At 38.3% G+C, this 120,625-nt stretch overlaps 2 protein-coding genes across 3 annotated transcripts; both read right to left on the reverse strand.

Moving 5' to 3' along the window:
• Nucleotides 1-8,292: 8,292 nt before the first annotated feature.
• Nucleotides 8,293-24,128, reverse strand: BCAS2 (BCAS2 pre-mRNA processing factor). Its single transcript, XM_032612490.1, has 7 exons — nt 23,857-24,128; nt 23,655-23,747; nt 20,853-20,923; nt 18,962-19,123; nt 10,715-10,765; nt 9,927-10,007; nt 8,293-8,606 (listed from the first exon to the last, which is right to left on the reverse strand). Exons 1-7 carry the CDS (start codon nt 23,947-23,949, stop codon nt 8,480-8,482), a joined length of 678 nt encoding a protein of 225 aa, XP_032468381.1. The 5' UTR covers nt 23,950-24,128; the 3' UTR covers nt 8,293-8,479.
• An 801-nt stretch (nt 24,129-24,929) lies between these two features.
• DENND2C (DENN domain containing 2C) lies at nt 24,930-118,134 on the reverse strand. Of its 2 annotated transcripts, none has more exons than XM_032610574.1 (19): nt 118,010-118,134; nt 61,480-62,491; nt 60,657-60,793; nt 60,116-60,228; nt 59,361-59,531; nt 56,076-56,172; nt 51,750-51,794; nt 49,734-49,921; nt 45,680-45,789; nt 44,024-44,093; nt 43,034-43,111; nt 42,308-42,448; nt 41,678-41,826; nt 41,023-41,200; nt 34,110-34,151; nt 33,069-33,174; nt 28,596-28,835; nt 28,267-28,353; nt 24,930-27,014 (listed from the first exon to the last, which is right to left on the reverse strand). In XM_032610574.1, the coding sequence occupies exons 2-19, from the start codon at nt 62,301-62,303 to the stop codon at nt 26,983-26,985; spliced, it is 2,808 nt and encodes a 935-aa protein (XP_032466465.1). In that variant the 5' UTR covers nt 62,304-62,491; nt 118,010-118,134; the 3' UTR covers nt 24,930-26,982. The 2 variants fall into 2 exon arrangements, with proteins under 2 accessions (XP_032466465.1, XP_032466475.1); XM_032610584.1 differs by having other exon boundaries at nt 118,016-118,104.
• Nucleotides 118,135-120,625: the final 2,491 nt, after the last annotated feature.

Here is a 120,625-nt window from a genome sequence, read left to right on the forward strand (position 1 = left end):
ATTGCCTCCTTTGTCTAAGATTAATTGATTGTAGGTGTGTGGGTTTATTTCTGGGCTCTCCATTCTGTTCCATTGATCCATATGCCTGGTTTTGTACCAATACCACACTGTTTTGATTACTGTAGCTTTGTAGTATTGTCTGAAGTCTGGGAGAGTTATGCCTCCTTTCCACCCCCCCTCAGGATTGCTCTGGCAATTCTGGGTCTTTTATGGTTCCATGTAAATTTTTGGATTATTTGTTCTAGTTCTGTGAAAAATGTCATGGGTAGTTTGATAGGGATCACATTAACTCTGTGAAGCTGAGCTTTTTACTGTGCTGAATTATGTAACCTTAAACTCCATACCCAAATTACTTGGCCAAAAATTTTTAAGATCTAGAGAGAAAAAATTTTATGAGGGTATTAACACCCCTCCTTCTCTTACTGTATTTCTTTTCACTTACTGAGATATAATGGGACATTTGGAGTACCATCCATTTTATTTCTAGGTTCTGCAGAGTGAGATTATATATTCACATGAACAAAATTTGGTTGTAACAAAATGCTGATGCCGATTTTAATGGCACTTTTATCTGTAGCAAACTGTATATAAATTAATATTACTAGCATACTTCTTTCTTTTCTCTTCAATTGGTTTGACATTCTCTTGAAATTAATTTTTTAAATGATGGTGCAAAATCAGCTTTGGGAAAACCAAAGTATAACTGAAGGTAACTCAAAACATTGCAGTTGATGATAGTGGTTTTTACTGTACAGTAAAATCCCATTTTAATGAATATGTATTGCCATGTTGTATCCAAATCTCATTAAAATGGAAATTTCCTGCTACTGTGCACAGACTATTTAACCATTTAAGTAAAATAAGTACTAAGCATATTGTTCACATCATATCAGCACAGAATTCTCCTTTTTCCTCATTTGTATACCACCCTTTCTTCTAATGTAGCTTAACAGTAATTTATGCTATGAAGTTAGATAAGTCATCACTGTCCAGGTGTAAGATTCTTGGTTGGTAAAATGTGGAAATTAAGAGCATGACTTGCACCAACAAGGACCTATTGTATAACACAGGGAACTATATTCAACATTTTGTAATAACTTATATGGGAAAAGAATCTGAAAAAGAATATACATATATATATATATATATATATATATATATATATATATATATATATATCACTGTGCTGTACACCTAAGACTAACATGAGATTGCAAGTCAACTATACTTTAAAAAAAAAAAGGGCATGACTTGCAAGTTGCAGACATCACTTCAGTTCCTATCTCATTGAACACAACCTAGTCACGTGGCATATGCACATGATTGGATGGGAAATTGGGAAATTAGTTTTTAGTTGAGCAGCCATGTGACCAGCTAAAACTTCTATTATAGGAGGGGATAACATATACCAGAAGGACAAGTTGTAGTCTCAGCTACAGTAAGTCACTGAGAGAGTAAGCTGAGTTTACCCCCTTCCCTCTCAAAAGACATACGAATCCAATCAAGTCAGATAGATATTATAGGGGAATCTTGAATTTGTATAATATATTTAAAAGACAGTTATTTAAAACTTCAGATACTGACCTACTGTTAATAACAAATTTCTTATCTGTCATCTCTCAACAAATCACTACAGCAAGGTTACGAGCTGTTGACTTTTATGGCTATTTCCCAGCCCAAAGTGTATAATAGACCAGTAAAAACATCTCAAATTTTCCACTGCTGGGAGTTCCCTGGTAGCCTAGTGGTTAGGACTCAGCACTTTCACTGCAGAGGCCCAGGTTCAATCCCTGGTGGGGGAAACATCCAGCAGGCCGCTTGGTACAGCCAAAAAAAAAAAAAAAAATTTCTCCACTACTAAAATTATATAATAAATACGTCTATTACATTTTTCTTGATGAAGAAAAACATCGGTACTTCCCTAGTGGTCCAGTGGTAAAGAATCCACCTTCCAATGCAGGGGACGCAGGTTCGATCTCTGATTGGGGAAATAAGATCCTACATGCGGTGGGTCAACTAAGCTGGTGGGTCAACTAAGCCCCTGCACCACAACTACTGAGCTCGCGCACCTCAGCAAGAGAGCCCACAAACTACAGAGCCCACGGGCTCTGGAGACCACATGCTCCGGAACCCGCGCACCACAATGAGAGAAAACCCATACACCACAACCAGAGAGAAGCCCGCGCACCACAACAAAAGATCCTGCATGCCTCAGTGAAGATCCCGCGTGCCGCAACTAAGATCCAACACAGCCAAAAAAAAAAAAAAGAAAAGAAAAGAAAAAAATGAAAAAGGAAAAGAAAAACATCATGGGGAGTAGGTGGGTGAAAACTTTATCATAGTGGGCAGCTAAGTTAAAGGGGTTATCTTTTTTTTTTTTTAAAGAAGATGTTGGGGGTAGGAGTTTATTAATTAATTAATTTATTTTTGCTGTGTTGGGTCTTCGTTTCTGTGCCAGGGCTTTCTCTAGTTGTGGCAAGCAGGGGCCACTCTTCATCGCGGTGCACGGGCCTCTCACTATCGCGGCCTCTCTTGTTGCGGAGCACAGGCTCCAGATGTGCAGGCTCCGTAGTTGTGGCTCACGGGCCTAGTTGCTCCGCGGCATGTGGGATCCTCCCAGACCAGGGCTCGAACCCGTGTCCCCTGCATTAGCAGGCAGATTCTCAACCACTGTGCCACCAGGGAAGCCCAAAGGGGTTATCGTTTAACCTAGGGAAGATTCAAAGTGTAACAGATTATTTTTGTTTACTCAACTTCTTTCTCTCCTGACGGCGGAAGCACCATCCCCATCTTACTTTGAGGAATTATCACTCCAATCCAATCAACTGCCAACTATAGCACCCTACCACAAGACCACACATATATGACCACAGCCTGGCCAATTGTACTACCCCAAAACCCTGGCCATACCTCTGAGTCCAAGGATTGAACATGGAATCCAAACGTGGTCAATTGGAACTCTTCTCTAGAATTATATACACTGATACACTTGCTTTCCTCTGAGATTGCTGAAGTGGGATGGTGTAAGTCTGTAGCTGCCTTGTACAGAGGAAGCCTATCTGTAGGAGGAGAGAATAAGGCCAGAAAAGGAGAGAGGAAAAAGATGAAAAACAATTAGGATGACATAGAAGCCCTGCACTTAGCTGACCCTGAAGTCAGCTCCACCTCTGTCCTCACCAGTTAAATGAGCCAATAAAGACCCTTTTACTGCTTAAGATAGTTTTAGTTAGCTTTCTGTCACTTGCAAATAGAGTTCCAATATACAGAAATACATTCTAAGGATGGAGGAAACAAAGAGGATATAATGTAATAAATGTTAGTCCTTAGGGTAGAAAATAGGGTAAAATATATACATCCATTCATAAATGTTTACAAGGTATCCCATTAGTTTATCTTATTCACTTTTGATTCTATATATTGAAATTAAATGAAATTTGGGGTTTCTATCTGGGACCATGTGCTCTTCTGGCATTAAATTAAAATAGCACCTTCTAATACATAGAGTGGCTATCTTTGAGTAGTGGGCTTATGAATAATTTTCATTTTCTTCTTTTTTGCCTGCATTTTCTGAATTGCCTATGATAACCATTTTAATCAGTTATTTTTATTATTTATTACTGTATTAATTTCCTATTGCTGCTGTAGCAAATTACTGCCAACAGTAGCTTAAAGCAAAACAAATTTATTATTTTATCATTCTGGAGGTTAGAAGTCTAAAACTGATCTATAAGGCTGTGTTTCTCTGGGAGAACATTCTAGGGGCAGTTTGTTTCCTTTTCTTTTCCAGTTTCAAGAAGCTACGTACATTCCTTAGCTCATAGTCCCTTTCCTTCATCTTCAAGTCCAGCAGTTTAGCATCCTTTCTCCTGTCTGATCTCCTACTTCCCTACCATAAGGACGCTTGTGATTATACTGGGCCACCCAGATAATCCAGGATAATCTCCCCATTTCAAGAACCTTAACTTAATCCATTTGCAAAATTCCTTTTGCCAAGGAAAGTAACACACTTATAGGTGCCAGGGATTAGGACATCTTTGGGGGCCATTATTCAGCCTACCACAGTTAGCTACATGTAAATAAACGTGAAAGGTAATTAACATAAAAACTGAGAAGCATAACCTAGCTATGTAAAGAGAAGGTATCTTAGTCCATTTGGGCTGCTATAACAGAAATACCATAGACTGTGTGGATTAAACAACAAACATTGATTTCTCACAGTTCTGAAGGCAGGAAATCCAAGATTAAGGTATTAGCAGATTTGGTGTCTTGTGACAGCCTACTTCCTGGTTCATAGACAGCAATCTTCTCAATGTGTTCTCATATTGCAGAAGGAGGGAGGGAGCTCTTTGGGGTCACTTTTATAAGGTTACTAATATCATTCCTGAGGGCTCCATCCTCATGACCTAATCACACCTCAAAGGCCCCATCCTCAAATACCACCACACTGGAGATTAGGTTTCAACATATGAATTTGGCAGAAGGCACAAATATTCGGTCTAGAGCAGAAGGCAATATTTCAGTGGGTTGGATGAAGACCCCTGGGAGAAAATAAGCTGAACAATCTCTGGGTCATGGTCTGGCTTTAGCTTCCCTAACAGCTACAAGAGCCTCTTCTGGGGAAGTTAGGCAACAAGGCTATAAGTGAATTCTGGGAGACGAAAGACTCATCAGCATTGTTGGGCTTTCTGGCAAAGCTGGAATACAGGCTAGGGGCTGCACCTTTGGCAGGAATATGTTCAGGAGATGAACTCCTATGAATTTTCTACTTCTAAGCTCTCCAGAAGTAGGATATAGCAGAACACTTCCAGTAGGTCAAGGAGGGGAGAACAGGAACTTCAACAGGACAGAGAGCAAGCCAAGTGTAGGTCAGAAATGTGGGCCAGCTCACCTGGGCATCCTGCTCCTCAGGGTATAAGGATGGCGCCATTGTAGTGGGCACCCTTGTGATGAGAGCTCTCAAAATGTTAGTCTCCTGAGTCATACTATTCCAACCTGAAATGGCTGCCCTCTATTGAGTGTACAGATATAATCCTGGGATCCTCTTTCACCAACCTCTTTGGAAGAGTCCCTTTACCTTTTCCCTGTATTGGGTCAGAAGAGCACATCCTCCAGTAGCTCCTTAAGATGCTCAGGAAGTAAATGTTTTCAAGATCTCACTTGACTAAAAATGTCTTTATTGTATCCCCACACTTAGCTGTTAACTTGACTATACACAGTGTCCGAGGTTGGAAATTTTTCGTAATTCTGAAGGCACTGCTCCATCGGCTTTTTTTTTTTTTTTAATTTATTTTGGGCTGTGTTGGGTCTTCATTGCTGCATGCGGGCTTTCTCTAGTTGCAGTGAGCAGGGGCTACTCTTTGTTGCTGTGCATGGGCTTCTCATTGCGGTGGCTTCTCTTGTTGCGGAGCATGGGCTCTAGGGTGTGTGGGCTCAGTAGTTGTGGCTTGCGGGCTCCAGAGCGCAGGCTCAGTAGTTGTGGCGCACGGGCTTAGTTGCTCCGCGGCATGTGGGATCTTCTCAGACCAGGGCTCGAACCTGTGTCCCCTGCATTGACAGGCTGATTCTTAACCACTGCGCCACCAGGAAGTCCCTCCATTGTCTTATTTCTAGCTTCCAGAGTTGATGTTGAGGAGCCTGAAGATATTTTGATTGGTTTTTTCTATGTCGCAGGTCTCCTTTTCCCCAGATCTTGCAGAATGGGCTTTGTTGTTATATCATTAATCATAAACTTAACTCTGCAATCCAGCTAGACTTGTGATAAGGAAAACATGGAACCCAAAGAATTGCAGTAAGAGCACAAAGGTTATAGGAGGTTGTGAGTAGATAGGGGTTGGAGGGATGCTCTCCTGAGCTACAAAGAAATCGGCTGGTAGTTAAGATCAAACACGAGTCAAAAATTTTGCAGGATCTTAGTTCCCCGACCAGGGACTGAACCTGTGCCCTTGTAGTGAAAGCATGGAGTCCTAACCATTGGACTACCAGGGAATTCCCTCAAACTTTTTAGTTGTCCACAGGCAGCAACAGTGATCTTCCTGCCGGTATTGCTATTATTCATGGACCCAAAACACTCCATGGCTTCCACAACATTCATATCCTCTTTTCACCTCGCCAAAGACCACATGTTTTCCATCCAACCATTCAGTCTTGGCAGTGCAGATGAAAACTGGAAACGATGGGCTTCTTATTCAAAAAGGATGCAGTTCAGCTGAGGTTGAATCTGGGGAGGAGGGAGAGAAGGAACAGAGGAGGATTGGAACTTGATTTGACAGAACAGTCATGTCTACCCGGGGAGGGATCTTTCTTGCATACATCAAGTTCAACCTGATGTAAATTACACTCTATTAAAATTGCATACACACATATAAAGCGTTACACAGGATGTGAAGCAGTTCACAGAACCCTTGAAGCCATTCATAGATCTTTAGCTACTTAAAAATACTTAGTATATAACCTTTCAGGTATTTGCCCATATGAGAGAAAGTCACTTTTGTATATAAATTCCTAAATAAATTTAGAAAAGTTAGAAAAATGGGGAGGGTAGGAGAAGGATGTTGTTTACAGAAAGCTAGAACATAGAAAAATCCTGAATCACACTAGTGTTTTTCCCCTTGAGTGTGGTTAACTTTGCAAACTGTTATCACCTCATCTTAAAATTCAAAAAAATCTGTTAAGAGGAAATTAAAATGTAATTCCTTTTCCCCCCAACGCGTCATAAAGAAATATGTAGCAAGCATTATCCTCAACAGTTTTAACACGCTACTTTCCCCAGGGTTTCGGTTTAGACCATTGTGATGCACTTTGTTTGGCCGCGCTGCACAACTTACGGGGATCTTAGTTGCCCGACCAGGGGTCGAACCTGGGCCCCCTGCAGTGGAAGTGTGGAGCCCCTCGCTGTCATGTGTTTTGGATACCGATTCTAAATCTTTAAAGATTTTTAAACTTCATCACTATACCTTTTTTGACGTTTCATAAGTACTTCATACGTTTCTCTAATTTATTGTCTTCCGTAATTAAGCAGTCAACAGCTCAAGACCAATGAGCTTCTGACTGAGGCTAAAGATTTGCCAGTTCCAGCATATCTCATACATCCATTTCCCAGTCATTTTTATTTTAAAAGGAGCAACATATGAAAATATTCAATAAATTATATAAATACTGCTATTCAAAAGATGAGTAAAACTGAACTGATAGATGGTATGAGCTTATAATAATATGAAATATTTGATAGCTCACATATGAAACTCCATACTTACTGTATAGAGAAGGTATGAGTGCAATACACAGAAATTTTAAGATGACTTTTAAAAAAAACATAAATGAGGTTACATTATACAAATTATTCTGTAACCTGTTTTTCCTATACATGTACCTTCAAAACCACTAACCCATAATATTGTCAATTATACCTCAAAAAAAAAAAGGCACTGACCATTACCAACATAATAGGTTTAAAAAGTTCTAAGTTTAATTTGTATTCCTAATGTTAAACATCTTTTAATTTTTTTCTGGTGAGAGTTCACCTCTCAGTGATTTGTAAAAGGTCTCTCTGTACAGTAAGACTATGACTTATTTGATATATTGCAAATATTTTTTTCTGAATTGGGCAGGAATCTTTTTACTTTTTCATTCTTTACAAGTAGAAGGGTAAGAGCACAACCATGATGCTAGACTACTGGGTTCAAAATTTGGATGATGCTTTCTAGCTAATAAAACTTCGGCAAATTAATCAGCACCTGTTACAGTTTGTGTATGGGAACAACAGTATGTAATTCCATAGGTTTTTGTGAGGAGCCAATTATTTTTCTATTCATGTAAGTTTAGTTCATCTACCTAAAGTGCTTGGAACAGTGCTCAGCACATACTAAGCTTTATGTATTACTTATGACGACGATCATCATCATAGATGACATATATGGAGCCATTGTATTTCTTTAGTCTTGTTTGGTAATTAAGAAGTCGTTTAGAACTACCTCTTTCATTTTATTTTGGCCGTACTGAGCAGCATGCAAACTTCCCCGACCAGTGATCGAACCCGTGTTCCCTGCATCGGAAGCACGGAGTCTTAACTACTGGACCAGCAAGTAAGTCCAACTACCTCTTTATTTGAAATACTTATAAATCAAAAGTTTCCAACTTCTTGTACATGTTGAAAACTTTCAATAAAGATCTCTTGGGTACAAAATATGGTCCTGGTGACTCAAAATTAATTCTACGAACATTATTATAAAGTCATACTTATTTTGAAAGTCTAAAGTTCTTTTTTTAAATGGCAAAAACACAAGACAAAACAAGTCACCATGTTGAAATTTTTTATTTTGCTGAAATGTACAAACAGAATATAACAGTCCACATTCTATGCTTTCTAAACATTTAACCACTGATGATTACCGTAAGATGCTGTTGTTTTTCACAGTTCAGATGTCTGATCTTCTGTGAAAGCCCAACATGCCTTCCTTTCTACCCACCAGATTAGTCTTTTTCAGAAATCTTGCCGTATGTTTTCTTTGTTTGCCTCTCCATGTTGCTGCTTCATTTGAAAGAGTTCATTTTCTAATTGTACAATAGTTCTTTCAATCTCATAATTCTTACTGACCAGGGATACCCAACTAGAAAAGAAAAAAGGGGGGAAAATTACTTAATGTGAACTTTCCCTTATAAGATTTTTATAGTATATATATTTTCAGCCAGGGTCATAACACTAACCTTCACTATTAGCTTTACATTTTCAAAAACTGAGGTGTAATTAGGCGGGAAAGTGAGTAAAGGGTGTATAGGACCTCTGTATTACTTCTTAAAATTGCATGTGAATCTACAGTTACCTCAAAATAAAGAGTTTAATTTAGAAAAGAACAAATTAGAAAGAGTTGAAGAGATATGAAAGAGTGATTGAAGTTGGTAGTTAATTGGATTAACAAAAAAAGGAGAGAAAATAGGGCAGAGGCAATAAAGAAAAATGATGAAGAAATTCCTACAACTGCTAAGATAAAATTCCATAGATTCAAGGAATCTTCCCCTTCCCCCAGAAAAAAATCTCTAGGACAAATGAAAAGAAACACACATGTACATGTAGAAGATTTATATTAGTTTGAAGAACAGTGTGGAAAGATGCATAATAGACTGATAACATGGGGTACTTAGAGGATGAGGGGAAGGTGGAACAAGGACAATGATGTGGGTGATGGAGGCAGGGGGGTTAGGGAAAGAACAAATCAAAAATGAAAAGAAATGATAAAAAAAATCATGACTATATTCAGAGATTTGTACAAACTTATTTGAATACATGAAGAACAACATTAAAATATATATATATGGGGCTTCCCTGGTGGTGCAGTGGTTGAGAGTCCGCCTGCCAATGCAGGGGACACGGGTTCGTGCCCCGGTCCGGGAAGATCCCACATGCCGCGGAGCGGCTGGGCCTGTGAGCCATGGCCGGTGAGCCTGCGCATCTGGAGTCTGTGCTCCGCAACGGGAGAGGCCACAACAGTGAGAAGCCAGCGTACAAAAAAAAAAAAAAAAAAAATATATATATATATATATATAAAAACAAAGGGAAAAAACCCCTGAGACACATAAAATTATCAAGAAAGTATGGAATCTCCCTCCTGCAAGAGTTAAAAAATAGACGTTTTTCCTTTTAAAAGGAGAATATAGGTAAAATCCTATTCAGAGCAGAAGTACTGGGCAGAAAACAGGGTGCTCTAAGATCAGAATAAATTAGCAATGGTCCAGTTTTTGTTTATAACTCTCATTTCCTTCCGAGCCCATCCTTCAGAAAGAGGAAGAGGCAGTGAAGAGTGGGATTCAGAAAACAGCATTTCTGTGACACCTGTGGCACCCCATTTGAATACTGTTTGAATTATGTTGTTGAATCTTGATCTTAAAATGTGCTAAGCAATTTAAAAGGTGATGGGATTGTAGATACTCACGTTGACTCCATTTCTCTTAATTTAGATCCAGCTGTGAGTTGCATGTTCTTTCGCTGCCAGTTTAAGTCTTGAATATGTTTCCTGTAAAAAAAATTATTTATACAACCCACCTACATTCTAAAATAAGACTAAAATCAGCAGAAAAATCTGTAACTAATACATTTTTAATCCTTTGAGAAGAACAGATATATGTATGTGTATATATATACACATATATAGTCATAGACTAATTCCAGGAAATAACTTACTTTTTTTTTTTTTAACTTTCTTCTCATTATTTTTCAATTACAAATTTCATAAAACATGCTCATGGTGAAGAATTAAATACACACACACAAGCATGCACACAAACAGATTAAAAATCCAAAGTCCCTCCTCCCATGTGCTTCTCCTTCTCCCTGATAACTTCTGTTCAGGTTTTGATGAGTGTCTTTCCAGATTCTTTCCTGTATATGTATGTGCATGTATAGATTAGGGTGTTTTGTTTGCTTGTGTTTTTAACATAAATCAGATTATACATGTTATTCTACAACTCTTCCCCTTCTAAAAGTACCTTTTCAATGTCTGCAGACTTGCAAACTGCAAATGACCTGGTAGAGATGTTTTCAGACCTCAGGTCTATTTCTCCTCCCCTCAGGTAGGGCAAACCCAACACTAGACACTGGACACAGTGGATCATCAATTATTTACTCTCATATGACTATAGTCCAATGGTTCCTTTTTCTTCTCATTCTATTTATTAAGATTCACCTCAACTTTATTATAAAATAAGAAGAAAAACAATTTACCTTAACTTCTGGAGCTCTTTCTGTGCATGTTCAATCATATGAACTAGATTTCTAAAAAAGAAAAAGAAAATCAGATTAATGTACATTAAAATCACATAGTACCAACTAAAAGTGTACTATCTAGTTGATACAAGGTCAAGTTTTTCTGCTAAAAATAGTTAATATTAATTTAGCTCTCTGTGCCAAACACCATGTCAGACACTCTATAAAACTAATTTAATTCTCATAAGAATTCTTTGAGGTAGGTATGATTATCTCTATTTCACATGTTAGGACACTAAGAAAGATAAAGTAAGTTGGTCAAGGTAACATGGTTAAGTGTCAGAGGTGAATTCTACTTCAGGTCTTTTAAACTCTTGAGCCCAAACCATTTACTGATATTCTGATTTTGTGTACTTATATCACTTCTTAAACTGTTATTGTCTTTTCATAGACAAGATGGGAAGTATCTGATGAGTGCACTCATTTACACTCCCTTTTATCTCTTTATTTCTTTACCTACATTTATCTTGTCACTCTCCCGTCTACTGCTAGCTAGAGAAGAAAAAAACTGTTGTGGAAGGCTATAGATTCAGATTCCAGTCCAAGTCAGCTCTAATGAGCAGAGGGGAGAAGCTGAGCCATACAGAGTTCCATGTGATTATTATCATTAGAGAAGTGATTCAAGGGTAAAGTTCAAAATCTATCTTTTCCTAAATAACAGCTTTACTGAGATATAATTTACATACCATATCAATTTCCTCTTAAGGCAGTAGAGTCCATTTCAACCACATTGGCCCTACTATGCTCTTGCTCTAGATCCAGTATTGTTTCCCAGCTTTTGTGACTCAAATTTCCTGCTGCCCTTCTGAGTTATTCTCCTATCTCCACTGACTGATTTCCTATAACTAACTCCAATTCTCTAGAGATTTGGTCTTCAAAAAGTGGTGCCTCTCCAGCTTTCCTTTAGCTCATCCCAATTTCCCTGACTTTGACACTCATTCCATGCTGAGGACAATAAAGCTTAGTACTCTATTCCTGACCTCCAACCATTAATAGGGAGCTTTCTTTTGAACCACCTCTTCCTGAAAGCCCAGTTTGTGGTCTTCTCCCTTCTTCCAGCCTCCCTCTTAAGTACACAGGTCTCTCCTCAAGTACTCTGAATGCTGAAACTGATCACACTGCATCATGGGAGTCAGAAGACTTGGCTTCTAGTCCCAGCTCTGCCCTAAATAGCTATGTTTCCTTTGACGAGTCACCTGACATCACTTGGGCTAAGTCTGTTTATTTGTAAAATTAGGGGCTGACCTTGAAGGTTTCCCTTCAGTTTCAAGTACAGAATTCTCTCCTTATTAATGAAATACTATTTTATTTAAAGAAGCTCGGCACCAAGACCTTAGAGCTAAAAGCTTTCTGCCTAGCATGTTTGACACCCTCAAATCCTATCACGGAGAAAGAAAATACAGTACAGCTCCTCTGGAGAAGCATCCATTGGGTTTGGAGGAGACAAAATATGTGCAAGAGAATGACCAACACTATAAAGTGTTATGTAATTAAGTGTACAACAAGTGATGTGCATAATAATTTGTATAGTTACTCAGAAGAGAGAGACAGTACCAGAGGCAGAATTTTAATCAGGGAAGAAAAGGAAACAGATTAAAGTTGGGCCTTCAATAAGTTGAATTTGGGTAGAATAGTTAAAGGTATTCCAGGTGGAGATAAGGCCTGAGTAAAGGTTCGGAGGCAGAGTTTATGATAATCACCAAGGAGAGGACTAGTTTGGGTGGAGTGAAAGTCTACAGCTGAGGTATAGCCTTTTGCTTTGAATATCATGTTAAATAGCCTGGACCTTACCTTGTAGGTAAGGGAAAATTATTAAAGGTTTCTAGGCAAGATGAAAGCAATGCTCTCTTCAATTTAATGCCTCCTCCCCACCCCCCATCCCCTCACCTATGTTCTCCTCCATTCCTGGAATGTTCTCGCTCTCCTTTAAACATCCAAATCTCACCCTTTTCTGGAACCCCTGTACACTGTTGGTGGGAATGAAATTGGTGCAGCTACTATGGAAAATAATATGGAGGGTCCTAAAAAAAACCCACTAAAAATAGAACTACCATATGATACAGCAATTCCACTCCCGGGTATATATCCGGAAAAAATGAAAACTCTAATTTGAAAAGATACACGCACCCCAATGTTCACAGCAGCACTATTTACAATAGCCAAGACATGGAAGCAACTCAAATGTCCATCAACAGATGACTGTATTAAGATATGATGCATATATACACATATACAATGGAATATTAGTCATAAAAAAGAAATACTGCCATATGCAGCAATGTGGATGGCCCTAGAGAACATTATGCTTAGTGACATAAATAAATTGGACAGAGACAAATACTGTAGGATGTCACTTATATGCGGAATCTAAAAAATAATACAAATGAAAATTCATGCAAAACAGAAACAGACTCACAGATAGAAAACAAACTTGTGGTTAGCGAAGGTGAGAGAGAAGGGGAGTAGGGACAAATTAGGGGTATGGGATTAACAGATACAAACTACTATATATAAAATAGATAAGCAACAAGGATATACTGTATAGCACAGGGAATTATACCTGTTATCTTGTAATAACCTACAGTATAATCTGCAAAAATACTAAATCACTATGCTGTATACCTCAAACTAACACAAAAATCAACTATACTTTAATAACCCCCACCCCCATTCCCTAATCTCACTCTTTTATAATGGTCCTAATCCTTAATGTCCCTTTCTCTGGATCTCTGTAGTTTATGGACCACAACACACAATGCAGCACTTGCCCCATACTGCCAAAAATGAACTACTAGTTATCTGGCCTAGAATATCTTGCCTCCTCAACTAGATAAAGCTTCCCGAGGACAAAGATCACATTTTTCCACTTTGTGAAATACACATTTTGGGGATTGATTTGTTCTCAAATTTCTTAATCATCCCAACCCCATTTTCCCTTTATTCTCCTTGCAACATATTCACAACAGAAACTGAATTGTTTGTTCTGCAGTTTCTTAAATTCTGGATTTTGCCCAAAGATCCTTATGTGGCCAATAGACATTTAAACATGATTCTGAAAACTTGAGAAAAGGTACTTATTATTCTGTGATTTTGCTTTACTGTTTCAGGAATCATACTCTAACAAATAGTTTTATGCACAGTTGTGTAGTTCAATGGCCTTTTCGCCTTAAAAGAGACTCGGGATTTTAGGGCTCAAAGGAGCCATGGAGCTCATCTAACCACTGAGTTTTACAAGTTGGAAACTGAACCCTAAATAGATAACTAAAGCTAAAGCTAGTTATATGGAACAGAAACAGGAGCTCGTGGCACTTTTATTTCTGGTGTTAATTCTCTACTTACAGTCAATTCTCATCATTTGCAGATTCTGTATATGTGAATTTGCCTACTCACTCAAATTTATGTGTAACCCCAAAATCAATACCTGCAGTGTTTTGTGATCATTCATGGACATGCTCAGAGCAGCAAAAAATTTTAGTTGCTGGGCACGCACATTTCCAGCTGCATTGGAACAAGGAGATACTCCACCTTCTTGTTTCAGGTCTCATGCAGGGATGACCAAAGGATAGAGTTTGATTTCCAACTCTGGCAAGTTACTTAACACTTCTGAACTTTATCTTTTCTTTTATAAAATAAAGAAATATAGAATCTGCCAGGATGAGCTGTTTTAAAGGATTTAAGATTATAATCTATCTGAGATGTGTATATATACATATGTACATATTTCTCCTAGGAGAAATGGTTCAGTATTTGTTAATTCAGTATCCAAGGCCACTTTATAAAGCACAACATGCAATAATGAGAGCTAACTGTATAAGCAACCCCCCACATTAAGGATTACATTCTACCAAGCTGTGATTTGTAAATCAGACCTCAGAACTCATTATTGCAATATTACACAACAAATGTGTTAGGTTTACATCCCCTTAAACTTTGAGATGGGTCTCAAAGCCTTTCATATGGGTTGTAGTTCTAGGACATGACCCCAAGTGAAAGTCCAGCTATACTATTTTTATCCCACTTCTCCTACTCTACTTCCCACATTAAAAAAACAAGACTGGTGAGTGGTCTTAGCACTGCAGGGTCGGGGGCAGAGGGGGTGCAGGGCCTGTGCCCCGGTCCCCTGCCTTCATTTGCTCCGGGGTCACCACTGGCAGTGCCATAAAGGAGCCAGGCGCCATCCAGAGTCAAATCTCCACCCAGCATTGGGCACGTTTCTCCTCCAGCTGTAAACACGGTATTTCTTAAGTAAACATTTAATACACTCCCTCAGAAAGGCAGCCATGGGGGCACGAACCACACGTGGGTGAGAGGAGAGAATTCCATTCTCTTGTCCCTGCCTCTGGGATGAGAGGGTGCTAAGGCCTGCAACCTTAGTCCCGGTGCCCAGGACGGGGTCAGATGGAGCTGGTCTCCAAGGAAAAGACTGCATCCTCCCGGCTGGAGGTAAGAGGCGGGACCTGCTGGGGAGGAGGTGGCCGAGAGTGCACCTGTCTGCAGCACAGCCCTGTCCTCAGCAGAAGCTGCTAGTGAGCGCCCTGTGGTGGCTGGGGGTCACGTGCCTGGCTGCAGCTCTTAGGAAAGGATGGGGCAAAGACTGGGGCATTCATCCTCCCACGAGGCTATCTGTGGGCAGGGGGTGAGAGTTTAAGTGGCAGATGAACACCAAGAGGGAGAAAGAAGCCTTGTACTGCCAACTGAGCCAGGCAGTCGGGCGGGGAGGGCAATGGAATAAGGCACTATGATCTGTCTTGCTGATTCCTCTCACTGAGGGGGAATGGAGCTCAGATCTGTAGGGCTGAGGCCCAGATCCTCCCTCCAAAGGCTATCCTTCTCACAGATCCCAGGAGACAAGAATAACTGACTGCTATTTTAAGGGTTGGAAACTCCTAGAACTTGGACAGGACTAACAAATTGGTGGCGCTGAGATGATGCTCCCCAGGGTGGCTGCCAGGCCCGAGACGCAGGTAAAAGGCAGGAAGAGACGACAAGGCTGACTCCAGTGGGAAGAGGTGAAGAGTGGCTAAGGGAGAGGACAGCTACCTGGGCCTAACTGAGGCTAGTCTGCCGACTGGGCAGAGCCAGCCTTGACTTCGGGCTGACTTCCACCCGGCTGCTGGGTGTCCGAGGTGGATGAAGTGGAGAACAGGGAAGGGAGAAGAGAGACAGGCACTTGGGGCTAACAAGCGGGGCCTCAGGAGCTAGGGAAGGAGGTCCTGCCACCGAGCAAGGACGGGCTAGGAGTCCTGCAAGACAAGGGTACGTGGAGGCTACCCACCTCACCTGAAAGGTATAGCCACCTGTGACCTACAGTTCCAAGACCTTAGTCAGAGCTAAGAGACCTGGGGAGGGCGGAAGGGAAGGATAAGCAAAAGGTAAATAAACTGTTAGGCTTGAACCCTCACTAGGACTTCAGAGTGTGGGCTGTGGCCAGGGAAATGTGAGGGTGCCAAGTCCGGGGACTGTTTTTCCCATGTGCTCATGGGCAGACAGACAGCTGCCCTGAGGGAAGGCGGGGAGGTGGGGCAGAGAAGGGGTGCGCACTGCAGTTAGGGGATGTGCTCTCCCAGCTGCACCTTAGAGTAGACTCTAGGTTGTCTGAGAAGTCAGAGCGAAGAGACAAGAGACAGATGATGACAAAGAATTTCAGCTGAGGGAGGGGAGGGAGGGGACTGGTCACCTCCTGCTGCCCTGCTAAGCACAGCTAGCCATCTGCCCAGGAGGAGGAAGAAGACTTGAGAAAAGGTGGAAAGAATGTGAGCAAACATATTGCTGAGTTTGCAAGTCTGGGCTGATGCTGTGCTGGTCTCTCCTAAACTCCCAGGGCTGAAGGGCTGCAGCTCTGGGGGGGAAGCCCTCCTTGGTCACATACCAACTTAAATGCCCTCCAACATCTCCCCTATCCATCCTATGCTGGTTTAGAGAAAACAAACAAAAACAACTAAACACAAAAGAAGAATTCCTTTTCCCTTCCTTGCTTTGCTGTAATGGGGTTAGAAGCCAGGTGAGGGGCAACAGGGACAGCTCTCCTTCTCCTGGCAAGGGGAGAGGACACCCCACTTCAGAAGCCCAGGAGTAGGGAGGCTGCCAAGAGTCGTTGGAGAGCGGAAGAAAGGCTACAGACAGACAATGGAGGTAGGATCACAGGGTCACAGCCAACAAGCCCACAGGCACCTAATGGCCATGGTCCACCCCGTCAGCCAGGTCCATCCTTTCCCATCAGACACATTTACACTGAGGGTAGCCCCTAACAGCAAGCCCCTGCAGTGAGGGAGATGATGGTCGACACTGTCACCATACGTGACACCATGGGGCCGGCACACAGGGCACACCCCTCACTGTGAGGAGATGACAGTGGCAGCCGGTTCAGGACACCCTGTTCTTATGGCAATGGTCACAACTGGGTCTTGGTGACTCAGGCAGTGTCTGACGACCTGGACATCTGGCAGGTACATCTGGGAAGACGATGATGCAGGAGGCAGGAGGTGATGGGTGCTGAGCTCACAGGAGTGACAGATGCCCGCCGAAGACCCAGCTGTGTCCCAGGCAGAGGTTTGGCACACACTTTTTTCTGGGAATCATCCTCTGGGAGGAAGATCACTAACAGAAAGGTAGGCTTGTAGAGCTGGGGTGGGCTGGCCGTTCAAACGCCAGGCAGTATGAGATGATCACCCTCTGTCCCTCCTCACCTCAGAACTCCTGGTTTTAAAGGGCAGTAGAAGGAATGGATTCCCTCTTAAGTCCTGGTGTGGCCCTGGGCTTCCAACTGCTAAAAGAGGACAAACCCAAAATACAGATCTTCTTTCTCGAGTTCTCCTGGCCAAGCCCTGGTCCTCCCCTTTCAGGTGGTTCTTGGCCTCTATCATCTCCAAGGCCCAAGGGCCAGCCAGGAGCAGGCCACCAGGGAGTCCAGCAGTTCCTGCACCTGGTGGGGAGGCAGCACAGAGGCCTCCTTCTGGCTTCATGCCCCCCATTCCAGAAGAAATCCCCAAATTCTCCACAGAGGGGCAGGCCTTCTCTGGGGAAGTGAGGTGTTATAAGCAGAACTAAGAGATGGGTAAAAGAAAGAAGACAGGAAAAATAAAGGACAAAAACAAAATAGCTCCCTAACCCCTTATAAAAATGAAATTTATACATATGCTTTGTCCATATTGAGTTTCTTTAAAGAAACTGGTGCCTGTCCACAGCATAGCTTCCTGTTCTTCTGAAGTCTTAATTGTTTAAATTTTTAAAAAAAAAGGGGGGGAAAGGAAGACAAGAAATTAAAAAATTAAGCAACACTAAAAGGAGGGGGAAAACCCAAACAAAAGCTTCACATTGCTGGAGACCCAGCTGTTGGGAGATCGCCAACCGGCCGAGCCACCGCCTGTACCCTCTGCTGTCCTCTGTGAGAAACATGATGAGACTGTGGGTCCCGAGGATCAACCTAGTTTAAAAACACCCAAGATGCTTTGCCCTGAATTTTAAGCAGCACATGTGACCCACTACTGGGCATATACCCTGAGAAAACCATAATTCAAAAAGAGTCATGTACCACAATGTTCACTGCAGCTCTATTTACAATAGCCAGGACATGGAAGCAACCTAAGCGTCCATCATCAGATGAATGGATAAAGAAGATGTGGCACATATATACAATGGAATATTACTCAGCCATAAAAAGAAACGAAATTGAGTTATTTGTAGTGAGGTGGATGGACGCAGAGTCTGTCATACAGAGTGAAGTAAGTCAGAAAGAGAAAAACAAATACCGTATGCTAACACATATATATGGAATCTAAGAAAAAAAAAAAAAGGTCATGAAGGACCTAGGGGTAAGACAGGAATAAAGACACAGACCTACTAGAGAATGGACTTGAGGATATGGGGAGGGGGAAGGGTAAGCTGTGATAAAGTGAGAGAGTGGCATGGACATATATACACTACCAAACGTAAAATAGCTAGCTAGTGGGAAGCAGTCGCATAGCACAGCGAGATCAGCTCGGTGCTTTGTGACCACCTAGAGGGGTGGGACAGGGAGGGTGGCAGGGAGGGAGATACAAGAGGGAAGAGATATGGGAACAAATGTATATGTATAACTGATTCACTCTGTTATAAAGCAGAAAGTAACACACCATTGTAAAGCAATTATACTCCAATAAAGATGTTAAAAAAAAAAACAAGACTAAAGGTGGCATGGGTTTAAAAGAAACGAAAAAGGCTTCTTACTCATTATACACTTTCCAGGCATTGCATCCATGCTGTGACATTAGTTCCAGATTCTCAATTCGAACCGCTTGATGCTCTAACTGGGCCATAGAATTGTTTACGCATTCTTGCCACGCAGTAATGTCATTTTTCTGACCCGAGGAAGGGGCTGGAAGTTCATATCTGAAATTAAACAACAATGAAATAAAACCACATATTCCTCCAAACCTTTCTTTCTCCTCCCAACAGAATGCCTCATGGGTCTACACACACTGTAAAAACTACAGAAGACTGAAGATAAGATGCCGACCTTGCAATAATAAGAAATCTATTTATCCTAAGTAACAATCAATTTACCAATAAGATTTAGCATCATTATACACAGTAACAAAAAATTGTTCACTTTAATGAACAATTCAATAAGCTACACTGTGCATTCATATAATGTACTGTTATATTAGCTATTAAATGTTATTAAAGAATAGTTAAAACATTAAGATGTTTGTAATACATTAAGGGAAAAAAGGATAGAAAAAAATATGCACCTACATCCATCCACCATCCCACCCATGTACCTACACCCCTCTAGAGAAAAAATGGCAAAGGGGTATAATAATTTTTACATTTTGAATTCAGCCTTTTCTTTGTCTTCATAGTACCCAGTCCTTCAACACTGCCAACATAGCCAGCAACATACACTCTTCATAAATCTCAGCTCATTACTGAGTTACTACAAACTAACTTCTAATTTCCATTTTGTTATTTTTACTAGGTATTGTAAAAACTCCAAATCATTCCTATGAAAAATTGAGGGATATGCAACTGGGATTAAGAAGTGATAAACCATTTTGTTTAAAAAAAAAAAAAAAAAAAAAAAAAACAAGCTTTACACATGCATCATGAATGCAGCATTTTGGGAACTTCTAATCATAACCCACAGTAAGAAATATTTTACACTGTGATCCAGTACACAAATACACACAGCTGAACACAAGTTTCACAAAACAAAACTTACCTTTACATGCAATGCATTCTGATATTTTCTATCCTACTTCCTTAAAAAAGTGCTGTGGTGTCTTACTAAACTTACTTCACAATCTACTGCTTAAAGGATCATGACCTACTTATGGGTTCAAAATATACTGTTATGAAGGAGTTACTATCATGAAAATCTTTAGAGCAGAAGCACCTGGAAACAGAACTGAGGAGTCCTAGGAGTTTTCCTGCCTTTATCATTCAAGCCAGATAGGAAATGGAGCACAAGAAAAGAAAAAAATCTGGTCCTTCGGTTCTATAGACTAAAATCCCTCTTTAAATCTGTACATATGCTGACAGGATAACCCTATTGTTCATGTGGCCCTCTCTGCTCTGCCAGATTAGTTACTGGTTCTCATAATTTCATAGTTTCCTTAGAGCTGAAGGGGACCTCAGATGTTAAGCAACCCAATTCTCCAATTTAGTGAAAGTAACAAAAGGGTGTTTTGGTTTTTTTCCTGAAACAGTTTTGTAGTAAAGTGGTATGGGAAGGGAGACAGTAGAACCAAAGTCAAACTATGCAGGTACTCTGAGTTTACTAATGTTGCCTGTGTAAGAGCGAAGCACTACATGTCTAATCAGGAACCTTTCCTCGGGAATTCTTAAACATGAACTTAGTTACAATTTACCATTCCCCTGTTATTGGATTTTAAAATAGTTTGCATTTTTAAATAATGGTGCAAAGAATATTTTTGAACATTAACACAAGATTATATGAACCACTATTATAACTATTACATGAAAAAACATAAATGCATAAAAACAGACAAGAATTTTTTCTCTTCCACATTTATTTTAACATGGCTACAGCAGTTTTACTAATAAATTAAAATTAAACAATGATTTGAGGTCAGCTGAACCCAGAAATAGGACTTACCGTTTCATACTGAGCAATTCAATTGGTTGTCGAGCAGCCAATCTTTCAAATTCATTTCTCATTATGTCGGTCTGATGTGTAAATTGAAGAAAGAATTATTTCCAAAATCATATCAACAAACTGTATTACTATCCATTATTAACGGATCATTTCCCTTCCCCCCAGGTCTTCTCTGCAGTCAGTGCTCTCTACAATCTGGAGAAGTGCACAGGCACACACACACTTCATATGTAAAGGGGCCCTCAGAGAAAAGGATTAATCCTAAATCAGAGGTTCTCAGTCCAGCACACATTTAGAATCAAATGGGAGTTTCGAAAACAATTCCAATACAATTCACATTATCACTCCTCTCCCCCACTACAGGACGTGATTATAACTTTTGCTTTCAACTCACCAGTTGATTGTAAAGTCAAGCCAGTGTTGAGAACTATGGATCTAAGTATTCACTGGGGGCATGGGAAGAGAGAAGAGGACGTGGGACATAAAATAATTTGCTTTAGCGCTATGAGCCTAAACCTATACCTTCTTTTTGATCCTGGCTGCTCTTTTCACTTTACTCTTTGCAAAGGAGTAACAGGGGCAGGGACAAAAGGACCTGGTTCTGCTGTTTGCTCTAACAATTTTACTATTTTTAAAAAAATGTGGTATAGCTCTACCTCTTTAAGTCCAGTGTTTTGGTCAACATCCTATTCCACTTAGACTAAAGAGCAGGCAAAAAAGACCTACCAGAGGTCACATTCCTTGCTTAAAAATTGTGCATTAAGCATGTCTTCATTGGAGAAAGACTTTTTTTTGGACTATTACTGAGTTTCACACAACTCTAAGAAAATGTGGTTACTTAGTTTCCTGCAGAAACTAAGGCATTCTAGCTAGAAGGCTATGCACAGTGACAGAGTAAAAACTAACAATTAGGTAAGACAGAAACTACAAAAATATAGTACAAGCCAATCTTCAGCCACGTAACACCACATGGCTAGTAAGTGACAGATCTGGAATTTTAACTCAACTCTCTTCAAAGAATGAGCCAATTCTCACAGGGCTAAGTCATAAGAAGAACTCCAGGCATGAGCTGCACACATTAAGCATTCATTAAACTGCCTCAGGCACTCTTCATACATTCAGTGATAAATATCTGGGTTCCGTGTGCCAAACACTGTTTTAGGTGATGAAAATACAGTGCTGAAGAAGACAAAAAAGATCCCTGCTCATAGAGCATTCTCATTCTCAGCTTAGACAGGCCTTCCTCAGCCATCCTATCTAAAGCAGTAACCCAGGCACTCTATATCACATCCTTACTTTAATTCTCTGTATAGCTTTATCAATAATCTGATATTTTCTGATTTATCTGTCTCCACACTCTAGAATTTAAACTCCTGTTCCCCAATAACTCGAATAGAATCGATTTTCAGAAATAGTTGTTAAATGAATTAATGAAAGAGCAGTTCAAAGGCAGTTTGAGGAGTGCTTAAGGTCTTGGGCCAATTAGTTAGCCTAACCTGCAGTTTTCCCATCTAAAAAATTGGGATAATAAACATACAGTTATATAGTTCACAGAGCTGTTTTTAGGACTGAGACAGTGAACCCAGTACACTATTAGCTTCCACTATTAGAAAGTGTTAACTAATCAGTATACTAATTATAAAGACAGGAAACAGGTTGTATCTAAAAGAGGTAAAAAGAAAACTAGCTCAAGTATTTAAAAGTTTGTGACTGAATGCAGTTATCTAAAACTTTCAGAAATCAAGCTAATAAGTACCCATTACTGTCCTTAGTTCTTAATGTGATAACATCTATATTTGGGCAACATCATTTACAAAAAGCATGGGAAAACAGCATGCCATAGGAGCATCTCTCTCCTACTTAAAACTTAACCAATATTTTTTTTCATGTTACTTCAATAGGAAATCCTGCGTTTTAATAACAGAATTCTTTCATAAATAAGTGGTTAACTGTAATGGGGGAAAAAAACACCTAACAGAATCCATTAACTTAGAAATGATATTTTACATTTCATTCAGCTAATTAGACCCTAAATAGTATTTTGGGTGCACTTCAGGGCTAAATAGCTAAATGGTTTGATATGGTTCACTTAGATATGATTTATCTCTACAGTCATTCACGTCCACCCAGTAAATTTTTTTTTTTTTTTTTTTTTGAGGTATGCGGGCCTCTCACTGTGGTGGCCCCTCCCGTTGCGGAGCACAGGCTCCGGACGCGCAGGCTCAGCAGCCATGGCCCACGGGCCCAGCCGCTCCGCGGCATGTGGGATCCTCCCAGACCGGGGCACGAACCCGTGTCCCCTGCATCGGCAGGCGGACTCTCAACCACTGCGCCACCAGGGAAGCCCCACCCAGTAAATATTTTAAGACTTTTGATACAAAGGCCGCCCTCCAGTTGTTCTCAGAGGCTTAGGTAATTAGGCTTTTGTAAATATATTTTTAAAACCCTAGATCACTTGTTTTACAGTAGTCCTTAATTAGAGAGAAGAGGATCCCTTTGAGAATTTACGCAATAAACCTATCTCGGAAAAACGTAACACTAAATTTTGCATTGTTAGGTCAGTTCGCGGAGCCCCACAAAGTCCTTCCGTGGTTCTCAGAATAAGAACCCCGGGGAAGGCTTATCTGTGTAGCTATTTTCAACTGACTGACAATACCTATACAACAGGGTAAATAGTAGCTAAGCAAGTAACAGTTAAAGCTGGAATTTAAAATTCACTTCTACGTGGCGAAGCCTCTCAATCCAAAATAAGGATTCACAGGATCCTGGTTCATACGCTAGGCTCAAAACATCACATCTTACTTCAAAAGCGGAATAATCCGGGGCTGTCAGGTAGCTCAGGTAGTTCTTGGTAGGTCGGTATCTGCGTGTTTCTTCCTCCACCAATGCCGCAGCCTAAGAACGAGAACAGAGGCCAGGGTAGAGGCAGCAAATTGTTAAGCGATTCTTCCAGCACTAAGGGCCAGCGAGCGCTGAGTCAGTTACACAGACACCACGAACTTACCGCTTCCCGCACACCAGGCGCTTCATAACCTTGGTCAAAATACGGCAGCGCATCCACCACAACCTCTCCGGCCACCAAACCCGTACCCGCCATTCTTAGGTTCGCCGAAGTTTTCCGACTCTGCGCTGGCTCAGGTTCACTTAAATACTCCTGCGGCCTACGCTAACGTAATGACGTCGCCTGCGCATCAGCTTTGGCGCCTGCTAAGTTAATTCTGATGGCGCGCTCGCTAGAAATTGCCCGGCCATTTTGTTCTGGTCGGAATTGACGTCACGTCGTGGTTTCCCCTAGTCAGCGGTACATCTCAACTTCCTGTCCCCACGTGCTCTACCGTTTTGCCTCCGACTGGCAGCAAAGTGGAGAGGAGTTGGGACTTTTGGGTTCCTCCAGGACGCTGATATTTGGTTGGGGAATCCTTTAAAACTTTTGGAGGGAACTGGCTGCAGGATTTGGCGGGGAGCAAGATACTGGTTTCCCACCTCGGCTTTACTCTCCTAACCTTCCACCTTCTTCCGTTAAACTTCTCTCTTTTTGCACTTCCTTGCTGTATCCCCATCATTCTTCGTTCTCGGCGCCCCGAGGGTCTTTGCACTAAATGCAGTTCTTTCACAGATTCTGGAAGTGGGCGCTAGTCTCCAATTAAAATTGCGAAGCTTTAGACTCTGCGTAACAAAACGAACCTGATCTCGCCCCCAGCGCGAGATAACTACCCGCTAATCCCATCTTTTAAAAAGACTGTGATTTCGCATTCAGGGCGTGTGTAAAATCCAATCATTTTGCCTTTAGAACTTCTGGTAATAGAATAGTTTCTCATTGCCTCCGACCACTCCTGCTACTGCTGGTGCCCAGTCTCTGGTCCCTGGCTTCCAGTTCCTTTTGACTAAGCAGGGAAAGACCAAATAAGGTAGTCGGACTATATATACCGTGCCCAGTGTGCAAATCTAGACCCCGACTTTGCCAAGAGCCTGGAAATGTTGGCCACTGTAATTAAGCTTGGTTAGTCTTGGATCGATTACCTTTTACCTACCATTAGATAAATGTGTTAGCTATAGATTTAAGTGAAGTAAAATATCTTTACAGCTTAAACAATTTTATTTCAAATTCTCCAGAAGATCCATGGAATTTTTTGTGTTTGTTTATTCATTAAAAGATCTGTAAACATTTTATACAAATTTTCAGCGATTATTTTACAAGTGTATCCAGAATTTGTATTACTTTACAAACAAAAAATAAAACAGACTGAAGAAAAGGAAGCAGCTTCAGATCGCAGGGATAAGACTCCCATCCCTGAAGAAAAGGTCTCCTCACAGAGGGATGTCTGGGATCCACCACAGTAACACCTTATACCCCCGTTTTATAAACACTCAATTCCCAGTTACTAATTGTTCCCTCAGGGTGGGAGTGTTAGAGGAGACCAAATGGGAAAATGTCTGGTAAAAGCCCCACTGAGGTAAGCTGCTTAATAAGCTTTTTTTTTTTTTTTTAACATAGGCTTAGTTCTATTTTCTTGGCCCACATCTATAGGAATTGAATTATACAGCACCCATCTTAAATGGTGTCTGCTTCAGATCCATTCACGCACACCTGAATGGGTTGTAATGACAATACTGCACAAGTTAATAAGTTGTATCATAACACAACTTATAATCCTTTAAGTTTGAATATTTTTTATCTCAGTTAAAGCCATCAGCAGGAGTTGAAGAAAACAAACTGATACTTGCTGTAACATTTATCAATTAGCGTTACACCAATGCTGACAAATTCCTCTTTCATACCACTACTACTACTTTAGATATTATGGGTTGGAGTGATTATGTGGTGTGTGCCCAGGAAATGTCCATATTCTGAGTCCAATTTAACTAGAGCAAAAAGTCCAACATTTCTAGAGGAACCAAAAAAAGTCTCATCTGGACACCTATAGTTCGAAGTCCCTTATTCTCAGAGCTGCAAGTTGACTCTGGTACACTTCAGCTTAAAAAACAAAAACAACAAAAAAAAAGCTTTTTCAATAACTATAGTCCCACAGAGTTCAAATTTCCATCTGTAGGAATAACGAACTTTCTATGTGTTCATAAACTAATAGTCCTAGCTTCAGTTTAAAGTTATTTAAACTCTGAACTCCATTTTCCTCATTAGTAAAATGCAGATGCAAATATCTCATAAAGTTGATTTAAAGACTAAACAAGATGACATACATACATGTACCACTCATGGCACATGGTGGACACTAAAAAAGAAGGTAGTTCTCATGCCCTTAAAGGACATTTTCCTGTTAGGTATATATTTTTTTCTTTTCTTGTTTTTGGCCATGCCATGCGGCATGTGGAATACGCATGGGGGATCTTAGTTCTCGGACCAGGGATCAAACCCGTGCCCCCTGCAGTGGAAGCATGGAGTCTTAACCACTGGACTGCCAGGGAAGTCCCCCATTAGCTATAATTCCCCAAAGTTTAATGTTGACATGCGTGGGACAAGCTACCCAAGTGCCACACAATGTGGAGGAGGCGCTATAAAATGTCTATTTTTATAAGATACTCAATAACAGTGATAATACATAGGGCTTCCACATAAGTGAGATTCCCCTAGACAGATCATTAGACCAAAAAAAAAAAAAAAAAACAAAACAAAAGACGAGTATAGTCCTTAGCTCAGCTCAAACAGCCCACAGGTTTAAAGCTGCCATGGTATTTCAATGATGAGAATTATGTGTGAAGGGCTAGTCCTCTACTTCTATCATGCCTCCGTAGTACCTTAAATGCAGCACTTTTCTCATTGTGCTCATCTTTGAGCTGTTTTTAAAATGCAACACCACCTCTTTCTTGTAAAAGACAAGCGCCTTCATAGACTAAGCTCAAAACACAAAGAATGAGCTGAAGAATCAAAAAGAAAGGCCACTTAAAAAAAATCTGGAGGCAGAGTAAAGGGAGCATTGGATCCAGACTACTCCCAACAATTCTCCAGTGATTACTACAGCAGCAACAGGAGAATCCCGCTCCGAGAACCTGGCCCACTGTGTAACCTTTCAACTTTCAAGACTTTGTAGAATACTTCAGGACATCTTGACTCTTGGAAAAATAGTTTGTCACTTTCTGTTCTATTTAGGATGGAGGCTGTCAATCAAAGATTTCATTTCTTCTGAAGAAATTTCATTTTACTTCCTAAAGGAAAAAAAGTAGAGTGAACTCTCATTAGTTCATTTTTATTTATTATACATTATTTGAGGCAAGGGATTAAACCTAGTCATTCAGAACAGCCCAGAAGTAAGCTGCCATCTCAAGCTATCAGTTGATGTGTTTAACCACCAAAAAAACCCCAAACCAAACCAAACCAAACACACACACACAAAATCCCCACATTTCTAATTGTAGAGGTAGAAGAGAACTGAGACATCATCTAATCCCATGGTTTTCAAAACCGACTGTAGGTTAAAATCAGCTGTCCTGCTCCCCAGAGATTTTGTGGAGCCTGGTGTGGGGTGGATTTTCTTTTTGTTTTTTCTTTTTCTTGCCGCAGCACACAGCTTGCAGGACCTTAGTTCCCTGACCAGGGATCGAACCCATGCCCCTGCATTGGAAGCGTGACGTCCTAACCACTGGACCGCCAGGAAATTCCCTGGATTTTCATTTAAATTCCCTAGAGATTATAATATTGTAATCAGATCAGCTGAGAACCACTGATCTAATCTAACACCATGGTATAAAGATGAAATAATAGCCCTAGACATAATTTGTCCATGGCCTCTCAGCTAATTAGGGGCTAATTTTAATTAGGGGGGGCATATATTTCAAAGATCAATATAAATACCATAGAGTACAGGTTCTTCATTGTTTGGGGCTACCACACCACTGTTCTCCTACATCATACTGGATAATTAAAAGTTAACTATAATTGAAAAATCATAAACAACTGTGTTTCCTTGTGAAGAGTAAAATTAGAGACTTTCAGGAAATCCTCTTTTGCCTCAGATGCCCTCTGAACCAGGTATTTTTAACCTGGAGCATATGGATGGGCTTCAAGGGGGTCCATTAACACCCTCAAATTATACGCATAATTTGTTTGTATGCTCCAAGTATATTTTTCTGGGAAAAGGTGCAGATTTTAATAAGATTCTTCCAGGGATGTGGCCTAGAAAAGATTAACAATCATGATATGCAAAATTCTTATATCATGAGGGAGCTTCATCTGAGGAAAACAGCCCCATGGACGACTCTGATGGAGAATCCTAACCTCTGAGAAAGAGTTTTGTCTTTCTCCAAAACACTTTGGAAATAGGGCCATGGTTTCTGGTCACCCTCCTTGAGGTTATATTGTTGAAGTGATGATAAAGCTTTTGTGATGAGGCATGCTTACCGCAAAAGTTTTTTTTTTTTTTTAACTATATTTATCTAACAGGAAAACACAGCAACTTACCAAGAGTCCGCAAAATTCTATTCACTCCACTGGGCTCAGACTCAGGAATTGTTTCCAAATACTGGAGGGCCCGGACCTCAAACAAACCTACAAGAAAAACTCATGTTGATGAAACTGCCATACATTTAAGACTGAAAATCAATTGAATAAAACTCTGTACTCACTACCAATGTACTTCCGTAGCTAAAACAATATCACAAAATAAATGTTTCCCATAATAAACAACTCACAGTGAGCCCTTGTAGCTTTATGCTATTTTTTTTTGTATTATTTTCAAATCTTTCAAGTACTCACTAAATACAGAGGGAGAACTTTATGATGAAACTGACCTTTCACCCCACTTTTCCGAAGCTCTCGGTCCTGGATGAATCCTGCAAACATCTGAGTTTCCATGAAGAGATCCAGGAAGTGGCGTACACTTCGGGAGGTGTGGGATTTACGGAATGGCTCCCTTTGGAATACACGCTCCCCATGCTCAGTGACAGTCATGCTCAAAGAATAATGTCCCACCAGTTCAACAAAAAACCTGACAAATGCTTCGGACACCAGAGAGTTGAGTGTCACATCTTCTGCAAAATGAACGAAGAAAGAAAGAAGGGGGGAAAAATCCCCTAAGTTTTGTGTTTATAGGGACACTGGCTCCAGTTATAAAAGTGACGCCTAGGGGATCACAGATTAAAGGACAGAGAATAAATGTAGGAATCCTCATTCTTAGCTTTCTTGTACTCTTCATGACCTGAAAAAAAGCAAATGGCTTATATCCTTACCTTCATGTTCTTCCCACGCATACTGTGGTCTGCACATCTGTGATTTCACTGTAATGGCTCTTTCAAAGGCCACCAGTGAGAACCAGCCAAATTTAATCTCCTTTTCTATTTTTATCCTCCTTTAAACTCTATGCTGCATTTGCGCTGACCTCCTCCTCATTCCTCTTGTCTCCCACAACTTTATGCTCTCCTGATTTCCTGATTCCTCTCCTGCCTTTAGGACCAAACATTTGTTTTGCTCTTGCCTCTTCTTCTTCTTCCTAGGCATGGTCTTTGGACCCCTTCTCTTCAACATTCCTTTCCTTAAAGAGCTAACTGGTATATGCAGAGAGAGCTGGCTTTCTTTGTCAATAATTCTCAACCTCAGATCTCCAGTCCTGATATTTCACCAAAATTCACTTTCTACATTTTCAGGCTACCTATAGGTGATCATCATTTGGCTGTCCCATTAGCACTTACATTCCATTTGTCTAAAAGTCACCATCTAGGGAACTCCCTGAAGGCCCAGTGGTTAGTACTCTGTGCTCTCACTGCTGAGGGCATGGGTTTGATCCCTGGTCAGGGAACTAAGATGTTGCAAGCTGCCCGGCACAGCCAAAAAAACAAAAAAGTCACCATCTCAGGTTCTTTTGGGAAATTGGTAGACTACAAATCAAATAAACAATACATGCCAAAAACCAAATTCATTATATTTCTCCACCAAATCAGTTTCTCTCTCAACTTTCTCATTTCATATTGCATCATGATTATTCCATAATAAATAATAATGTATTGAGTGCTTTTACAAATTTTAAAATAATCCAGTGAGGTAAGTCTATTATTTCCCTTTTACAGCTGAGGAAACTGAGGCTCAAATCAAAGACATTCTCCAGGGTCCCCTCATCCAGTACCATGGAGAAGCTGCAGGACTCCCAAGTCAAGTGATTCTTAACCACTATAATATAGCACAATGTGTTGCCTTCCAGGTTCCAGGCTCAAACCTCAGGTTCAACTTAGACTCCTCCTTTTCCTCCCATAACAAAATAGTATTCTTTTCCTCACAATGTCTCTTGCTCTTTCCCATGGGCTGACTGGGGATCTGGGACCCAGGTTTAATCAGACTTCTAACATGAAGCAGCTGTATAATAGTGGGCAACTTGCTTTACCTCTCATCGCCTCTCTCTCCATATCTGTATAATGAGGTGGCTGATTAGGCAATTTCTGAGCTCTCTTCCGACATTACATTTTTATTCTTTTTTTTAAAATTTCATTTTTATTATTTGGCTGCATCAGGTCTTAGCTGTAGCGCGTGGGCTTTTCTCTAGTTCTGGCACGTGGGCTTAGTTGCCCCATAGTATGTGGGATTTTAGTTCCCCAATCAGGGATCGAACCCATGTCCTCTGCACTGGACCACCAGGGAAGTCCCTACACTTTTATTCTAATCTAGATTTTTGTTATATTTGTTATATTTTGTTCAACAGACTTCCTTCTCATCTCTTTCTTTCTGCAGCTGAGAATCCATCACTGCTTTATCATTAACACTTTTGCCCCACTCTCCCATCACCTCCAGTTACTGTCCCATCTATCCTCCAGTTTGCAGCAAAAAATTTCTTGCAAGAGTTGTTTATACCTGTTGTACCTACTTTCTTACACCTAATTCCCTTTCTTTAAAAAATTATGTTTTTCTATAACTTATCTTCCATTCTTTGTTTCTGTTTTAATGAATAACTTTATAGATTCTTGTAACATGTATGAATAGTTCATAAGATCAGGAGTGAGACGACCACACAAGTACCCACCACAAAGCTTAGAATAGAACATCACGTGTATCTCTGAAGTTCCCTGTGTGATGCTCTCTCAGTGGTGTTCTTCCCCTACTTTGCAATAGAGGGTGACCATTTTTTGTAATTTTGTGTGTATCATTTGCTTTACATTACAGTCTTACCATACACATCCAACACCAACAACATATTGTTAGGTCTTGTATGTCTTTGAACATTATATAAAACATTATATTCTTCTGCAACTTACTGTTTTAATTCAACGTGTTTTTTTAAAAATATTTATTTATTTATTTATTTATTTATTTGGCTGTGTTGGGTCTTAGTTGCAGCACGCCAGATTTTCAAAATGTGTGTTTTTAAGCTTCTTTTTTTTAAATGCTATATTCTCCTGTCAGTGGACATTTAGGTTGTTTCAGTTTTTGCTATCACATACAATAACACTATAAAAATTATTGTACTTGTTTCCTAGTTATAATGTACAAGAGTTTCTCTGTGTATATATCTAAAATGGAATTGTTGGGTTGCAGGATATGTACACCTTTAATGTTACTAGATGATGCCAAATTGTTTTTCTAAAGGGGTTGAAGTAACTTACACATTCTCATCAACACCTGATACTGTCAGACTTTAAAATTTTTGCCAATATGGTGGGTATAAAATGGTATCTCACTGTGGTTTTAATTTACATTTCCCTGATTTTGACGGGGTTGTGTATCTTTTCATATATTTATTGGCCTTTCATGTTTCCTCCTCTATGAAATGACTGTTCATATCTTTCCCCCATTTTCCTCTTGGGTTGTTCATCTTTTTACTTTTAAACTGTAGGAATTTTAAAAACTAAATTCTAGATACTATTCCTTTGTTAGTTATATTTGTTGAAAATGCCTTCATCTAGTTTATAGCTTGTTTTTTATTTCTTTTAGGGTTAGGGAGATTGGGGTTGACATATATACACTATTGATACCATGTATAAAACAGATAACTGATGAGAACCTACTGTATAGCACAGCAAACTACTCAGTGCTCTGTGGTAACATAAATGAGAAAGAAATCCAAAAAAGAGGGGCTATATGTATACATATACCTGATTCACTTTGCTGTACTGTACAAACTAACATAATATTGTAAAGCAACTATATTCCAATAAAAATTAAAACAAAAATAAAAACAAAAAAACATAACTGCTTACTCTTTCCTTCATGGAATACTTTCTTCACTCAGTTTCTACAATATCACATACTCCTGGTTTTTCACCTACTTCACTAGCTGCTCCTTTTAGTCTCCTTTGCTGGATCCTTCTCCTCTTCCCAACTACCAAAAGTTGGAAATCTAAGCACATCATTCCCAACCAGGGCTCAATCCTTAAATCTTTTTAATTTTCTCTCTATGCTTACTCTATTGGGCTATTTCATCTGTTCCCACAGCTTTAAAATAGCAACTTTTAAATGTATGTCTCTAGCCCAAATCTTTCCTCTGAATCTCAAATTCACGTATATAAATGCCTACTAGATATCTCCAGCTGAAAGTCTGCCAGGTATTGGATGTCCAATAGGTATCTCAAACTTAATATTAAAAACTGAACTTTTAGTTAGTCCTCTAAACCTGCCCCTTCTCTAATGTTCCCCATTGGTAAACAGCCTTAGTGTTCTCCTCTGTAGAATGGGGATTAAATCATAACACCTGCTTCATAAAGATATTACAAGGATGAAATAAGATGTATGCTAAGTGCTTAAAACAATGCTTGGCACAGAGTAAGCCACCCATAAAATATTATTCATCCTTTTATTCAACAAATACTTATTGAATACCTATTTACTAAATGCTGTTTAAAGTACTGGAAATAGAAAACAAATAGACGGTCACTGCTCTCATGGAACTTACATTTTAGCACATCAGATGGTGATGAAAGCCATGGAGAAAAATAAGGTCAGGGAGGAGGATAGGACATGCTAAGGGAACAGGAACAATTTTAAACAGGACAGTCAGAAAAGGCCTCACTAAGAAAGTGACATTTGAGCATGGTCCTGCAAGAACAAAGAGCAGGAGCCATGTGGATATCTAGGGGAATAGCATTCCATACATGGAACTGAGCAAGTGCAAAAGTCCTGAAATAGAAGGGGACTTGGCACAGCTGAGGGTGAGCAAGAAAGCTGACTATAAGCTTATGAAGGCACAGGCAATCTCATACTGCTATTGCATATGCTTTGGCAGGGTGCTGGGCATTTGGTATTTACTGCCTTGACCTTAAATCCTCAGACCACTTGTCTCATACCTTGTAAAAAATTCTGCTCCTGAGCCAAAATTTCGTTTCGTTCTTCCAAAATTTGTATCAGGGCAGCCTGGAGTTTAGGTGGTAGAATTTCATCCTCATCAGATACCTTAAGAGATGAAATTGAGATTTTCATGAGCTTTGAGAAAGTCTCAAACATGCCTTATTTAAGTCCCTCAAAGTCCACAGGTGGCTTTGTATATATTTTGGCTGAAGAGTCAGTCTCAAGCTTCCTTCCCTACATTGAGCAGAATCCACAAAACTTATGGTGCATACATCTTCATTACATTTAAGAAAAATAAATAATATGCCTTATAAAATTTTCTGGTACTTTCCCACAAAATGCTTCTCATCTCCAAGTCTTATGCTATATTACAAAGATCATCCCCAAATAAATGGTGCTTCACATGTGACGAGCTGACTGATTCTGAAAAAAGACAAGTCTTGGGAAACATTCTTTTCACCCTGCCCTCAGTGCTCACAAAACTATATACAGGTTACATACAGAGGGCTGCTCTAAGGCTTTACTAACTCTCCTCTCCACTTCACTATCCAGAATAAGTGACACTTCCTTTCTGCCCCTACTGTATCTTGTATAAGTTTCTATTACACCATTTCTAAAACTTTATGGCTATGTCTGCTCCCTCTCCCCTCCCCTTTAAACTATAAGGCCTGAGAGATCAAACTAAGTATCTTACTCATCTTTAGTTTCTGACTGGCTAACAGAATATCTAGAAATAATTGGTGCTGAATGCTTGTTAAATTTAATTAAATTAGACCCATACATCAACCCATAAGACTTGAAGGGAGGGTCACCTCTTTTGAGAATGGCATTTAATCTGTTTCCTCCTTCCCTAAATTGGGACAGTGAGCTATGAACCCAAATCAAATTTTTCAGGTCAATCTTGTATGATTGACCGCAGTGTCAAGTCAAGTATGTGTAGGAACTGTAAGTCTTGCCTGAGTCACCTTCTCTAAGTACTTTCACATATTTTCTGGCCAATTATACCCAAACATTACATAATCACCTCCTTTGTCACTCACCTCCTGTAAGAACTTGTCTGCACAGAGATCAACTATCAGCACCTACAGAATAAAGGAGCCAGACAAGTTAAACCAGAGACAGTCACAGAGAAATACATTAGACACTGCTAGATCAGGAAGAGTGTTTTGATTCTTTCATGCAAAGGGGAATAGTTTAAAATAAACTTAAAGGTTTGTTTTGTTTCCTTTCTTTTTTTAAAAATTGAAGTATAATTGACTTAAATATTATATTAGTTTCAGGTGTATAAAGTGATTCAATATTATTATACACTAACTTAAAATGTCAGCCCATTTAAAAGTTAACTCATCAACACAAGTAAAAAGAATTTCAAGTTAAAAAAAAAATGATGGCAGCACACCTAGAGATTAAAAGAGACTAAAAAAACCACACCAACCAAATGCACTGCATGGACTTTATTTGGAACTTAATTCAAACTATTAAAAATTTATGAAATAATTAGAGAGCTGAATACTGAATTTTTCTGATATTGAGGAACTGTTATTAAATTTTTTAGGTGTGATAATGGTATTGTGATTATGTTAAAAATGACCTTATAGAAATTCATATTGCAATATTTAGAATTATGAAATTATGTCAGGATATACTTCAAAATATTATGGGAGAGAGGTAGAAGTATGATTGGCCAAAACTTTGTAAGTATTTAAGAAGGGTGATTGGATTTATTTTACTCTCTTGTTTACTTTTACATATGTTTAAAATTTTCCATTATAACAAGTTAAAAAAATAGGTTAATACAAAAATCAGAAGTGTTTCTATACACTAACAATGAAGTGTCTGAAAAATAAATTAAGAAAACAACCCCATTTTCAATTGCACCACAAGGAATAAAATACCTAGGAATAAATTTAAACAAGGAGGTAAAAGATATTTGTGCTGAAAACTATAAGACACTGATGAGAGAAACTGAACAATACACAAATAAATGGAAAGATATTCCATGCTCATGGACTGGAAGAATTAATATTGTTAAAATGTCTAAATTACCCAAAGCAATCTACAGAGTCAGTGCAATCCCTACCAAAATTCCAATGGCAATTTTCACAGAAAGAGAACAAACAATTGTAAAATTTTCATGGAACTACAAAAGACTCCAAATAGCCAAAATGATCTTGAGAAAGAAGAATAAAGGTAGAGACCATCATACTTCCTGGTTTCAAACTATATTACAAAGCTATAGTAATCGAAACAGTATGGTACTGGCATAAAACAGACACATGGCTCAATGGAACAGAATAGAGGGTCCATAAATAAACCCCACACATAGTCAATTAACTTTTTAAAAATTAATTAATTTGGCTGCACTGGGTCTTAGTTGCATCACATGGGATCTTTAGTTGTGGCATGAGGGATCTAGTTCCCTGACAGGGGTCGAACCCGGGCCCTCTGCATTGGGAGCACACAGTCTTCACCACTGGACCACCAGGGAAGTCCCAGTCAATTAACTGATGACAAAGGAGCCAAGAATATAAAATGGGGAAAGGACAATCTCTTCAATAAATGGTGTTGGGAAAATCAGATAGCTGCATGCCAAAAAATAAAATTGGATCCCAATCTTACACCATACACAAAAATCAACTCAAAATGGATTAATGACTTAAACATAAGACCTGAAATCATAAAACTCCTAGAAGAAAACACAGGGGGTAGCACCTTTACATTGGTCTTGGCAATGATTGTTTGGATTTGACACCAAAAGCAAAGGCAACAAAAGCAAAAATAAGCAAGTGGGATTACATCAAACTAAAAAGCTTCTGCACAGCAAAGGAAACCATCAATAAAATAAAAAGGAAATGTAAAGAATGGGAGAAAACATTTGCAGATCATGTATTGGATAAGGGGTTACCACCCAAAAAATATAAAGAACTCATACAACTCAATAGCAAAAAAACCCCAAACCATCCAATTTAAAAATAGGCAGAGGAACTGAATAGACATTATTCCAAAGAAGACATACAAATGACTAACAAGCACATGAAAAGGTATTCCACATCAGGGAAATGCAAATCAAAACCACAATGAGATACACAATGAGATATCATCACCTGTTAGAATGGCTAGCAACAAAAGACAAAAGATAACAAATACTGGCAAGAATGTGGAGAAAAGGGAACTATTGTGCACTCTTTTTTTTTTTTGCCGTACGCGGGCCTCTCACTGTTGTGGCCTCTCCCACTGAAGAGCACAGGCTCCGGGCGCGCAGGCTCAGTGACCATGGCTCACGGGCCCAGCCGCTCCGCGGCATGTGGGATCCTCCCAGACCGGGGCACAAACCTGTGTCCCCTGCATTGGCAGGCGGACTCTCAACCACTGCACCACCAGGGAAGCCCTGTGCACTCTTTATGGGAATGTAAATTGGTTCAGCCACTATGGAAACAGTAAGGAGGTTCGTCAAAAAATTAAAAATAGAATCAGCACATGATTCAGCAATCCCACTTCTGGGCATGAAACCAAAGGAAATAAGATCACTATTTTGAAGAAATAGCTGCACCCCCATGTTTACTGCAGCATTACTTACAACAGATATGACAATGGAAACAACCTAAATGTCCATCAACAGATGACTAGGTAAAGATGTGGTATGTGTGTATGCATACACACACACACACACACACACACACACAAACAAACACAATGGAATATTATTCAGCCATATAAAGAAGAAAATCCTGCCATTGGTGACAACATGGATGCTAAGTGAAATAAGTCAGGCAGAGAAAGACAGATACCACTTACATGTGGAATCTAAAACAAATGAATTCACAGATACAGAGAACAGATTGGTGGTTGCCAGACATGGGGGTGGGGGATGGATGAAATGGGTGAAGGGGGTCAAAAGGCAAAAATTTCCAGTTATAAGATAAATAAGTTCTGGATATGTAATGTACAGCATGGTGACTACAGTTAATAATACTACACTGTATATTTGAAAGTTGCTAAGAGTCTATCTTAAAAGTTCTCATAACAAGAAAAAAAAATTTCTAACTATGTGAGGTGATGGATATTAACTAAACTTACTGTGTAATTATTTTGAAATATATGCATATATCATATAATATCATTATGCTGTACATCTCAAACTAATACAATGTTATACGTCAATCATATCTCAATAAAACTGGGGGAGAAAAAAAGGTTAACCCATCAGTGTAATAGGGAAGAAGAGCTATTTCAATAAGTGGTACTGGGATAGTTGGCTATCCATATGAAAAAAATGAAACGACCCCTACCTCCATTTTTTCTTTTTGGCCACACTGTGTGGCTTGCAGGATCTTAGTTCCCTGACCAGGGATTGAACCCACGCCCACAGCAGTGAAAGCAGGGAGTCCTAACCACTGGACTGCCAGGGAATTCCCCCTACCTCCTATTATATATAAAAAAAATCAAGCCCCTGACTTCAGAAACAAAAATTAAAGGCATAATAATAAAGCTTCCAAGAGATAATATAGGAGGCTATGTCCATGAAGTTAATATAAAGAAAAACTTAAGCAGTTCACACACACACACACACACACACACACACACACATAAAAACACTAATCATAAAAAAACTGATAATTCTGACCACATTAAAATTAAGAACACCACTGTATTTAAAAAACACCATTTTGGTGAATGAAAAGGTAAGCTACAAAGGGGCTCATATCCAGAGCTATAAAAGAAGCTATAAAAACGCTTCTTACAAAATCAGTGAGGGTAAACAATTCAGTATAAGGATATAGCCTATGAATTTTACAAAAGATGACAAAAAATGACATTCAAATGGCCAATAAACATATAGAAAGATGCTCACCCTCAACCATAATCAAGGAATGCCAATTAAACCACAATGAGTACAACTACATACCCATCAGATAGGCTAAATTACACAAACTGATGACAACAAGGGCTGTCAAGGACGTGGAGCAACAGGAACTCTCATACAGTGCTGGAGGAAGTTTAACTTGGCACAGCTACTTTGGAAAAGCTTGACTTTACCTACTAAAGTTGAAGGTTTACTCTATGACCCAGCAATTCCATTTCCAAGTATATGTCCATAAAACTGCATGCACATATGTACCAAGGGTCATGAACAAGAATATTCATAGCAGCATTATTAATAACTCCAAACTGGAAACAACTCAGATGTCAATCAACTGTAGAATGGATAAGAAAATTGTGGCACATTCACACAATGGAATACTATACACAATTAGAATAATCAAACTACTGTTGTTAAACCCATCAACATGGATGGATCTTAAAGACAGAATGTTGGGGACTTCCCCAGTGCTGCAGTGGTTAAGAATCCATCTGTCAATGCAGGGGACACGGGTTTGAGTCCTGGTCAGGGAAGATCCTACATGCCACGGAGCAACTAAGCCCACATCCTGCAACTACTGAGCCTGCACTCTAAAGTCCACGAGCCACAACTACTGAGCCCACGTGCCACAACTACTGAAGCCCACTTGCCTAGAGCCCGTGCTCCACAACAAGAGAAGCCACTGCAATGAGAAGCCTGCACACCACAACAAAAAGTAGCCCGGCTTGCCGCAACTAGGGAAAGCCCACACGCAGCAACGAAGACCCAATACAGCCAAAAAAAAAAAAAAAAAAAAGACATAAAGTTGCTCCAAAGAAGCCAGACTGAAAAAAGAAAAGAAAGAAAGAAAGAAAATACTGTATCAGTTCACTTATTTCAAGCTTAAAACCAGGCAAAACTGAATTACACTGTTTAGGTATACATGCCTAGGATGTTAAACTATAAACAAAACAAGAAAATGAGCACCATGAAAGTCAAGATAATGGTTACCTTTTGCAAGGGGTGGGGAAGGGAACAGTGATTAGAAGAAAGCATGATGGGGGACTTCCCTGGCAGTCCAGTGGTTAAGACTCCGCGCTTCAAATGCTGGAGGTGCGGGTTTGATCCCTGGTGGGGGAACTAAGATCCCACAAGACACACGGCATGGCCAAAAAATAATAATAATTAAAAATTAAATAATTTAATAATTAAAAATAATTAAATTAAAAAGGCATGATGGGGACTTCTGTTTCCATTGCCATAATATTTCTATTCTATTCCAATGTTGGTTACATAAGCATTCACTATGTGATAATTAACTGAGCCATACATTTTGTTTGGGCATTTATCTATACGTGTTTTATATCTGAAACAATTTATTAAATTAACCCAGAGTAGTTTCTGTGTATGATTTTTAAAAAAAGACCTATTCTTCTATACAATGGAGAAAAGACAGCCTCTTCAATAAGTGGTGCTGGGAAAACTGGAGAGCTACATGTAAAAGAATGAAATAAGAACACTCCCTAACACCATACACAAAAATAAACTCAAAATGGATTAAAGACCTAAATGTAAGGCCAGACACTATCAAACGCTTAGAGGAAAACACAGGCAGAACACTCTATGACATAAATCACAGCAAGATCCTTTCTGACCCACCTCCTAGAGAAGTGGAAATAAAACCAAGAATAAACAAATGGGACCTAATGAAACTTAAAAGCTTTTGCACAGCAAAGGAAACCATAAACAAGATGAAAAGGCAACCCTCAGAATGGGAGAAAATACTTGCAAATGAAGCAACTGACAAAGGATTAATCTCCAAAATTTACAAGCAGCTCATGCAGCTCAATATCAAAAAAACAAACAACCCCATCCAAAAATGGGCAGAAGACCTAAATAGACATTTCTCCAAAGAAGATATACAGATTGCCAACAAACCCATGAAAGAATGCTCAACATCACTAATCATTAGAGAAATGCAAATCAAAACTACAATGAGGTATCACCTCACACCGGTCAGAATGGCCACCATCAAAAAATCTACAAACAGTAAATGCTGGAGAGGGTGTGGAGAAAAGGGAACCCTCTTGCACTGCTGGTGGGAATGTAAATTGATACAGCCACTATGGAGAACAGTATGGAGGTTCCTTGAAAAAGTAAAAATAAAACTACCATATGACCCAGCAATCCCACTACTGGGCATATACCCTGAGAAAACCGTAATTCAAAAAGAGTCATGTACCACAATGTTCACTGCAGCTCTATTTACAATAGCCAGGACATGGAAGCAACCTAAGTGTCCATCAACAGATGAATGGATAAAGAAGATGTGGCACATATATACAATGGAGTATTACTCAGCCATAAAAAGAAACGAAATTGAGTTATTTTTAGTGAGGTGGATGGACCTAGACTCTGTCATACAGAGTGAATTAAATCATAAAGAGAAAAACAAATACTGTATGCTAACACATATATATGGAATCTAAAAAAAAAAAAAAAAGGTTATGAAGAACCTAGGGGCAGAGAGGAATAAAGACGAAGATGTAGAGAATGGACTTGAGGACATGGCGCGGGGGAAGGGGAAGCTGGGACGAAGTGAGAGAGTGGCATGATGGACATACATACACTACCAAATGTAAAATAGACAGAGGGAAGCAGCTGCATAGCACAGGGAGATCAGCTAGGTGCTTTGTGACCACCTAGAGGGGTGGGATAGAGAGGGCGGGAGGCAGATGCAAGAGGGAGGAGATATGGGGATATATTTATATGTATAGCTGATTCAGTTTGTTATAAAGCAGAAACTAACACACCATTGTAAAGCAATTATACTCCAATAAAGATGTTTCAAAAAAAAAAAAGACCTATTCAGAATAACACAAGAATCAGCCCATGGTTCAATATTGCAAATAAGATACAACTTCAGATTCATGTGTACTATAGGATTTTTCTCACTTTCATAAACAGATACAAAAATATGATAGCATAATGTATTAACAATCATAATTACATATTATTATTAATTAATGACATATCCACCACTGTTAAAGATCACTTGTTTTCATTTGCCAGTGCCCCAGTCTTTTCCACAGGTACTATTTCTCCCATCTCACCTCTTCAATGGGTAGGTCCTGGAGCTGTGGTAAGGAGCAAGACAGGATTCCAATAAGGAAAGGAGTAGGTGAGCACACAATGTCGATCATAGATGCTGGCAGGACTGGGATGTAGGTATGCTGCCAGGTGAATGGATACAGTGTGGCAACCACAGCATGGCCACATTTTGACAGGGTGCTAGCCAGAGGAGAAAGCAAACGGTGTCATATAAAGAACAACAATGGAGGGCATTTCAGACATTACGTTACAGAATTACAAAAGTGATGCCAGTTAGTGATCATAGATTAACAATTCTGTGATTACTCATTAAATTTTAACATTTTATTTAAATTTTAACTTAATTTACCGAATATCTTTAATCTCAATCTAGCTGTTTCCCACAATTTATATTGCTAAAAGCTAGTGTGTACTTAGAAAAGCAATCCCAATTTTTAACAACAGTTTAAACAAAACACATTTTGAAGGTAAATTAATTGCAACCCCCAAAAGTCACTGTTACAGCCGAATGCAAATAGCTTTTGGATTATCCATGTCACTATAGCATTAGGTAACTGAGATCCTACCTAAGTGTTTTCTAATATGCCCAAATTTTAAAATAGTAAGAACAAGTAAAACAACTGAAGGCTGAAGTGACATATTTTACTTATTTCTCACCTTAGGCTGTTGGCAACAAAGATTATCCTCCGCTCCAAAAGGAGAGAGGCACAGACCCGAATGAGATGGCACACACTCAGGCACTTAAAGAGACATTCAAAATCAACATGTTCCAATCGTGAGTCCAGTGGTCGGCATAGTTCAATTGACTGAAATGCAAAATTTGAATCAGGGGAGCTGAGGTGGGAAAACAATCCCTAATGACAATTCTAATGGATCCTGTCATTCTTTTACAGGTTAAATTCAAGAGAGAGGGTCTGCTACAAGGAGTTTGTGAAGCTGCCTACGCTAATGCCAAGACTTAATACCTTATTTTTGGGCTGTAAATTTCTGGTGAAATCTTTCATCCCACTGGACAATAGTATGTATAATCTTCATTTATCACACTGAAATAGACATTAGGCAGGGGCTCAATCTACAAATGATAGAAAACCTCTGGTTCTTGGGTCTAGGATCAACTATCTCACAGATCAACTGGATGTTTCTCCAGTGCTTTTGTGACCAAAACATATTCTGTGCAGTTCATGAAAAAGAGAAAACTATCCTGTAAGGTTTCTATCAGGTAAGGCCTACTAGTGTAAGGCCTGCTTTTTGGAAGCTATCAAACCTTTCCAAAATGAACTAACTTACCCCATCTCCAGCCCCAGGGAGGTAGCTCTTTACTGTGATGGTGCATCCAGGAGCTGGGAAAGGAGCTTCCATGACACTTCGCATAAATGGGTAAACCAAAGCTGGAGACATTTCTCTTCTCTTCTCTACTTCATCCAGAATCTACATACACACAAAAGAATTTTTTTTAAATTAGGGACTCAGTTCAAAAACATAAAAGAATCCTATTGAAGGAACTGTCAAACTGGGTGCACAAACTTGAAAATAATACCAACAGATTTTAAGACAGATAAGCTTCTGCAACCAATAAAAGTTCATTAAAGGCATCATTTCTCTTAGAGGTACCTTTAAATCTCCAAGAAAAGTTACTAAAGTAAATCAACTTAATTTTAGAAGAGAAGCCCCTTTTTATATCACTAAGGCCGGGGCAAAGAAGGTGACACAATAATACCCTGCAGTTTGGTGTCTGGGAAAGAGATGAGACAAGATAAACTTCAGGCAATGTTTTGCTTTAAGCTGGGAGGTTTAGCAAACCAAAATGAGGATGACGGGGCAACATCATCTGGATTAGAGGTCTAAATTTAAGCCTTCAAACCCGTAGTTCTAATCTACTAATGGGGAACCCTTTCTAAAGTAGTATGTTAAAGTCTATGCCACTTAACATTGCCTAGTGAAGTCATCAGAAACAAAAACTCACTCAGAGCTCAGAAAGGACACCAATTTTCATAGGGCCCATTCTCCACTCACCTTTGAAAAAAGGTTGAAGCAGCCTAGGCGACTGACCATGCAGTATACCTCAGGGAGTCGCTTTCCTTTGCCTTCTGGCTAAAAAAAAAAAACAACAACAAAGCAAAAATTAAGCAGCACGAGTCTTTACTAATTTGGACTATTAATACCTCTTAATACTCCTTAGTATAGAGTAGGAACCAAAGCTCTCATTCTCAATGAACACTGAAAGATGAGAAAATGCTAAAAAAAAAATGATAGTATGATTTATTCCAGTTTAGTGATGGCACATAAGCAAGAAGTAACTCAGAGCTCCCTCGATTGGCTCACTGTACTCCATTCCTCAAATATAACCAGACTGACTTCAGCTACAATGTCAGTGCTTTCTTCATCTATTACAAACATACAAATAAATAAAATAAATCCATACCATTTCTATTATGGAACACTCTGTGGCTAACCTCCACCTTGCTCTTACTGTTTAAAGCTAACATAGCTTTGGGACTTCCCTGGTGGTCCAGTGGTAAAGAATCCTCCTTCCAGTGCAGGGGACTCGGGTTCAATCCCTGCTCAGGGAACTAAGATCCCACATGCCGCAGGGCAACTAAGCCCATGAGCCACAACTACTGAGCTCATGCGTCTCAACTAAAGAGCCTGTGTGCCGCAAACTACAGAGCCCACACGCTCCGGAGCCCGTGAGCCACAACTAGAGAGAGAAAACCCGCACGCTACAACTAGAGAGAAACCCGTGTGCCACAACTAGAGAAAAGCCCGCATGCCACAACTAAGATCCTGTGTGTCGCAACTAAGATCCTGCGTGCTGCAACTAAGACCCACCGCAGCCAAAAAAATAAAGAAAATAAATAAAATATAAAGCTTAACTAGCTTCTTTATAATACACAGATCACTGAGTAGCCCCCAAACTCATCTAGAGATCGTGTTTCTGAAGTTCCTAGTCTGACTCTTTTGTTCCTCTACCAAAGCTGCCTGTAGCACAAGTCTGGGACTTACCAAGAGCTTCTTACAGTAACCAAACCACCGGCTCCCATCTTCACCAGTTAAGACAAAGGAGAACGTTTCACTGAAAAAAACAGTCAATAGTTTGAGATCCAAACAACTGCTTACGACATTCCTCGGAACAAGCAATTAAAAATTAGAGTCCAACAGCAGTCATTTTGTGATGTAAGAGGAGGCAGCAATATTATATTTATTGCAAGTCACATTCCTCCTGGGGGAGAATGTCCAGCCCTTGAGAATATCTTGCTTTGTACTGGAGTGAGAGAATAGAATGTGATGAGCTGTTGATGCCACTGGCTCCTTCTACTTTCTTATTTATCTAGTCCAGCTATTAATCAAGCCTATTTTCCTTTTGCTGAATGTCCAGTTTAGTCAAATATATAGGTAAACTATAAAGAATTTTGATAAGCTATTCTTCCCTTCCAAATTCTTCTATTTAGTTCTGAGAGGTCATATGGAACTGTGATAGGGAAAAGTTTATATCCTTAATACATAAAAATTATTAGGAAAATTACCATCTCATTAGAAACACTGGCAAAAAATATGCACAGATAATTTACAAAATGAAGACCTAGAGATGCCCAAGAAATAAATTCATTAACAATCAAAAGAAATTCAAATCTGAACAACATATACATGTGTCTGTATTTGGCCACAAATAAAGATTGGAAGGGAACATCTCAAAACATTTCCAGTGATTATCTCTGAGTAACCAGAATGCCAGTGATTTTTAATTTCTGCTTTTTATTTACTCCTCTGTATTTTTCAGACATTCTAGAATAAACACACATAACTCTTGGGGAAAGCCATCCATGGAGCAGCCAGGCCAATAAGAAAGAAGCTGCCTATGCAATTAGTACAACTGACAGCACAAAAGCTTCAGAGTTGATGACTCAGAGATGAGAGCGGCGATCAGGCTAAACTGGTTAGGAGAGACAGGAGCATAGTCTGGAGGCAACGTGGGGTGGAAGGGCAGAGCTACTTAGGCAATAGCTGAGGCTGTCTTCCAGCAGGTCATTGGCATGTGATATGGTTCACATAATCACGCTTTTCAGCCTAAATACATGATCAATAATTACAGTTTTGAACAAAGCACTTATCTATTTATAAGCAGGATATGAAACGATGATGGTTTATTAATTGAAAATAGTAATTTCCTCTAGATACTGGGAAGAAATTTCTTATAATTCCCTTCTCAATATACTTACACCTTCCAAACTACAGCCCCCTCTTCGTACAAGTTCGACAGGGAACATACAATCTGGGCTATGGCTTCTTCTAACAACTTGAAGGAGATAACAAGATGCAGATATTGCCATGTTTTATCTCTGTTTCTCAGTCCCTAAGTTCAAGTCTTTTTTCCTTTTCTGTCCACTTGGTGGCATTTCTGATTATATGTAAAGTGGAACTTTTTTTCCTGCAGAATTGGCAAATTGAAGAGACTCTCAAACTTGTTTTCCCTTTGACACTGTGTTTTTCTTTTTTGAGCCCCACATAGGAAATGTCCTAATCGTTTCTTCCTTTCCTCCCACTGCATCCTTGATCTGCCACAGAGTCCACATAGCTTCACTGCTGACTCTGTTTCTCAAAGATTCTGGTTCTACTTTTGCTCGTCCAACAAATAGAAATCAGATAAAGTAGTCTATTTACCTCTTGAGTTCTGAGGTTGGCACCCAGTCCTTTGAATCAGGAAAACAAAATTTTGGGATAACTTTGAGCCTGTCTTCAGTGTCTCTGGATTGCTTACAGCCATGATCACCCTGAAAAAAAATAACACTGTAAGTGACTAATATTCTATGTAAGCGGAGTATAGAAATAAACTCAGCCTGGTCTTAGGAAAAGAGGTCTCTGATAAGTCTAGGTAGGTGTCTCAGAGTGGTTTTGTGCTATTTAATAAAACAGGAAGGCCAAGATTGGTAATCACTGAAAACATACTGAGAACTGAATTTCTAAGGAAAAAGAATTCTGTTTTACATAGAAAGGGTACTTATGGACATCCTATAATCTGATGTAAGAGAAATGATTGAAAACAGTTTCTTAGCTAGAGGAAGAATCTTAATTCAGAATTAACATACTAGTGAGAATATTTTTATGAATCATGGGACATAAAATAAATGAAAATCTATTCTACAATATACTGATAGCAAAAACCTAGTTAGCTCAAGACACTCTCTGATCAATAGTCCAAGATGTTTTGAAAAGGCAGGTGAATGTTACTTAGAAAAGATACTATTTTTAGAATCCACCCCACATATAATCATTTCCCTTAGCATATAATCTTTGCTACCTAATTACAGGTTTGCAACTTCCTGTAAGATTTTAGCATGGAAGACCTTTTGTGCAAGTCTGGTATTGTACTTTAAAGGACAGTCTAAATTTAGTTAAACCAAAAGACATTTTAAAATTAGTATAAAAACTAGCAGATAAGTCTAATCACCATATTGCCTTCATGTAACTAATACCAACGATCTATCCTTTAATTTCTAAAACAAAACATGCAGCCATTCTGGGTCACTTAGAGATTAAGCCCTTAAGAAACGGAAAAGCATTCTAACAAAATTTTAGTTGTGTCATATTCTATTATTTTTACACTGTTAAATGATTCACAATCATCTTCATTCAAGGTTTTCCACATCAGAATCAAGAGGGGCTCAGGCAGCTCTTTCCCTCCCAGACTTATAGATGCCTAATGCACAATAACGCCAAGTAACTTGCTTAGAGACATCCTTGAATTACTGTCAGAGTCAACTGGGTCCTCATCTGGTTCCAAACCCATAATTCAGGCTGTGCTGAAAACAGGTTCAACCTCGAGATTTCTCTTTGCAAATGTAAGACTGATGAACAACAGAGAAAAAAATTAAGCTTCTCTTTATGGGAAATTTGATTCCTCGACTATCTATTTTAGACTCTTACGGTACTGTGTTACTAAAGAGTGCAGTGACACTGTGCTCTCAGGCCACAATAAGGACTTTTATAAGAAATTAAACATTGATTTATTTACAGCAGGAATGTTGGTGAGGACTTTCTTAAAAAATGAGAACCCATGCAGGAAATGTCTCAGATTTCAGTTCAGCTGTGCTTCATTAGCTTTTCTTATTTTTATTTATTTATTTTTTGGCTGCGTTGGGTCTTCGTTGCTGCTCATGGGCTTTCCCTAGTTGCGGCGAGCGGGGGCTACTCTTTGTTGTGGCGTGTGGGCTCTAGGCGTGCGGGTTTCAGTAGTTGTGGCTCGAGGGCTCTAGAGCACAGGCTCAGTAGTTGTGGCGCACGGGCTTAGTTGCTCCGCGGCATGTGGGATCTTCCAGGACCAGGGCTCGAACCTGTGTCCCTTGCATTGGTAGGTGGATTCTTAACCGCTGCACCACCAGGGAAGCCCTTCACTAGCTTTTCTAGTGAAACATGCAACTCAGGGTTTAAACCCAAAGTCCTAAAGTTCCTGAGCAGATAATGAGAGAAGTGGTCCAAGTAGTAAGCTGGAGTGTGAGTAAATGTCCCTGTTTAAAGGGATCGCTCCTTCCCAAGGCCAGCTACATAATTTGCAGAGCACAGTGCAAGATGAAAAACTGTGAGTCCCTTGTTCAAAAAGCAGGACCAAAATAAATGTAAAATGAAATATAAAACTTGTTACTTTCTTCTGTGGTTTCTTTCTCAGACTGCAATGGGGTTTTTGATTTTCTGCTTAATGGCATGCTCCCTCAGGCACGAGGATCCTGGGGACAAGTGCAGACTCTCACAGGTGCCCAGGGACCCTGGCCTGCAATCTGGTGCCCAAGTGGCCCACCAGCTGCTGGGTTTCCCCTCGGGCCAGCTGCAGGACTGAAACTCTGCGTCCTGACTAGGGGTGGGAAAGTTGAGCCAAGGACTTCCCTTCCCATGGGCCCACTACTCCAACCCGCAGCAGCTAGGCGACCCTCAAGGGGTTGTAGCCTCCACATGGGGACGTGCTTAGTACTTGGATTGGGGGTGGCGAAAAGGCTTGCCCCCCCCAGGCCACCCACTGAACACAGGAGCAATGCCCAGGGTAGGGAAGGATCTACCATGTGTTGCTTAAGACACTTCGGCGTTAATGCTTGCCTGATGCTGACCCCCTCCATGCCCGTGCAGAGGGTGGCAGCAGTCACTGAGTGAGGATTGAAAGGGGGAAGCCAGACGGGGCCTGGGGAACCAAGGGGTAGGAGTGAGGACAACTGGAGAACCCATCCTGGAGAGGTGACAGCATACCTGAGCCAAGGCTTTAAGACCTTGGCACGTGCCCCACTGGCTCATCAGATCTCACTTCTCACTTACAAAACACAGATTCAAATATAAAATTATTGGGGCTTCCCAGGTGGCGCAGTGGTTGAGAGTCCGCCTGCCGATGCAGGGGACATGGGTTCGTGCCCCGGTCCGGGAAGATCCCACATGCCGCGGAGCGGCTGGGCCCGTGAGCCATGGCCGCTGAGCCTGCGCGTCCGGAGCCTGTGCTCCTCAACGGGAGAGGCCACAACAGTGAGAGGCCTGCGTACCGTAAAAAATAAAATAAAATAAAAATAAAATTATTAAGAACTTCAACGGTGACTGCGGAGCAGGGTGCAGGGCCCTTGTAAGTGAGGGGCCTTGTGTGACTGCACTGGTCACATGCCCATGAAGTCAGTCCTGCTCCTTACTCAGCTTCAGCCAATCCATGCCATTTAGGAATGTAGGCTGAATGTTGGCAGTCTTTCTAGTTTCTCAGGAGAAAGCAGAAATACAGATTTTTATGTGAAATATGACCTTTAAACAAAAAATTGACAACAAAACTTTTTATTATTTTATTACTGTGCAAACCCAAAAAACATATCTGTGGGCTAAATATGCTCAGAGGCCATCAGTTTGTTAAGCCCTGATGTAATGATCATGCTCTTTGTATATCAAGCTCAGAGCCACATTTGGGGTCTATGTTGTAAGCTCTGTGAGGGCAGGGACCAAGAAGATCTATTTCAGTTGTATTCCCAGCACCTAATCTTGGCAAATAGTAGGCATTTATGAAATATTGATTAAATAAATGAATGAATTATTTTGTGAAAAAGGTAGAGTAAATGAAATAATACCGTTAATAACAGTTACCATTTATCAAGTGTTACTATGTGCAAGGAACTGGATTAAGCACGTTACATACATTATCTCATTAAATCCTCACTAATAGGGAATAACATTACATAGTGCTTACTGTATGCTAGACACTGTTCTAAGTGCCTTATATTAATTATAATTAGCTCATTTAATCCTCACCACAACTCCACGGGGGTAGACACTATGAAGATTATCCCCCTTTGACCAATGAAGAAAATGAGGCACAGAGCAGTTTAACTGGTCCAAGTCACAGAGCTAATAAGTGGCAAATGCAGATAGTTGGCTCCCAGTCCATGCTCTGAACTGCTACCCTACTCTGCCACATTTATCACTCCCCTCATTAAGGATGAGAAAACTGAGGCTCTGTAACTTGCTAAAGGTCACTTAGTAAATAGCAGAGCAAAAGATAAAAGCCCAACTTGAATAATGAGCTTTAATCCCCCCTTGGTTGCAGCTCATGCCTGACACAAGGTATCATTAGAGTGCACCGGATCCTACAAGAAGTACAGTATTAGTAAAAGCTAACTGAGACAACAGTAAACAAGAAGAAAAGGAATAAATACACAGAGACACAGAAACGTTCCTGGATGCCTCATAGCCTCCATGCACTTACCTTGCTAGGGAATTGTTGTATGACCTGGGGAATGTAGCTTATTTCTGATGGCTTCTTCTGTAGAGACACCACCACAAAAAGTTCAAACAGCTGCTGCTCCTGTAATTCAATTAGATCCCGCTCTAAGGTCTGGTAGTGAGGATTCCTCTTGGAAGGTTGCTGCAGTTGCGCTATGCGCTTGTAGCGACCTGCGATGAGATTACGGAGTCTTGTTTTCCTTTATAGCCCTATCTTCCCTCTAGCATCCAGAGGTCACGACCCACGCAGGACTAATCTTCACTCAGTCGTTGCTAATGAATGTTGACTAACCAATGTCTGCCACCCAGACATACGTGTTAGGGCTATGACACACTTGGAGGACAAGTGCAGATTCTCACAAGCACCTGGGGGCCCTGCAGTGGGACCGATGTTCTGTGTCCCAACTGATACCTATGTATGTCCCAACACATACTCTGTGCCATCCCATCTTTCATGGCATGACACCAGGATACACAGAAAATGTCAGGTAAAAGCACTGGCCTGACAAAAGATGCCATTTGGGGGACCATGAAATCTTAGGTGGGGGAAAAGATCTGATAAAAGAACTGAGTCCTATAGAAGGTAAGTTCCTAAAGAGACAAGTTTGATCAAATTAAAACAAAAACTATCCTCACATTAAAGAAATGTTCTTTTCCCTTTTCTCCTTGGCATATATTACTAATAATGGACATATACTTATCAATAAATGGTGCTAAATGCAAGAGAGAAAAATGACATGTAAGAAGGTATCCATTAGCAGACTATTTCTCAAAAGAAAGAATTCATAGAAGCATACTATGTAAACAGTATGAGCAATGCCACCGAAAAGTGGGTACCATTTATCCTTTATTCTCATTTATCTCTAAATTCTGAATAATTTGGGGTAGTCTCCACTAGGGGACATGCAGTACTTGCAGAAGAAATAGTCTAAGCATCCCAGAGATTTGCTTATGTGTCATTCTGAGCCAATGATGGAAAGACTCATCCACTAACTGTTTCGCTTTTCTTTTGAGATATGATGCATTCTGCCCCCAAAGAAGTTACAAGGTAGATCAAAATATTAAGAACACTTAAAAAATAATTTTGGAGTGCCTCTCCAAAATTATCCGGTACATTTAGTGCTCTAGGCAAACCTTCCTTACTCCAAACTCCAGAGGGCTCAGTTCAAGTCAAGAAAAATTTAGGGCCTGTTTCTCAGTAGCAACAGAACAAAATTAATCATCTTTACACATCCAAGCTGAACCTGATGATGACTTAAGTTTCACCTTCAGTCAGCCTACAGAATCAAACACCTGAAGCAATTTAGGCTACTGGTAGGAGCACATGATTATTAATCATAAGATCAGAGTATCAGACCTGGAACTGCCCTGTACTCAGCTTTGATAATTCAGGTCTCCTATTTTTTCCATGCTTCAGTTAAACAGAAATTAAATAATTTGCTGTGAAAATCCATTAGATGAAGGATACAGAGCACTATGACTGCTTGAACAAATACAGCCGAAAAAGCACAGCATCTTCTATATTCTAACAGAAAGTAAACGGCACAATAATTTAGAATATAAATACCTATGAATAAGAAACAGATCAGTGTTTCCTGTCCCAATGTCAGAGATATCTAAGATACTCGAATGACTATGAAAAAATCAGATATTTAATGCAAAGTATTTGCCTCAGAGAATGACTCACATACTCTGTTTTGGCTGCTGCACATATGTCTGAACGTGCAGCTCTGCCGCTCCCCTCTTAAGATGGAAGAACATTCCATCTTAAGAACTACACTGGTCTGCCTCACTCTACCATGGGAGATTTTTAATGCTGTCAAACATCTGACAGTGTACTGTTTAGTTCCCCAAATCTCAACAGGTTCTTATAATGAAGAAATCACCGACAAAGTGAAACTTCGTGTAGAAAAAACATGCTTAATCACAAAGGCAGGTGCCACTCCACCTACAACCAGGATCATCACGCGAAAGGGAGCAGCCCCACTGACTCACTCACTCTTTGGCAGATACTCGGCATCACTTTCATACCCACAGGTTTCACCTGAAAAGAAAGAGTTTCCATTTGTACTGTCCAACAAGAACAGGCAGAACATGAGGACAAAAACAATGTAAAAGCTCCACAGACCTGGGGACTTACTTGGTGTAAGGAATAATTAAGGATGCTGAGCCCTTCTCCAAACCACTTAGCTGTATCAGGGCAGGACAGGTGCAAAAAAGAATAAAAGGCTCAGAGAAGAAACTATTCCATTCCATCTTCTTCCCATACCCACCTCCCTCCTCAGTTCCCCTCTCATCCCTAATTCTAGAAATTAACAGCAGTTCAGACTAGTTTTAGAAAGCCTTGATCAGAGTAGATTTTATTTCTACCTTCATATCATTGTCTTTATATTCCCAAATAAGGTATCAAAGGTAAAACACCAACCTGGCTAAACAAAAATCTCAATATGGAACAAACTATGAATTTAGATTAACAGGAAAATGTGAGGCTAAGAAAGATTACCAAATAAGTTTATGAAGTAATATTTATGATGCCTTTATGATGCCTCTAAGCCACCTCTAATGCCAAACTAAACTGAACTTTACTCTGAATTCTTATAGTACTCAAACGGCTTTGAACTGCTCTTATTTTCCACAATTGGATTTTAAGTATCTTGAGGCTAAGATACTTTTAGCCTGTTTCTAGAAGGGAATGTTCTGTACAATACTAGGCACATTGTCAATTTACAAAAAAAAAAAAAGAGAACAACCAAAAAACAAAACAAAACATCGTGAACAGGTGAACGAAAAATTTCTAAATTAAGTCTGAAAAGTTAAAGCAAAATTTTAAAATATAAAGAAAGGGAAAAAGTTTTAATATATCAGGAAAAACAAGGACTAGGAGTCATAAATGAAAAATGTATGGAAGTTTGATTGTATAAAAATGTAAAATTTCTAATCTAATAAAAAATCATTAGTAAATTCAAAAGGTAAATAAACTGGGAGAATATTTGAAATCCACACTGCAGACGCAAGGCTAAGTTTCTTAATATTTAAATAGCTGTTACAAATGAATAAGTAAAAACACAGCACAACAAAAAAAATGAATAAAAGGGTAGGAAAAGACAATTTATAGAAAAAGATTGATAACTATTGATAAACATAACTGTCCAAAGTCATAATTAATAAAATAAATTTAATAACTTAAAACAATAAGTAAGATACACTTTTCAACCATGATACTGGCAAAAAATAAAAAGCTCTAATAAAACACAGTATTAATGAAGATTACGAGGAAAAAACCATTTTCAAAAGCTCTTCATAGAAATATAAAGCTGTTTTTTTTTTTTTACGGTACGCGGACCTCTCACTGTTGTGGCCTCTCCTGTTGCAGAGCACAGGCTCTGGACGCACAGGCCCAGCGGCCATGGCTCACGGGCCCAGCCGCTCCGCAGCATGTGGGATCTTCCCGGACCAGGCCACGAACCCGTGTCCCCTGCATCGGCAGGCGGACTCTCAACCACTGCGCCACCAGGGAAGCCCAAAGCTGTTTTTTTTTTAAGTTGTTAAAATCTATTTGTGAGACAATTTGTCAGCAGTTATAAAAATTTTAATTTATGTGTTCTTTAAAGTATGTGTTCTTTGATTAAGTGCACTGCTAGGAACTTATTCTACAGATGTATTCTTACCAACATACAAAAAAATATATAAACAAAAAATATATATTACAGCACTGTTTGAAGAAAAAAATCTATATCTATATATCTACCTATTTATAAAACTTAATTATCCACAGGTTAAATAAAATGTTAGAAACAGCCAAAATGTCTACCAGCTAAATAAAATTCTTTTACATCTATACCAAGAAATACAGTACAGCTATGTGGATCTCTATGTGTTGATACCAAAAGACCTCCAAAGTATATTAATTATATATTTTTTAAAACAGCAAGATATACAAAGTCTGAATAGTATAAAAGTATTTGGGGAGAAAAAATATTTGCATGTGCATAAGATTTTCTGGGATTAGTAGGAGGAGGTTTGGGAAACTTTGGCTTTCCGTTTTATGTTATTTTATATTATTGTAATTTCTTGCTGTGCTCATTTTAATTTTGTAATAAGGAAGAAGAGAACATAAAAAAAATACTGTCTCTTCATTAGACATGTGGGAAAGGTACACAAGACGTGTTACAGAAAAAGCAGGTATTTAAATATTGTGTACTGTACAGGTTTTATAACTTCAAACTAACCACAATGACAAAAAGTATACTGGGGCTATAAAATATTGTTCAGTATGAAAGAACAAACACTGTGAGCTCCTGAGCCCTATTTGTGTCCTTAGCACCAAGCACCTCTTGGGAGCCCATGAAGTGTTTGGAAAGACAAAAAAAAAAGAAAGAGGGAAGGGAGGAAAGGTAATTTACCTGGAAAAGACCTTACAAAAGATCATTTAAATGGCTTTAACATATTCACATCTATGGGTTTTGACGATCTGCATTCCAAGACACTGAATGAAGGTTAAGGGGTTTATAAGCCAATAGGAAAATCTGTTGAGAATCTGTAGGGATCAAAAAAGTACTAGGTTGTCCCTTTTTAAAATGTGACTTCAACACACAAAATTATAATTTTGAAGAAGGACAATAAATCATTTTGTGATACCTGATAACTGAGAGTTAAAGAACTGTTTAGGTTGCAACAGATTCGGTAAAACCTAGCATGTACTGGCAGAGTAGGTAAATATAATCATCTGGTTCTATGAGGCATTGCTGATATACAGACAAAAGCTTAAGGAGGTAAACAAAAATCTGAGAACTGTTGACTACTGAGCCAGGAGATCCTCAGGCATGAGAGAAATTCCTCGGGTCCACTGAAGGAGTTGGCCACAGAGACTGAGTAAATGCATATTTCCTTTGAGCCATGCAAAAGAAAAATTTGTAGGGACTATTCCTTTTTGTGTGTGTATGTGTTAGAAGTTGGCAGTTTATGCTCTTGAATTTTTTCTTTTCAATAATGATACAGTGGAAAAAAGGATATGGCTCTTCAAAAACTTTTCTTCGAGCCAAATTTACTAAAATGTTCCTAATCCATAAAGCATTCAAATAAAATAAGAGATCGGTGATCATCTACCTAGGGTGGCATATCTGGTGAATACAGTTATCAATAGAGTGCTGTTAATATGGGACAATGATAATGTTTTCTAAGAATTTGTCCGGGTTCCAGTGTCTTGATATTTCACAAAATTTGCAATTTATTTCCTTATCTATAAAACAATAATATTTGCTACATGCCGTTATTTAAAAAAACAATCATAATAGAGAAGAATAAGACTTTGTGGTATCATGTTCCTTGATGCAAATTGATGCTTCCTCCTCTGGCTCAGCTTCTTCCTCTGTAAAATTAGGACAGTCCCTACCTCCCAGTGTGGTCATACGTTATACACCAGATAAAGTACATAAAGAAACTATTACTTCATTCAGTAAATGGTAGCTATTATTATTAACAATAACCAGAAGTATTTCTTCTACAGAAGAGAAGGCTGAAATGTTGTAATAATTGCTTTTGAAAATATGAAAACTCACATTTAAAATGGTGATGAGATGATTTTAATCATCACAAAGTAAGAAGAAAGAGTCTTGAATTATTGAATGGGGAAGTTTATTTTCACATAGTAATTGTTAGAATGAAGAAGAGATTTTCAATGGAAATGAAGAAATTTCTGTCTCTGGAAGTCTGCAAAAATATGAAATATTCTTTTCTGGTATGACTTGGCTGTTGTTTCTCACTTATGAATCTCACAGACAAAAATTGCTAAACTCTACACATCCTTTGCCAGACAACCAAGTTAAAGTTGTAAAGAAGATTCTACAATAATAATTCACTATAGATGTTGAAAGTTTCTTAAGACAATCTAAGTTTTATCTAGGCATCTGAAGAATAAAACTACTGAACTTATTAGATGACTATAGGTTGAATACCACACACATTCAGTATATATATACTTAATATTTTCATTTCTCCACTAAGAGAGTCTATACTGACAAAAGACTATAAATCAAAGTAGTACTACATAATAAGGATGCAACCTGTCCATGAAAATTAGTCTCATTGGTTTATAACTATTTTTTAATTTATTTACTTATTCATCCAATAGTTATTACTTGGTACAGAACTAAACAAAGGGATTTGAGGAAGAACAAGAAATAATCCCTTAGCCTAAAGAAGTTTTATGTTTAAGTGGGATAGACAGGAAAGTAAACCAAAAATTATAATTCACATCAAACATTAAATTATTTAATGATTTGCCCCTCATATGCTAACAGCTATGGACAGTTGGAACAATTCTTACCTTTAGAGGGAGGTACATCTTTTCCAGTGTAAGGGTGTAACTTTACCCTCTTCTTCCCTCTCTTAGATTCAAATATATCATCTATTTTCAATACAAGCTGAAAAAAGACCAGAAAAGTACAAGCTAAAACAAACACCAACAAGTTTTGCAGCTTGATATTAACTTATTAGTGATTCTCGTTCAGAGAAAGATCCATTTTATAAATAAAAACCTTTACATTTTTCAATTTTGAATCTAAATTATCTTTAGTAAGTTGATATGCTATTCTAATACATACTCCATTTAACATGGGTAAGAGAAGTGGGAAAGGATATTTCCTTTCCAGAGGAAGTTTAGCACAGGTTCTTAGAGAGAGATTGCTTGTCATTCCATGTCACAACATGCAGGAAATCTGGCTACCGCACTCCATATATTGACCAAGCCTTACCAATGGACTCAAGTTTTTGCGAGCCCAGAGTAGGAAGTGGGATATTTACTCACTTGTAAGGCAGGGTGAGGCACAGTTATGTCTGCTCCCAGGAATTTTTGCAAAGAGAGGATAATCACACTTAGAAAGCTTTAGTCAAAAGGAATACTCCTTTGCTACTGGGAGCACTAATATTATAATTTATTTTGGAAACATATCATAAAAATAGGAGATTCTCAAATATGCCCAAGTACAAAACAATGTTCCATTTAATATGCATTATTCATTAAAATTCTTTCTTTGCTTCTGGGAAGTGTGTATAAAAGAGACAGACAGACAGACTGGGCTTAAAAAAGAGAAAAGAATTAAAGCTGATCAACAGCCACTTTTAAAAGGAGAAACTGATTAGTTTTTCTATGTATATTTTTCTTAAAATTCCAAACTTTTTCTTAACTATCAATATTGATTTAACATATTTAATGCCCAGAATTACAGTTGTTAGGAACATTATATAATATGATAACCAACAAAGTTGCTTGAGAAAAATGTTCTTGTTTTTTCCTTTGTCCTTGTTTCTCTAGCAATCCTGGCAATCCATAAGCAGTGAATCAGTCCACTGCAAGAAAAATAACATGTGAGAAACATGTGCTTCCAATATGCAGATTATTCCCACATTTTTGGATGAGTTTATTCAAGATTTTCATAGCTATAATTCAAGTGAAAAGTTACCAATATTCCTAAATATTAGCATTATTAAAAAAATAAGAGAATCCAACGTAAAAAGGTATTGCTAGGGGCTATAGGAAAGATGTATGAGAGTAAACATGTATGTTGGATACATAAGGACCAAAAATAGTAGAATTATTAATGTGTATTTGAAAAGTATACTTAAAAGTATACTCAAATGTTATAAAGGAAAGGGAACTATCTATTCTAGAAATATGAGATAAAGTAATAAAATTTAAATTTTGATTATGAGCTAGGAGCCTATAATTACCTTCTAGTTATAGGAAATACTGTAGAATAGTTTTCCTAAGAAATGATGAAAACCATATTGCTGTACACACTTGACACAAAAAATATAAAACATTAGGAAATCTACTCTAGCAAACAATCCCACACAGATTGCCACAGTAGAGAAAGAAAGGAAGGGTAGGGAAGAGGCATATGGACTAGATCAGTTGCTTTCAAACTATGAAACCAGTTTCCCTTCCAGAGATAGGTCTAGTCATCAAAGAGGAAATAAGTGAAAACTGCTTTCCTCAAGGAATGTTGTTCCCGAAGATAGTCCAGAACCAAAATTTGTATTGCAAATGAAACATCCTAAAAGGATTTAATCCAAGGAGGGTCACAGGTAGAAATGCTAACAGTCTGTTCCTGCCTGACAATCAAGAATTCATCACCATTTTTCTCTTCCCCACTTCTCAAGAAAACCTTTGGGAAAATATCCAAACAGGAAAAGTTGGATCATCTCACCTATAATCAGAAAGAGAACAGGCTTTGAGTACTCAAGGGATCCACAGTACATAAAATACTGAGGCATGAAATCAAAAGCACTGCAAATATCCTTGGGTCTCATTAAATTCCACAATCCATAATTTCTAAATATTTGTTAATGCTATTCCAAGAACCACATCTTAAATACAATTCCTTATGTGCTTGTGTTCTAGCCCCTGTGAACGCATGATCTGCTGTTTCTGGAACATGTGGGAGGCTGCTTTGTTGTGCCAGCAATTCTTTTTTTTGTTTGGAAGTATAGTTGATTTACAATGCGGTGTTAGTTCCTGGTGTACAGGAAAGTGATTGTTATGCATTATATATACATACATCCTGGAAATTCTTTAAACCTCTGATTTTTAAGTAGTCCTCACCATACACAGGAGAATAAACACCTAAAGATTTTTTTTTCCAGAGAGATCAGTTTAGTGCTTTAAAAAAAACTCTGTGTCTTTAACACTTCACATATTAAAGAGGGAGGGGCAGGAAATGGATCAGAAGAATTAAAGTAACTGTGGAACAGAATATTTCCCAAGGAACCAATCAGCAGTTACTACACCAAGAAACAGCTATGACTTTTGTTCAATGTTAAAATCAGGTATAGAAATCATGTGCTAAATGAATGTAGCTAATTCAGATGGGATTAAAGACAGGAATACTATTTAAATGATTTTATTTCTGCATAGTAACCCTGAAAACATTCTGAATTACAGAACAAAATAACATAAACAGTTTTTAAATATTTTCATGTAATTTCTTAAATGTCTCTATTAAAAAATATATATTACAAATAATCCAAATTTCTTTATTTTGGTTCAGTGGCTCTCATTGAGATGATTTACAGACTTACTGCCTTTTCTCCCTTGAGAAAGAAGTCATTTATTTAATATAATTGGCAAAAATTTCTTTTCCCAAGTAATAGTAAAATTTCTTTTTTCCTTCCTTTGAGTGGACATTTTTGGCATATACTTTGTCATTACCGAAAATTTGTAAACTGAGGCACAAAACTGAATTAACTTTGGCTGTTATACAAATAAGTGAGAACAACACTGAAGCCAGCTTACTAGAAGGTCCTTTTACATGAGGTTCTAGGGCTTCCTTCACACCAGCAGCTGATTTTAATGAGAACTAAGGTAACTAGAGTGAAGCCCTCCATCTAAAATCAATTTTCCAAATACACACATACACACAAAAACCTTGGCAAAAGCCATTCATGCATTTTTCTTGCATGAGCAAAAACTTAGCTTAAGGCTACTTTCCAAATCTTCTAATTCCAGTAGGTCAGTTCTAACCTATTATTCATTTCAGTCTAAAGTTTATTTATTCGCATTTGTGGAAATGCTGAAGTAAGAGTTGAAGAATCAAAGTACTGGAGTTCTTACCCTTGGAAGATTTTTCCTTTTCCTGATTGCAACTTCTCCAGCTCGGAAAAGCTTCCATTCAGTTAAAGTGACAGGCAACGTGGTATCCTTTGTGAGCTTTGACCATAAATAAACTTGTGAGTTCTTCGGTTCCATAGTCTTCCGGTGAAGTAACTGAGGTTTGGGAGGAAGCTAAAACAGAAGAGGTACTGCTAAGGTAAGATCATATAGGTAATGCCTGTGTTCTCAAAGTCAAAGCTATCCCCCCAAAATATTTATCTTTCCTTTAAAATCATCTAAAATGAGGACACTGTAATTTCTTTTTCACTGTTTGTAAAGAAGTTTCTTGGGTTTCTAATCCAAGTTCTTCTACAACAGTGTAATCAAATTTCCAGAAAACAATAGCTCAGAGTCCTCATTAACTCAAGGCAGCCTTTGCTTTCAGGGCTGGTGAGTGCTTGCAGGGACCAGACAGGTAATTTAGGCCACAGGTTGATGTGAGACTATTACAGTGCTGTGGTAACTATAGTGAACTAAAAGGTTTATGGTCTGTCTAAAGGTGTTTGTATTCAAGTCTTCTCAAGCGCTAAAAAAACAAACAAAAACCCCTCCCCAAAACCAAAAAAAAAAGTTTTGTGCTGCTCCCCCCAAAATAAAACAAAGAACAATAAACCAACATCTCAGTGCCTCTTAGTTTTGGCCCTAGTTAAACCATTTTAACCTTTTTGTAGAATCATAAATAAGATTCTAGTATTTTCTTATTTCTCTGGTTATACCTTGTGTGCTTTGAAAGCACTTTTAGGGGGTGGTAGCTTCCATGTTGAAAGAGACCTCCACATGGGCAAAGGCTGCACTGGAATATCTTCATATGGATTTTCTTTGGTGGGATCTTGAAAAATAATGAAAAAAAAAGTTTAGAGGAACATAATTAAATGGGAACACACTGACTACACTTAAAAGGAAAAGAAAGCAAAAACTGACTAAATATGTTCAGCTTTCTACTCTACATTGCTGTAGGGATGTAGGTCTCAAAATCAATGGTACTTTAAGCTCACAAACCACTCAGGCGTCCAACCAACCTCAAAGAATTCTCAAAATACCATACTACACACATCTACTTCTGAACTGAACAGTCCAATAAACTAGTTGTAAAATCCATTAGAGAATTAAGGAATTTATACAACAAAGGTTTCAATATTAGAAAGGAAAATCTAGAGCAAGACATGCTTGATTGTAAAAGAAAATAACATACTCTAGTTAAGGGCTCCACCAACTACATACTCACTAAATTTAATTGCAAAGTTTGTGGACACCTACATATGATATCCTCATAGATATTGTCCTCAGACTGTGTGTAATAAAGTGCTGAGCCAGAATTTCTTCTAAGTTCTTCATGAATCTTCCGTGAGTTCTGATTTCGAAAGTGCTGAATGTCCTCAAATTCAAAGGATTTCCTTAAGAAAGGAGATACATTTTAAAGTTGTATCTTGTAAAACTCTAGTATTCTTTATATTGGTATGATAGACACAAATTGATAAGAAAAGGACTTAGTGTACAAAATTACAAAGGTGTTTTATCAGATACCTAAGAATAATAAATTAGGCTGATGCCCTATACGCACCATGAGAAAACTGGAGGCTTTTAGCCAATTACATTCATGTTCTTCTTTAGGTACTTTATTAAATTCACTCTGTAATAAAAAGTGAGGCTAATGCCAGCATGTCCTAAATGAAGTAGAAGAATGTACTTGCTTCCCTATACATTGTTTTTTTCTTTTTTGGCCGCACCGCATGACAGGTGGTATCTTAGTTCCCCAACCAGGGATCGAACCCACATCCCTTGCATTGGAAGCGCGGAGTCTTAATCACTGGACCGCCAGGGAAGTCCCCTATACATTTTTAAAGATATAAAATGGAAGTTTTTCTACAGTACTTATGTCAGTAAATTGTCCTGGATATTACCTATACTCCTACTGTTTCGCTTGTATGTATTTTCCCCTTGGGTTAATCAACATCTGTATAATCAAATTATAGGTGTAACCCACACATGGAAATGGAAATTGGTTTGAAAAGGAAACAGAAGCTCAATAGTTCTATAAGGAAAATACTTAAAAATCATTACCTTTCAAATAAAAACATACCTTTTAGATCTCCCTCTGATTTTTCTGCCATAGTTCTTTGGTTCAGGTTCCTGAGAAGAGGCTAAAGAGGGCTCTGTACAAGAATTATTTTCACAGTATTTTCTGTCACAGTTTCTTTCTTTATATGGCATATCACCAGATTCAGATAAATATCTGAATGTCCTACGAGGTTTTGGCAAAGGATTTATAGAAGGTCCACATTCTTGTCCCTCAGGTTCAGAGTAAATGTTTTCTAAGCTCTTCGTTACTCCATATGACCTATCCAGACCTCTGAAATTCAGTTCTTTTACTGAAGAGTCACAATGTTCTAAAGCTAAATTTAAGACTTTATCTGGGGGAACTGCTTCTATTTTCTTCCACAATATCTGTGAGGTATAGAAATTTCCTGGAGGTAATGAAGTCTCTGGATCCAAAACTTCTTTCCAGCTTTCAGTTTGTTTGGCCCGAGAACATACCCAGTTGGATCCTGATTCATTTTTAAAGAAGTGTGTATCATCATATTCACGTTTCTCACTTTCATCCTCACTTCGATTGTGGCTTTTGGCATCTTCATTAATACCCTGATCAACATTTTGAGAGTTGGTGACATCCAGCTTTTTGCTCTTTCCCTCAGCAACAGGATTTCTCTTAAGAAGAATCTCTTGATTACAGTTATTATATCTCACTCCAAAGTCCTTTGGATCGCACTTATCTGGATTAGATTTACCATTAGTTCTTCCTTCCCACTGAGAAATTTTTTGTTTGATGTTTTTGCAGTGGCTTCTTGACAGTGTTTGAACAGCAGAACGAGAAAAACCAACATCCATGTTCCCAGTTGGGTGCATGACAAGTGATGAATTTTACTGAGGTTCCATTACAAGTAACTGTGAAATACTATATTCTTTATCCTGTCAGTTAGAATTCAAACAATTCCAGCGTTTTCCTTTCATCTTTAACTTGAAAATGTTTTAAAAAGAAAAATTCTGATCATCAATCCTTGTTGAAAATGGCTACAACTTTATCTTGAATAATCCTATTAAAATGAAATGAATATGTTAACACAGTTTTATAATTTCCTAATTTAAACTCCACTAAAACACTGCCCACCTATCCCTAAATAAGTTGCTTACATTTCGTATGTAAAGATGTACCTGTCATCCATTAAGCAATTCAACCTCATAAAGGCATTCCTAAGACGGTGGTATAATATTACAGAGAAAATATTACTTATGGTATTTCTCAAATTGTCTGCTTTAACATTCTGCATATTTAATTTCCTAAAGTTAAGTAGAATGAGGTTTTATAAGCGATTACACATAGTAGTATACAATATTATTTTGTGATAAATCAATTCTTTACGAAACCTTCTGTTAATGAAACAAGGACCAACAGAGTATTATAAAAAGCATACAGAAATACATCTCAAATAACCAAAAAGTTTATGTATACATCCAGAGGAAGAGCCAGTTAGTCTGGAAACACACCAACAGCTGATTTCCTTCTCCAGTGCTACGCTGAGATAATATTAGCTCATCACATACCCTTATTTCAACTTTACTATTAGCAACACAGAATTCCATACACACCACTGTCACTAAAGACAATCCAAGGTGCCATTAACTATCAGTTACTTTGAAATAATAACCTATTTTGTCACTGACTGAATTTTCCACATCTCTGCCACCACACACTTGACCCAAATCAGCAAAAATACTTACAGTCACATCCCTTCCTTTCACATAGAGGCTTCACTCATTTAGGCCCATTAACTGTTTCCTCAAATGCAAAATTTGGCAGAGAACTTTTCCTGTCAACTGAGTAAAGACCTGATCTCAAGTTCTACTGTATACTGTTTAAAAACAGCAACTGATTCGATACTTCCTGAGACAGGGGTCATCCTTCCTTGAGCTTTGTCTGTGTGTCCTTGATTAACAGGCAGGAAAATGTCTTGGCCCAGCTCTGTCAGTGTAGCTGACCAAAACTGATACATACACCACACACACACACAATTTATTCTAGGCAGAGCAACTGCTAGTCAGGACTACCATCAACTTTCAATTATTTCTTCAAGTCTGTAGGAAAACCAGGTTTGGCTAGCAAATAAACTTTGATGAGGGTCTTATGCAAAGAAAATCATTCTAAAAAACCTTAAGAAATTGAACTCATGTGAGTGGAAAAAAACAAAACAAAGCACCCAAAATATAAAAGCTGTTGGGCAGAATTCTTCACAGAAGACTAATGCATAGAATTTGAACATCCAATCAGCTTCTACTGCTCATTATTAAAACTCTGAAAATCCTTTACTAGTTTCTGATGTTTACAGAGAATTCCAAAGGATTTTAAGGTGTCCTTTAGACTCAGGTTTTCTTCACTACAGACAAGATAGGAGTATTTTTCTCTCTCCTGGGAACCTAGTCAAGGTTTTTGGCAGTCCCAAACTCTTCCATTACTCTTCCCTTGTTAATGTGTTTTAAGTATGAAGGCGTCAAACTGAGAAGAAAAAGATGAAAATTGCTTGGCCTAAAAAAAAAAAAAATGTTTAACTTGAAAAGAACTGGCAACAAATGGCTTAATCTATGGAATTCACATACAAATATAAGTGATGTGTATTCATGGTGTTTCAGTGGCAAGAGAGTAGCATAGCAACATGACACTCCTTAAATCTAGGTAGGTATTATGAAGAGAAATGCTACTTTCTCCTAACTATGTATTAATACATTGCAGCTTTTAAAAAATGACAAATTATTTCAAAACCAAAAAGTTTTAATGCATTCTAATTAGATCGATGCCTGTATTGATATTATAATCTGTCTTTATACATGATTACACGGCTCCAATTTTTGCCAAATTAAACTCTTTATAATGTGGCTTGCCTATTCTTATACATAAGTTGTGATCTTGTCCTATCCAAAAAATAAGAATCACCAAACCAAGAGTTGCCTGTATTTTCCTTACAGGCATCTCACATCTAACTGTCCTTTTAGTCTAATTAAATTGAGTCACTTTGCTACCCAGCACCTCCTCCCCTATGGCTCTCCTAGCCTGCAAGATTCTTTATATCCCATCCTTCACCTCTAGTTTCTTGCCTAGACCTCCACTATCAGTAGACATTCTAATCCCTACGTGCTGGCCCAGTGTTCAAGTCCTAGATCCCTCCAAGCTTCATCTTTTGAAAGCTCCCTAAAGCCAACTTATTCACATGTTTGCCCCTAGACACTGCTTTCTGAGCCTTGCTTCAACAGTTCTCACAGAAACACAGATTGAGAAAATATAACAGCTTCAATAATTTTTAAAATTTTGTTTCTTCTCTTAATACTACAAAATGAGTCAAAAGCTTCTCCAACTATTAAAGACTTCTAAGTCAGGCAGGACTCACACGAAGAGAAGCTACAGCTCACAATAACCACAATGGGCAACCTCAAGAGAAGAAACCAACACCTCAGTTCCTCGGGTGGGCAAAAGAAGTGTAAATGTGAAAAACTAAGCATGATTTTAAAAGTATAATAAAACAGAATGCTTGGAGTAAAGGCTACTAATCAATTCTTTTTTCCTACTCTTTGTTCCCAAAGAGGTGATTCTTAATCACGTCCTTTTGTTTTTACAGTAAGTCCTCCATATTCAAATGAGTTACGTTCTGAGAGCACATTCGTTAAGTCCGATTTGTTCGTAAGTCCAGCAAAGTTAGCCTAGGTACCGGATTAACACAATCGGCTATATAGTACTGTAATAGGTTTATAATACTTTTCATACAAATAATGCATAAAAAACAAACAAAAACACAAAATAAACATTTTTAATCTTACAATACAGTACCTTGAAAAGTACAGTAGCACAGTACAACAGCTGGCATACAGGGGCTGGCATTGAGTGAACAGGCAAGAAGAGTTACTGACTGGAGGAAGGATAGGAGGTGGGAGATGCTAGCGGTGAAGGATCGTCAGCAACAGGAGACAGAGGGCAAACTGCAAGTTCACTCACATCTGATGATGGTGGCACAGGTTCTGGTTCCTCGCTGGATTCAATTCTATCTACCCTCTTGAAAAAACAATCCAGTGATGTCTAGGTAGTAGCCCTTTTTTTCTTGTCATAGATGACACAGTAGCACCGGATTGCATTCTGAACGGCTGCTTCAACCTTTGTGTACTGTTCTATGTTCGGGTCCTGTGCCTCAAAAACTAACAGTGCCCCCTCAAATAAAGAAAATCCCCTTGCCATTTCCTGCATCATGAATCTCTTTGGCTCTTCAGTTACTTCTTCCTCCTCTTGTCTCTCTTCGTCCTTTCTCTGGGCCTCCATTTCCTGGTCTTTTTAGCAGTACCAGCTAGATCACCACTGCTTTTACACTTGCTTCCGGACATCCTGGGCTTGAAATAAAGATACTGTACTACTGTACTCTATACAGTACTGTAAAGTACACAAAAGCACAACCTCTTGTAGAGGATGCATGCACGTGACAGTGTACACCAGACACGTGAACTAACTTACATGACTGGACATGTGAACACACGTTCGCATCTTTGAAAGTTCGCAACTTGAAGGTTCGTATGAGGGGACTTACTTGTTTTCTATTGCTTTTCTGAGTATTTACTTTCATCCAAGATATACATCAACTACAGTTTATCAGCTTAAGATGTAATTTATAGTATAACCTATAATATATATGATTCTGTGTTCTTAGCCTTTTAAAAGAAACCAATCTAAATCCATTCAGGTAAGTGAAATTCTCTTTAAGAAAGAGAATATTAACATTCTATTTTACTGACTCAAGTCTATATAAGGAAAGTTTCTCACTCCAAATCCTTTAAAATATTTTATCTGATTAAGTATAATCTGGCCAAATAGGAAGAATTTAGAACATTCTAAAAGTTGACTTAAAAAACTGATGAAAGGATATACTTTTAAATGGTTAATTTTTGTTATGTGAATTTTACCTCAATTAGAAAGAAAACAGATGAAAGGGACCGAGAAGACTCTCGCTTCTGGTATGATAGAAAAATTGGACTAGACTTGCCTTCCCAACATAAAAAACTGGACTTATATGTAAAATAAATGCTTTTAGATATTGAATAATAGTAAAGGACTGTGATCCCTGAAAGAAGGAAAACAAATGAAGTGCGCACGAAGATGGCCCAGCTTTCACCCAGGAGGCTCTTTTCAGAAAACAGCATAGAACATGGTAACCATGCTGAGTTAAGGATAAAGAGACCAGAGTGTGGAGGGGCAGAGGCAAATACAATCTTCAGGGTACAGTATCAGAAAGGAGGGAGCAACACAGAAGAGAAGCTCCAGAAATCTACATAGGATCTACTTGAGTCTTGGGCTGAATACTAAGCTGGTAAGGTATAAAGTAATACCGCACGAGGCTAGACAACATATTACTGGGAAAGAAGAGCTAATGGAACCCTATAAAGCTGACTAACACCCAGAGTTAACAAAGGTCTGGGAAATGTTCAACTTCCAATGATCTTCACAAGGGAGGCCTTGTCAAACACCTGGGTAATTCAGTAGAAACAGTAGGAGGTCACGGCTTGCCAGTGGGACTAAACTAGCCCTAGAGTGAAGGCTACTTTAGAACCACCACAAAAATAAGCTTTTCAGAAGGATCAAGTTGATTCATAAGTAATTTAAATAACCACAGAAACAAAACTCAATATTTTTTACATGAACACATCAAAATCCAGACACGCCACAATGTAACATTTACAATGTCTAGCATCCAATCAAAATTACTAAACATGCAAAGAAGCTTGAAAATGAGACCCATAATCAGGAGAAAAATCAGTTAACAGAAACTGAAGCAAAAATGACAGACATGATACCAGTTGGCAGAGAAAGACTTCAATTCAGATATTTTAAATATATTCATAAACTTAAAGCAAAATATGAACATAATGAGTATAGAAATAGAAGACATAAAAAAGAAAACAAAGGTAACCTCTGGAGCTTAAAAATACCCAATATGAAAAGAAAACTTCACTGGATTGTTTGAACAGCAGATTTTAGATACTGCAGAGGAAATGATCAGTGAAGTTGAATAAGTAGTAATAAAAACTGTCAAAAACTAACACAAAAACTGAAGCACAGAGAGAAGAAAAGAGTAAATAAAAGTCTCACTGGGACAATATCAAGTGGTTTACCTTACATATAAATGGGAATCCCAGAAGTGAGGGGGTGGGAGGCAGGGAACAAATATTTCAAGAAATAATAGCTGAAATTTTTCTAAATTGGATGAAAACTCTTTAACACATAGATACATGGGGCTCAACAAATTCCAAACAGGATAAATATAAGGAAAGCCTTACCAAGGCAAATCATAATCAAGTTGCTGAAAACTGGTGATAAAGAGAAAATTCTTAAGAGCCAAAGGAAAGAATATACATTACATATAGGAACAACAAGGTAAGTCAGAAAACAATGGAAAATATTTAGAGAATTCCTTGGTGGTACAGTGGTTAGGACTCGGCGCTTTCACTGCCGTGGGCCCGGGTTCAATCCCTGGTTGGGGAACTAAGATCCCACAAGCTGTCCAGAACAGCAAAAAAAAATTAAAGTGCTAAGGGGAAAAAAAAAATCTGTGAAATCTAGAATTCTAGACATATCCTTCAAGATGAAGGTGAAATAAAAACATTTTCAGTTAAACAAAACTGTTGTGAATTTGTTAACAGCAGACCTGCACTTAGGGCCAGGGACATAATTTGTGGGTCCCAGGGCAAACTGAAAACATGAGGCCCCTTGTTCAAAGTGCTTTAAAGGTACATATGAAGCTTTTCCTTTTTCTGCAGTCTTCTTTTCAGCTTATCATGGCATTTTAAATTTACTATTTAATGTTTTATGGGAAAAAATTTTAATTTAAATTATTAGCATGAGTTTTACCATTCATCTATATATCGTGCAATATCATTTTAAATGCAAATATCAGAGCGATACATGGAACATTTACCAATAGACCATACATTGGGCCATAAAATAAGACATGATAAATTTAAAAGGATTGAAACCATTCTGAGGATGTTTTCTAACCCACTATGGAAATGAATTAGAAATCAATTCTAAGCCAAAAGGAAAATCCCAAAATATCTGGAAATAAATGTTTATACTACAAAAGGAAGAAAAAGCTTAAAAACAATGAATGATGATACTATTTCTTGGTGTTTTAAATTGGAACACCTTTTACCCTGTTAAGTTTCAAGTTATATTTTATCTATTTTTTAAATTTAATTTTATTTATTCTTTTATATAGCAGGTCCTTATTAGTCATCAATTTTGTGCACATCAGCGACTGTCAATCCCAATCGCCCAATTCATCACACCACCAGCACCACCACCCCGCCGCTTTCCCCCCTTGGTCTGTCCATACGTTTGTTCTCTACATCTGTGTCTCAATTTCTGCCCTGCAAGCTGGTTCATTGGTACCATTTTTCTAAGTTCCATATGTATGCAATAATATACAATATTTGTTTTTCTCTTTCTGACTCACTGCACTCTGTATGACAGTCTCTAGATCCATCCACGTGTCTACAAATGACCCAATTTTGTTCCTTTTTATGCCTGAGCAATATTCCACTGTACATATCTACCACAACTTCTTTATCCATTCATCTGTCGATGGGCGTTTAGGTTGCTTCCATGACCTGGCTATTGTAAATACTGCTGCAATGAACACTGAGGTGCATGTGTCTTTCTGAATTATGGTTTTCTCTGGGTATATACCCAGTAGCAGGATTGCTGGATCATATGGTAATTCTATTTTTCTTTTTTAAGGAACATCCATACTGTTCTCCATAGTGGGTGTATCAATTTACATTACCACTAACAGTGCAAGAGGGTTCCCTTTTCTCCACATCCTCTCCAGCATTTGTTGTTTGTAGACTTTCTGCTGATGCTCATTTTAACTGGTGTGAGGTGATACCTCATTGAGTTTTGATTTGCATTTCTCTAATAATTAGTGATGCTGAGCAGCTTTTCATGTGCTCCTTGGCCATATGTATGTCTTCTTTGGAGAAATGTCTCTTCTGCCCATTTTTGAACTGGGTTATTTGTTTTTTTAATATTGAGCTGCATGAGCTGTTTATATATTCTGGAGATTAATCCTTTGTCTGGTGATTTGTTTGCAAATGCTTGTAAATACTTTCTCCCACTATAAGGGCTGCCTTTCCATCTTGTTTATGGTTTCCTTTGCTGTGCAAAAACTTTGAAGTTTCATTAGGTCCCATTTGTTTATTTCTGTTTTAATTTCCATGACTCTGGGAGGTGGATCAAAAAAGATCTTGCTGTGATTTATGTCAAAGAGTGTTCTTCCTATGTTTTCCTCTAAGAGTTTTATAGTGTCCGGTCTTACATTTAGCTCTCTAATCCATTTTGAGTTTATTTTTGTGTATGGTGTAGGGAATGTTCTAATTTCATTCTTTTACATGTAGCTGTCCAGTTTTCCCAACAGCACTTATTGAACTAGTCATAGATTAGTTGACCATAGGTGCATGGGTTTATCTCTGGGCTTTCTATCTTGTTCCATTGATCTATATTTCTGTTATTGTGCCAGTACCATATTGACTTGATTACTGTAGCTTTGTAGTATAGTCTGAAGTCACGGAGTATGATTCCTCCAGCTCCGTTTTTTTCCCTCAAGACTGCTTTGGCTATTCGGGATCTTTTGTGTCTCCATACAAATTAAAAAAATTTTTTTGTTCTAGTTCCGTAAAATATGCCATTGGTAATTTGATAGGGATTGCACTGAATCTGTAGATTGCTTTGGGTAGTACAGTCATTTTCACAATATTGATTCTTCCAAACCAAGAACATGGTATATCTCTCCATCTGTTGGTATCATTTTTAATTTCTTTCATCAGTGTCTTATAATCTTCTGCATACAGGACTTTTGTCTCCCTAGGTAGGTTTATTCCTAGGTATTTTATTCTTTTAGTTGCAATGGTAAATGGGAGTGTTTCCTTAATTGCTCTTTCAGATATTTCATCATTAGTGTATAGCACTGCAAGAGATTTTTGTGCATTAATGTTGTATCCTGTAACTTTACCAAATTCATTGATTACCTCTAGTAGTTTTCTGGTGGCATCTTTAGAATTCTCAGTGTATAGTATGTCATCTGAAAACAGTGACAGATTTACTTCTTCTTTTCCAATTTGTATTCCTTTTATTTCTTTTTCTTCTCTGATTGCCGTGGCTAGGACTTCCAAAACTATGTTGAATAACAGTGGTGAGAGTGGACATCCTTGTCTTGTTCCTGATCTTAGAGGAAATGCTTTCAGTTTTTCACCATTGAGAATGATGTTTGCTGTGGGTTTGTCGTATATGGCCTTAATTACGTTGAGGTAGGTTCCCTCTATGCCCACTTTCTGGAGAGTCTTATCATAAATGGGTGTTGAATTTTGTCAAAAGCTTTTTCTGCACCTACTGAGATGATCTTATGGTTTTTCTTCTTCAATTTGTTAATATGGTGTATCACACTGACTTACGTATATTGAAGAATCCTTGCGTCCCTGGGATAAATCCCACTTGATCATGGTGTATGATCCTTTCAATGTGTTGTTGGGTTCTGTTTGCTAGTATTTTGTTGAGGATTTTTGCATCTATATTCATCAGTGATATTGGTCTGTGATTTTCTTTTTTTTTGTAGTATCTTTGTCTGGTTTTGGTATCAGGGTGATGGTGGCCTCACAGAATGAGTCTGGGAGTGTTCCTTCCTCTGCAATTTTTTGCAAGAGTTTCAGAAGGATGGGTGTTAGGTCTTCTCTAAATATCTGATAGAATTCACCTGTGAAGCCATCTGGTCCTGGACTTTTATTTACTGGAAGATTTTTAATCACAGTTTCAATTTCATTACTTGTGATTGGTCTGTTCATATTTTCTATTTCTTCCTGGTTCAGTCTTGGAAGGTTATACCTTTCTAAGAATTTGTCCATTTCTTCCAGGTTGTCCATTTTATTGGCATAGAGTTGCTTGTAGTAGTCTTTTAGGATGCTTTGTATTTCTGCGGTATCTGTTGTAACTTCTCTTTCTTCATTTCCACTTTTATTGATTTGAGTCCACTCCTTATTTTTCTTCATGAGTCTGGCTAATGGTTTATCAATTTTGTTTATCTTCTCAAAGAATCAGCTTTTAGTTTTATTGATCTTTGCTCCTGTTTTCTGTGTTTCTATATCATTTATTTCTTCTCTGATCTTTATGATTTCTTTCCTTCTGCTAACTTCGGGTTTTGTTTGTTCTTCTTTTTTTTTTTTTTTTTTTTTTTTTTTTTTGCAGTACGTGGGCCTCTGACTGCTGTGGCCAGAGCACAGGCTCCAGTGCAGGCCCAGCGGCCATGGCTCACGGGCCCAGCCGCTCCGCAGCATGTGGGATCTTCCCGGACCGGGGCACGAACCTGTGTCCCCTGCATCGGCAGGCGGACTCTCAACCACTGCGCCACCAGGGAAGCCCCTGTTCTTCTTTCTCTAGCCTTTAGGTGTAAGGTTAGATTGTTTATTTGAGGTATTTCTTGTTTCTTGAGGTAGGCCTGTATAGCTATAAACTTCCCTCTTAGAGCTGCTTTTGCTGCATCCCATAGATTTTTGGGTCATCGTGTTTTCATTGTCATTTATCTTTAGGTATTTTTTGATGTCCTCTTTGATTTCTTCAGTGATCTCTTGGTTATTTAGTAACGTATTGTTTAGCCTCCATGTGTTTGTGTTTTTTACGTTTTTTCCCCTGTAATTTATTTCTAATCTCATAGCATTGTGGTCAGAAAAGATGCTTGATATGATTTCAATTTTTTAAAATTTACTGTGGCTTGATTTGTGACCCAAGATGTGATCTATCCTGGAGAATGTTCCTTGCACACTTGAGAAGAAAGTGTAATCTGCTGTTTTTGGATGGAATGTCCTATAAATATCAATTAAATCTATCTGGTCTATTGTGTCATTTAAAGCTTCTGTTTCCTTATTAATTTTCTGTTTAGATGATCTGTCCATTGGTGTAAGTGACATGTTAAAGTCCCCAACTATTATTGTGTTACTGTCAATTTCCTCTTTTAGAGCTGTTAGCAGTTGCCTTATGTATTGAGGTGCTCCTATGTTGGGTGCATATATATTTATAATTGTTATATCTTCTTCTTGGATTGATCCCTTGATCATTATGTAGTGTCCTTCCTTGTCTCTTGTAACATTCTTTATTTTAAAGTCTATTTTATCTGATATGAGTATTGCTACTCCAGCTTTCTTTTGATTTCCATTTGCATGGAATATCTTTTTCCATCCCCTCACTTTCAGTCTGTATGTGTACATAGGTCTGAAGTGGGTCTCTTGTAGACAGCATCTAGATGGGTCTTGTTTCTGTATGCATTCAGCAAGCCTGTGTCTTTTGGTTGGAGCATTTAATCCATTCACGCTTAAGGTAATTATCAATATGTATGTTCCTATGACCATTTTCTTAATTGTTTTGGGTTTACTTTTGTAGGTCCTTTTCTTCTCTTGTGTTTCGTACTTAGAGAAGTTCCTTTAGCATTTGTTGTAGAGCTGGTTTGGTGGTGCTGAATTCTCTAAGCTTTTGCTTGTCTGTAAAGCTTTTGATTTCTCCATCGAATCTGAATGAGATCCTTGCTGGGTAGAGTAATCTTGGTTGTAGGTTCTTCCCTTTCATCACTTTAAATATATCATGCCATTCCCTTCTGGCTTGTAGAGTTTCTGCTGAGAAATCAGCTGTTAACCTTATGGGAGTTCCCTTTTATGTTATTTGTCATTTTTCCCTTGCTGCTTTCAATAACTTTTCTTTGTCTTTAATTATTGCCAGTCTGATTACAATGTGTCTTGGTGTGTTTCTCTTTGGGTTTATCCTGTATGGGACTCTCTGCACTTCCTGGACTTGGGTGGCTCTTTCCTTTCCCATGTTAGGAAAGTTTTCGATTATAATCTTTTCAAATATTTTCTTGGGTCCTTTCTCTCTCTCGTCTCCTTCTGGGACCCCTATAATGCGAATGTTGTTGCGTTTAATGTTGTCCCAGAGGTCTCCTAGACTGTCTTCATTTCTTTTCATTCTTTTTTCTTTATTCTGTTCCACGGCAGTGAATTCCATCATTCTGTCTTCCAGGTCACTTACCTGTTCTTCTACCTCAGTTATTCTGCTATTGATTCCTTCTAGTGTAATTTTCATTCCAGTTATTGTATTGTTCACCTCTGTTTGTTCTTTAATTCTTCTAGGTCTTTGTTAAACATTTCTTGCATTTTCTTGATCTTTGCCTCCATTCTTTTTCCAAGGTCCTGGATCATCTTCACTATCATTATTCTGAATTCTTTTTCTGGAAGGTTGCCTACATCCACTTCATTTAGTTGTTTTTCTGGGGTTTTATCTTGTTCCTTCATCTGGTACATAGCCCTCTGCCTTTTCATCTTTTCTATCTTTCTGGGAATGTGGTTTTTGTTCCACAGGCTGCAGGACTGTAGTTCTTGCTTCTGCTGTCTGCCCTCTGGTGGATGAGGCTATCTAAGAGGCTTGTGCAAGTTTCCTGATGGGAGGGACTGGTGGTGGGTAGAGCTGACTGTTGCTCTGGTGGGCAGAGCTCAGTAAAACTTTAATCCACTTGACTGCTGATGGGTGGGGCTGGGTTCCCTCCCTGTTGGTTGTCTGGCCTGAGGCAACCCAACACTGGAGCCTACCTGGGCTCTTTGGTGGGGCTAATGGTGGACTCTGGGAGGGCTCACACCAAGGAGTACTTCCCAGAACTTCTGCTGCCAGTGTCCTTGTCCCCATGGTGAGCCACAGCCACCGCCTGCCTCTGCAGGAGACCCTCCAACACTAGCAGGTAGGTCTGGTTCAGTCTTCCCTGGGGTCACTGCTCCTTCGCCTGGGTCCCAATGCGTACACTACTTTGTGTGTGCCTTCCAAGAGTGGAGTCTCTGTTTCCCCCAGTCCTGTCAAAGTCCTGCAATCGAGTCCCACTAGCCTTCAAAGTCTGATTCTCTAGGAACCCCTCCTCCCATTGCCGGATCCCCAGGTTGGGAACCTGACCTGGGGCTTAGAACCTTCACTCCAGTGGGTGAACTTCTGTGGTATAAGTGTTCTCCAGTCTGTGAGTCACCCACCCAGCAGTTATGGGATTTGATTTTACTATAATTGCACCCCTTCTACCGTCTCACTGTGGCTTCTCCTTTGTCTTTGGATGTGGGGTGTCTTTTTTGGTGAGTTCCAGTGTCTTCCGGTCAATGGCTGTCCAGCAGCTAGTTGTGATTCTGGTGTTCTAGCAAGAGGGAGTGAGAGCACATCCTTCTACACTGCCATCTTGGTTCTTCTCTCAAGTTATATTTTAATTTTCTCTCCAGGTTAAACACTCTAGCTTAACATTTGTTTAAGTTACTTTACAGCCAATCCTGAACAAAATGTACCATTCTTTTCAAAGTTACATTTTTCTAAACCATGTAGTGAAATTTGAGTGTCATTATTCCACCTAAAAATTGAAAAATAAATGATTTAAGGTTCTCCCTTAAGAAGAAGAAATGAATAAATTAAGCGCAAAGCAAGTAGGAGAAAGGAAATAATAAAGAGTGAATATTGATGAAACAGCAACAGATGAACAATGGAAAAATACCAATAAAACAAAAAAAGTTATTTAAAAAGATCAGTAAATTGATAAACCTCTAGGTAGACTGAACAAATAAAAAAGAGAGAAAAGCACAAGTTAGCAATATCGGGAATGAAAAAGGGGGCATCACTGCAGATCCCACATTAAAGGATATAAAGGACTATTATGAATAAATTTATGCTAGTAAATTTGACAACTAAAGGGACAAATTTCTTGAAAGAAGCAAAGTACCAAAACTGATGTAAGCCTTGGCTGCAGCTTTTACTTTCTGTGTAATCTTAGTAAGGTTCCTTAACCTCTCTCTCCCTCCATGAATGTGCCAATTCATAAGCTGATATATTTCAACTATTGATACTTAGATCAGTGCCTGGCACATAGAAAACACTCAGTGCATGCTAGGTGATATTAATATCATCATCATACAGACAGGGACCCCTTCCAAAGAACATATGGCATCTATATTAGATCAGTTTGAGAACTGTCAACCTCATCAAATACTACCCTAGTATGTGAGTGAGTGGGAAGATTAAAACAGAAATTAATATTTAATGTAGCAAACACTGCATCAAAAAGAAACTGTCTTTTGGTCTTTATTAGAAAACTGGACTTCTAGCAATGGAAAAAATAACCCCTTCAAATGATGGTGTTTCAGATCTTAGTCTAAGTCTTCCTTCTTAAGCATGATTTCTGTTTTCCCTGGGCTAAACTAGCCAGCTTGTTTTCACCATGATTTGAGTTCAGACTATTACTGGAAATGTGTAGTGCTGATAATATAGCTTAAAGTACTTTAAATTTTTGTCTGGAATGGCTTCATGTACAAATTTGAGTAGGGTGGGATGATAAAACAAAAAAAGCCCATAAGATTTACCATTAAATTTTTAAAGTAACCAAAAACAAAAACAAAAAAAGAAGATATAGGAATTCTGAATATCTCTATATTTACTTAAAAATTAATTTTAAATTTTAGTTAAATACCTTCCCATAAAGAAAATTCCAGGTCTAGAGACTGGTGAATTTCATTAAACATGTAAAGAGACAATGTCAACCTTACACAAACTCTCTCAGAAAACAGAGGAAGAAGAAACACTTTCCAATTCATTTTATGAGGCCAGCATTACCCTGTTAGAAAACCAGACAAAGACTCTACAAGAGAAGAAAAACACAGAACAATATAACTCATGAAAATAAATGTAAAAATACTTTAAAAGTATTAGCCAAAAAATTGCATAAATAAATACAAAAAGGATACTATGCAGTGATTAAGTATACTTTATAACAGAATGCAAGGGTTGCTTTAACATGAAAAACCATCACATTTATGACATAAAGAAAAAAAAAACCCTCACACTGGTCAAAATGGCCATCATCAAAAAGCCTACAAATAATAAATGAAGAGTGTGGAGAAAAGGGAACCCTTGTACACTGTCGGTGGAAATGTAAATTGGTGCAGCCTCTATAGAAAACACTATGGAGGTTCCTTAAAACCTTATCCCATTCCTGGGCATATATCTGGAAAAGATGAAAACTAATTCAAAAGGATACATGCACCCCTATGTTCATAGTGGCACTATTTATAATAGCCAAGACATGGAAGCAACCTACATGTCCATTAACAGATGAATGGATAAAAAAGATGTAGTGTGGGTACGCACACACACACACACACACACACACACACATATACACACTGGCATACTACTCAGTCATCAAAAAGAATGAAATACTGCCATTTGCAGCAACATGGATGGACCTAGAGATTATCATACTAAGTGAAGTAAGTCAGATAGAGAAAGACAAATATCATATGATATTGCTTATATGTGAATCTTAAAAAATAGTATAAATGAACTTATTTACAAAACAGAAACACTCACAGACATAGAAAACTCATGGTTACCAAAGGGGAAGTGGGAGGAGGGATAAATTGGGAGGGAGTATGGGATTAATAGATGCACATTACCATATGTAAAAATAGATAAACAACAAGGATTTACTGTATAGCACAGGGAACTGTATTCAGTATCTTGTAATAACCTCTAATGGAAAAGAACTGAAAAAAGGGTATAGATATATGCATATATATATGCATAACCAAATCACTTTGCTGTATACCTGAAACTAACAGTGTTGTAAATCAAATATACATCAATTAAAAATAAATAGGGCTTTCCTGGTGGCGCAGTGGTTGGGAGTCCACCTGCCAATGCAGGGGACACAGGTTCGTGCCCCGGTCCGGGAAGATCCCACATGCTGCTGAGCGGCTGGGCCCATGAGCCATGGCCACTGAACCTGCGCGTCCGGAGCCTGTGCTCCGCAACGGGAGAGGCAACAACAGTGACAGGCCCATGTACCGCAAAATTAATTAATTAAATAATAAATAATAAATAAATAAATAAATAAATGAAAAAACCTCTATATGATTATCTTAATAGATGCAGAAAAAGTATCCCAAGATGACAGAGTAGAAGGACCCTGTGCTCACCTCCTCTCACAGGCACACCAAAATTATAATTATTTACAGAACAAATATTGCTGAAAAAGACTGAAATCTACCAGAAAATATATTCTATAACTAAAGATATAAGGAACAACAAGAAGACACGTAGGAGGGGCAGAGATGCAGTATAGTCAAGACCCATAATCCTGGGTGGGTGACCCATAAACGGGAGAATAATTACAACTGAAGGGGTTCTCTCCAAGGAGCAAAGGGTCTGAACCCCACATTAGGCTCCCCAGTCTGGGGGTCCTGCACCAGGAAGATGAGCCCCCAAAACATTTGGCTTTGAAGGCCAGCAGGACTTACTCTGGAGAGAGCCAGAGGGCTGTGGGAAATAGAAACTCTATTCTTAAAGGGTGCACACAAAATTTCACACACTCCAGGACCCAGGGCAGAAGCATTAATTTGAAAGGAGCCTGGGTCAGAACAACCTGCTGATCTTGGAGAGTCTCCTGGAGAGGCAAGAGGCAACTGCAGCTCACCCTCGGGACACAGACACTGGTGGCAGCCATTTGGGGGGCTTGTTCTACCACGTGGACACTGGTGCTGGCAAGTGCCATTTTGGAATCCTCCCTCTAGCTTATTAGCCTCAAGACCCCTGTTTACGAACATTTAGGCACCAGTACTGGGACACCTCAGGCCAAGCAACTAACTAGGCAGTGACACAGTTCCACCCTCCAGCAGACAAGCTGCCTTAAGACCCCCTGAACTCACAGCCGCCCTTGGACACAGCCCTGTCCACCAGAGGATCCAAGACCTGGCCCCACACACCAGATCCAGGACCCTCAGGGTTCTGCAGCCAGACAACCCAGAACCCAGCTCTGCCCACCAATGAACAGGCACCAGCCCCAGAATCTCTTGAGCCCCAGCCCCACCCACCAGCAAGCATGCACTAGCCTCCGGACCAGCCTCACCCACCAGTGGGCAGACACCAGCCCCCAGGACTACAGCCCCACAGCCTGCCATGGCAGGACCCAGCCCACTCAGCATCAGGCCAGTAACAGCCTTGGGACAATCTGGGAATCTGCCTTGCCCACCAGCAGGCCAACACAAGCTTTGGGACACCCTGGACCCCACAGTCAGCTGTGTCAGGAACAGGCCACACCCACCAGTAGTCCAACACCAGCTCTGGGACACGTGTGCTCCACAGCCAGAACCCAGGACCCAGCTCTGCCTACTAGTGGGCTGGCACTAACCCAAAGATCTGGCTTAACTCAGTGGTGGGTGGATATCAACCCTGGGATCTCCTAGACCCCAACTCCACCCACCAGTGAGCCAGCACTAGCCCCAGGGCCATGTGGGGTTCTTCAGCCAGCCAACTCATGACCCAGCCCTGCCAAAAAGCAGCTGGCAGCCTCCTCACAAGGCAGGGCCTGGCAACTAACCAGGCTGGGGGCCAGCCATTTCTACCAGACTGTCCACAGTAGTCAGCCCACCATAAGAGAAGGATCTACACAGCTCAATTAAGGGGTACCCCCAGCTCTGGTGACCAGAGGGGAGTGTGTTTCTGGGATGCATAGGATGTCTCCTACAAATGGATACTTTTCCAAGGTTGGAAGCATAACCAACCTACCATGTACACAGAAACAAAAACAGCAAGTTAGGCAAAATGAGGTGACAGTGGGATATATTCCAAACAAAGGACCAAGAAAAAAACCCAGAAGAACTATGTGAAGTGGAGAAAGACAATCTACTTAAGAAAGAGTTCCAGGTAATGATATAAAGATGATCAAAGAACTCAGAAGTTTTAAACAAAGAGTTAGAAAATATAAAGAACAACCAGAGTTAAAGAATATAATAACTGAAATGAAAAATATACTAGAAGAAATTAACAGCAGACCAAATGATACAGAGGAATGGATGAGTGAGCTGGAAGACAGAATAGTGGAAATCAATGAAGCTGAACAGAAAAAAGGAAAAAGAATTAAAAGAAGTGAGAAGAGTTTAAGAAACCTCTGACACAACATGAAGCATGCTAACATTTGCATTATAGGGCTCAGAAGGAGAAGAGAGAGAAAAAGGGGCAGAGAACATTTCTGAAGACATAATAGCTGAAAACTTCCCTAACCTGGGAAAGGACACAGAAATCCAAGTCCAGGAAGCACAGAGAGCCCCAAACAGGATCAACCCAAAGAGGATCACACCAATGCACATTGTTATTAAAATGACAAAAATTAAAGATAAAGAGAGACTATTAAAAGCAGCAAGTGAAAAGCAACAAGTTACATACAAGGGAACTCCCATAAGACTATCAGCAGAAACTCTGAGGCCAGAAGGGAGTGCCTGATATATTTAAAATGATGAAAGAGAAAAACCTACAACTTAAAATACTCTGCCTAGCAAGGCTCTCATTCAGATTTGATAGAGATATCAAATTTTTACAGAGAAGCAAAAGCTAAAAGAGTTCAGCATCACCAAACAGGCTTTACAAGAAATGTTAAAGGGACTTCTCTATGTGAAACAGAAAAGCCCACAACTAGAAACATGAAAATTACAAAAGGAAAAAGCTCATAGGTAAAGGCAAACATACAGTAAAGGTCACATACAAAACTGGTAGGAAGGTGAAAAGACAAAAGTAATAAATTCATCTATAGCTACAATAAGCAGTTAAGGGATATACAAAGTAAATAGATGTCAAAAACAGTAATCATGAGAGGAGAGGAGTACAAATGCAGAGTTGTTAAAATGTGTTTGAACTGAAGAAATCAGCAACTTAAAATAATCATATATATGTATGTTTTATATATATATATATGCATAAACTTCATGATAACCACAAAAGAAAAACCTATAATAAATAACACACATACAAAAGAGAAAGGAATCCAAACATAACACTAAAGATAGTTATCAAATCACAAGAGAGGAGAACAAAAAAAAGAACAAAGGAACAAAAAAGAAATACTAAAACAACCCCAAAATGATTGAGACAGTAAGTACACGTATATCAGTAATTACTTTAAATATAAATGAACTAAATGCTCCAGTCAAGACACAGAGTGGCTAAATGCATACAAAAACAATATGTGTATATATGCTGCCAACAGGAGACTCACTTCAGATCTAAAAATACACAGACTGAAAGTGAGGGGAAGAAAAAGTTATTCCATGTAAATGGAAATCAAAAGAAAGCCAGGATAGCAATACTTACATCAAACAAAACAGACTTTAAAACGAAGACTGTTAAAAGAGACAAAGAAGAATATTACATAATGATGAAGAGATCAATCCAAGAAGATATAACAACTGTAAATATATAGGCACCCAACATAGGAGCACCTATATACATAAAGCAAATATTAACATACATAAAGGGAGAAATTGACAGTAGCACAAAAATAGTAGGGGACTTTAATACCCCACTTACATCCATAGATAGATCATCCAGAGAGAAAATCAATAAGGAAACACCGGCCTTAAATGACATATTAGACCAAGTGGACTTAATAGATACATATAGAATATTCTGTCCAAAACCAGCAGAATACACATTCTTTTTAAGTGCACATAGGACATTCTCCAGGGTAGATAATATGCTAGGCCACAAAACAAGCCATGGTGAATTTAAGAAGACTGAAATTATATCAAGCATCTTTTCTTACCACAATGCTATGAGACTAGAAATGAACTAAAAGAAAAGAACTGCAAAAACACCAACATGTGAAGGCCAAACAATATGCTAAACAACTAATGGATCACTGAAGGAATCAAGGAAGAAATCAAAAAGCACCTAGAGATGAATGAAAACAACAACACAAACACTATGAGACCCAACAAAGGCAGTCCTAAGAGGGAAGTTTTTAACAGTAAAAGCTTACCTCAAGAAACAAGAAAAATGTCAAAGAAACAACCTAACTTTACACCTAAAGAAACCAGAAAAAGAAAAAACCCCAAAGTTAGCAGAAGGAAAGAAATAATAAAGACCAGAGCAGAAATAAATGAAATAGAGACTAAAAACAAAACAAAACAAAACAATAGAAAAGATCAGTGAAATTAAGAGCTGGTTCTTTGGAAAGATAAATAAAATTGATAAACCTTTAACCAGATTCATCAAGAAAAGAAGAGAGAAGGCCCAAATCAATAAAGTCAGAAATGGAAAAGAAGTTACAACTGCCGGCAAAGAAATACAAAGGATCATAAAAGACTACTACAAACAACTACACCAATAAAATGGACAACCCAGAAGAAATAAATTCCTAGAAATATACAGTCTCCCAAAACAGAACTAGGAAAAAATAGAAAATATGAACAGACCAAATACCAGTAATGAAACTGAATCAGTGATTTAAAAAAAAAAAACTACCAACAAACAAAAGTACAGAACCAGATGACTTCACAGGTATATTCTACCAATATTTAGAGAAGAGTTAACACCTATCCTTCTCACACTATTTCCAAAAATTGCAGAAGAAGGAAAACTTCTGAACTAATTCTATGAGGCCAGCATCACCCTGATACCAAAACCAGACAAAGATATCACAAAAAATGAAAATTATAGGACATATATGCAACATAGATGCAACATAGATGCAACATAGATGAACATAGATGCAAAAATCCTCAACGAAATATTAGCAAATGGAATCCAACAATCCATTAAAAGGATCATGCACCAAGATCAAGTGGAATTCATCCCAGGGATGCAAGGATGGTTCAATATCTGAAAATCAATCTATGTGATACATCACATTAACAAATTGAAGAATAAAAACCGTATGATCATCTCAGTAGATACAGAAAAGCTTTTAACAAAATTTAATGCCCATTTATCAAAAAGACTCTCCAGTAAGTGGATATGGAGGGAACATGCCTCAACATAATTAAGGCCACATATGATAAGCCCACAGCTAACATCATCCTCAATGGTGAAAAGCTGAAAGCATTTCCTCTAAGATGAGGAAAAAGACAAGGATGCCTTGAAGACCGAACACAGCCAAAAATAAATAAATTTAAATAAATTTTTAAAAAAAGTTACAGGGTACAGAATTAATGTACAGAAACCTGTTGTATTTCTATACACTAACAACAAACTATCAAAGAAATTAAGGAAACAATCCCATTTACATCTCATCAAAAAGAATAAAATACCTAGGAATCAACCTACCTAAGGAGGTAAAGACCTCTACTTGGAAAACGGTAAGACACTGATGAAAGAAACTGAAGATGAAACGGATAGAAAGATATATTGTGTTCATGGGTTGAAAGCATTATTATTATTACTTTTTAAATTTATTTATTTTCTTTTATTTATTTATTTTTGGCTGCATTGGGTCTTTGTTGCTGCATGAGGGCTTTCTCTAGTTGTGGTGAGCGGGGGCTACTCTTCGTTTCAGTGCACAGGCTTCTCACTGTGGTGGCTTCTCTAGTTGTGGAGCATGGGCTCTAGGCACACGGGCTTAGTAGTTGTGGCTTGTGGGCTCTAGAGCTCAGGCTCAGTAGTTTTGGTACACAGGCTTAGTGGCTCTGCAGCATGCAGGATCTTCCTGGACCAGGGCTCCAACCCGTGTCCCCTGCATTGGCAAGTGGATTCTTAACCACTGCGCCACCAGGGAAGCCCTGAAAGCATTATTATTGTTAAAATGACCATACTGTCCAAGGCAATCTACAGATTCAATGCAATCCCTATTAAATTACCAATGACCTTTTCACAGAACCAGAACAAAAAATTTTTAAATTCGTATGGAAACACAAAAGCCTGCAAATAGTCAAAACAATCGAGAAATAAGAACAGAGCTGGAGGTACCATGTTCCTTGACTTCATACTATACTTCAAAGCTATGGTAATCAAAACAGTACGGTACTGGCATAAAAACAGACACATACTTCAATCGAACAGAATGGAGAGCTAAAAATAAACCCACACATCTGTGGTTAATTAATCTTCAACAAAGGTGATAAGAATACACAAGGGAGAAAAGTCAGTCTCTTCAATAAGTGGTGCAGGGAAAACTGGATAGCTACAAGTAAAAGAATGAAATTAGAAATTCTCTAATACTATATACAAAAATAAATTCAAAAAACCTAAATATAAGAACAGAAATCATAAAATTCCCAGAACAAAACATAGGCAGAATACTCTGTGACATAAATCATGGCAATATTTTTTTGGATTTGTCTCCTAAGGAAAAGGAAAAGGAAAAAAAGCAAAAATAATCAAATGGGACCTAATTAAGCTTAAAACCTTAACAATTAACAAAACAAAAAATGAAAAGACAGCATAGTGAATGGGAGAAAACATCTGCAAATGAAATAACCCATAAAAGGATAATATCCAAAATATATAAACAGCTGATACAACTCAACATCAAAAGAACAAACAATGCAATTAAAAAATGGGCAGAAGACCTGAATAGACATTTTTCCAAACAAGACATACAGATGGCCACCAGGCACATGAAAATGTGTTCAATATCGTTAATCATCAGAGAGATGCAAATCAAAACCACAAAGAGATATCACACCTCACACCTGCTAGAATGGCTATCCTCAAAAATACCACAAATAACAAATATCGGCGAGGATGTGGAGAAAAGGGAACCCTTGTACACTGTTGGTGGGAATGTAAATTGGTCCAGCCACTGTGAAAAACAGTACAGAGATCCTCAAAAAACTAAAAACAGAACTACCATATGATCCAGCAATTCCACTCCTGGGTATATATCTAGAAAAAATGAAAACACTAATTTGAAAAGATATATGCACCCCAATGTTCATAGCAGTGTTATTTACAATTGCCAAGATATGGAAGCAACCTAATTGTCCATCGACAGATGAATGGATAAAGAGGATATATATATATATATATATATATATATATATATATATATATATATATATATATATATGTAGAGAGAGAGAGAGAGAGAGAGAGAGAATGGAATACTACTCAGTCATAAAAAAGAATAAAATTTTGCCATTTGCAACAAAATGGATGAACCTGGAGGGTATTATGCTCAGTGAAGTAAGTCAGAGAAAGACAAATGCTGTATGTTATCACTTATATGTGGAATCTAAAAAACAAAAGAAACCAGTGAATATCAAAAAAAAAAAAGAGAAGAAACAGACTCTCAGATACAGAGTGGGGAGAGGAAGGGCAGGAGGAACAAGACAGAAGTAGGGGATTAAGTGGTACAAGCTACTATGTATAAAATAAATAAGGTGCAAGAATATATCATATACAATACAGGGAATATAGGCAATATTTTATAAGTATAAATGGAGTACAATGTATAAAAATTTTGAATCACTATGCTTCATACCTGAAATTAATATAATTTTGTAAATCAACTATACCTCAATAAAAACAAATAGATGAAGAAAAAGCATTTGAAAAAACTCATACCTGGGCTTCCCTGGTGGCGCAGTGGTTGAGAATCTGCCTGCTAATGCAGGGGACACGGGTTCGAGCCCAGGTCTGGGAGGATCCCATATGCCGTGGAGCAACTAGGCCCGTGAGCCACAACTACTGAGCCTGCGCATCTGGAGCCTGTGCTCCGCAACAAGAGAGGCCGCGACAGTGAGAGGCCCGCGCACCACGATGAAGAGTGGCCCCCGCTTGCCACAACTAGAGAAAGCCCTCGCACAGAAATGAAGACCCAACACAGCAAAAATAAATAAACTCCTACCCCCAACATCTTCTTAAAAAAAAAAAAGAAAAAACTCATACCCATTCACAATAGTAAAAAAAAAAAAAAGAACCCTTCAGAAAATGAGTGATTAAATTTCCACAATCTCATAAAGAGCATCTATGAAAAAAACTACTGGTAATAGCATACTAAGTGGTAAAAGACTGAACACCTTTCCCTTAAGATTGGGAAAAAGGTAAGGATGTCATCTTTTCCCACTTTTATTCATCACTGTATGAGAAGTCATAATCAATGCCATAAGGCAAGAAAAATTAAATAAAAGGCATTCAGATTGGAAAAGAAGTGAAAGGTTTTTTGGGCAAACAACATGATTGTATATTTAGTCAATCCCAAGAAATCGACAATTACAAGCTAACAGAACTCATGAACGAATTTAGCAAGGTCTCAGGGTACATGGTCAATATTTAAGAATTAATTGTACTTATAGATACTGAGAATACTGGAAAATGAAATTTAAAATAACATTTACAGTAGCATGAAAAACAGGAAATACTTAGGAGTACAAGACCTATACACTGAAAACTACAAGACAGAAAAAATTAAAGAATTAAACAAAGACATATCACGTTAATGAACTAAAAGATTTGATTTTGTTATGATATCTAATTCTCTCAAAATTGATCTGTAGATTCAACACAATCCTAATCATATTCATAACAGGCTTTGTTGTAGAAATTGACAAGTTGATTCTCAAATTTATATGGAAATTCAAACGACCTAGAATAGTCTAAATAATTTTGAAAAATAATAAAGTGGATTTCAGGCATTATAAAGTTATGGTAATCAAGACAATGTGTACTAGTGAAAGCAGAGACAAATGGACCAATAGAACAGCACAGAGTCCAGAAATAGACCCACTTGTATATAGACAACTGATTTCCACAAAACTGGGGAAAGAATAATCTTTTCAGTTAGTGGCACTGGGATAAATGGATATCCATATGGAAAAAATGAACCTCAACGCTTACCCACACCAGGTACAAAAATTAACTTGAAATGTACAGGTATCCCCTCCTTATCCATGAGGGATACATTCCAAGACTCCCAATGGGTGCTGAAACTGCTGACAATACCAAACACTTTGTATACTGTTTCTTCCTATAATGGGGAGGTAGTGTAAACAGTGTGGATTCTTTGGACAAAGGGATTGTTCATGTCCCTTGAAGGACAGAGCAAGACGGCAGGAGATTTCATCATGCTACTCAGAACAGCATGCAATTTAAAAATTATAAATTGTTTATTTCTGGAATTTTCCATTAATATTTTTGGACTATGATTGACTGTGTGTAACTGAAACCACAGAAATTAAGACCATGGATAAGGGTGATCACTGCATCATAAACCTAAACTTAAGAGCTAAAACTATAAACCTTTTAGAAGAAAAAAATCTTTGTAACTTTAGGGAGGGAAAAGACTTTTAAGGACACAAAAAGTACTAACCATAAAGGCAAAATATTGCTAAAATGGACTTCATCAAAATTAAGATCTTCTGCTCTTCTAAAGATGTTTTAAAAATTAAATGGCAAGCCACAGACAGGGAGAAATTATACACAATACATCTATCTGACAAGGACTTAAATCCATAATATATTGTATATAAAGAGCTATAACAACTGAATGAAAAGTCACACAATGAAAATGTGCATCAGATATGAATAGACACTTTACGAAAGATTTTAGGAGTAGCCAATAAGTACAACAAAGCACCTGAAAAATGCACACTATCATTAGTTATGAAAAACATGCAAATTAAAACACAAGATACCACTGCACACCCACTAGAATGGCTAAAATGTAAAAGAATACTAAAAAAAAAAAGAATACTAAGTATTGGAGCTCATGGAACTCTCAAACACTGCTGGTATAATATGGTACAACCACTTTGGAAAACAGTTTGGCAGTTTCTTATAAAATTAAACATATGATTGCCATATGAGATAGCAATTTTGAGACAGGTTGGGGCCTGGGACCTGGGATCCTTTGCTGCAGTCCTTACACCTGGACAAATGTCTCCTTGAGCAACAGAATACAAAGAAACTATAAGGAACTAAAAATAACTGTGTATGTGCAGTTGGGGCAAATTATGAACAACAAGATACAAAAAGACCAAAAACGTAACTGCCACTTCTGAGGTGTTGGGAGCAAAAGCAGGGTACTGGGCATGACCCCTGCACACTGCACCACCAAGCGGGTGGGCAGACCACCTAAGACACCCCTCCAGCCTAATGCATGGGTCCGCCCCTATCCTCACCCCATTTAAGGGACCAGCTCACCCTTGGCCTCAGGGTGCAAGCAAGGGAACCTATAACTTGTTTTCGTTCCCTCAAGCTGCAGCATGAATCCCATTAAAGCCTTGCCTGAATTTCTCATCTGGCCTCTCATCAACTTCTATTGATTAAAGAGTCCAAGAACCCTGGTAGGTAACAATCTCACTTAGGCATTTCATATGAAAGGAAAATAATGTTCACACAAATACTTTTACATGAATATTCACAGCAGCTTTATTCATGCTAGCCCCAAACTAGAAACAACCAAAAGGTCATCAAGAAGTGAATGCAGGGCTTCCCTGGTGGCACAGTGGTTGAGAGTCCGCCTGCCGATGCAGGGGACACAGGTTCATGCCCCGGTCCGGGAAGATCCCACATGCTGCAGAGCGGCTGGGCCCGTGAGCCATGGCCGCTGGGCCTGCACGTCCGGAGCCTGTGCTCCGCAACGGGAGAGGCCACAACAGTGAGAGGCCCGCGTACCAAAAAAAAAAAAAAAAAAAAAAAAAAAAAAGTGAATGCATAAACAAATTGTGATATAGTCATACAATAGGACATTACTCATCAATTAAAAAGAACTAATGATATGTACAATAACTTAATGTCTTGCAGAAACATGCAGAAACGAGAGTACATACAGTATGATTCCATTTATATGAAATTCAAGAACAGGCAAAACTAATCTATTATGAAAGAAAGCAGATCAGTGGTCGCCTAGGGCCAGGAAGGTAAGAACTAACCACAGAGAAGTATAAGGGAACTTTATGAAATGAAGAAAATTTTATATATCTTGATTGGGATGGTAGTTACATAGGTGTATACATTTGTTGAAACTAATGGACCATACACTTAAAATGGCTGCATTTTACCGTTTGAAATTAGGACTCAGTGAAGTTAGTTTTTAAATGTGAAAAAAAAGATGAAAGGTAAAATATCTAGTACACTCTGAAAATCCTATGCATTTTTGCTCTTAGTTTGAATGAGAAAATCACCCTTTTAAAACAGATTTAAAACATGTCATTTACTTCAATATTAATTTGCATAGTATTTCTAGTTACAAAGCAGTTTCAGTTAATCTATCTCCTTTCCTCCTCATAACCACCTTGATTATTATATTATTGTATACACTTTTATAGGTGAGGATACTTATGCTCAGAGAAGATAAATGAATTACCAAAGCCCAAGGTTTTCTTCTATATCATAGCTACTATCAAAAACTTGACAGTTCAGTTCATTTCAACCTGTTCTTCCTCTGCCAGAGCCAGAGATACTGAGCTCTCTAATTGTTTGCCAGGCCAGAAAAAGAAAAAGCCATCAGGATTTAATTTCCTGAATCTGAATGCTTTAAGGGAAAACACTGCCAATGTCAAATTTAAAAACAAAAGGTCTCCTTTGTTGAAGTTAGTGCCCCTCAAAGCAGGTGTCACTGGTCTTCTGTATCCTTAATAATGAAGTGACAATCATTTAATTAAATAGTGTTAATAAACTTGTTATTAAACAAAATCCAAACACAGTGAATTTCACTCTGGGGACAATATGACTTTCACTAAAATAGTCTTCTATTCAATTTTCACATAAGGCTTACTGCTTAAATGCAAAGGAAGCTTTGGACTTAACAAGGGTCCATAGTTGTCATGAATTTCAGACCCATATATTTGTAATGAATTTCAGACCTTTTGGAAACAGTGAATGTATGCTGAGTAAGATACGTTAATTATTCTAAACAAAAACCACTCTTTGTATTCAAGCCTAAATTCTGTAGGACGAGTATTACCTTTCTCTGAACAGCAGATTTTGATCAGGAAATGTAAAACAAGTTGTCATACAACCGTATCCTGGAACATCTAAATAATCTGGTATTTCTTCCTCATAAATGCATTTAGCCCCCAAGAATACTATACTCTTCACTGTAGATTTACCTTAAGCTCCTACCTATTCCTTTGTCCTAGGAAAAGAGGAGGCTTGGGCATAGATGCCTATTTTTTAAAATGCCAGTTCCAGGTGTAGTGTCAGAATGACTGTTGCTATCTGAAGAAAATGGGTGCCAAAAGGATTCCAACTACTCAGATACTAGAAGGAACACAGCCAAGTGGAAAAAGAATCACTATTGGTGTCATAAGGGTGATTTATTTCAGGAAAGAGATAAGACTAAAGATAAAATCTCTGGAAAAGATGACTCCCCCTCAAAAAAAAAAAAAACACGCTGTACTGATTTTTCAAAAAGGCATCGTAGTAGAAAGAGGGGAAGAGAATTAAGATTCATTTTATGCCTTCAGTGTACAAGGTCCTTTAACAAACATTATAATCCTCCTTTCAACTGTATACAGTAGATATAATCTCTCTGTGCATATTCTTTACCTGAAAAATGGAGATGAGAGATTTTCTCAATAGTCCAAGGTTCCAACAGCTGGAGGAGTTGAGATTCAGACCTGAATATGATTACTCCAATGTCATTTGCTTTTCCCACTAAATAGGTTATACTGTAACCCAAACAAAGAGTTTATTGAAATCAGAAGAAATGGAGTTCAGTCCTAACCCTGCAATTTATTAGCTGTGTGATCTCAGGAAATCACTTTACCTTTCGGGATTTCAGTTTCCTCATCTATAAATTCTGACTATTCACTGATCTCTGTGTACATTCTTTAATATTTCTTGTAGTGCAGATCTGTGGCAAACAAATTTCCTCCTCTTTCACTAATTTAAAATAATTTTATTTCACCTTCATTTTTTTAAATTTTATTTATTGATTTATTGGCTGCGTCAGGTCTTAGTTGCCGCATGCAGGATCTTTCACTGCAGCACATAGGCTTCTCTCTAGTTGTGGCACGTGGGCTCCAGAGCACATAAGCTTTGTAGTTTGTGGCACATGAGCTCCCTAGTTTAGGCGTGCAGGCTTAGTTGCCCCGCGGCATGTGGGATCTTAGTTCCCCGACCAGGGATCCAACCCACGTCCCCTGCATTGGAAGGCAGATTCTTTACCACTGGACCACAGGGGAAGTCCCTCACCTTCATTTTTGAAGGATAATTCTGCTGGATATAGAATTCTAGGTTGATAGTATTCTTCTTTAATTAGTTTGAGGTTATGATTCTTCTGACTTGCAGTTTGCACTGTTTCTATAGAAGTTTGCAGCCATTCTTATGTTAGTTCCCCTGTACATAATGTAGCTTTTCTTCTCTAGTTGCTTTTACGATTTGCTCTTTATCTTCACTTTTCAGCAATTTGAGTACAATAAGCCTAAGTGTGGTTTTAGTTATATTTATCTTGCTTGAAGTTTGTAGAGCTTCTTAGATCTTTAATTGGTGTTTTCTATCAAAATTACCCCCATCTATTTTTTTTTTAAATTTATTTATTTATTTATTTATTTTTGGCTGTGTTGGGTCTTCGTTTCTGTGCGAGGGCTTTCTCTAGTTGCGGCGAGCGGGGGCCACTCTTCATCATGGTGCGTGGGCCTCTCACTGTCGCGGCCTTCTCTTGTTGCAGAGCACAGGCTCCAGTCGCGCAGGCTCAGTAGCTGTGGCGCACGGGCTTAGTTGCTCCGCGGCATGTGGGATCTTCCCAGACCAGGGCTCGAACCCGTGTCCCCTGCATTGGCAGGCAGATTCTCAACCACTGCGCCACCAGGGAGGCCCAGTTTCAGGTATTTTTGGTTCACCTTTGGACTCAACTCTGGCAGAGCATCACTGCACAAATACATGAGACTGCACTATTTCTTTGCTCTTCCCACACCCTCCTGCAATGCTGCTTTCTTAGTAGAAATTTGAAGATGGGGGACACAGCAGATAATTCTTGGGCCAGCTCGTTTGTTTTCACATTTGGGATTCTTCCAAATTCCAATCCACATTTCAACTCCAAGAGTCCATACTGTTAACTAAGGCTTGGCAGATATCCCCCTGCCTCTATAAAGCCTCACCATCTATGTCAGGGCTACTTGTATCCAGACCATGTGCTTGTCCCCAGGTATGCAAGTTGCTATGGCTTTCCACTCACTTATAAACACATTCATTTTGGAATTCAGTTCATGAAAGTTTCCTTCTGTCCACTGCTATGCACAAGCCCCAGAGAAATATATGATCTTTATTTTGTCCAGGATTTTCTTGCTACTACGGGAGCAAATGTTTTTCAAGTCTTTCTAACCCTAACTAGAAGAGAAAGTCATAAAATGTTTTTAACGAAATAGAATAGTGTGAAATAGAAAAAGTCAGAATACACTGTGTGTAAATAAGGGAAAGTATTGCTTCAGAGATGTTTATTTCAGATGTGTAATAGATAGACTGCAAATGTATTTATTATGGTGGGGTGTGGTCAAAAATTTTTGTAAAGTCTCTGCTCTAGAGACATTAAAGTCCACTTCAGTATAAAGCATAAGTTTAGAGAAAGGATATTAGGATACCAATTTGTAAAGAGAACAGTCTACTGCTAGATCACCTTCATGCTCTGAAACTTTTCAGAAACCCAAAGGCTTTTACGTATCAACACAGAACAAAGTAAGTCACTGTAAAAATATACAAAACCATAAATTATCACAATAGGCGACTGCTGTCAGAGAAGAATAAAACACATCCAGATATTTTAATAACAGACAGCCTTTGATTTTTTATTAAAGCCAGTTTCTGGACCTATGTACTATAATCCAATTTGTTGTTAGTGATTACTATTATGAGGTTAAGTGTGCAAAGAAATGTCCTGGAGAGAAAATATGCTCCTTTTACATTTTGCTTCCTTATTAAAAATCTTTTCAAAATCTCTTTTTAAGAGTGAGGGAGTTATACTCCAATAAAGATGTTTAAAAAAAAAAAAAAACGTGAGGCAAAGAGCCAAGAATATTCTCTCAATGTAGGAAAGTTATTCCTAGGTGAACAGAATAAACAACTTTTAACTCAGCAATCAATGAAATAAACCATAGAAATAGGTATGTAATAAAAGGTAGGTGGAGGCTACAATATTTAATTTATAAGGGAGGCATCACGGCGCATGGTACAAAGAAGGCAGGCTTTGGAGGCAGACAACTGGATTTAAATTTAAATTCTCTACAATTTACTGTGTGGTGTAGCCTCGTACTCTTGATCAATCCAGCCTTAATCTATAACAAGGGAATAAGATTCACCAGCAGAGTTACTGGAAGGATCAAATGAAATAATATATAAAGTGTCTTGTACAAAGTGCCCAATAATGCCTATGACATTACTGCCACAACTTAATTTAAATATTGTATATGTATGGGTGTCAGTACACATTCTCACCAACCTAACCTCCTGAATGTCTCTCATTTCTATTACCATTACAAAAACCTTAATTTATGCCGTATCATACTTCTCCTAGATCTACTGTAATGTAGCCTCCTCTATGGCATACCTTCCTCCAGTATCAACCTGCCTCCAATATTGTTGTCAGAGTGCTATTTTTAAAACTTACATATGATCAAGCAACAAACCAGTTAAAATCTTTTACTGGTACTCCGTAATCTACCAAGGTGATTAGCAAAACATACCCTCAAAGAACCATGCACTCTCAAGAACAGAGCAAGGTTCTGCTATCAAAATTGAATAATATCTCTCCCGACCAACACTACTTTGCAGAAATAAATTAGTGGGCATAATTTCCTCAATATTAAGTTTTTTTCCTCCACAAATATATCTTAAACATTTGACCCTTGCTACTATTTGTGGTGATATTAAATACTAACAAAATGGCAAAACAAATAAATATATGGCCAACAAATATGAATGAAAAAATTGGAACAAGGAAATCATGAAGAGTTTTAAAGCTTTAAAAAAATGTCATAGGTACACACACATCTGTGTTTTTATAATGCATAAAAATGATCATGATTTTGCCCTAAAATACTTTCTGGTTTAAATGATAAAATTAATCCTGTAAATATTTCACGGTGTACTACCAGTGACAAGATAAAGTCCAAACTCCTTAACATGACATATGAGGTCTTTCACCCTTTGATTCCAGCTTTGACTCCTGCCACTTGCCTTTGCTCACATGCTACATGCTAACAACATTGAATACTTTGCATCTACTAGTGGTTTAAAGCTAGAAAATTATGAGTTACACAGAGTTCAGATACCACCAGACTTGTTTCTTGGCTGTGTATCCTTAGTCAAATTACCTAATCCTTCTAAGCCTACTTCCTTATCTATAGAATGATCATGATGATTATAGGTAATACATATTGAGCACTTACTATGAGCCAGGCATAGTTTTACTCACTTTACCAATATTAACTCATCTAATTCTTGTGACAATCCATGAGGTAAATAGTATTGTTAGCCTCATTTTGCAGATGAGGAAACAAGGCACAAAGAGGTTAAGCAACTCATATATGTCTTAGCACTCTCTGCCCCAAAAGACACAGGTATTTATTTATTCTGTAAGGTTGTTATGGGGATTAAATGAGATGATATAAATAAAATGTTTAAGACAGTTCCTGGCTTTCAGTAACTGCTCAATAAATGATAGCTCCTATTAATTGCTTCATGAACATACAATGTACTTTCAAGACCAGTTCAAAGTTTTTCTGTGAGATCTTCCTTAGCCCTTTACCCAGAGTTAATGACTCTTTCTGTGTGCTCCCATTACATTTAATACTGTTCTGTAATTGTTCCCCAATTTTGAATTCTCCTTACAACAAATACTTCTTTATACCATTCCATGACCTTAAGAATCTTAATATTCTGGAGTCATTCTTGCTGGGTATATTTAGAAAAAAAAGGAAACTCAGGGATGAAAATGAAAAGAGAGATAGCATTAATAGCCAAGAGGAGTAAATGCTTCTGCAATGCTGTCTTAAAAGACCTAAAGTGAACCTAAATCTCAGAATGTCACTCCTGTACTTGTTATAGCAGAAGATGCTAAGACATGCATCAGAGAAAAATTGAACATAATAATATCTACTCAGGAAGATGGGTAGGAATTTGAACTGCTCATGGTATTTGCTTTTTGAAATTTCTATTAAGTATATTTAATTAAAATATTAATATAGCATTTAATTTGTAAAGCCTTGAGATAAATTTTTAATAAAAGCCACTGGAAGAAATCTTGCCTAAAATACATCATTAAATTTAGCTAAAACTATTTTAAAGCAAATGATAAAGGAACAAAGAAACAGAGGGGAAAAAAGTAAATGTCAGACTGGCTTCTGCCTTTCAAAACTTTTACCATTTTGCTGACTGTTCCTTGAATAACAAATCTTCAAAGCAAGCACATACAGGATATCAGCCTTTTATCTCACCCCTATCAGAGGAAACAGCCTTATAGGTAACTAAAAATGATTCCCAAAATAGCAAAGAAACTTAAACCCTAATATTACTATGAATAGACAACATAAACATCTCAAGCAGTTATTGTGCCTAATTGCAAAGTAAGAAAGACAATTCTTCAAAAAAAAAATTGAATTTTAACAATTCTACCAACTCTGTTGAGACATCCATCACAGAAATTTTTGAGGTTTTTCTAAAATGAAAGAATTAAAAATGATAGTTGATTTAACGCAGATTATATTCAGAATTTTGAGGCACAAGCCAAAGACTCAGAATAATACTAACTTTGTGATTTTATTATATAGTTGGTTACCCACATTGTTCAAAAAAACTTCCAAATGGCTACAAGTCGTCTTCCTTGCTGCCCACTGATTCTACGGGGTACTACTGGAGGTTTTATTTGCCACAGCTGTGTGACCTTAGGAGTTATCCTTATAAGTAACCCAATGGTGTTATGGACTGAATGTCTATGTTCCCCCGAAATTCATATGTTGAAGGCCCTAACTGCCAATGTGACGGTATCTGAAGGTGAGACTTTGGGAGGTAATTAGGTTATGAGGGTGAAGCCCTCACGAATAAGATTAGTGCCTTATAAAAAGAGATACGATAAAGATGATCTCTCTCCATTCTGGGAGGTTACAATGAGAAGACGGCCATCTAAAAACCAGGAAGAGGACCCTCACCAGGAACTGGATTGGACAGCACCTTGATCTTGGATTTCCCAAACTCCAGAATTGTGAGAATTAAATTTTTGTTGTTCAAGCCACCCATTTTATGGTATTTTTGTTACAGTAGCCCAAACTTACTAGGACAAATGGTAATTCTTATTGGCTCCACTTTCAAACATATCTCTAACTCCAACCATTTACCATCTTCACTGCTACCACATTAATCCATGACACCATCATTTCTCCCTCTCTCATTTTTCGATTTGTACTCAGTTTTCACCTTCCCTGTTCATCTTATCTCAAATAAGGCTTCTTTCCTCACATATTTCTCTATGCCTTCACCACGCTATATTTTCTCCATAGGGTTTATCGTTTACCTGAAATTCTATTATTTATTTGTTTACTTATTGTTTGTCTCCCCTATTGGAACGTAAGCTTTTTCACTACTGTATCCCCACCACCTAGAAGACTATGCACCAGATAGTAACCCTTCAGTAAATACTCGTTAAATGAATGACTAAATCCTGACTATAAGAATACATAATAAGGAAAGGTTTATGAAAATTAGCAATGCCTATTACTTTAAGGGCCTCTAATGATGTGAAGTTGCTCCATTTGTAGAATAGGAAAACATCTTAGAATACTTTAAAGATAAATGAGTAATACCAAAACAACTTACTTAAATAATTATAAGCACCACAATAATGACTTTTTTGTACATTTCTTATTTGCCAGGCACTACATGCATAATCTCATTTAACCTTTACAACAATCCTCAGAGGAAGACATCTTTATTTCCTAGAAGAGGAAACTGAGGCTTAGCAAGATTAGATAACTTTTTAAGGTCATATATGTTATCATAAGTGGGGAAAGTATAATTTGAACTCTAAAACCCCTGTTATTATTAATATCATGTAACATATTACCTTCATGATAGAAAGACATTTTAAAAGGGGGCAATATCTAAGTCAGGGGTCTTCAAATTTTGGTTCTAAACTCCTATGAACATAAAAGAATGATTTATGTATATTTATAAGTTATAAACATACAACTATAGTAACATCATGCATATTATAAAGTATGCAAAAATAAAAAAGTTAAGAGATATTTTAAAAATCATTTTATTACTTTCCTTAAAAATTAAATATGTAAGAGGAAGGTAAAATGACCATTTCACTCTCACTAAAATATGATTAATTACAAATATTTTAAGTAAAAGCAATGTGATTAAACATGATGTTTTTTCCTTGAAACAGTAATTCAAAGATCTAGTTCTAAATTCAGTTTATTTCAATACTTGGTTCTAAGGGTGCTATCAGCTGAATTATGTCCAAATTCATATGCTGACATCCTAACCCCTAGTACCCCTAGTACCTCAGAATACGACTATTTGGAGAAGGAGGCTAATTATGTTAAAATGAAGTCACTAGGGTGGGCCTTAATCCAATATGACTGTTGCCTTTATAAGTAAAGGAAATGTGGACACAGACAGATAAGAGGGAAGACTGTGTGAAGACACAGGGAAAAGACAGCCACCTATAAAGCCAAGGAGAGAGGCCTCAGAAGAAACCAACCGTGCTAAACCTTAATCTCAGACCTCTAGCCTCCAAAAGTGTGAGAAAGTAAATTTCTGTTGTTTAAGCCGCTCAGTCTGTGATACTTTGTTATGGCAGCCTGAGCTGACTAATATCAAGGGCCATAGTAACTGAAAAAGATAACTTACACAATAGATAGAGCCAATGAAAGAAGAGCTTCATTGACTGAATCAAAATACTCACTGGTAAATTCCATTCACCAATTAAGCAAGAGTTTTTGTTGAAATTTGATTAGTATACCTCCATCTTCTCCAATGTCTGTCAACTATACTCACAAACGAATTGGACAGTATTACACTATTTACATTTTTAACAAACTGATTAAAAATTCCCTGAAACTACTTTGAAAGATCTTAAAACAGACTAGAAAATTGTTTCCAAGAGTGCTAAGTGTGCAGATAGGAGAGTTTTATAGATGACACGCATACTTTGTTTTGGGCAATAACAAATAGCAATGGAAACATTCCCAGTTATCAAATTCCCTCTCCAAATCATGAGTTTCTTTAGAAAAACAACTGATTTCTCTCTCATTATTAACTTTTACCTTTAAGGAAGAATTATATTTAATTATATTTAATTTTTTTTGCCAATAACCACTTATCCCAGAAAACCAACAATCTTGGAACGTTTCTTACAGTAAAGGAAAATTGTGTGACATTTTAAGATTGGCAACTTTTAAAACTACTTCTCCGTAACAAAGTAGAGAACTACTGTGAGATACAAAATATTTTCATGCCTATGCTCATCTTATTTTCAAGGACTGTAATGAGTCTATCATTTAAAACATAATTTCTAAATCCACCTACTTGGACATATATAAACTGGACACATATGACTATTATGTGTTGCAATAACTAAAAGAGAACAATAGCTAAAAGACCAGTGAGGATGTCACTGCCAACTCTTTTTTGCTGGGGAATGAACACCTTCCCCTTGGGATTAATGCCTTAGATGAAATCTGGTAAGAGTGGAGGCACCAGTGTCAATCTGTATATTAAATATTTGACAAAGCCTAACTTATTACCTTTTTTCTTTTTTTTTAACTTATTACTTTTTGAGGTGAAAACAAACATAAATAACTCTAATGCTCTTTTCACATCCTAATAAATCATCTTGTGCACCCCCAGCAGACCATAAGTATAGAGTAAGATATTCCAACTGCATTAACTTTAATGTTCACCATTTTACAAAGGAACCTGAGGATATTCAGGGGTCTGCTAAAATAACCAGGTGGCCCAAAATCCTATGAATAGAAAATGTAAACAACTCTTCCCTTTGAGACTTAAGATAACTAGTCAGAAGAAGCAATAACTATTTCCCCCTCAGCTTTATTGAGATATAATTGACATATAACACTGTGTAAGTTTAAGGTATACAAAATGATGATTTGATACATACATATATTAATATATATATATACACACACACACACACCCTGTGAAATGATCAGCACAATAAGGTTGGTTAATATATTTGTCACCTCACACAACCATTTTTTTTTTTTTTTAGTGAGAACATTTAAGATCTACTCTCCTACAACAATATTGTTAACTATTAACTATAGTCACCAAGAACTACTGATATTTTTTGAAAAGTGTAAAAGTACATGCCCACAGAGGTCATTTACATCTGGATGGTCCTTAGGTTTTCCTGAATGACAGGGAAAAGTAAAGGAAGCCTACAGAAGCAGAGATATGCACTACAGGCAGAAGAAAAGAATAATGTGATTTGGGAAAACTTCCTCAGTCTAAAAATATCAAGGAGGCTAGAAATCACAACAGTAACTATACTTCTGTTGCAGCTGGACCTTAATCTAGTGTTGCAGTTAGTAATCTAGTTTAGAGACAACCTAGGTATGGTTACTGCAAATTATGCCATATCCAGAAATGTACTGGTCCTAAAAGGTTGCAAGGGCCACTGAGGAAATAGGCCTTAAATAAGGCTGGAAAAGAACCTCCCAAACCAGCTTCCAGGATTCATAGAAAAACGAATTTTCTTGTAGTAGAACCACTGTTATAACATATATGCTAATTAGTACATGGATTAAATCACATCCTTGAACTGAAAAATAACAATTAAACTGAATAAAAAACTAGCATAATGCAGTTAGCCTGTAAGGTTTTACCAATACCAGTGTTTTAAAGATATTCAACTAAATTTACCCAAGAAAAATAAATTTATAAAGATACTTTGAAAAACTGGAAAATATATAAGCTCAAAGCTTAAAAAATTTTCTAAATAATTTTATTTAAAAATAAAATTATTTATAATATTTAAAAATATTTATTTTCTAAATAATCTAATGATATGGTTCATTATCCACACCCCTGTTCCTCTCCCATAAATAAGGCTATAATTTAACAGGCAAGTATTTTTTTTTTTTTTTTTTTTTTGCGGTACGCGGGCCTCTCACTGTTGTGGCCTCTCCCGTTGCGGAGCACAGGCTCCGGACGCGCAGGCTCGGCGGCCATGGCTCACGGGCCCAGCCGCTCCGCGGCACGTGGGATCCTCCCGGACCGGGGCACGAACCCGCGTCCCCTGCATCGGCAGGTGGACTCTCAACCACTGCGCCACCAGGGAAGCCCAACAGGCAAGTATTTAATGTTATCTAATTGCATGGCTGATGTTCAAGGCAGTCATCTCAGTCTAATTCAGTTCTTACATGTTTCTGATCTGAGAGTAGAACCTAATTACCACTATTTGAATATTTTCAGCAAGTAAAATGTAAACGAAAAATCCAGGAGGTGAAGACATATGTTTGTATAGAAATGTGATATTTAAATGTCAATAATTATTAATTTATTAAGTGCTTACATGTGCCAACCACTGTGTTTAGTACCTACCTAGATTATTACATTTAATTTTCACAGCTCTGATAGTCAGTATTACCTCCATTTTGTGGATGAGGATGCTGAGACTGAACTGGTAACGTAGGTTACCCACGGTAACACAAACTTAGTTCCGCTTTACTCCAAAGCTTGTGCATTTAACCACTATATATTACTTGTTTTCGTGGGTAGACATAACAATAACATCAGCTAATATAACAGGATGTCAAATGCAACTTTTCCTGTCCTCTCTGAGTTTCTGCAGGGGGCTCAAAGGCCAAAATCAAAACAAAAGGAGTCAAACACTTCCCTACTCTAAAGAGAAGGACAAGGCTTATAAAGTGGGGTGGCCAAAACCTGGTTCACTACCCTTGTCAAGATGATGTGAGAAGAATTTCAATTCTTTAATTGTAAGGATTACAAGGGACAACAGAGAGGATTTCCTTAAAGAAACTAGGTGGTCTATGTTTCTCTGCCTCCTAAGGGAAAAGGGGGAGATACTTCCTGCCCACCTCAAGCCAAGGGATTATAACCACAAAGATAACCACTCAGAGTGCTTTAACATGTATCCTGAATTAGGAGGGAGAAGGGACTAGTACTAGCTCCTGATTGGGGGGAAAAAAGAGCTGGCTCAGAGCTAAATTTTAAAGACTGCTTAGGTACCACAGTCAAATAAATGTTTCAGTAGAAGAGGAAGTTTTACAAAATGAAACAGTGTGGAAAATTACATATAAAAATAACTTTAATAACATGAAACTTTGGAATCTCACTACATTAATGCAATGTTAATAACTATCTGCACAAGTAAATGAGGTTTATCTTCTCCTATTGAGGTATAATTGACATGTAACATTGCATTAGTTTCAGATGCACAGCACAATGATTTGCTATTTTCTATCAGTGTGAAAAGATCACCACAATAAGTCTAGTTAACATTCATCAACATACATAGTTACAAAATTAAAAAATTTTTTTCTTGTGATGAGGACTTTCAGATCTACTCTTAGCAACTTTCAAATATGCAATACAGTATTATTAACTATAGTTGCCATGCTGTACATTACCTCCCCATCACTTATTTGTTTTATACCTAGAAGTTTGTATGTACCTTTTGACCCCTTCACCCATTTTGCCCACCATCCCCACCATCCCCCTCTCGTAACCACCAATCTGTTCTCTGTATCTATGAACTTGGGTCTTGCTTATTTGTTTGTTAGTTTCCACATATAAGTGAGATCATGTACTATTTGTCTTTCTCTGTCTGACTTATTTCACTTAGCACAATGCCTCAAGGTCTATCCATGTTGCAAATGGCAGAATTTCATTCTTTTTTATGACTAATATTCCATTGTATATATATACCACATCTTCATCCATTCATCTATCAATGAATACTTTGGTTGTTTCCATATATTGGCTATTGCAAACAATGCTGCAATGAACATGGGGGTGCAGATATCTTTTCGAATTAGTGTTTTCATTTTCTTCAGGTAATACCCAGAAGTGGAATTGCTACATTCTATGGTGGTTTTATTTTTAATTTTTTGAGGAACCTCCATACTATTTTCCATAGTGGCTGCACCAATTTACATTATTACCAACATTGCACAAGGGTTCCCTTTTTTCCACATCTTCGCCAGCACCTGTTACTTCTTATCTTTTTGATAACAGCCATGCTAACAGATACGAGGTGATATCTTATTGTGGTTTTGATCTGCATTTCCCTGATGATTAGTGATATTAAGCATCTTTTTGTGGGCTTGTTGGCCATCTGTATATCTTCTAAATGAAGTTTTATCTTAATCTTTTTGATCTATTTATCCTTTAAAAAAAACCGCTCTAATATAAGAAATAACTGTCCCAAATTAGAACTTTTCAGCTTTGTAAATACTTCAAATAACCTTAAAATAACCTAGTTTTTAAATCACAAACTCAAGCTTGGCTAAGTTCTTAGCAAGACATTGGAAAATAAAAGCAGCAAAATTCTTACTTCCTTGAGTATACAAAGGTTGAAACAAATTTCCAAAAACTAAGAAGAAACTAAAAAGAAGCAATTTTTCAAAAAGGGATTTTAGAAGTCATACAGTAATACTGCTACTTTTTAGAAATTTTGAAAATATAGAAAACGGGGAAAATATCTATAAGCCTACCACATCCAGCATAATCACTGGTATATTTTGGTATATTTCCTTCCTGTTTATTTCATAAGATATATATATTTTTTTAACTTATTTATTTTATGTATTTATTTTTGGCTGCATTGGGTCTTCTTTGCTGTGCGCAGGCTTTCCCTAGTTGCGGTGAGCGGGGGCTACTCTTTGTTGCGGTGCACGGGCTTCTCACTGCAGTGGCTTTGGCGAAGCACGGGCTCTAGGCATGCAGGTTTCAGTAGTTGCGGCACGTGGGCTCAGTAGTTGTGGCTCGCGGGCTCTAGAGCGCAGGCTCAGTAGTTGTGGCACACGGGCTTAGATGCTCCGCAGCATGTGGGATCTTCCCGGACCAGGGCTTGAACCCATGTCCCCTGCATTGGCAGGCGGATTCTTAACCCCTGCGTCACCAGGGAAGTCTCCCATAAGATATTTTTATATAGGTGCAATTATAGTGTATATGTAATTGTACCCTGCTTTTCTTTTTAATGCTGTATAAGATGTACTTTTCAAGGTTTAAAACTGAGACATAACAGGTTCTCCTAAAAACATACATTCATATCCATTGTACAGTGTGACTTCCCATTTTATACTAAAGCTTTTAAAAAAGCCAGAAGACAGATTTCTCAAGTTTTCAAATCACATCCCCAAATTATACATCCACTGGGTATCTTATCTCACTTCACAATATAAAAGCAACAAAAAGTAAAACTGCATTCACACAGATATTAAACATATCTCCTATCCCTCAAATTACCATTTAAAACACATAAAAGTATTAGTTCTGCAATATACTAACCCTCAGGCCCAACAATATCATACAGACACAAAGTTATTACTAAGATAAAAAATTACTACCAGCTCTTCCCCTCTCTTCCTGAACAATTCAGCTGAAAGCCATTGGGTGGAACAGAGTGAGGTAGACATCCATTCCTGATGCTAAGGAGCCACAACAGCAGGGCAGGTTATCAAAGCACCAGAGCAGGAGTAAGGAAAGCATCCGTGTAGGAGGGCTGCAAGTGTGGACCGTCAGGACCCACACAGGGTAAAGAGGGCAACTCCACAGAGGGGCAGCCTCTGTGAGATGTTAGTGTTGGAGAAGGATGAGGGCGTAGCCAGCCTGATGGGTGGCCTGGTGTGCGTTGTCAGAGGCAGAGCAGGGTGAGAAGAGGATCCCTGTGGGAAGGGGCAGACAGGCATAGAGTATTGACAAGTGGACCTTGGGCTGAATTTCAGCCCCTCACCTGGATGTCTATGTGTAATACATAAACTGCTCAATTACATAGGACATCCTGATTGAATACTATGCATGTATTAAAAGAATAAGGTAGAGACTTGTGTGCAGATATGGAAAGATGTCCAAAATAAAAGTGGGGAAAATAGTTCTCAATTATGGTTCCTTTTCTATAGACTTTTAAAAAAGGATACACATATATTTACACCCACACACCCACACACATACCTTGCAATAATGTGAGTTTGGATATTACACAACTGACTCCTACCCTCTGTAGTCCCCTTTTCTGAAATGGGGGTGGGTGGGATAGATTTTTTGTCTTCCTCAAAGCAGAGAAAGAAGGTGGTTAGGAAGTGATCATCTTATGATCATTTGGACATCTTCAGTTCAGTATATGGTCAGTTGTGTCAATAAAAGTTTCATTATCTTCACGTTGGTACTTTTTATACAATCAGACCATATTTTTTGTTATTACAAGACTGAATCTTATAAGCCCTGCTTACTGAATTATGGTGGATATGGAAGAAATTGTCTACAGTGTGACCAGTGAGAAGGACTTGGGAGTAGGGGAGCAAGTTTTTTACTCTTCATTTTATAACTTCTTACAATGCTTGACCTTATGTATCTGCTGTTGTTGTTTTTAATGTTAAAACACGATCTATCTGAACGGTCAAATAACGGGTCTTTTAAATTGCAATCTTCATGGGAGAAAGTATTTGCAAACGAAGCAACTGACAAAGGATTAATCTCCAAAATATACAGGCAGCTCATGCAGCTCAATATCAAAAAAACAAACAACCCAATCCAAAAATGGGCAGAAGACCTAAATAGACATTTCTCCAAAGAAGATATACAGATTGCCAACAAACACATGAAAGGATGCTCAACATCATTAATCATTAGAGAAATGCAAATCAAAACTACAATGAGGTATCACCTCACACCGGTCAGAATGGCCATCATCAAAAAATCTAGAAACAATAAATGCTGGAGAGGATGTGGAGAAAAGGGAACCCTCTTGCACTGCTGGTGGGAATGTAAACTGATACAGCCACTATTGAGAACATTATGGAGGTTCCTTAAAAAACTAAAAATAGAACTACCATACAACCCAGCAACCCCACTACTGGGCATATACCCTGAGAAAACCATAATTCAAAAAGAGTCATGTACCACAATGCTCACTGCAGCTCTATTTACAATAGCCAGGACATGGAAGCAACCTAAATGTCCATCAACAGATGAATGGATAAAGAAGATGTGGCACATATATACAATGGAATATTACTCAGCCATCAAAAGAAACGAAATTGAGTTATTTGTAGTGAGGTGGATGGACCTAGAGACTGTCATACAGAGTGAAGTAAGTCAGAAAGAGAAAAACAAATACCGTATGCTAACACATATATATGGAAACTAAAAAAAAAAAAAAAGGTTCTGAAGAACGTAGGGGCAAGACAGGAATAAAGATGCAGACGCAGAGAATGGACTTGAGGACAAGGGGAAGGGGAAGCTGGGACAAAGTAAGAGAGTGGCATGGACATATATACTCTATCAAATGTGAAATAGTTAGTGGGAAGCAGCCACATAGCACAGGGAGATCAGCTAGGTGTTTTGTGTCCACCTAGAGGGGTGGGATAGGGAGGGTGGTAGGGAGACACAAGAGGGAGGAGATATGGGGATATATGTTTATGTATAGCTGATTCACTTTGTTATACAGCAGAAACTAACACACCACTGTAAAGCAATTATAAAGATGTTAAAGATGTTAACATCTCTGATAAAGATGTTAAAAAGATAAATTGCATTCTTCATATCTTTCTATATTAAATAAGGCCCTAATAAATGCTTTTTAAAAAACATATATGATGATGCAGAAACATCACTTCCAATAATTTATCCTAAGGAAATAAATGAACAAATTCACAAAGATACACACACACACACACACACACACATACACACAAGAGTAGATTTAGAATACTGTAAAATTTAAAATAACTTAAATTTCCAATAGGGGACTTAAATGTATTATGGTAAATCCATACAATGGAACATTATGAAGTCATACATGTTCATAGTAAATGAAGAATGTTATAAAGCACTGTATAGTATAAGTTAATTTTAAAATCTATATGAGGGAATTCCTTGGCGATCCAGTGGTTAGACTCCACGCTTTCACTGCCTCAGGCGTGGGTTCAATCCCTGGCTGGGGAACTAAGATTCCGTAAGCCGCACAGCAAAGCCAAAAAAAAAAAAAAACACTATATGAATAAAAAAGTGAATATGTATATAACACCAAAATGTTAACAGTGATTATCTTATCTCTGGGTATCAGAACTATGGCTGTTTTCTTTTGGCTTACCTAATTTTAAAAAATAAACATAAATTACTTTTATAGCACTTGTTTCATAAAATATAACTTACTTTTTAAAGGATTCATCCAATACTTTCTTTTTTTTTTTTTTTTCATCCAATACTTTCTAAGCACCCACTTCATATAACGTATTGTGGGAATTAAAACAGAAAGAACAGTAGTTAAGTTTTTTAAAATAAAATTTATTTCTTACCATACCATATCACAAATCCTTTACAGTATTACTAAATAAACATATTTCATTTTTAAATTGACTTTTATAGATCACCATGCTCTGTCAGGGATAAGCTTTATAAACTCCGAAAACATTACTAATCTAAAACAGGTCAGTTCTAGGACATTCTGGGTCAGTCTTCTTCTATCATAGATGGTCATTTAAGTCATGAAAGTAGTTAAAAGAAAGGAGAAAATACCAGGAGTATGTGGAATCATGGGAGCCAATGGAAGAGAACCTTTCAAACAGAAAAGAATGGTCAACAGTGCACTGTCAAAAGTCAAATAAAGTAAAGACTTGAGTGCCTATTGGTCATTAGGACCTGGGCAAGAGCAGATTCAGTGGAAGGAAGGAAGAGCATAGTGAATTGAGAAGTGGATGAGAAAGAACAAATGGAAACAGCAACTGCAGACAACACTTTCAAGGAGTTTATCCAGGTAGGCAAGTGGACATCAGAGTAGGAGCTGGACAGGAACATGTGGCCCAGGAAAGCTTTTTTTTTTTTTTAAGATAGAAAAGAACTAAGCTTGTTTTAAACACTGGTGGAAAAGAGTCAGTAGAGGAGACAGAAGAAACAATGGTAGACAGCAAATGCTACGTGGGAGAGAAGGCATTGCCTTCAAATGGAACTGGAGGGATTAGCATTTGACAGAAAGAGGGACAGCTCTTCCACTGGAACAGAAGGTAATGAGGAAAGAAAGACACAGACACAGGTACCTTTGTAGGCTTGGGGTCTGTATGTTGATTAACTTGCCCTCTAATGGCTTCTATTTTCTCTTTGAAATAATATATGCAATTATTTGCTGAGAGTAAAGTGAGAGATAGAAAAGCCAAAGGTTTAAGGGGAGTGAAGGTTTAAAAGAGACATCATGGAGAAAAAAGCAAGAATACATAGTTACATACATATACATACATAAGCAGAAAGTTTTTAAAAGGCAAAGAATTAGGGATTAAACTTTTGAGAACATTAATCATGATTAGGAACTACAGATGGAAAGAAAAGGGAGAATCAGAGTGGAAAAAAGACTATTGAGAGGTAACAGAACCAGGATAATGTGGATCACAAATAATCATGGAAGGAAAATGTCCTAAGAAGAAAAGAAAGAGGTAAGGAGAATAAGGACCGAGAAAGGGTCCTTGTATTTGGTAACAGGGCATTAAATAAATAGTGTCAAAAGACAGTGAGGACAGGGACTTCCCTGGTGGTCCAATGGTTAGGCAGGACTCCTCGCTTCCATTGCAGGGGGTATGGGTTCAATCCCTGGTCGGGGAACTAAGATCCCACGTGCCGCCAAGGTGCGGCCAAAAAAATAATAATAATAATTAAAAAAAAAAAAAGGACAGTGATGGCAGATAACAGCTAAAGCTTAGGGAGAAAATTAGTGACAAAATGGATCAAGTATGAATACATTTATTTTAAAGTCAATAATAAGAAGAAGATCAAAAAGAAGAATCAATTTTAAATACAATGCTTTAAGGTTGGGAAAAAAACCTTTGTATATTTTAAAACTGCAGCAAAAAAATAATGAAGGATATAATAAATACGTGGAAGAGGGAGGGGAAAGTTAGGTCCCATGGAAGGAAGAGGTGTTAGGAGTCTGAGAAGTATGACAGTTCTTATGGAACTGGAAAAAAGATGAGAAGATTTGTGTATGCTTAAGACCCAGACCAAATCAGTTAAGCTTGCTCATACCATGTAACCTTAATCTTTGAAAATTACAATAGCCTTATTAAGATTTAGAGAAAAAGCCCATCTACTTGAGGACAGAATTTTTAAGAGCTGCTCAACAATGAGCTGGGTAATTAATAGATTAATGGAAGTACACTCAATTGAAGTTGGAAACATGATTCATAGAGGGTCTGGCCTACCTATGTGATTCTTCATCTGTCTCCTAAAGCTGGGCACAAGAGTGAACAAAGTAAACTGGAGCCAAAGATAGGAAAACTAGTAATTATCTCCAGCAGGGGGAATGCCTTGCTTCTCGTGCACAACAGAGATCAGTGGAGCAAAGGAACCTAGTGATATGAGGAGAGCAAAACTGAAGTCTAGGGCACTGGGTAAAGGAAAGGCATGTTTGTGGGGAGAAACTGGGTTCGAGGGAAGCAATAAACACAAGGAAAGTAGGCACACATAATGTTAATAGGGAAGGAGACAGAGTGAGCAATCATAACTGTTTGCAGGACGAATGGAGACTCAAAGAGGGATCATTTAAGAGCAGTAACAGCAGTAGTATAGGTTGGCATGGTTTTTTAGAATACACACACACACACACACACACACACACACACACACACACACACACAATCCCTAAGAGTCTTGAGCCTGCTTAGTGGGAGAAAAGATTCGCCTATTGAATCAAATCCTCTTTCTCTTGCACTGTAGGCCAATGCTTCCTAAACCCTTCTGACCAAAACCCACGGTAAGAAATACATTTGATTCACAGTACACACACACACACACACACAACTGAAACAGAAGTTTCACAAAACAGTAATTAACCTTACTACATATGATAAAGTAAAACATAAAGTTAACATCAAATATTTGGTCATTATTTAAATACATTTAAAATTCTAAAATTAATACATAATATAAATATTAAAATTAGAAAAGAGTCAGTGTAATGCAATGAGTGACCTTTCCTGTTCATAAATTAATTCCAGTCTGGAACACACAAGGACAATGTTACGTACTTATTAGGTTCACTATAGAGTCTTGCACTCTTTTGCTTTATATTGGGTCAGGGTTGAAAACCCTAGATGAGACAATAAGTTGCTGTGAATGGTAAAAATAGTACCATACGCATTCTACTTAGTAATGGAGATTCTTTGGTCTTAATACAAAATGATGGTTAGCAATATCATTCATAATCACTTCAGAGTAAATTAAGAACTAAGAATTCATTTTCTTCTTGGAATCCATATTGAACACAGTTATTGATGCAGGGCAAATGGATCTTTCAGCTAAATGTTTTTCTTTAATGTTTTAAACTTCCCCTCAGGAAAATAATAATTGAAAGTTTGGAGACAGAGAAATGAGATTTTACAATATCTCTACATTTTATTTTGTTCAAATTTTCTTTAATGATAATGCTCTCTTCCAGATGTAGCAACATGTTTGAAAGAGTAAAAGAGTCCAAGTATTACTTGCCATAATAATGTTTTGGAACCCTTAGACATACAGCTTCAAATTTAGCTCACTAGGTTGCCAAAAATATCAGTTAAATATGCAAATTTTGCTATTCAAAAATACTGGAAAACACCTGCCAAACGAGAATGTTTTTCAACTGGAAAAATTCTAGATTCGCACAATCTGCTTAGCTCCTTACCTCTTAACAATTATCAAACTCTGCTGTAACATAGTAAATGGGTATGACTAGCTCTGAACAAAACATTTTTAAAACTTGGCTACTCAGCAAGTCTCCTTTATAATAATTAATAACTTTCAATATTTTTCAATACACCCAAGAGATTCAGAGAGTTTTCAGCACTTACCAAAGCTTTTTGTATATGTAAAACAGTGATTCCAAAGAGCACTCTAAGCCCTTAGAACAAATGGGACAGAAAGAGAGCCCAGCAATGACCTGCTGGGCAGTGTGCTCATTCATGCCCAGCCTACTGCTTCTGCTGGAGGGAAAGCTTCAAGGAGACCAGTAGTCCAGCTGCCCTGGACATTCAGAAGAGAGCAGGAGGATGCCTGCATTGTAAGTTGTGCTGTTTTGACTACTGTCTATATGTCCATCTCTGTCTCTGTCTGTCTCTTTGTCTCTGTCTGTGTCCGTCTCTCTGTCTCTGTCACTCTCCCTCCCTCCCTACCTCTGCTTGAGTGTTGGAAGGGTGCTTTGAGGAAATACTCAATAAAACATAAGTGTGGACCTTTGGGGGGAAGAAAGCACTATTATCAGTAGCTTCAAACAATGTTTAAAATAACTCCTCTATGTTTTCTAATCATATTTGCTATTCCACTACTTACAATTACTTCAAAAATTTTTCCCAGTTTAACTTACAAGGATCAACAATTCCTTTTCTATAAATATGACCATACAGTTGGAGCTAAATTTAAACAACACAAGAAAATCTTCCTTATTAATTACCTTGCTACCATATGTGACAAACTTAAGTCAGTGATCCCAACAATTTGGACTGTGAAGTCTGCATCAAACGGTAGCCACCTTATAAGCATTGTTGAAATGTCCCATAATGATACAGAATAGAGGTATGTCAACACGAAGAGGCGCAATTTTCAATTTTCCACTTACTAATCACCAAACATCATAAACATAACATCCATGCATTCTAGACAAATACTTTTTTCAAGAAATATGTAGCCATTTTTCTCTTATGCCACAGATATGCAACAAAATAAAACAATAATGCATCTTTCTCAGGAATGGTCCTTAAATAAAAGAGAAATTGAGATAATTTTATATTCTTTTCTTTCTTTGAAAAAAAAATATATATTTAAATTTTATTTATTTTTGGCTGCTTTGGGTCTTCGTTGCTGCGTGCGAGCTTTCTCTAGTTGCAGCGAGCGGGGGCTACTCTTCGTTGAGGTGCGTGCGCTTCCCATTGCAGTGGCTTCTCTTGTTGCAGAGCCTGGGCTCTAGGTGCACGGGCTTCAGTAGTTGCGGCTCGTGGGCTCTTGAGCACAGGCTCAGTAGTTGTGGCACACGGGCTTAGCTGCTCCACGGCATGTAGGATCTTCCCAGACCGGAGATTGAACCCATGTCCCCTGCATTGGCAGGTGGATTCTTAATCACTGCACCACCAGGGAAGTCCTCTTTGAAAATATTTTAAAAGGCTTATCGAAAAGTCCAGTATGCTGTTTCCAAGAATCTTTTCAATTTTAAAGATTTTAACTTTCATTTGCAACATTAATACAAATATATGTCACTTTAGTCAGGTTTTGTACATTTGATAAACCCATTTTTAAAATAATCTTCATTAAAGTCTTACACTTTTTCTCAAGTCACCATTTCCTCAACATTTTTGTACTTCTAGATGCAGCTATTGAACATGCCTCTGTATTTTTTTTACTACATGCTCTCTTCTCCTAATAATTAAACAGTATATTTAAAGGGTATATTGATCTAGTTTCTTTTTAAATAACAATTATCACTGAACTCTTAAAAACATCACACTTGAAGAATGCATTTAAGTTAAAAAATAAAACCTAGTTAGATAGCGTCTCACCATTTTTACCAACCATTCTGCTCAACCTTGAATTATGTTAATATAAATTAACTGTGCAATAACCATTGCATTACAGTCATCACCAAACTGACCATCACTCTAATTCACATAATGCTGCTCTTTTGTTCCATGTTACCCCTTACAGTTTAAGTAGGAAACAGGGAAAAGGTGATTTTGCAGTAAATACTGTTGTAAAGCAGTCTGTGTCATTTCCTCCCAGCAGGCCCTAACATCATCAGCCTTAACAGACTCTTATTTAATCAGAGTATCAAAGAATACAGAAAAATATTTAAATACAAAATTATGCTTCATATTGCTAAGTAACCAACTCAAAAACATCCTAGACAGCCAGTTTTTTGTTTTTTTAACTTGAATGGAAAAAAGAGAGAAAGAAAAAAAGCACATATCTTTTAAGTAGCACCAAGAACAAATCTCACACACACCTCCATCTGTCCTATATATTAACAACCACACAGAAAAAAATCCACGAATATGCCACTTCTATGAATTTAAACTTCGAAGAAAAACTAATAATTGTCCTCCATGCCCCCTGTTGTAAACATTTATCTCTGTTATGAAAACCATGAAAGTCAGAAATCTAACTTAAAGAAATAGAGCATTAAATATTACTTATAACTAATATAAATGGATTAATACTGCCTGAACTGAATGTTAAAATTATGTTTTCAGGCTGCTAACCAGGAATCTAAGATTTATAAGCAAAAAAGTATCATAAATTTCCTCCTCAAACATATAAGGTGCAAGAGAAACATCTGGGATGGCTAGATGTGAAAAAGTTAAGTCCTTTAAATTTCTTCCTCTTATCTCACCATTATTTAATCCTTCAATCTTATAGCCCCCTATAATGCCCCTGAAGTGAAGAAAAACTTCATGTTTCCTTTTCCTTAGGATAAAAATTATTCACACAATTCAAAGAGGAAAAAGATAAAAGATTCCATCCTGCCCAACCCTCTGGGAACCAGTGCAGGACACTCCTTCCAGTTTTGGTCTTTTATTCCACCTAGCTTTCAATGTTCCCACTTTCGCTGAGGCAGAAAGATTGCTGTTTAACTGGTTCAGTAAGGAATACTGAATGTTGAAAAATATTTTCAAATTTTTTTTTTTTTTTTCGGTATGCGGGCCTCTCACTGTTGTGGCCTCTCCCGCTGCAGAGCACAGGCTCCGGACGTGCAGGCTCAGCAGCCATGGCTCACGGGCCCAGCTGCTCCGCGGCATGTGGGATCCCCCCGGACCAGGGCACGAACCCGTGTCCCCTGCATCGGCAGGCGGACTCTCAACCACTGCGCCACCAGGGAAGCCCATTTCAAACATAGTTTTGATTCTGACACTGTATAAGTTAATCTACTTCTCTGTATCTCGTGTTCCAAACTAATGAAGAGAATGTATTCTAATTACTCTATATGAGAAATAGAGTATGAATGAAAAATTTTCAGATGTTTTAATAAATGTACTAGAATTTGGAAGCAGGAGGTATAACTTTGAAGAACCATTTTATAAAAACTAAACAAATCCAAGTACTTCAAAGAACACCCCTTAGAACAGGGTCAGCAGACTATGGTCTACCTGTGGGTCAAATGTGACCCAACATCTGTTTTTGGCCTCTGAGAATTTTACATTTTTAAATGATTGAAAAAATAATCAAATAGCTACATTTTTTGACATGTGAAAATGCTATGAAATCCAAAGTTCAATGTCCATAAATAAACTTTAATTGGACCTCAGTCCATACTCATTCATTTAAGTATTGTCTATGGCTCTTTTTTGGCAGAACTGGGTAGTTATGACAGACTGTATGGCTCACAAAGTCTAAAATATTTACTATCTAGCCCTTCAGAGAAAATGTTTTCCACTCCCTGCCTTAGAAGATCATACACTTATTTTAATGATACTACAAATTAGGAAAATATTTTTGAAACTGCTTGTTTGAAAATGCCTTCAAAGCCGTAACACTTTCTTTTGAATCTCCTCAGTGGTGACAAGCCTTCACCCTTTTAAGATGAATTTTGGAAATGGCTAAGCCATTTGAAGCCAAGACTGAATAAGTTGGTTATCAAGATGAATCAACCATTTATTGATAATCTAAATATATGGGAGGCTTTTTCTTTTTTTTTTAAGCACTATCTCTGACTTCTAAGAGCTACCAACCAAGTGAGGGGAGAGTCATATGCTTTCTTACCTTTGATTCAAGGTAAACAGGCTCTACAGACAGTTCCCAACTTATGATGGCTCCAGTTAAAATTTTCTGACTTTACGATGGTACCAAAGTAATATGCATTCAGTAGAAACTGTATTTTGAATTTTCATCTTTTCCTGGGCTAGTGATATGCAGTATGATACTCACGATGTTGGGCAGCAGCAGAGAGCCGCAGCTCCCAGTAAGCCACAGGATCATGAGGGTGAAAATGCGATACACTTACAACCATTCTGTACACACAACCATTCTGTTTTCCATATACAGTACAGTATTCAATAAATTATATGAGATAATACACTGTATTATAAAATAGGCTTTGTGTGAGATGATTTTGCCTAACTGTGGGCTAATATAAGTGTTCTGAGCACATTTAAGATAGGCTAGGCTAAGCTACAATGTTTGGTAGGTCAGATGTACTAAATGCATTTTCAACTTATGATATTTTCACCTTATTATGGGTTTTTCAGAATGTAACCCCATGGTAAGTTGAGGAAGATCTGATAAAAGCCCATTGTAAAATAAAGTGTTGACTATCTCATGTAATTTATTGAATACTGTACTGAAAGTGAAAAACAGAATGGTCCTATGGGTACGGAATGGTTATAAGTGTATCAGCTGCTTATCCTTGTATCAATAATCATGTGGCTGGCTGGGAGGTTGACTCCTTGCCTCTGCCCAGCATTAGGAGAGAGCATCACACCGCATACTGCTAGCCCAGGAAAAGATCAAAATTCAAAATTCGAAGTACAGTTTCTACTGAGTACATACCAATTTTGCACCATCGTAAAGTCGAAAAATCAGAAGCGGAACCATCTTAAGTTGGGGCCCATCTATTATAAGCATGGAACTAGAAAGTACAGAGGAGGAAAAAGAATCCTATAATAAAGCCAGAAGATCTACTTTCTTGATTGGCTGTGAATTTGCTATAAAGTATTTTTTTTTTTTTACGAAGAGGTACTCCAGTAATAGTTTGGGCAATACACTTTGGCAATAAATGAGTGACTCCCAGTGAAATTTTAAAAGAACAGGATTCACTTGGATGTAAAAGCTGTTTAATCTTCAATTAAAACCCATTTAATTTCTTTATAATCACAATTAATAAGAAAATTAGTATAAATGAACCCCTTCTATTCATACAAAGCAAATAATTTATCCTTGGCCCTCTTCTCTTCTAATTCCTTGTCTTCCCCCCAAACAATTTCATCTGCTCTTATGGCTTCAATTTCCGCTTACTGGCTAGCTCCGAAATCTGAATCCCCAATCTCAGCCTCTCTTCGGGGCTCTGGATCCTCTCTTGACACCTCTATCTGAATGCTCCATAGACACTTCCAACTCACCATGTTCAAAACTGAAACAATTATCTTCCCGTCACATTAAAAATTAAATCAAGTTCCTCTATCCACAGTTTCCCAAGCTGAGAAACTTTTTTACTTTTCTGTTCACCTTCAAAGCCAATCACTTTTTAAGCCTTGTAATACCATCTGTCCTCTCCTCTTCATCTCTATTACTATTTTCCTACTCCAGGCCCTTATCCACTCTTATCTGGGCTATTTCAATAGCAACAGCCTTCTAACTTATCTCTCTACCTTTTGCCTCTCCATCCAATCCAGCTGCTATACCATACCACCACCATGTTATCTTTCCTAATTACTTAAAGTCCTTCCCTGGCTCTCCACTGTCTTTAGAATCAAGTCCAAAGTCCTCAGCATGATAAACAGGCTCTTCACCAAATGGCACCACAGACTTCTTTTTTCTCTTTCTCTGAGTCATAACTTTTTACTTGCATAAATCTGTATGTTGTTTTATAGTATATCCTGTACTTCAAAGTATTAAAACTACCTTTAACACCATATTCTAAAGTGAAAGATTATGCCAAACTGGGCAAATCTTCATTATTTCAAATGATAGGCACTGAAATCCCACACTTACCTTATTTCTAGAAACTTCAGCGATCCTAACGTGATTGGCAACCAAGCTCTGCAATTTTATTTTTTTCAGCTTATTTCCAGGCACCACCTTCTTTAGCCCAACCCCTCATCTCTATACACTCTGACTTTTAGTGACAATGTGGACTACAACACATTCCTCAAACATACCATATACTTTCACATAATATTCCTGGTTTTCATCCATATCTTCTGTTCCCTTCCCCAACTCAGCAAACTCCTATTCATCCTTTAAAGCCAAATTCAAATATGGTTTCTCACTAATCCCCCTCCCTACCATATACAGAATTATCTTCCCTCATCAATGGTCCCATTAACTCTATATCTCTGCTATAACTCTTATCACACTGAAATTGTAGGGACTAATTTACATGTCTAGTTATAAGCATCTTGAAGGCAGGGAAACACTTTCTTTTCCTGAATCTAACTTTAACTTATGGTCTGAGAACAAACATTTTAAACTTCTTATTAAAATATAATCACCTCTTATAGTACTAAGATAATGCCATAATTGTAGTAACTGAGTGACTGAGGGCTTAGAAACAAAAAGAATCCCACATCATTCACCAGGAAAAAAAAATTCTCCTATATATAAAGTATAATTAAATTGTAGCTTGGATATGCCTTCATCTACTCCTTGCAATACCAGTTTCTTTCTCTCTCTCTTTCTTTCCTTCTTTTTGAAGAAGTTCTTTACAGAACTTTCTTTTAAATGCTTGTTGGATTTCATTTGTATCTCACTCACAGAATTTTACACTCAATATAATGAAGAGGTTAAGATCAGGATTTCTGGAGCCCAACTGTCTGGTTTGAGTCCTACCTAGCTCTGGCACCTAGGCTGTTTGATATGGGAAAGTTACTCAACCTTTTTGTTTCTCAATGAGGAGATCATAATAATAACACCCCTCAAGATGCTGTTGTAAGGATTAAATAAGATAATGCATGTAAAGAATTTAGAGCACTGCCTGGCCCAAAGAAGGTCTCAATAAATGCTGGTTGATGTTATTGCTAACATCAGTTTTAAAAACAGCTTGTTAGCCCACATGGTAAAGCGTAATCTCCTAGATGGAAGGAATTATATCCTGCCCATACATGAATATAATATAAGTGCTAAAACTGTGCCTTGGAATGTATTAGCTGCTCAATAAATAACGTGAATATAAGGCTTCAGTCCTCCAAGATCAACAAATTATAAATCACAGCAAAATTTATATATGGAGTACATGTTTGAAACTGGTGTTTCAAAGCATCCATCTTGCACTGAACTGTTGAAACATGTAAAACTGTTAAAGCAACACAAAAATTACATTCACTAGAAACTTTTTCTCTACTCCTCCATTTAATTTGATCTTGGTATCCAGTGGTCTAAAATTCTTGTCTATAATGTACGACTTACTACAGATCATTTAAAACGTAATTTTCAGCTTTAGAAAAGTGCTTATCGTCGCATCAGAAAAATTAGCATTCTTCCTTTATATTTGCATTATTTTAAAAATCTATTGCCACACTCAACACAAAAAAAACTAATGAAAAGCCAAGAGACACAATTACTACATTTCCTGGTTTCTGCCTGGGAAAGGACTTCAGAACACGCCTATAAGTATCCCTAGTCAAAGTCTGTTGGTTGCAAACTACTACTCTTTTTTCATTTCTGCTCTCGCACCACAACACCTCACACACACACCCACAGAAAATAATGCACATTGTCTAATAAAGGCTGTACCCCCAAAATGCAGCTATATATTAATTTTGTTTTGGAGGACTTAAATCTTACAAAAGCAAATACAAGTCTGATTTGAAACAATACTCCCAGCTTACTTTAGCAGGTAACTTAAACTACAACTATTTATCTAAAGCAAAGACATAGCCTGATTGCTACCAAACTTCTTCGTAAACGATCAGTAACAGTGTATCGATAATATATGTTATTCTAGAAAAATTCATTAATCAGTTAAAAATGGACCACACTTCCAACAATGGTGATTTGTGGAAAATGAGCTTAAGCAATTTATTTACACAGTAAACGAAGATGTAGGACTTGATCTAAAACACTGTAGGTGAATCACTAGCTTTAGGGTAAAGGTTTACAACGTGCCTACTATGTGCCTGGCACTTAGTAGTTGTTTTACAGAATATGCAATACCTAACACTTATGGAATACTCTCATGCATCTCATTTGACCCTCAGAATACCCCCAGGCATGCATGAGCATCTCGATTTTACAGCTAAGGAAACGTAGGCCCAGAAAAGTCTACTTGACCGAGGCACCACATCTGGTATGTGGGTCCTGGCCAACGCTCCAGCCCCTGACTCATATTCTGATCACCTTCTGCCATACTAGTTAGAACTCTTAGATGTTCCAATGCCAGATTTTTAAATCAAAATCCTATTTGACAACTTTCACTACTGTGCTCGTCAGATTCTGTTAAGAATCAAAGCACAAAAAAGCAAAAATGTAAAGTCCGTCGTCTCAGCCTGTCTACGTTCAAGCGCCGTGCCTAATCCTGGAGAGAGCCCCATGTTTCTTCCTGGATGCGGGGCGCTCCCTGCCTCTACCCCAGGACTGTCGAGCGTCCCCGAGCGCCACCTGGACGACGGTCCCCGCGCCCCGAGGGGAGCGGCGAGGAGACCCTCAGCCAGGCTCCGCCACAACCTCCGAGGCCGACGAGCGGGCTCCCAACGCGCGGCGTCCGCTGGGCGCCGGGCTGCACGCTCTGGCGTCCCTCCAGGCCGTGGAGGTGCCGAGAGAGCGTGGGCGGCGCCGACACCTCCGCCAGCCCGCTGCCGCGCTGCGGCCGGACGGCGCCCAACGCTCCGTGGCCCCGCTCTGCGACACCCTCCGCCGCGAGGGTCCGAAGCCCCTGCCTCACACCCCGCCCGGGTCTCCCTACCCCTACTTGCTCTCGTCCTCGACGCCGCCTCCGCGGCTGGACTCCGAAGCTCTCGTCCTCCGCGCAGAAGCGCCCAGTCGGCTCGCTCCCACTCTGGGTTGGCTCCGTCCCGCCCCCACAGGCCCGGCCGCAGGCCCCGCCCCGGCAAAGTCCTGTTCTTATTGGTTCCTGTTCCCACCCCTCACGGTCGGGCCCGCCCCCGGCACCGCCCGGGGACCGTCCAGAAGGGAACCGCCCCCTCTGGAGCTCGGCGTTGGGGCCAGAATCTTGCCCAGGACCTTGGGCGCCGAAAGGGTGCGGCCCCAGGAGGCAGGCTACCGGCGTCACTGTCGTCCAGCCGAGGGCCTCTAGCCAAAGCTCCTTCGCCGTCGCCGTGCCTGCCGTCCGACAGGCCCCACGGCGAAGGACCAGAACTTTACACGAAGGTTGACTCCTCACAACCACCCGCGAGAGAAAGCCTAATCAAGGAATCCAAATGGCACCTCACTCAAAGAAACCATAGAATTGTCTCCTGCCACCGGGCTCAGTAGGCCTGGTGTCTCCAGTGAAAGAGCAGCACCATTTCTCGGGCTGAGCTCGAGGAGGAAACAAACATTTCTCCAGCAACTGCAGTACAGCGCCTACTTGAAACATACACAGATGCAAATGACGCTCCGGACACCTGAGGCTTGAAATCCCAGAGCAGGGTTGCCTTTGATACTCCCAGTGCCTAAGGTCGGCTCCCACGCCCTGTTGTGACACACATGCGTAAGCGCTACGCCTGCAACACACTCATACTCAGGTATGTGCATGGCGCAGTGCCTACTGCGAGCAGCAGCCCAGTTTCACTAAGGCTGCGAGTCAAGGATGATTTGAGCCTGTTTCCCAGGCACTTGCTAACCACCCCACCCTGCCTCTGCCCGCCCGACTCCACCCTACCTCACCCCACCCCCACCAGAACCTCTTGGATTTGGTGATCAAACTCCCCATATCTGTTCGCATAGAGGTACCAAAATAGAAGACGGCCAGAAAGAGCAGTGTTTGGTTACACATCACAGATGACTGTCACAAGCCAACGTAGCCAAAGCAATAAAAGCTGCATATCCCAAACCACTGTGAAACCATGAGCCGTGGACAATGAAACAGGAAATCTCTTCTGTGATGGAGGGGGAAAGAGGAATGACAAGACATATTTTTTTGACAAGACATATTTTTAATCATGTCTCAATGAGGAAATAAATTTGTAGTAAATTTTGAACACTGATCTTTATGGACTCCTCCTGCTCACCACCAAAAAATCCCTTATGTATTTAGAAAACTTCCCAAACAATTGTTTAAGATAAAATTTGGGGCTAGAATAGTGTGGCTTTGGAATTTCAAATTTATTTCAAAGTTCAAACTTTGAATTCCAGGAGATTATATGACAAAATGAGCAGACCGAATTCCAAGTACCAAATTGGAAACCAAATCTGCATGGATGTAATAAATGAATTAACATGTATGTATTCTACTGCCCTCTCATGGGTAAGATGGAGATATACATAATGGTAGTTCATGCCTTTTAAAATCTGAGAATAGAAAGTTTAATTTGGCAACTTATATTATTTTGATGACAAAGAGGCCAAGGTAAAATAAAATCAGGTTTTCCAAGGGACTTACAAATACTCAGCAAACAGAACTTCAACTTCAGAAACCAGGGAGAGTATTCTAACACCAGGGCTAGTACAAACATGCTGTTGGGATCACGCCTATGCTTATGGCTACCTGTACAGAATGTGGAAGCATGCAGGAATTTGCTTCTAATTTTTTTTTCCATTTGAAACGTCATTACTTTCTGAGATGTTTCACAAAATGCTCTTTTTCACTTTTGTATCCACTCATGCTATAACTTCTTGCTGTGAATAACTTGAGAGTAGAAGTGAAATCTTATTCTTTATATCTTTGCTGCCTAGAATAGTACCTGGTACTTTAGATGTTTGATCAGTAATTGTTTATTGAATAAGTGGAATGAAGTATCAGCCCAACCACTAGATGGCAACACAACTGTATGTGTATAGAAGTATGGTCTGGCTAATTGGATTGAATTCCACCTGACCTTGAGTAACAGGAATGTTTCTAAAAAGTTACACGTGTATCTTATTTTGGTAAGTGAAATCGTTTAACACGTACCACTCCAGCTGACTCTAACTTTATTGTCAATTATATCCTTTATTATAAAATAAGGATTATTATATCCTTAATTATAAAACTAAGAATCCTTTCATAAGATAAATTCTCCATAAGTATAATAACTCATAATTACAGATTTTCTATCTTGGGGTACACCTGTTCTGTTTTTGTCTAAGAAAGCCACCCTTCAGATGTATCCTGTCAAAAGGACTTTTCAGAAGTCTAAGTGCCTATAGCAAGTTTCATTCTATAAACCAAAAGCCTACATTCTCCCTATATCAAATCATTTGCTTGTTTTTGTTTTTTTAAATATTTATTTATTTATTTGGCTGCGCCGGGTCTTAGTTGCGGCAAACAGGATATTTTAATTGTGGCATGCAGGATCTAGTTCCTTGACCAGAGATTGCACCTGGGCCCCCTGCATTGGGAGTGCAGAGTCTTAACCACTGGATCACAAGGGAAGTCCCA

The sequence above is a fragment of the Phocoena sinus genome, chromosome 1 (assembly GCF_008692025.1).
Source record: "Phocoena sinus isolate mPhoSin1 chromosome 1, mPhoSin1.pri, whole genome shotgun sequence".
Lineage (NCBI taxonomy): Eukaryota > Metazoa > Chordata > Mammalia > Artiodactyla > Phocoenidae > Phocoena > Phocoena sinus.

Excerpts from the sequence above, each read along its gene's own strand:
- BCAS2 (XM_032612490.1), bottom strand. The coding sequence starts at position 23,949 with ATGGCGGGTACGGGTTTGGTGGCCGGAGAGGTTGTGGTGGATGCGCTG. Across the intron at positions 23,748-23,856 it reads CGCCTGGTGTGCGGGAAGCG|GCTGCGGCATTGGTGGAGGA; the intron begins GTAAGTTCGTGG and ends TCTCGTTCTTAG. Across the intron at positions 10,766-18,961 it reads GCCTGGAAAGTGTATAATGA|AAATCTAGTTCATATGATTG; the intron begins GTAAGAAGCCTT and ends TTTCTTTTTTAG.
- DENND2C (XM_032610574.1), bottom strand. The coding sequence starts at position 62,303 with ATGCACCCAACTGGGAACATGGATGTTGGTTTTTCTCGTTCTGCTGTT. Across the intron at positions 51,795-56,075 it reads AGATGTACCTCCCTCTAAAG|GTGAAACCTGTGGGTATGAA; the intron begins GTAAGAATTGTT and ends CTTTCTTTTCAG. Across the intron at positions 41,201-41,677 it reads TTTGTTGCCAACAGCCTAAG|CACCCTGTCAAAATGTGGCC; the intron begins GTGAGAAATAAG and ends TCCTCTGGCTAG.